Source organism: Thunnus thynnus, chromosome 15 (genome assembly GCF_963924715.1).
Source record: "Thunnus thynnus chromosome 15, fThuThy2.1, whole genome shotgun sequence".
Taxonomy (NCBI): domain Eukaryota; kingdom Metazoa; phylum Chordata; class Actinopteri; order Scombriformes; family Scombridae; genus Thunnus; species Thunnus thynnus.
In genome coordinates, this window is record NC_089531.1 from 27,484,855 (window position 1) to 27,629,033 (window position 144,179).

Consider the following 144,179-nt stretch of genomic DNA (forward strand, 5'->3'; position numbering starts at 1 on the left):
TGTTTTGGGAAAAAAAAACACTGTGCACTACATGCTAAGGACCAAACACCAGACAGACAAAGTTAGCAACTAGCTGGTGAACGATACTAGTTGAGCATTTAGCAGCTAAAGAGCCATAAAGTTTTCTCAGGAGTTGGTGGAAATCAAAACAGAACTAAAAGTAGAGTAAATATTGGACTTACATTAATCAGGTGACCAGAAACCCAACTCCAAATGAATGAAAATGGTGCTCTGTGTTTTCCAGGTGTTTAAATGGGCAACTGTTTGCTAACACATTCACCATATCAACTTCATTAGGGTATATGTCCAACATATGGCCAAAAATGCAGGTTAATGCAGTTTAGAAGAGTAAATAAATACAAAATATGTTTTTCAGCTGTAATGTATGTATTGCTAACATAATGTATGTGAGTAATTTTGCCAGTATAAATGTTTTTTGTGAGTAAAAAAGATGGGTTTGGTTAGACACCCGCTGCTGGTTTAGAAATGTAACTGCTGCTGCAAAGCTGACTCCTGCCCATTTGATGATATCATAACAAAGACTTCAAGGTTGTCTGACCTGAGTGGGCCTGGTTACAGACCTCTGAATCTGCCACATCTCTAATTTGTTCAGCAATTCAAGTAGGTGTAGATTGTGCTCATTGAGGCCTCTTTCAGCCTGTTGGAGAAACAATTGAGAGCTGTAGGTTTAACTACGAATGGGGATGTCATCTTCCTACATAACTAACTGGCTACCTAGTTACATTAATATACAGCTACATCGATTTCATCCATGCTTGTTGTCATTTTTGTGGCCATTTTTCTATTGCTATTTTTCATGGATGTATAGTTAGCTGTAAGAAGATGGAAACAGCTTTCAGACCCATTCAAATTACTGAAAAAAATCAGAGATATGTGTGGTGATTCCGAGGTTTGGAACCAGTCTTCCTGTAGTTTCCTTTACTATTAAGTCACAGACTTGATGGAAGGTGAATGTGGATGTTTTGCATGTAGTTTACGCCGACCACATTGCAGGATTTCTGGTAATTCTGGGTACACCTGCCATTTTCTGCTGTTTGGAGTGGCTCCATTTTTTTTCTTTCCATGATGGTATTTTGCATGATCTCAGTGTACATTATGAGCTGAATTCATGTAGCATATTCCAACATGATGATAAAACATCAGGTTTGTGTTTGTCAACATCTGAAGAAAAGCCAAACATCATTGAAAACTGTTCGGAAGGCTTGTTTGTTGCAGCAGCATCTATACACCTGAGGCTTGTAATATAAATATGAGAGTCTGTCAGAATCACACAACATGGGGCCATCTGAGCAAATAAAGCACTTTTCATCCGCATTCATCCGTGGTTTATTCAACCAAACAGGAACAGATTGAACAGCGTCTTACCTCGCTGGACTTTCATGATTTCCAACCAGCCGAGACGACTGACAAGCCCGAGCCCGGGCACCAAACACTGCCATGTTACCATGGAAACTGTTTATGAAGACCTTGCAGCCTCTTTTTAAAAGGTGGAGTGGGCGTTGAGCATTCGGTGTTTGCAGCTCGACAGCTCTGTCAATGCTTTACTGTTTGCTGCTGAGCTGCAGTAGACCTTTTTCCACTTTGTGACTGAAGCAAACAACCGTACCGTTTATCCTGGATGACAGAGGGCATCCATCACTCAACCCTCAGCTCTTGCAAAAGAAACACAACACACTGCTCTCTGTGAATTCATTTTCAATCCTCCAGTTTTCATGATTTCCTTGTTTGAATTTGGTTCCTCTAAAAACTCTATGAACCGAAATACCTACTGGATTGCATAAGTCTGAAAAAATAGGTCTAACGATAGTCTTTAAAGTTTTAATTATTACTGAAAGGCAGCTGAAAAGGATTTCTGAGTCACCCTGAGTTAGTTGAGTAGATGCCATCCCGTGTCACCTGAATGTGTTGACAGATGGGATGACAATAGAGGACAAGCCTGTGGGGATGGTGAGCATCTGCTTCACTTGTTTCTCCTCCTCCTCCTTCTCGGCTCCATTTTCAAGAAATGCTCAGCATCCTGCCGGCTAAACTTAGGTTCTGTGAGTTTATTTTTACACCATTTGCCAGGCAATGCGGAAATTCAAGTACACTCGGTCTGTATCGATAAGTAGAGTATTGAATGTTGTGTCGATAAACTACACTGAAATTTAGATGTATGTAAGATTCCCCAATGTAAAGTAACAGTTCGATAAGCAGGTTGCTGTACTGTTTTATCTTGTGTTGCACCAGCTTAGCATGAGAACGTATGTTGTGCAAGCAATGAGTTAATGTGGTAGACAGCTCTATAGGGGGTAATGCACAGTAATGTATATCAACAGTTAGTGGTGTTCATGTGCTGCAAAGTGTAGCAATTTGGCAATAAATGAGGAATTAAAATGTAATGCATAAATAAAATAAAAAATGCAAACAGGTTTCAAAACACTTAAGCTTAGGAGTATGTTAAGAAACACTCAGTAATAACAAAATTATGTTTGTTTACAAGGAAAACTCTACAGGGTTCATCTAACAAGGACTCATTCAAGTGCAACTTCACAGCTCAAATTGATGTGTTTCAACATTTACAACAATGTGATTATTGTCACGCAATGTTGAAAATCAAAATTTAAAGTCACGCTCTGCAGTTGTGCTTGAAGGTTCATTATAATTATATTATGAATTATCATCATCATTCATTAATGGTGACATATGATCTCACAGCTGAAAATATATTTGCTTTATTTCTTATTACAATACTTGAATGATAATACAGAGTTTGCCCCTGAAAAAAAATCATTAAGTGTGAGTCAAACATTTCCCCTTTCAATCATAAAGACACACACACACACACACACACACACACGCACACACACACACATCAGTAACTTCTTTGCAGGTGCTGAGTAATGGCAGTACCAGCACAAAAGAAGAGGAAGGAACTCAGTGGATATGATTGACAACATTTCAACTACAAATGCTCTTGAAGAGGACAAATGATTGACAACTTTTTGAGAACAAATGTCATTAATGGTTGAAATGTTGTCAGTCATGTCTGTGTAGAATAAAAGAAGAATCTGGGACAAGATAGCAATGCGTGTTTTTCCTTTTTTTTACTCAGCGACACCATATAACAAGACAGCCCATGCTATGTGAAATTTTGTGTGCAAACGATGATCACTAATCAAAAGCTACAATTACAATTATATAATGTGCATGATTCAAGATCCATCTGCCATCCATCATCATCTGTCAGAGAACTTGGACTTGTCTCAGTCAGCGTGCCTTGTTTCTCACAATGTCAAACTATATAAGTAGATAAACATAATATCTGCCTAACCTTACCCAAGTGCTTTGAGTTGCTAAAATTGACCATAAACAACATTAATAGTGGATATTGTAGGAAAACAATCACGAGGACTGTGTTGTGCACTTGGGAGAACATAGTCAGAAATGACTGTAAGCTTGTGTAGACTTGAACATGTATGTACTGATTAACTGGATATTGGAAGACATAGTGCAGATTTCCTCATTGAGTTCATCATCAAGAACATTTAGCACATTTTTTTTACATTTGCATCAACACATGGACTATTTACTCTTCAGTAGGACTTGAATGGTTCAGTTGATTTGGTCAGTGTAAATGAAACTGACTTGCCATGACCTGTTCAGCCGTGTTATGATTACACATTATTGATCACCTACACAGAACAGCTTCACAGGAAGCCATTGCAAAGCTCCTCATGAAAGGCATAAGATATAACATTTTCATTGTGTCCTTTAACTGTTCATCAGTACACTTGGTTAGATTGATGAACATGATGCTGTCATTCTGCTGAGCAGTTTGGTATTTGAGTATTCATACAAAAATATGCAATCACCGTGGAAACAAGTACCTCCAGAGTCGGAACGACATGACACTTCAATCAACACTCTAATTCACAGACGGCGCAGCCAAATAATTAGCGAGGTCCACTGACTACTAATTAAATGCTGCCTTCACACTAGCTGTCCATCAAAACAAATAATGCATTGGAATAATGAGCAACTGAGTGCTTAGTTTGAAAATTATTGCATAACCTCTTATTTTCCAGGTATTTGTATAATCATGTTGTGCAGTGTCCTTTCTTCAGTGTTCCACTGTTTTTTTGCACAGGTGGCCTTTCACATACAGCCATACAAAGGGCGGACGGACCAGAGCATGCATGACAACATCAAATATATTATTGACAAGTAAGTTGTTTTTCTAGGCGTCCACTTTTCTCTGTGCCAGAGAGAGGAATAGCTGCCTTTCACTCACCAAAGAACTGAGCTCTGCTTTCCATATCAGCGGCACTGACGTTAGAAGCCTAGTGTTCTGGTGAAACACGAAGCCTAATGTGGGAAGGTGAGGAACAAGTAGTTAAATATAGATGTCTCCCCTGTGATCCTGCTATAATAGATCAGCAGGTGGCTTTTGCTCCAACTTTAACTGGTCTGAATATGTCTCAAAAGAAACCTGACTCTTTATCTATCTCACATAGTTTGATGATATTCAGCTTTTCCCGTGACTCAAGGAATGTATAAAATATGTCAGCTTTAAGAGGAGGACATGGAGAAGGGCTGTGAGGCTAATCAGATAGTGTTTCATCTAATAAGATATTCAGTAGTAGTCTGAAAAAAAAGACGACTGTGATCCCACACTGTCTAGTAATGGGAATAAAAGGTCTCAGTGATGCCATGTTTATAATGATAGTAGATTAGAATAAAATAAAAGGCCAAGCTAGCGTGCTTTGAGTTGAGTCCTATTCCTTTACATTGCTGCCAATATTTCCAGAAACCCACTGTGCTGACCATCTGTGTAAAATGAAACAAAAACTGGAGAGACAGAAAACCGAGATGATGGTTTTAGTAAGTCATGAATATTTTCTGAAGTCTACCTGCTGGCACAAACTGTGAAATCTTAGCTGTATTAAAGGTGCTTAATTATCAGTAAGTTGAGTAAGAGATCTATTGAACTCTGCCCCCTCCACTCTGGGAATCTTCCTATTCCCACCTCTGACTGCTGACTTACTGTATGTGCCCTGTATGTAGCACTTGTAGTTGTTACTATGCAATACTTTTTATTGCCCTTCACTGGGGATAAATTAAGTTCTTTAAATTAAATTATTTTATCATCATTAAATTTGAGACTTTAGTGTAGTTAACATCAAACAAACAAGACCAATAGTTTTACATCACTGGCATATAGCTTGTTAGCTTAACTGCCTGTCATTGTTGTTCTTGTTGAAAACGGTAATTTGGCCATAATGGGATACATTACTTAGCCAATGTGGGGCCTTTAACAGCAGTTAATATCTGTTCAGCCATGCTCCCTGAGACCTTAAAGCTGCAGTAACATTTTTATGTGGACATTGATTCAAATGACCATGCAATGGGAAAGGTGTCACTTGAATTGCTGAATTTGTTCCCTTTCTCAGAAGCATTAAAGCATAGTGTAGGATTTTAAAATTTCTACATTCCTGACTGTGGTGAAGTGGTAGTAAAGAGTTGGGTTTTTTATTTTTTGTTTTTTATTTTTTTTAAAAATCCTAGCAGACAGCAAGACAAACTGACAAAGCACAAGAAGCCACCAGTCAGCCTCGTCAGCATAATCTTATTTTTGGAGGAATTATACCAGAGACTCTTAATTTGAGAACAAATTAAAACCCTTTGGATTGGAAAATTTCCAGTCCCAATTTACAGTGGCAGTGTCAAATTAGGACAGTGTTGCAGACAGCAATGTACACTGCCACCATTATAATCCCCCCAAAATCCTCATATAATAGCTTTAAGAATACTTTTTCATGCAACATTCTTAAATCCTTTTTTTTCTCTCTGTCTTATTTTTCTCAGGTATGGAAAACATGGCGCCTTCTACAGATTCCGGTCCAGCACAGGGCGAGTCCTGCCTCTGTTCTATATATATGACTCCTACCTGACTCCACCAGAGTCCTGGGCAGAGCTCCTGACAGCTAAAGGCTCCCACACCATCAGAGGCACACCATATGACGGGGTTTTTGTTGCCCTCATTGTTGAAGAGCGCCACAAACATGACATCCTAGCTAGCGGCTTTGATGGCATGTACACCTACTTTGCTTCCAACGGCTTCTCCTTTGGCTCTTCCCACCAGAACTGGAAAGCCATCAAGGCCTTCTGCGATTCAAACAATCTGTTGTTCATCCCCAGCGTTGGTCCAGGGTACGTGGACACAGCTGTTCGGCCGTGGAACAACCATAACACGAGGAACCGGGTCAATGGGCGTTACTATGAGACGTCCCTGCAGGCAGCTCTATCCGTCAGACCAGAAATTGTCACCATTACTTCCTTTAATCAATGGCACGAAGGCACACAGATAGAGAAGGCGGTACCCAAGAAAACAGTGACCCGTTTGTACCTGGACTATCAACCCAACCAACCAGAACACTACTTGGAGCTTACGCGCCAGTGGGCAGAGAACTTCAACAAGGAAAAGGATAAGTGGCTGATGTGAGCATGGCTTTACTTAGCTTGGTTGATGCCCTGAGCATGACCAGAAATGACATTAAGTCAGCTCCTCTGTTGTAAGACAACAACTTTATAGTCATCCACCTACCCTGTTTCTCTCCAAATGAACACTCCTGATGAGATTTTCCCCAAATGTTCACTCTACCCTTACTGTTTTTAATCACTAACGTTTTTTGTACAGGATTGATAATATCACTAATATGTTGAAGCTACAAGGTCACAATGATGGACAGATAATCATCATTTCCTGATATGATAACAACTTGGTTAAGTATCTGTTTGCGACGTCAAGTGCGGCTATGTACAGTAAATCTCCTCTGTAGGATTTTTTTCTTATTTTCTTATGATAAAAGACTGTTCTTTCCTGTATTTCCTTGAAGACAAATTAAATTGTGTCTGTTTACTGTTGTGGAATGAGTGACATGTTTGAGGAAAAGTGGTAGAGGGATCACTGCACAAGAAAACTATCTTTCAAGGAAAGGTTAGATGTGATCAAAGAGATCTGCACAAAGCCCTGGGTTGTAGTCAGGTATGTATATGGTTATCAAATGTGGTACTTCAGTCAATTCTTCCAGACAGTCTAGTTTCAAGGTTGCATTTGTTTACACATGGTGAAATAATCAATACAGTCGAATTTAAAAGGGGGCTATGCAGACAAAAACATTGGATGCAAACAGAAGCTGCTGAAAGCTGCTGCAGCTGGTCTAAATTATGGGTGCATTGAGGATCTGAATTGGAATGGATTCGTTTTCTTGGTATACTGTCGTATTTCATTCATTTTAGGCCATTATAGACCAATCAGAGCTTGAAAACAAGTCACACAGACTCTCCATTTGTTTATTTATTGAACAGAGATTTGGTCGAAGGCTGAAAAATTCAGCTGTGAGGGAATCTGAACACACAGTTCTGACTTAAAAGATAATGCTGGTTTATTGCAACTTGGGTGTAATTGGCCATCATTTCTATTTGTTATGGTAACATTGTACTCACTGAAGCAGAGATCCGGGAAGGTTGTAAACAAGCTAACAGTTTAGCCAGATGAAGTAAACCACTTTATTTGGAGATAAACTGACAGTGCACCAGAATGTCAATGTCACTGAAAATGAGGACATGCCCTCAATGATACCTCTAGATGTAAATAAAGGTTGAATGAATGAAAAGAAGCAGGCGAGTCGAGGGAGCTATAGTAGCTGTGGAAGGAGGAAGTGAAAAGGGGTGCTGTAAACAAATAATATCGATGGAGGAGAGCCAGGATGATTCATAAAGGATGGATCGAGGGAGGGATGAAGGGTTGAGGGTTGAGGGTCGAAGAGTGAGGGATGAAGAGATGAGGGTCGAGGGGTGAGGGATGAAGGGATGAGGGTCGAGGGATGAAGGTCGAGGGATGAAGGGATGAAGGTCAAGGGGTGAGAGATGAAGGTATGAGGGGCGAGGGATGAAGGGATGAGGGTCGAGGGATAAGGGATGAATGGATAAGGATCAAGGGGTGAGGGATGAAGGGATGAGGGTCGAGAGGTGAGGGAGGAAGGGATGCATGTGAAGTGGTAAGATGTGTGGCTCATAGATGCAGGGATGAAACAAAAACACGAGGCAATTAAGATGTAGGGAGCAGGCACGTGGGGAAATATGACCTGGCCCTAGCTAGGGCTGAAGCAGTCTGTTGCCGCGCCATAGTGGCGGCAGGATGGAATCATCGCTGTGCCAGTGCGGGGGGCGCTGGGTAGGGAACCCGCAAGCGAGTGGTTGGCTGGAGTGGGTGGTGGAACTGGAGGATGTGCAGAACTGGAAAGCCTGGCTTTGTAGGCCATGGAGGGGCGGAGTGGTGGAGGCCAGAGTGAAAGTGCTTGCGGGCACAGTGTTAACGATGCCTGGAGCGAGGGGTTCGGCGACAGGGAGTGTTGAAGACACAGAAAAAACATTTGGGTGTTTGGAAAGGGAGGGTGAAGGGAGGGGAACAGGGAAAGAACAGTAGGAAATTGAGTGGGTCCATCAGAGGGAGCACCATGGCTCGGTGCGACTGTTGCTGTGGTAATGGCTGGACCAGAGGTGGCTGAGGGAAGAAACATAAAAGAAGGAGCTGTTGGAGCGGGTGGAGCCGAAAGCGTAGAGGTAGCTCCAGCTGAAGGAAGGGAAGAGGAGAAGATGAGGGGATGTATGTGCGGGGGTTGATTGTGCAGCCTGCGGACGAAAAGCACGAGACAGATCAGGCAGGGAGGGAGCAGGCACAGGGGAAGGTACGACCTGGCCCTGCGAGAGGGCTGAAGCAGTTGGCTGCGTTGTGACGTCATCGACATGCGGCGTACAGGTGGCGCTGTGCGGGGAACCCGGAAGTGAGCAGCCATCCGGAGCGGTGGTGGAGGTGCAGGCAGAGAGGAGCAGGAAGAACCTGGCTTTGTTGTCAGTTTGGCGAGATGGGATTTGTATCTGGAGTTCAGCCTGGCCTTCAGCCGGGGCTGAAGAAGTCTGGGCTCTGTTGTAGTAGGCAGCGTTGTGACGTCATTGGTGTGCGTCGGCCCGGCGGCGGACAATGAACCCGCAAGAGTGGGAGGATTCGAGCTGCCGGCGAGAGGGTTGGTGAAAGTAGAGTCTGCATAGAGTTGGAAAGTTTGTCTTTATCATCGTTTCGTAGGAGTGGGACGACCATCTCCTTGAGAGCTCGCCAGAGGTGAGCAAACATCCGGTTGAAGATGTTAATTGCTTGGAAAAGAGCCGCGTCCGAGTGGGCCATTGCGTGGATGCGTGTGGAGCGTCTGGATCCCAGCTGATCAGAAGCGCGGCGTCTGGAGGAGAAGGGTTCCATGTGGATGTGGTGGTGAAGGAGATATCTCGTTGATACTGCTGGATCTAGTCGTGGGCGGTATGTTGCCAAGGAACGTGGAACACGGAGCACGGGCAGGAGGTAAGCGTTTGCAAGCGTGACGTAGGTCGCATGAGAACTGAGACGAACGGGAGAGAAAGGGGTTAGACACGCTTACATAGGTATGCAAGGATGATCGAATTAGTGAGGCACAAAAGGACTCTTTTAGACAAAATTTATGAGAATTGAGACAACTGAGAAAGAGGACAGAGATCCCACACAGGAACCACAAGAACTGTGATTGGTTATATCTGGCTGCTTAGTTTTGTGGACTACAAAACAAAATCTATACTGTGGGCATCTTTGGCAGGAGTCCTGTTAACCCCTGTGTCAAGTATAAATCCAGGTTAAGACACAGCTACTATATGTGGGCACAGGAAATCAGGTAAGGCTTTGTTCCTCTAAACTATAATAATGCCATTAAAAAAATTAAAAAAAAGATAAACCTACAGTAATGGGCTTGTCTGTGTTGGTTTGTGTAATATATAAGTGGTGGTTTTGTCCTTGCTTCCTTTTGTTATGCTAAGTTTCCAAGCAAGTGCTGCCAGTTCAACCTTATAAAACCATTGGAGTTAATTCCAGCAGTTGATTTGGATTATGTTCCCAATCCTGCATTAGCAAATCTCTATTTATAGGCATCTCATGCAAGTAGTTCAGTACACTGAACCAAAACACAAGAGACTGTTAGAGAGATGAAAATACACTACCTCAAACATTCTTGCTGTTAGCACTCCCTCACTAACACCTAGACATTTCAGGCAGTTCTAATCCATACTAAATCCATAAACCATTGAAGCAGCTTTCAGTGTGCAGACGTGACTTTAGTCAGTTGATGAGGGGCGACATGCTCATGTGTAATTTACCAGTGAAGCCTGAGGAAATGCCTCCATGCCAGGCAGTTGGAAGTGGAACAGCTCAGGCGTAGTGAACCAACCAGTGTCCAAGTAACCTGGCTTCAGCTCTCATCTGAATGAGAAATCACTGGAGCAAAGATGATCCCTTAGGACACTCTAATGCCATGCTTTAATGGCTCTGCCCTCATAAAGCCTGTGCCCACGAAAATGACAGGTTACCACCAGGCTGCTGGCGGCCCACTTACAAATGTCAGGCCTGGGAGCAGCTAATCATCGCTAATCTACAGTTTGGGGTCTTAAAAGGCAAGTAGAGTGTTTTTTTTTACTTTGGAAACTAAAATGCTGAGGGTAAGGGCCAGGATCATACTACTACTATCACTTCTGCAAAAACTACTGACACTAAATGGATCCAGCTCTACTATATACTGCTGCTGCTATTTCTACTACTACTATTGCCAGTATTGCTCAGTGCTGGGGAATCGATCATTTTTAGCCATGCTAGCACCAAGGCACTAGAGATACCAATGTCAGTTGGTCGCTCCACCTTTTTGGTCCAGAAATATCTCAACCATTGGATGGAATGCTATGAAATTTTGTACAGGAATTCTAATGACTTCTGTGATTTCCTGACTTTTCATCTTACGCCACCATCAAGTCCAAATTTCAATTTGCAAATCAGTACTTGCTAATGTAAGCTGTGTTTGAGTCAGACTGACCTGTCCATGTCAGTAAACATTGCAACCTTGTAAATACCTGCAATGACATTCACATCAGCCTTAGCTTCACTTTTTATTCAGTGCTGATTAGCACATATTAGCATGCTAACATGCTAAACTAAAGTAGCCATTGTACTGTAAACTAACTTGCTAAACATCAGTATTTTAACATTATCTTTGTGGGCATGTTAGCATGTTGAAATCAGCAGACCACCTATAGTGTCACTAGCATGCCTGTAGACTCAGTAACCCAGTAGCCTAATGTCATGCATTGGTTTTCATGACTTGTATGGTTACTAGCCTTGTGAAAGTAGTTACAGATAAAAAGTCCGCAAAATTGTGCAATAGGCATAGGTGTATAGTATGTATGTAGATGTCAATGGTGTGACTCTCAGAAAGTAATGTAGTGAGGTAATTGATTAACTTAAGGAGAGTAATTAATTCATTATTTTTTCAGCACTGAGCCTCACCCTAATACTGTCCTAAAACTTCAACTGATGTCTGTTTGTCTTGCCCTAAGAATTCACCAAGTCTCTTTGTCAGACCACTTGGGTCCAGAGTAAGATATCATGAGACTGCTAAACAGATTGTAATCACATTTCTTTATTATATATATTTATTATATATATTTAGTCAATTTTTTAGTCCATTATTACAAGACTTTCTATTAAATTTGCTGTGAATGTTCCTGGTACCCAGAAGGTGAATGCTAACATTTATGGGGATGCCCTAACTTTTTCTATAGCACCACCTTCAGGCCAAAATGTCAAGATTGCACACAAAAATATATAATGTAATGGGAAGATTGCCATAAAATTGAACACATTTGTGTTCCTCAGAGTATGAATCTGTTCCAATTTTTGTACACAACATATCTCTAAATCTAATTGGCAGATAACCCTGAAATTTGTTATGAGCACAGTCATGGTGGGCCATGTACCAACAGTGGCACCACAAGTACAACAGACTGAGTTGTTTCTTGCATTGACTCAGAGGCAGCTGAGCCAAAAGGGTTTTGTCCAAAGTTGTTTTTCAGGCTTTTTTTATTATGCAATCCCATCCCATATTTTACATGTTTGCTACACCAGTAAACAAACAAGTTATGGTACAATTTCATTAAAATACATCATTAAAGACAGCTAATTGAATTTATAACTATGTGTTTTTTCTTTGAAGTCAGTCTTCCAAAGATGAGATGTTTTTTCTTTCTCCTACCAGTATACTGAATATTACAATAGTCACACTGTAAACATGCTGACAATATTATAATGAAATTGGCAAATGTGCTGGTATGTATGAAGAAAAATGTATGAGACAAGCTTTTCTTAAAAATGGAACCATATGTTTCAAGCAGGAGAATATCAGATAAGGGCTTTCCAACACCACTAAAACATCTGCTACATGACAGGTCATTTATCAAAGAAATCCTCTTTGTGCGTGTGTGTGTGTGTGTGTGTGTGTGTGTGTGTGTGTGTGTGTGCTCTATTTTTTAATCAATTACTTCATTTAAACCATTTTTAAAACTTTTTTCAAAATACCATGATTTAATGTATTTTCTCCATATAATTTTTCGACATGTTTATTTATTGGCCTTTCAATAACGTAATGAATTAATAAACTAATATTTCTATTCTGTTTTTATAAAACCAAGGAAATAATGCTTCAGCACTCTTTTGCAGCACGGAAATGTAATGTCTTACAGAACAACAACTATTTTAGCTATTTTTTACTAATTATTTACAACCAATAGAGACATTGATAGTGTCTCTGGGAAGCTATAAAATAGATCATTACTGTTGATTACGCAATGAATATGCTGAAATGTTATAGAGTGAACTGAGCACATCATTAACAGTGAATGTTAATGAGCCTTATGGCTCCAGCAGTGCAGTTGTATAATGAAGACTATTAGAAGGTTAGCTGCACGGTTATATTGGACTAAACCCAGCAGGCAGATGATACAAGGTCTTGTCTGTCTCTTCTTTTTCTCTGTATTACTTTTTCATAACCTCACTGTACGTGTCACAGTGTACTGTATCTACTAAGACTAAAGACTAAAGAATAAAATCCCATGTGTTTCTACCAGAAAATCATGGTAAAGCAGCACCATCTGCAGGATTTAATGAGCTGTAAAAGGGTGAAGATTTCATTTAATGGTTGAAATTGCAGCTTTTTTTTTTTTTTAAAAAATGGAGGCTTTTAAAAATGACTGCAGGACACCACAGGCCTTGACTAAATAGGTTTTTGAAAGCCAATTCTGTATTACCCCAACATTTGTGTCATGGCAGGGTGGAATCCTCTGATGCAACATGTGACATTAAACCATATACTAAAAGCAAAATATTCTTAAAGGGTCTGCTTTAAATTCAAATCTAGCCATGGCATGTGTTATATAAAGCACTGTGAACATGGTTATATGAAAACATGAAAAACATGAGGCTTCAAAGCTGTGGTTGTAGGACTCCAGCCTCTCCTCAATCAGCACTGTGTATTGGTTTTATGATCACTGGCAAGGAACATGTCCTATAAGAATTGGGTTTAACTCATTTGAAATATTTGTGAGAACTGAGGCGTCACATCTTTCCATCACCACTGGAATCAAAGACTGAAAAAACTGAGTCTGAAGGATTCCTCTCATATCCTATGAAGAGAAATGCTTGCAACACTTCTTAATGCAAAATATGTTGTCCAATTTGGAATGACATAATTACAGAATCAACGATTATCTAATAGACTCACTGTGAGCAAAGGAGCTCAGATCAGTCACCGCAGACATAGAAATAGAAAATTAATTTAGTGATTTCTTATGAGACCCAGCTGAACTGACTGTACATCTATTTTCTGCACAGCTGGTCAGTCTGCTGCTCATTTCTGCAGCCTTGCGATGGCAACAGGCTTATGACAGTAAAGCAGTGTGCTAAAGATGAGCAACTCTACTGTTATCCACAACTGTTTGTAGACTGCAGCACTTCACTTTCTATTGATCACATTCATTGATCAAACATCTAAAGGTGGCAGGAAAAACAGACTTGTGTTTCCTCTGAAGCCACCAGCAGGTCAGAGTTTTTACTTATCCAGTGAAATATCTCTAGTTGACAGCTTGGCACAAAACATTATTGTACAGACGTTTATTGACGTATACTAATGACTTTTTGTCTAGCATCACCATGAGGTTGACATTTATGGTTTCGACTGTAAGTTTTGATTACTTTGAATTTACCCTGGCATTAGATTATATACAGTCAATGACTTCATATATGTTTAACTTAACATTTATGATTCGTTTTCCAAAATAGGAATGTAAACCTGAACGGCCAAACACAGGGATACAAGAGCTCCATCTGGTGGAGTTTACAAGCCACTTGGAGACATTTTACTCGCTACAAATCCTCCAGCCTGCCTGTCATGGATATTTGAATGCAGAGTTTCATCACTCTAACATCCAACACAGGTTCCCACATAGAAACTAAGCACGGAAAAATGTAAAGTTAAGAGTCACATTAATGGTTGTAGTGGTAAATTACATGGAAGGGAGTATATAATCTGATCTTTATGTGATAAACAACCAGAATTTCTCACAATGGCAAAACATCTGCATGTTTGGAAAGTGTACACAGTCTTTGTCCACATTGAAAATAATGTCTTTGCATCACAGTTTGACCAGTGTGTGATATGATGTTATGAATCTAACACATAAAAAACTCTTTCTTACAAAAGGTCTTAGATACACTGGTTCCTTATTACTGATGAAAAATAATTTAAGATGAAATAACAAACAATAATACAATGTGAAGAACTGTCATAACAAAAGTCTTTAATAAAAATGTCTCTCCTGTAGTGGCTCGCACTTTGGTCACAAACATCTCCTTAAAGGCCTGTTGACCCTGAAGCTGGTAACGCCTATCATGTGACATCACTGTAATGATACAGTGTCAGGGTATCAGACCTGAGATGATCTTATTACTTAACACTGTTGACAGAGCTGTCAGAGCAGAAGACTTGCCTGTTAGAACTTAAAACCACACATTTGACTTTATTGTTGACCAAAGTCAAAATCAAAAGTCACAATCAGTTCATGGTTAATCAGAAATTTAAAGGTGAAAATTGAGTAAAACTGAATATTTGCTGGTGTGGATTTGGAGTCTGGCAACTCTCAAACTGTATTTCAGTGGTGGAAAGTAACCAAGTACATTTACTCAACTACTGTACTTAAGTACAGTTTTGAGGTACTTTACTTGAGTATTTCCATGTGATGCTACTTTATACTTCCACTCTACTACATTTCAGAGGGAAATATTGTACTTTCTACTCCACTGCATTGATTTGACAGCTTTAGTTACTTTTCAGATGAAGATTTGACACAATGGATAATATAACAAGCTTTTAAAATACAACACATTGTTAAAGATGAAACCAGTGGTTTCCAACCTTTTTGGCTTTTGACGTCTTACAAAAAGCAGTGTGTAGTCGGGGTCACATTTCAGATGTCTATGAGTTGTTAACAGCTCCACCAAATAGTGATTTTTCCCTCTAAACTTCTCACATGCTTTAATTTCAATAAATGTTCAAATGATCCAATATTTCAGCAAAAATCAAAGATTAATCCATTAATCATCTCACGACCCCTCAGATTTATCTGCTGACCCTTTGGAGGGGCCCGACCCCTAGGTTGGGAACCACTGGACTAAACTAGCTAACTGTATATAAAGTAGTTGAAACTAGCTCCACCTCCAGCAGCTACAACAGTAACATGCTGCTCTAACACTGATGCTTCACTATTAATAATCTAATGATGTCGTATATAATAATATATCAGTCAGAGGGACCAAACCACTACTTTTACTGCAATACTTTAACTACATCAAGCTCATAATATGTACTTTTACTGTAGTAAGATTTTTCATGCAGGACTTTTATTTGTAATGGAGTATTTTTACATTGGTACTTTTACTAAGGTAAAGTATCTGAACACTTCCTCCACCACTGCTGTATTTTTCTGTCAGTACAGCAAGAAAATCTTTCATTTTCGTGGATTTTCTCATATGACAGGTGAGGTTGTCTGTTGTCACGGTGACATGACAGAATGATAATTGGTTTACTTGGGTCATCATCCAGACACATCCTCAGAATCCTCATAGATTGGACTTGCCCACTGGAGTTGAAACATCTCACCTATCAAAATGATGATTTTGTAAAGCCCCCCCCAAATATTTGCCAAGTTCTTTCCATTCTTGTTGTGAGATCTGTAACCCTGCTCAGATCAGCACTACAACTTTGCTGTAGTAGATGTGACTGTAAGCTATTTTAAAATGCAGTTTTTAAGAAAACTCGACATTGCAAAGATGGAATCAGAGACATGGCAGAAAACATATTCCTGAGGTAGGTAATATACACTTGACTCCTGCTGGAAAACATATTTATTGCAGCAGTAAAATAGGCCTCATGCCATCGCCTACTTTTTCATTCCATAGATAAGAAAAATGTCAGTTCATGGTGTAACAAATTCAACATAAAATGTTTATTAGCCTTAAATATATGAAGTGCATACAGTACAGTTTCATAAATATGTACCTCTAGAATGACTCGATTAAAGAATTGTTAGAATGTTCTTTATCCTTCAGAAGAAACTATGACTAAGCACATCTTTATGAATATGCTGCATATACTCCTGTGAATCAATTCACACTTTCCTGTCAATGAGCAGACAGAACTATGTTATCCTGGAAACTGCACAAAATGCTTTCATGTATTTAATCTTCAAACTTTTGTCATTTTCACAAACTCACTCTACATTTTTGATGCTGCAGCTTTGATGTGCACCAAACATTCCCCTGCAGGAGCAATAAACTCTATTTTATTTTCTCTGAAATCAATTATTCAGCACCTTTTCATAATATCCTAACATAAAAAACATGGCGGTGTTAAACTCAATAAAACGACGGGAAGTTGAAATTGATGTTGGTTGTGATTTCACCGAGCTCCTTCTGTCACTGTTTATGGCAGCTTGTCAAATATATGACGCACTTATTCTTTGCCAGTAGCAGTAAAAACTCTACAATGTTCAGTTTTTTGTTGCAGTGTATGCATTGATTATACAGCAGAAAGACTCTATGCCTACAGCAGGTTTGCTTGTTAAAAAAATTACAACTGCCATGGATTTAATCTATTAGTCAAGTATTTAATGCCACCATAAAAACCACAGTAGTAAACTGTCCCACATAAAGACAGTTAAAATATGCTTACGAGTCAGTGGCACCATTAAATTAAAGTCAGTCTGTGCGCTGCCTCTGTAAAATCCAAACAACACTGATAATAAACCCTGATTCACTAGCAAAGCAAACAGTGACAAATATGCAGCAGTGACAAAAGTACAGTTTATTATAATGATCAACGGTTGCCACGTTACAAAGTTATCAAAGGGAGGTACGGAGGGCGGGGCGCGGTCTGTAAAACAACATTACTACTTACAAATAAAAAGAAACATGGGGACATAAGTGATAAAAAATATAGTAAATTTGAAAGGAGTTCCATCTTTTTCTGGATCTACAGCAGGCCTTGTCTCTTCAGATCCTCGTAGGTCTTCTTGTTGACCACGTTTCCGCTTGAATCCTCGTACTCTTCCTGAAACACACACACACACACACAGGTCATGAGATGAGCAGTATTATTCCTTCTATGATGTATGCCAGCTGTCTGAGTGTGTACTTACTTCTGTGTCAGGCTGCCACCGCTCTGATGCCTTCTGAGACTTCAGTTTTGCCCACACTGGATGAACAAACACAAAAACGCTTATTACAACTTCTTCACAACCCACATGTATGTGTATGACAAGATCATAAGACGACACTTACAAGAGACGGCGTCCTCGATCTGCGTAACGTTGGCGAAGTGAGCGGTGTTGGGGATTCCCAGACAGCGCATACCGTGAGCATGCCTCCATTCCTAACCAGAATACAAGATACACAGTTTCAGAGACGCCACAAACACACAAAACTTATGTTGAATGACTTTAATAAGCATCACTGTGTAGCAGTGAATCTTTGATAAAAACAGGAACGTACTGCAAAGTGCCTCTGGAAGGCTTTGGGACCCCTGTAAGTGTAGTTTCCACAGATCTCACAGTTGTAGTTGATGTTCAGCCCGTGGAGTTTATAGAGCCAGTATGGAATCGGCTGCAGGGAATAAGACGGCAGTCAGCAAACACAGCAGCACATATAAAGCAGAGCAGCGTCACACTAACGTTCTGTAAAATCAGTTTGAGTTGAATTTATATGAATCAAACATACATTTTTCAACACAGACAGATGACAAGGTTTTAAAAGCCTGATACTGGATTTAAAAGCTACTCAAGCAATTTAATGCTGCAATAAATTCACTATTTTGATAAATGAATAATCATTTTAGTTGAACATTTGATGGTTCAGCTACTCAAATGTGCAGATTTGAAAGCTTTTATGTGTCATACTGGACTGCTGACTGTAGACCTCAAAGATGCCCACACTGTGTTTTGGTGAGTAATATTCAACATAATCATAACTCTTCTTTGTTTACAAGAAAACTCCACATGATACCTTTAAGCAAAGGATGTGAATATTTCTTCCACCACCGTCCAAACCCAAGCTGAGACATTTTCTCAGACCTGACAAATCTCCTCCTGAGACACATCTTATAACCATTTCCACATCCTGACCTTAATACTGAATGTAAAATTCCTCTTTTAACACTAAAACACAACATGCGACCATATATAGAACCATTTCACAGCACTGCAGTGAAGATGCCCACATGCAGCTCTGCAGCTGTTGTGTTGCTGTGATCATCTGAAACGGACACATTTAATAATTATGCTCATTTGTGTTCCTGTTCTGTCCGCAATTTTAGATTTTAGTCTTCTCTAATTAATGAATCGTTGCATTTTATTGATGTCCTGTCACACAGTCTGATAATGTTGATAACATATCAGCTGCTGAGCTTCATTTTGAAACTAACCGTGTTGGCCTGCAGTCATGTGGATTTCCTGCACACAGATATTTTTCAACAGCTACCGAAACAGAATAACGTTCTGTTGATATATATAATACAAGTATCTTCATAATCATCTCTCAGCCTCTCTTCAGTATTTGGTTTGCACTTAGTTTTGTCTTCAGCTGCTCTCTAAACTAAAAAAATGCAGCTATTTTTGTACGGGAGTGAGACCTCACCTTGCCGTCCCAGCCCAGCGGCAGGTTCTTGGGGTTGTAGATGATCTCGTTGTCTTCGTCCTCGCTCTCGCTCTCACTGAGCTGCTCCTCCTCCTCTTCCTCACGCTCCTCTCCGGTCCTGGCCTGCTTCCTCTGCACATTCTCATGAGTCAGCTGCCTCTGCTCCTGTAACCGCCGGTGACCACATCGAGATCCGTCATCAGAAACAGTCCTACCTGAACCCACAGCGGTTGATTCACGCACGCTCAAAAATGTTGCAGCAGCGTTCACCTCCAGATATATTCACTTACCCCGAGGATCTCCACGTATTCATAGACCTGAGCCTCCAGGAAGGCGATTTCCTTGTTCCGCTCTGTGTCTCTGCAGATGTGATGGATGGAAACGGTTATGAATTATATCAAGAACGTTATCATGAGACACTGTCAGCGCCAGGCTGACATTTTTTACACCCACTTACTTTTTGGGGCCTTTGGCTTTGGGATTCTTGGCAAACAGTGAAGGGTCCAGTGATTCCAGGGATTTGCCCTTTGTGCTGAAGAGTCTCTGAGCTCGCTCCTCCAGAGTCCTGTTCAACATACAGACACAGATTCTCATGTCAGACAGCTGCTCGACTGCCTGATGACATGCTCTCTATATGGCCAAAAGCTGCTGCCAATGATGTGCAGCAAAATGTGTCCTGACAGCTCTACAGTCAAAGAGCCTTTCCCCCACTGCAGGAACATGACCTGTAACACCAGGCTTCTCTCAACCTGAACTGCTCACAAGCTTGGGAGGGTTTGGTACCAGCTTCCTCTTTATGTTTGGTGCATAAAAATGAACACAATGAATACTGAGCATGTAATAAAGCATTCTCATGAACTACAAGATGAACAGAGAGTGAAAAGATTAGATGCTAGTCAGTTATTAAATGAAAGCTGCTGTTGGTACCTAACATAGGGTCAAATGAACAGAACAGTCACAGTCCATCCTGTGGAGAACAAAGAGCTGAGTAAATCATTTTAACTGCATTATGCCAAAGTGCATCATTTTAGTGCTGAAACGATTAATCAATTAATCGCTCAACAGAAAATCAATTAATTAGTAGCAGCCCTGATAATTATTTCAGATGTAGTTGTTGCTGCTTCTTTCTTTGCTTGACTAAACATGTGCATGTAAAGGCTGTTTTTAGATTCATCAGTCAACAGAAATGAATTGCTAGTGATATTGATAATTAATTAAATGTGATTTATCAAGTAAAAATGCCAAACATTTTTCCTGACACATTATAGACTGTAAACATGATAAACTACTCATTGAAAAATAATAAACACATGAACTGATAATGAATATAATAGTTAGTAGCAGCTCTAGTCTTTTTTTTTGGTCTTTTGGCCTGTACCAAATTAAATTCTCATTGTCGTTACTTTGTCATCTGCCTCTTAAAACTTCTTCTTCCTCAACCACTGCTTGTCTCTGCTGGGATGACTTTGAATGTAACACACAGACTGCAGTAGTGATCAGGTAGCTGAGGACAGAATTTGATAAAACTGATGCTTTTCTAGAAGATACTATATAGAAAACAAAAAGGTGCATCATACAACACCAGCTACACTGCCTTGAGAAGTGAACTGCTCACTTTCTTCTCCCTGAAACTGAATACAGAAGGAAGGGACACAATCTTTTCACTGTGTTGTTGTAGCATCTGTACTGGTGAACTGTGGACTCCAAGGTCCTGTATATTCAACAACAGTAGATGACTGCTGTATAGATTACAGATGTGTATACACAGGTATACTGATACATACATGACTGTTTGGTTTGTGTTTTGTTTGAAACCGATAATGCTTTACTTGTTTTCATATCTTTTTATTTATTTACTTATTTATTCCTTCTCTTCTGTATATACAGGTGTACAGGGTATAAGGGGAAGGTGGATTTTGTTATTTTGATATTTTAAAGTCTCTGGACAGATATCTAGATACATCTTATCTGTGCTTTTTGACAAGATCATATGCAAGTATTTAATTTTATCTTCCTTGTATGAGTGCACTTGAACCATCACGAACAGCAGCACTGCTGTCAGCCCCCGAAACCACCTGGAACTAGCATTTACTGTCACCGCCTGAAAAACACCAGCAGCACGTCCTAAAGCCAGCAGAGAACAGTGGCAACAAAAGCACAACGATGGCTACGTGTTACGTTTGAAGAAGTTCCTGCAGTGCAAAAAGGGCAAAAACGTACCGACTCAAAAACCCTAACGAAGATGAAAATGAGGTGCACCTGCAAAGTTAGGAATCACTGGAATAACGGTGTGCAATACTGGGATCATTACTATATTTAATGTTATTCTTTCTTGCAAACACACAACATGCTCACCCTCCACACTTCAGTCCCAACGCCATGAGAGCAGACTTCAATCTGTCCAGACCCAAAGAAGCCAACTCCTGTGTGACACAGTCAGTAGAATCATTAATGAGCAACCTTTGGATTGACATTAAATAATTAATCTTCCAGTATGAGAATTTTGATTTCTTACCTCCCAAGAGGAAAAAGCAGAGAGGTCGAGATGAGCTCCGGCATGTGTCAAAGCGCTGCTCGTCTCTTTCTATGATCCAAACAAACGGCAGGAAAAAAAATGTCAGATGAGCCGAACAACTAAAACCTGAAGCGTCATCACACATGAAGAGGAGAACTTACAGGCCAGCCTGGAAAGGTGCCGTTCTCCCACTTTTTCTCAAAGTCTGACAGCACTTTGCCGTACAGCTCGTTCTGGTCCAGCAGAGGTTTGACCCGGTCTGTGTAGTCCTGCAGGTACTCCAGCATCATCTCCAAATACCTGTATGATCACATCACAGCTCAGCGCACTCACATAGGATCCACAAAGGTTTCACAAAGTTATACACAGGTGTTAGCAGTCAGATCTGATGTGAAAAAAAAGCGTGATGGACCTACTTTTTGTATTCAGCGTTCTTCCTGTCCTTAGGGATGTCAAAAAGCTGGTCGAATGAAGACAGGTAAGTGATGTACTCCAGTTTCTGTAGGAAAGATCGTACGTAGTCGTTAGCAAGAGTGTAAGATCAGTTTGAGGGCGAGGAATGAATTATACAGACAATAAGGGATCATAACCTCAGCTCCCTTCAAGTTGATGTACTTCAGGTAGCAGTCGTGGAGATCCAGGTAGCGGCCGTATCCTTCCTCGTCTGTGAACTCAACGAGATCTGTGGAAAATACACACATTACTCAGTAATGCATTAAAGACCCAAAGAGCCAGAGCAGAGTGTTAGCCAGCTATCATCAGATTTTTACATCTCGCAAGTGTTCTTGTTAATGTTCTCACTGTTGGACAGGAAGATCCTGGTGCTAACAGAGTCTTTGTTAAACTAGGCTACTGTGAGATGAAAGCCGGTAAAATGAAATCAATGCAAATGTCTTCTCGTTATGGTGGATTAAGACGTACTCTGAGCCTCCTCGCTGGGGTTGTCTCTGGCCTTCATCAGCTCCTCAAACTCTACAGACATGGGGATGGAAATCTACGAGAAACGCATAATGACATTATTGTAAAACAGTCCGCTGCTGAGCCGTTACGTGTCTCATTAGAGCGTTTTACAATCAGAGATTAACTACCTCATTTGGGTGCTTTCTGTGAAACTCCTTTATCTGTTTCAGTCTGTTGTAGAACTCTGCAAACTCGTTTGGTCCTGAGATGGCAGCGAGTTCATCCTTCCTCATTCTGTCAATGAGAAAAAGGTTGTCAAGGCAACAGGTTCATTGACTATTCTGCATGATATAATCCACCATCAACATAAAAAATAAAGTTATTATGAGTAGTAAAGTTTCTGCAACCAAGTTGATACAAACATTTTAAAATGAAAGGAAGAAATTAGGGAAGAAATACTTTTAAATGCAAATGAGAGATAAAGCAGGTAAAGCCACTTACTAAACCAGAGCAGGTTAGTTACTTAGTAAAGACTTACCCATCTTTGTCTTCATAGGAGTCTCTGAGATTTGCGCTCACTTCCATATACCTCTATAAAAAGATAGAAAGATGATGATGATGGTGGAAATAAGGAGTCAACTTGTCACAGAAGGTGACATTTTTACTGATTTAAGACATGATTGGCGGATCACTTATATACCGAATGTTCCAACAAACCCTATCAATGCTTATAAAGCTTGGTATAGTGTAAATGCGGGAATATTTAGCAGTTAATAATCAAAGACACGTTTAACTGACAGATTTTAAAGCGGAATTTGGTGCAACATGACCTCCAGTAATGTTTACTTGCAGAGAAATGTAGCAATTAGCTTGCACTGTTTAACTGTTTCCTGTTTAACTTGCATGTTTCTAGTCTTGAATGTGGAAACTGTAGATAACAATCAAAGTTTTACTACAAGTTTCTTTAATAGATGAAAATTTTTGTTAACTGTAACAGTAGCCGACGCAAGGTTTCCTATTATTAACTGTTAGCTTGTAGATCAAAAACTCTCACTTACATCCAGCATTGCTCTTGTTCGGTGGTCAGAGTTTATCTGTTCCCGCAACTGTCAAGAAAAAGAGAAGATTATTATGAAAACATAAGTTAACTTCCAGATGTTTTAGATTAGCAACAGTGCTAATGCTAACGGGCAGCTCACCGTAGATTTCTTGTGCAACATTTCTTTTGTTTTAGCATCCATTAGTCGCTCTTTCTCCTCGTGGTAGCGACGCTGTTGCTCTAAAATAGTCTCCATGGCTTATGAAGGTAAACTATGTTTACTACTGGCGAGGTGAGGTTTGTAACTAGCTGGTTTAAAATGAAAGAAAACGTTACGGCTAAGTTACGTTTGTTTTCAATGGCGCATGTTGAGAGAGCTAATGTCCGCCACTGAGCTCGGCGTAGAGAAACATCGAACACGTCCAATAGTTCCGCAGTGGTGACCGCGCAGACAAATACAGTCGATAATATTTAAGGTCAATTAATTCGTTCACGAAAGAAATATTTTGCAGATAATCAAAAGATGACACGGAAATAGTGGTTTAATTAGTTATGTATATATAATTGCCTGTCAGCTAATATTCAGGCGTCTGCCTGAGCTGTTTTATTGTTAATTTCAACTAGCTAGTTCTAGATTAATTAAATAAATAATAATCATCGAACCCTAAAAATCTCCCAACAGCAACAGGTCACCAAAGTACACATAAAATCAATAACTCCACTGAGGCTCCGTGTATTACATGAGGAAATGGCTGTAAATCTTTAATATATAGGCAATTGCTTCTGAAATCTTAATTCACACTTTTGAGCGTCGCCAACGCGATATTCCTCTTCTTTGCACTTCCTTTGTAGTCCACACTATCATCAAAGCTGCCATAACGCTTCAGAGAGCACACAGTCTGCGCGCATTCGCATGGGAGCGCGCACGGAGGCGGTCTGAGAGTTGTCAAGCTACTGTAAACAAAGAAAAGACCGGAACTAAAGACAGTCTAAGAGTAAGAGACTTTTACTGAAGCAAAAAAAAAAAAGAAAGAAAAAGTCAGCACGAGGGTGTATGATAATGTGTTCTTTTGTGGCAAAAAGATTGGATTAAAATGGCACTGTTTGTATATTCATTGGTACAGATTGAATCTTGAATGTGAGTTGTTTTTAATTTCATGAGAATTAAGGCAAGGTGTGCAACTTTTGAGTCCAAATTTGATGCAGTTGTTCTTGTCTCTTCAGGAGCAAAACCTACAACAAGCAGGAGGTGAACTAGGTTTATTGATAGTTTTCTATTCACACTGTCAAAAGACTGTCACTTAACAGTCATCGCCATATTATGTTCAATAACAGCTAAAATACTGGTAACCACCATTTTAAATTTTGGTTGCAATATTGTAAAGGTTAGGTTATCTGGTGAAATGACTTCCTGTACAATAAACAACATGTTATTTAAGATAAGATGATTGATCCCAAAAGGGGAAATTCACTTGTTACCACAGTACTTAACAGCCTAAAGATGTAGGAAACAGATAAAGAACTATTTAAAAGAATAAATACAAAAATCAGATATAAATAAAATTGTCAATGACATTCAAAAGCTATATTTATAATATATATTCGCCTTAGCATTGCACTGTATATACACAATGCAAAAATTAGGCCATACACATGATTTTTGCATTGAGCGAATTGCTGTGCAACTATATATAAGCAGAAGTAATGAATCTGGAGGTGCAACTCCACAGAAGACGCAGTCTTTGACTTTATGTGCAAGGTGTCACCCTGTCTCGTGTCTCTCTTGTCTCGTGCCTCACTCGAAACACGCGGGAGACGACCGTGCTCCCTTCTGCTTGTATTTTGCCAGCTAACATCGGAAGCAGTGCTCGTAGCTTCTGTGGAGCTTGACGGTCTCGGTTCGGCACATTCTCCAGCAGTCAGTCAAAGCCGCGGACAGCCAGCCAGCGTACGGATTACGGAATATACTGCGGAGGACATTCTCACACATTTCTCCTGCCGCCGCGCGTCCAGCCCGCTTAGGAAGGTGAGTCGTTCGTATTATTGTCTAAAAACATTCAACTCCACAGATAGCAGAGAGGTTTGTTATCGCTGTCTCCTCTGAGAGAGAGCGAGAGAGGGGCGGTGGGTGGAGGGGTGGTTGGGGGGAGAGTGAGAGAGCGAGAGAGAGAGAGAGAGAGAAGAAGAGGGGGGCATCCGCTCCGTCTTTTGTGCTGGAGCTGATTTGGCAGTGGTCAGTGCTTCAGTTTCATCTCGTTCTGCCCTACTGTATGAAGATGTCTCCTAACCGAGGCTGCCTTTCAAACCTACCCCTCACTAAACGTGTGAACACAGCTCACAAGGAGGCCGTAAAATACCATTGAATAGTCGTTAGCAGCCACCGTTTAATTCAGCCACTGCTCAAAACAGCACTCAAGTCCAATAAATGTCAACTTCTATCAACCGAAATACGCGAGCTTAGCTAACAGCGCCAAACAAATAGAAAAGTTGATATTTCATCCCTCACGTAGCTGGTTTGTTTACTAGCAAATAATTAAATTGTGATAAGGTTGTGTCGGAATGTATGTGGCTTCTCTCTCTGGGATGTGATTTTTCTCTGGGCCTCCTCAATAACATACATGTTAGAAAAAGCTTCATGAAGGTATGGCTGAGGTGTTCTGACAGCTTCACACCTGAAGGAGGGGGGGAAAAAAACCCCAATCTCTAATGGCAAGAACCTACAGTGATCTGCTGCTCAGTCTGCAACTTGAACTTCCAATGTGTTTGTGCTCACCTGACAGCTGGAAACACATCATTTTCTACATTGTGTCAACTCTACCCTGAGAGGCCTCCATTCACCAGAGCATGTACATGTTATAACCCGTGAAATGTTGCCCCTCTGCATTATCCTAACCCATATAATCCCCCAATTATCTCCCGCATCAGCTCACCACAAAATGCAGTTAATTGCATCAGATAGCCTGTGTGTGCACTGGCTGTTTGTCTAATGTCAAATGCCAAGTCAGCTTGCCAAACCCGCTGTCATGTTTATTGAACAATCTGCCCTTACTTCTGTCCAATTTGATATTCATTTCAGCTCTACAGCACGCAGAGAAAGAGCCCTCACACTCATTCATCTGTATCATACATTTTTCATACCAGAACTGGGAATGTAAATAGAGGCATTCACCTTGAGGTTCACACACACACACACACACACACACACACACATGCAGGCAGACTGATGGGGGAATTGGATTTAGTGAACATGACCTTGTAGGTGTCTTTTTATTATTGAGACTCGAGGCTTGTGACCAGCAGACGTTCAGCTCGACTGATTCTGAGGATGAGTGTTAAAAGATCTGAGGTCTGTATTTCACTCTTTATCCTCTGCTGCTGCAAATACTCCTCTACAGGGGACCACGGGATAACCTTAGAGGAGGAATAACCTCAGTAAGGATACAACCAAAGATTATTTTCCTTATGGGTTTATTTGCAGACGTTTTTAAATGTCTTATTTTGTCGGATCATGGGATAGCCTGATCCCCAATCTTTCAGGAATCTTACGATTGGATTTGATTCCGATTCTCGGCTGTGTGATTGGATTCAGGATGCAGCTAATTTCACAGTTATCCAATAGTTTTAAAGTAAAGATATAGACTCAAAGATGACCAAAGTCAGTAGGATATATCGCTACCTAGCATGGCTAAAAAAATCCAACAATACACTGTCAACAGAAAAAAAGACAAACAGTAAATTAAGGACAAAAATGATGATGGTTGATGGTAATCATATTAAGCTTTATTATCCTTTCTTGATGTCGGAAATAGCAGTTTGGAAAAACCTTCTCAACAGAAGGTTCACTTACTTGTTGTTTCCGAAGCTTTTAGCCACATCAGACACTAAAGTCAAAGAACTAGTAGGAAATGTTAGGTTAATAAGAACCACTGCTCATCATTTAATGAAGTCTTTTCCATCAATGGAATAAACACACATCATCCAATGAATGTAGAAATGAATGTTAGATGTGGTTGTAATGCCCCAACTGGAGACTACTACACTAAGTATCTGAGTTTGCTCTAAACCCTGAATATCAGACCAGAGTTGACACTAGTACTGAAATGATTAGTCAGAACAAAACGACAGTGATGAATTGTTTTAAGTCATGTATCAAGACAAAGTGCCAAACACTCACTAGTTCAGGCTGCTCAAATTTAAAGCTTTGCTGTTCACTCATCATTGTAAATGGAATATTCTCATCCTCTGACAAAACAAGTCATTTGAAGAGGCTAAATTTTGGCTCTGAAAAAATGTGATGGACATTTTTAACACTAAACAATGAGTTGATGAAGCAATCACAGTTCAGTCTTGACACTGGAAATAGTAGTTTGACAGAACAATTCCAGCTCAAGGTCAAATTATGAGCTTTTTCTGGACCCTGGATGAGCCCACTGGACTTTTTGAAATACTTGTCCTTAGTCTGTGCACAATGTTTTTTGTGTTTTGTTGTCTGTGTAAATAAATAAACTGAACTAAAAAATGTAACTCAAAAGTTATTCATAAAATAGGAACAATAGTCAACAGACTAATAATGGATAATCAAGAAAAATTGTTATTTGCAGCCATATTTGAAATTCATACATCAGGTAGTTGACATCATCCTGCTTTATTACAGTGGATTTGACTGATTACATATTTATTCCATAACCGCAATTCAGAAATAGCAGCATTACAGCATTGGCTGCAGCAAAACCTATTACGTGTGTGTGTCTTTGTGTACTCAGTAAGTATGCGTAACAGTGTCTGTGTGTGTGTGTGTGTGTGTGTGTGTGTGTGTGTGTGCACAACCATCCGGCAGTGTCAGCATGTCCAGTGAGGTGCAGCCGAGGCCGGACGACAGCCCCAACACCAGTGGGGGAAGCTCAGATGCTGAGCAGAGGGAGGCGGCTCCTCCGGAGCAGCCGGGCCCCGAGCAGCGGGACCAGACCCAGCCCAAGAAGAAGGAGGCCAAAATCTCCAGCAAGACCGCTGCCAAGCTCTCCACCAGCGCCAAGAGGTAGATCAGTCTCTTTTACTTTGTGTCCCTGGCTGGGTCTTTGCCCACTCTGCCCCGATGGCTCTCTTTAGCTGCTGAAGTGCTCATCTGTCACTCCTTCTATGGTTTTCTCTTTGCTGCTAAGTACTCACTGATATGTTGTTTCCTGACTTTCCACAGATCATCTGTCAGTGAAAACAGCTGGTGACACTTATGTGATTAATCGGTAAAAGTTGAGATGAAATGAAAAATACCTTTTAACACTTTTAGATCACATCCTTGATCATAATGTGCACCTATTTAACAATATATGCCAATGCCTACGTAGGCTTGAACCAACCAGTTTCAACCAATAATATCATGACATCCACCCATCAATCAATCTTCAACTTTAAGCGGCACAGAGCTGTGATTCATTATGACACGCCCACTTTTAAACAGTCAAATCAGATTTCTAACGTTCCGTCCCGCCTGTCTATCCTGAAATATGTCACCACATGGAAGTTAGATACTCTTGAAATGCTGTTTAACAGAAACAACTCCAATAGCCAGTTAATCATTTGAGTCACTTATTAAACAAAAACACCAAACATTCACAGCTTTCAGCCTCTGAAATCTGAGGATTTGCTGTTCATAAACACACAAGAGACAAAGTTCGCAAAATTAAACAGCCTCTCCAGTTTTTGATCATCTTCGGGGTTTTGTCGAACCATTTCATGGAAAATTAGTTTTGTGAAATCATCATCATTTGCACAGAATGAGAGAAAATGGGACTTTCCACTTCACCCTTGTCATGCAGCTCGCACAACTGCTTTTCCTCTCGTTGGTCGGAAGAAAAGCAATATGAGGAGTGTTGCGATTAGCATTTGTCATTTTAAGAACAAAACAAAAAATGGTTGAGAGATCGATCAATAATGAAAATAATCACTTGTTACCACTTTAATGAGGCTTGATTTTCTGTGAGTGGTGCTGTTCTCCTTATCTGCTAACTTGTACGTCATTGTTCCTCTATTTATTGAAAACACATCACTAGAGCATCACTTCCCTCCACTTCCAGAGAAATTCTCAGCAGATACCTAAACTGCCAACTTATGGTTATTTTAGTCATTTCCTGTTGTCCAATTTTAGTACTAGATGATTCACAACAACTCTTCCTTCTTACTATTGTAACCTGAATGTCTTCGGGTGACATCTGGTGATTTGTGATGGGCATTTGTCACAATTTAATGACACTTTACAGACCAAAACAGAGTTCTGGGTGTCCTCTCTGAGTTACTGACAGGGACTTGTTTAAATATGTGCTCCATGACGTGTTGATAGCTGTTTGGCACTCTGGTTGGGTCACTTCTCTGTTGGGTTTTTATCACCAACATAATGGCTCGAGCCCCTCTGCACACATCCAATCCCATCTTAAAGGCTGCTGGGAAACGATGTGCACAGTTGGGAGTAAACACATCATTCAACAGAAAGGAATGTATTTATGTCAAAGGTCACCACTGTGAAGACCACTTGCAATTGGTCAACTGGACAAATTTGTGTGTCCAAGTTTACTGATCACGGCTATTTCATTGAAATCATTTGAATTGGGTTAGAACTAATAAAAGCCTGACCCTAAGGTTTGTATTGGGGAGAAAAATAAGTTTCTTTATCCCCTTTATTTCAGGAAAAAAAAAATCAAGGTGTGTTTCTGTGGCGCAAAGCTACATCTAAACTATTGGTTGACAAATTGTTTCAAAGATCAAGAACAAACCTTCAATCTCAACATGGAAGCCAACATGGACAAGGAGTCCTTCAACCTGCATTCATTATTTTTGTGATCTGTAAAATGTAAGTTCATGTGGAAAAATGGCTGTTATAATTTTCCACAGCCCAAGGTGACATCCACCAACAAAAAACCTCCAAATATTCAGTTCACTATCATGTATGATAAAGAAAACCAGCAAATTCTTACATTTGAGAAGCTGTAACCAGCAAATGTTTGCCATTTTTGCTATCATCAAGCACGTATTGCAGCTTTAATGGTGAAACACCAGTTTATTTACACATCCAGCAGAGCAACGTTAGCATTCATTTGGAATTGTATTTCTGGCCACTAAATTTACTCTCCATTTAGATCTATTTTGGCCTCCACTAACTCCCAATAGAAATATCTGCATCTTAAGCTGCTGAATGTTCACCACAATGTTCACCAGCTAGTTGACTGACAGACTGAAGCGAACAGTAATGCTTTGGGCCCTGAAACGCTCCTTTGGGCTGAGGGGGACCTGCTGAGTTGGAGATAATTGGCTTCATCACTACAGGAAACCATTTTCACATTACACATAGTCATTTGATCCATTGTTAATATAAAAATATTGATTAGTGCAGCTTTAACATGCTCTGCAAAATTGAATATCTGCAATTCAGAGATAACTGAGCAATCTCCATGCGCTGAGAAAGATTGTGTAATGCGATGAAAAGCTTCCCAATGCATCCCAATCTGGTAACAACTACCATGCCATAACCCCCTGGGATCTATATCTAACTGAAACTGAGAGCCTCCACATGTACTCTCGCAAACAGTCTGGCACCAGGTATTTCCTGGGAAAAACATCCTCTAGCACAAAGGAAGTGAGCACTGTATGCCTGTGACTTCAGCCACCACAGGCAGTTTGAAATAAATCCAGCGATGACTTCTTATCACCAGAGATGGCTACAACATAAAAAATAAGGACCTGGAGGGTTACCACTTTATAGGATGTTTGGCAGGCACCAAGTTTAGTTGCTCTACAGTGATAGTTCTTGTAATAAATCGTCAGTTGCTGCACACAAGCCAAAGCCGGTGTTTTTCATCATAAAAAGTATGCTCAGATGTTATTGACTTATTTGTGTTTGTTGAGGATGCAGAATGTAATAGTTTAGAGCTCGCAGGGTCTCAAGGGATTATCAAATGCAATGAGCTGTGGAACATTAGAGAAAGTGTTTGCTTTAAAGAGGCCGAGCACGAGCGTGAGGAACTGGCAGTATAATCAGTGTTTTTCCCTTCGGATTGCCCCATCCTTGTTCATTGCACCACTCTCTCACAGGTCCCCAGCTTCAGCCGTCAAAATGTGCCACCTCAGGAAATACTGCAGATAAAATTACACAGCATGCACTCAAGCTGAGAATGAATCCATAACCGTGGAGATTGTATTACAGGCTTCTTTGCAAATATATGTCTTTTTTTTTTTCCCTCTTTCCCCCGAGTGAGTCGTGTGCAGTCATTTCCCCTCTGAGGAGAGTTTAAAGGAAAATCCCCCCCTTGGATACTCTACCCGGTTATGTATCATCAACCTGTGATGCATAAGCCATTCCAGGAGTTCTTTTATGATTAAGTGTTGACTTCTTTGTACCTTCTTTGTAGCTGACCTCAGACAAAACCCTGCAGAAGAAAATACCAAGTAAACAACAGTTTGTACTGTTTCTATTTTGTGCTGGAGACGACATATGTTTCAAACACTATATACAGTGTCCCGTCACCTCATTCTCACACCCTGTGGCCTTTAATAGCCTGTGACCTCAATTTGGTTAGTAGTGTTGGCCACAGTAGTTCACCAACTAGAGCAACTCATGCTGGGTGTTTGAGGGCAATGCTGGTGTTGATGTTTAAGAGGTTTGATAATCATATACCATATACTTTTCATATACAATCATATACTTTTTTTTAGAATTGTTACAAAGATATGTACCAAGTGGGACATTTTCCAGTTGAAAGATAAACTACGTAGTGACAACTCTGATTCTAAATGACCTCAAACATATCTTGATACTCTTGTACAAAGACGTCTTCTTTTTCATCCTCAAGTTCTCACATTTTTTTTCATTCATCAACATACACAGTAATACTTTATATCTGCAATAAGCTAATATCTGCCAATATACTGACCTAGCCAATTTATCAGTCTTGCTTTTTAGTCACTACATCACTATAAGCTTCCAGCACCATATATTTCGTTAGCATATCTGACCAGGCCTTGTGAATTCCAGCAGTAGACAGCTCCATCATCTCAACGCCATGCAAAAATCATAACAATTGTCCAAGAAGAAGCTTATGTGGCGAAATCCATCGATGAATAATTCATTTATTCACTGCTGTCAAGCCAGCCAACAAGTTACATTACATTGCATTTGACTCTATGCAAGAATCATCATTAAGTCATAAAATGTTGGCTACAAAGATAGTTTTTCATAATAACTTTTGGCTTTTCAAAATGTGTAGACAGAAGGACCGTCCCAAACCATATGCTTGTAAGTGCTGAGTTCCTTGGGAACACAGATCACAATTTGGATTTGAAAGTCACTACTGTATATTGTGTCTGAAAATGAGGAGCCAAAAGATTCCATGGCCAAATTTGACGTGAATTATTTGGTGATTTGGAGAAAGTCTGCACATTGTCTTACATGCAATTGACAGAAATAAAAGAATAAACTCACAAGTGCAGCATGTCATTATCCATAAACGTTAGACCCTTTTATCCTGCAGAGAAATACAGTAGATGTTATCTCAATTGTACAGTAAAGTAGCATTTTAACATGTTTGACAAAGTACATCTCTCAAGCTGAAAAAGAGTTTTAGTGTAATGTAAGTGAGCCTCACGTTGCATCATTTATAGTGTGATTTTGCACATCCATTTATTGCCATGTCATCGTGAAATGAATATTAATTTCGTTCATGAAAACTATGACTAAATATGTTCATCAACAACCTTTTTTTCCATGACTAAGACGAGACAATGATGGGAAGGCCCCAACGTCATTAAACACTGACTGTTGACAAAAAAAGGCAAAACTAAAATGTAGTTTAAACATAAAAACTTTGCCAAAATAAGAAAAAAAGAGAAGACAAAATATTATAGAATCACAGGAGCTGTAGCCTGAGCAGCACGTTAGCAGAGCAGCACGTTAGCAGAGCAGCACGTTAGCAGAGCAGCACGTTAGCAGAGCAGCACGCTAGCAGAGCAGCACGCTAGCAGAGCAGCACGTTAGCAGAGCAGCACGCTAGCAGAGCAGCAGCAGTGAGTGCTCTGTCTCTGTGTCTACAGTGGAGGCGTTCAGGTACAGTGTTGAGTGTAGGTCACCCACGTGTTGGAAACACTCAGGGCCCAATACACTGACTGTAGTTACACACATAAAACAGAGGAAAATAGACTTCAGGTCACGTTTACGTGTATATAGTGTGAGTGAAACGTGAGCCATTATGCAGCCTGTGTAGACAGCTGTATTGATTAAAGTAGCAGTGTATAACGTTACCTTTCCTTATCATGGTTGTTGTTACTCTAGCAAACCTTACCTTGTTTAACCTTTAATACTGATGCCATGTGAACTAGCTTGCTAGACAGTTATTTTGTTATCCTTATGTCATTATTAAGTCCATGGGGCACATGTTTCTTTTCTCGTTAACACCGACCTCAGATCTATTTAATTTTTTTATTGCAAGCAGATTGCAGTTGGTGTGTGTACAGTATTCTTTTCAGTTGTATTAGGCTAACTACTTTTATTTCTGTTGTTCAGAACAGAAAGGTAAGTTTATACTTTGGGCAACCAAAACATTGGTTTCAAAACATTTCATTGTCTGAACAGCTCTCCTTGTTTTATAATAGTTTTAAAGAAAGTATCGGGCCCCAGTTGCTGAATCATGCTGGTTCAAAATAAATATGCAAAACAGAGCACGTTCCATGACTGGATGTATTCCTTATATTGATACCATCAGACCAGACACTTCCTGCAAAGCAGCATTCTTAATCATTCAACCTGTGTTTTTCATCAGATAACGATAAGATTAAATCTTATGTGAAATAAGTTTGACTTCAGTAAAATGACAAAAAAATTAATGGTTTTGGCTGGACTTTCTTTGATTAAGATAAGACTAGAATGCCCAGACTTTTAGTCAACTAAAACTTGACTATAAAAAATAGGATGAGGTTTGCTAAATATGATAAAAACTAACACAAACATTTGACACAACACACCAAAAGTTCCAGGTACTTTGGACCCAGAGGAACTAATCTCAAGGACTAAACTTGGAACTTTAAGTCCCTGTTGTGCATCCTGTTTGTGTTTCCACTCTATCTGAGGAACCAGGTAGATCATGCAAATTAGACCCATGAGGAATTTAAAAATGATGGCAGCATTTAGAGACGCAGTATTAACACGAGGAAACAACAACACAGATTTGCCCTTTGTATTTACTGCTGCAGGAGTTGGATGTAATGAATGAATGAAAAGGAGAAATGCAGAGGAGGAGAATGAAACTATGCGTGGCTGTCTTCACTGTAAATCATCTGTTGAGTGTTTGATGGTTATTTATTTCTCCTTCAGAACATAACCGCTGTGAAACAATCAGAAAATAACATTTTATTTCTCTCATTTACTGCTTTGTTCTCACTACCGCCGCTCCCTCGCCCCCGCTCAACCACCACCACACTGTCTCTCTCTCCCTCTCACTCACTCCTGCTCTCAGCTCGCTCATGCTATCTCTCTCTTTTTCTCTCATCTTTTTTAAAATGAGTCGGGACGCCGACAACAACGCCTTACTTTACTTTTAATATTAAAAAATGAAGAGAAATGTCCTTCCCTTGTCCTAAAAAGTTCCTAAATCGATACTAAAGTACTTCCTTGTTTTATGTGTATGTTTGACCAATCAGCGATGGTCACCTCTGCAAACCCCGCCCCCAAAGTTTACTTTGGAAAGTAACCCCACCCCCCAAAGCAGAGACTTTTTTTGGGGGTTGAGCAATCTCCCTGGAACTTAATTTAGACCCTGATCCCTGTGGTGGAAATGCAGGAAAAGGTTCCTCAAAAGGTTCTTAGTCACTGTGTAAAGTTCCTGCGGTTGAAACGCAGCTTTTGAGAGCATTATGTAGAGCAAAATTTCACTCAGAATTCAGACACCCAAATAAGATGGCAGGGCATGTCATGCACTATCTAGTAAATATTGAGTGATTTTGGACAAAGCTCAGGTCATTGAATTTCTAGAATATTGCAAAATTTGACAAAACAGACAATAGAAGATGCAGATGTTTCACATATTTAATGCTTTTTGTTGTAGTTGTCAACTAAACTGCATCAGAAAGAGAATATTCAACCCAAAAGAAAGAAAATAAATATTTTATGTCATGGAAGCACATTTACTTACAGTCTGTGGAAAGTCATGGAAAAAGCAAACTGTAGATACATCAACACCTTGGTGAAAAACCTGGTTTGAAACATTTTCGAGTGTCTCGCATTTAACAAAAGCAGAAATGTAAATGAGACAGAGGTGGTCTCCTCTGCACAAGAGGGAATAACTGCAGCATTTACAGCTGAGTGAATGACTGTAAAATATAACACCTGGCTGCTGGATCCTTTTAGGCAAATCACTGGCGTAGTTATGTCATGAATACTTAACCAGGGAGAAATCTGACCCCTCTACGGTCTATTCATCAAACCTTTTTTTTTTAATGTGCCCTATGAGGGAAATGCTCCCACCAGCCTCCTGAAAGCGTGAGGGGTGAGACAGGACCATGATCAGCAGCCAAATTAATTTGCTCACATATATCAGATGATGATTCCCTCATCCGACATGGCCTTGTGACATCAATATCAATTTATGCGCGCGCAGTTAAAAAAAACGGCAAATATTCAGCCATGCATCCCCGTGTTGATCTTGTGTGACAGGACTTATTCCTGTGTTCAGTCACAGCTCTCAGGAGCTCATTAGAAAATCAATGAGGTATTCAGTGTGTACACTTACAGATTGATTTTTACAGGCAGGATTTATATAACTGTCTGTGTTTTGTGCGTGTGTGTGTGTGTGTGTTTTCAGAGTGTGATTGTAACACAGATCTTCATCTCGTTTTTAGGATCCAGAAAGAGCTAGCAGAGATAACCTTGGACCCGCCGCCAAATTGCAGGTAGGAGCCTGTTGATTGTGTGTTTTTAAAAGGGCTATCTGCTCTGACACCTGAGGCACTTTTGTGTGTGTGTGTGTGTGTGTGTGAGCCTGCACTGTGTGAGCTGTGTGAATGGATTGTGCCGGCTCAATGAGTCACATGAATTGGTAGATTATTGTGCCGTGTTTGCGCCACTGTTTGCTCTGGCTGAACCGTCGTGAATGGACCTTGTAAGCAGTCTGAGGCATGAATCAGAGTCGCGGGTAAAGAAATAGAATAAATAAATATCTGTACGATTGACCTGATTGGCAGTGTTTACCATGAGGATCACTGTAGCAACACTGTTGTGTTTGCTCACACTCCCAAAGGGTGGGAAAGGCACTCTGCTGTGGCTCAACTGGATTGCATGGTTTATTTTCCTCCAGAGTCAGAGCGCGGTGAAAGGCAGAGGTACCACGCGTTCCTGCCAATCAAGATCTGCGTAAGAGCTTTCATTGTGTGGGGTTTTGTGAGTCAGCATTCTTCTCAAAACTTTTGGGAGCAGCGTTTAGAGGGCGAAGGGAAGGTGGAGGTGCAAGCCTGTGAGCAACGCAGGCAGCAAGTCACTGAAGTCCAGGCATTTCCTGTAGGGCTGAAAAACCAGAGAAACTCAACGATGCGAGGACACACTCAGGGTTGTGGGCTGAGAAAACGTTGGCCACAGCTGAGTTTAGACACTCCAAATAATCCGACCTAAAAAGTAGGTATGCACCACTCTGACTCAGAGTGTCTACCAACATCTACAGATGTGGTACCAGTGCTGTCTTTCACTCACATTAACAATCTATAAACCTCACAGAGTGTAATTTATTGGAATACTTCTCATGTAAGCGAACATGAGGCCGTGACAGCCAATCCACATAGAAGGCATTTGTAGGAGCGTTCCTGACGTCCGTCACTCGCGTGTCTCACGGAACAGATACGCTCCCATTTTATTAACTGTATCAATCCACACCGAGTCCCAGACAGTCTTATGGAAGACCGCTCGCATTTTTTTACGCTCCCAGTCTATTTCCGTCATGTTTAGTGCAGCACAATCTGAGCAAGCAGCTGTTTAAATCACACAAATATCCCGCTGTATATGTGTTTTGAACTTATTATCCGTATCTATATTGATTGATCAAGGCTCCCGGTCTTGTCTGTGAGCTCACTTGTTTCACTGCGGGCAGATTCCCTCTCGCCTGCTACGGTGGTAGGAAATAAAATCACTGAATCAATAAAATACAAACACTGTAGATTTCTTCCCGCGGAGCTGACATGAAAACTGTTTTGGTTCAGTAAATTTGTGCCGTCAGTCAGCCCGGTGAAGGCAGTTTGTCCCGCAGCTGTCCTCTCTCGGCTCCACACGAGCTGCAGCTGAGAGATGAACGCGGGTCAGAGTCGCTGTCGGTGTGGATTGAAGAGGATGGTCTCGTTTCACGTCTCGCTTCCTATTTAGATTCCCAGTTAGACATTCATACACCATCATTCTTCTCAGGCTTGTGCATAACTTGATTATATTGTTCTAGACAGTTAAAATAATATGAATAAACTTTATTTATACAGCACTTTTCTTAACACTGTTACAAAGTGCTTCACAAAAAAATAAAATAAATAAAAGCCTGATCAGCCTTAGTCACCAAGCGGACAGTATACAACAGAGCAGCTGATCCAGTGCTGTCAGAAGAAGAGAACAGCCACATCCATTGTTTGCATGGAACATAGACTCTGAAGTCATGTTAGTGATTTTATTCTCTGTTGCTGCTCTTGTAACTTTTTAACAAACGCTCAGCACTTTCTGTCTCACTATGTTAACTCATCAAAAAAAAAACATTTTGAAAGGTGTTAAAAAAGCCACCTCTCCGTTCAAACCTTTGTGTCTGAACAATTCATCCACCACCTTGCTTGCGGTGTAAAATGCACACTCACAGTGCCGTTTAGCAGGTGAGGAATGATAGAAAATAAGCTCTCTTCATGAAGAGACTATCCGTCAGAGTCGGAGAGATCTCCCCCGCACGTCGCGGTTTGTTTGTCGGCTCTCCGATCTCAAAGACAAGGCTAATCTGGTTGAAGTAAGCCATTATGTTTCCTGACAAAGGGCCAAACAGCAGAGGGGGGAAAAAGAAATTTCATGGGCAGCCATTTGTATAGAAAATTACATTTTTTTTTTCTAAGGGAGGCTTCCTTGAAGAACGTCCTCACTGAAAAGGAGCTCTTGTGACAAATGGATTCAGCCCGGCTGCGGTCGGAGTCCTCAGTCATAAGTGAAAAATTAGGCTCAGGCTGCTGGAGCGTAGTTCAGCGGCAGGTAGAGAGATAGGAGCCAGCGGAGGCGCGGCGCTACTTGAAATGTAGATTTCTGTATTCATATGCCCCTTGGGGTATTTGCCTCACTCTTAACAGCTCCCAATTCCCCCACAAGGCTGTCACATCCCACGCCGTTTGATTTAGCCTACACCTTTCACCACAACAATCCCCATTCAGGCTGTTCTTTTGTGCGATAAGCGAAGCACAATCGCACATTGTGAACATTAAAACCTTTTTTTTTTTTGCCGGGATAAAATTCTCTTAAAGCGTACTGTACCTCCGCTCACACCGTGTCTTTTTTTGTGGAACAAAAGGCTCCACATCTCCACAGCCTTTCTTCACCTGCTAATTGATGTGACAGTGTTAAATAGGCTGCGTTCACTGAAAGACATCAGATGTGAGGGGTTATGAACGGACGCTGTGATGCAGCTCATTACCCTACAGGCTTCAGCTCCTTTTTTTTTTTTTTTTTTTTTTTTTTTCCTCCCTGCCAGAATAAAAGCGCAGCTCATGATCACAGCCACTCCTACAAACATCCTCTCTGGCTCATTTTCTGCATTCCCTTCTGCAATAGCAGGAACGGTACTGTAATCCCTCTGGGGGGAACGAACAGAAAAACACCTTTAAGTTTTCTAAAGACAGCATGCCTTGTTTTAGATATCATTTGGCTTCATTTAAAAGGACTTAGCTGATATTTTTTTTTTTTTTTTTTTTTTTGGGGGGGGAGGGATATGAGGAAATATTTTTTCATCATTCTTTTTAATCATCTTTGTCACACTGCCAGAGAGTAATTAATTGAATGTGACAAGCGCTCTGGAAGGGTATGTAAATAGCCCCCACACCAGACACATTATATTAGCCCAGTGCTTGCTCGGCCTTTCTGCCTCTCTCTCTCCCTGTGTGTGTGTGTGTGTGTGTGTGTGTGTGTGTGTGTGTGTGTGTTTTCCATAATTACCATATCCTTTCATGATCGTCCTGGCAGCGTTTTGATAAGAATCCCCCATCGGCTGAGGGAAAACAATGTGTGGATTCCAAGGGGGAATTGGCCATGCTCTCTCTCTCTCTCTCTCTTTCTTAATCCCAGTAAGACTGTGCGTTCCAGAGGAATAACAGCGGATATCAGCGAAAGATCTTAAGAAATGAAAGCAATAAGGCAGAAGAAAGTATCAGTGCAGAATGGGTTTGAATGAGAGAAATGTGAATTCATCCATGACTATCAGGCTGGAGATATGATTGACTCAAACATAATTCAGCTTTCACCAAGAGCTGGTTCACTTTCTCAAAGGAAGATAATAGACACTGAGCTCAGCTTTGCTCTGACAAAATACTGTCTTTCCATTCAGCTGTCAAAAAAAAAAACCCTCCACCATGTGAATGATGTTTATGTCATTTAGGTTATGCAAATGATTTGCTTTGTTCACTTTCATAATGATAACGCTGCACTTCTCCTTCAACAAGTGATGAATGTTGAGTATTGCTGTTTTTCAGTGACATATTCCAACTTATTATCCAAAGTTGAAAACAAAGAAATGCATAACTGATCTCATCCTAATAATATCATTCACCCTTAGATCAGTCTGTCTACAAGCTAGGTTTCAGCTTTTCCTCCTTGATGAGAGTTCTGGGTCATCATCACAGTCACATTTCCCAAAATAGTGAAAAATGTCAGTCAGCATTATTTGCAGTCCATGGTGATGTCTTCAGATGTCTTCCAAAAGATATTCACTTCACTATCATTTAAGAGCAGAGAAAGCAGCAAATAATCTTTTTTTTTTTCAAAATTGAACCTTGAACAGCATCAGATTGACCCTGATTACCCTTCATCAGTCACCCTGATGTGGTGAATAAAGCGTGGTGTTCTAGAGAAAAGGTGAAGCTCACACTGGTCTGAACCTCACTGTTGAAAGTTGCAAATTGCAGCATCAAAGTTGCAACATTTCAATCTGGGCAATCCATGCAAGCACCAGCTTGTGGTGCTGCGTCAGCATCGATTCTTCCTCTCTGGTGACCTGTGCAGACTTTCCCACAGTGTTTTATGGTGGAGTTTGTCCACCTCCCCTAAAACACAGGCCATCATAAATAATAAATACACATCTATGAACTGAAACATGAACCTTTGGGGAAAGTGTGCAGATGTGTTTAAGGCATCATCTACTTATTAAATTGATAATGAGATGAAATGTGTCAGAATCCGGGGGACTTACCACCTCTGCTAATCATGCACAGGCGCAAATTACCGACCAGGCAAAAGAGGCAACAAGTACTATATTTCTGCAACGGAGAGCACGATGCAGAGAGAGAGAGGAAGGTCTGATGTGATGTTTTCAACAGAGACCCAACAGCAGACTTCTGCCCTGAGGACTCCATGTCTTCATGAAAACAACTGCTGCATTATTTACTGTGACCATCCAGTGATGTCAATACAAACATGCAGCAGCAACAAGAGAATCACATGTCGGTTGAACATTAGCATGAAGTAATGTAAGAGAGTTCAGCGTTACATGCACGTTAATCACACTCCAGTGAGCTATGAAGATGAGGAAATACATTTCCACAATTTAACCAACTTGCATGGTGGTGTTTTTTTGCGTTGTGTGCAGTTTTATTGTGTTAAGAATGGAGGCGGTCAATAACACATGATGCTTCCTGTGGTGAGGGCAGAATCAAAGGAGAAAAATCAATATTTGTCAACTAAATCCCCTGACAGCTGGTATATTTACATTGAACCCTTTTCATATGAAAACAAAAACCAATGTAAATATTAAATCATTTCCAAAAAGGCACATCTGGGTTAGTGCAGCATGTGGTTTTCCTGGTCCTGGTCTGGCCAGCTGGACAGTAGGAAAGTAGTTTGAGTCAAGGATTCCATATCTTTTTTTTTTTTTTTTTTTTTTTTTCAGGATCAAGCCCATAACAGACTTTTGAGTCAGTAAAAGGAAGAAAAGATGTTTTACTGGCAAGTGTTTCTAGCAATGACTCTTCTCATACATCTGTCTCATAACTCTATGTTTTACGAGGTATCGGCAGCTGTTACAGTTACAGTATGAGGACCGTAATACACGCATATCAAAGTCAGAAATAACTTCTATATCTTCAGGGCTTTCTAGTCCCCTCAAGTGTCTGATGCAAGCACAAGACAGAGTTTAAAGATGTCAGTAAAATGTACATACGACCGAAATCCCCCCACAGCAGTTTCACAATGATTGACAGACAGGAAATTAGTGTTATGTTGCTATTCAGCTCTTTACCAGCCGTAGTAAACCAACATAAATGGAGCTTTTACCACAGAGATGATAAATCTACAAACCAACAAAGTGAACATGTCAGAACCAAAGGAGAAACATTTACACACACACTCTGAGACGTCTTCTAACAAACAGCATTTGAAATGATTTTTAAATGGGAACCTAATGGATTATACAACGCCGTAAGCCCAGTCTTTTCAAAAAAAAAGTACCTTCACGTTCAACTTGTCTTGGCTGCTGTAAGGATTACCGGTGTCGCGAGCAGATAGAGACCTTACAGACGACGCCGAGCAGCTGCGATCGGAGCCGACGCCGCGCTCGCCGTCCTCGCTGTGTCCACGGGACAGCTGAGGTAAAACGTAGCGTTCAGCTTTATTACACACTTCATCTCCGTTTTTCTTCACCACTAAAACCAAACACCATCTGCCACAACATAGTCTGTCAACAGTAAGGTGTAAATCAGCCCTTGTTTTCTGAGCCATTCTCTATATATCAGGCTTTGTTAAACATGTAGTAGAACTTATTTTCTCCATGCTATTAATCAATCAGATCAACGGAAAATGAATCTGCGTTGTTTGTGCTATTTTTAGGCTAATCAAGGAAAAATGCAGAACATGTGCTGGTTCCAGGATTTGCTGCTTGTCTTTGTCTAATATAGTAAAGTGAATGTCTTTGGGTTTTGTAATGTTCATCAGACAAAACAAGACATTTAAGGAAGTTGCCTTTGGTGCTGGGAAATTGTTGTGTATACTATTACATCACTATGTCTGTCGTTTTAAGTAGTAAAATGACTAATTGAGAATAAAATCATCACATTACTTGATAATGAAAAGAATGAAACAATGTGCTATATTCAAAAACATCTTTCAGACAAAAAGAGCACGAAATATTCGAAACAAATTTTTTTGAAAAAACCATATGGAGTTAACTTTTATCCAAACACGGATGCCACTATCACCACTTCTGGTTTTACACAAACGTTATGATGATGTACATGAAGGAAGTGATTTGTAGAATCAGCACATTCTTTACACATCAACATTAACTCAAAGCAGCACATGAACGGAGCCGAACAGAAGACTGTATTTAATGTAGATTGGTCACTTATCTGGTTAAAAGGGTCAGTCTCTGCTGACCCGACAGATCAGATCAGTGGATCCCTATTTCATGTACATTAATGTTGTATTACTGAGGGGAACACGGAATTCAGCAGCCCACCTCTGTTTAATTGGACAACCTCCACAGTCACCATTAAAAATGAGTACATGATATAAAACCTTATTTTAGAGAGGACCTCAGGGCCAATGTTCTCTCCATCTGTCTCACGAAACATCCTGTGTTTGTCTGGGCTCCCCAGCTTGTCATGCAGGGATTATTTTTTTTACTTTTTTACTAGATCCTTTAATATCAGACTCTGAAGAACATACAGGATGAGGATAAATTGAAAAATGCTTGAGAGACCCTTTAGTTTTTTTCTTCATATGGCCCAATAATTGAATGAGAAAATAGTGCACCCTGAGTCTTTATTTAGAAGGTACATTTGTCAGAGAGCGGTCTAGCCAAGTTCAATATATGAAAGGTGTTTAGATACTAGCGATGAGTCGATTATTCGATTAGTCAATTGACAAAATGAATCAGCATCTATCTTGAGAAGCGATTAATCATTTCAGTCATATTTCAAGAAAAAATACAAACATTCGATAGTTCCAGACTCTAAAATGTGAGACTTTCCTTCATCTTCTATGATAATAAACTGAATACAAGGTTGTTTTAGACTGTTGGTTTAATAAAACAAGACATCTAGAGATGCCACCTTATAACTGATAATGAAAATAATGCTATAGAAGTGGATTGGGCGTCAGATACTCTCCAGAACTGCAGCTTCTTTCCTGTGGTAGAGTCCCTTTTCCTCTGGCATGTTCAGGGGGAGGTTGAAACATATGTGTGAAGCGGTCTGGTCTGTAGTTGAGGTCTGCATTTCAGCCCTGCAGCATCTCAGCCAGCTACTGTAGCTGTAGATGTGGTCTTGTCAGATAAATGGGAGGAGGTCCGGTTTGTTATTAGGAAACATCCCGCAGTGAAACAGCCGGCTTGTGGGCACACCAGCTGTTCAGCCAGCAACTCGCTGCTCAGACAAAAAGCTGCATTTGTTCATACAAGAACAGAGACGGAGGGAGGGCGGGACGATACAGTCTAAATGTGATTACAACAACAACTAAAATGATTATTACTATGAACTAACAGCTGTATAAAAAAACAGTATGTATGAAGCAGAATGCTGTGGTGTTGGTGATGACTGTGTAGTTTTGTGTTTTGGTTGATAGGGAACAGTGCTGAGCTTGTGGTTTGCTGTTGAGAAATGAGTGTGTATTTACCATGCCAGTTCACTGGTTATGGGGGAGGATAATGATAATAATAATAGGCTGTTTCATCATTACAGTCTGAAATGATGAAAGAAGATTGCTATATTACTCTACCTCATAGCCATGAATCTTTGTCAATGTATACTGCAATCTTCTTCATTTCAAATACTTAAAATAGCTGAAATAATTCCACAACACCACTGCCCTATCAGAGATGTCTTCCTCATTCGAGCTCAAGGACTCTCAAGCCCTCGCCTTTGTAATGTTAGAAAGCAGTAGCATGTCACGCTGTGGTTAGTAGTTACAGTTTACTTTGAAACCACACAGTTGACTGTGTGTCACTTGATAGGCTGGTGTCAAAGCAAAAAAAAAAAAGGACTGTTGATAAGGATTATTATATTTTTTTAAAGAAAAAATCAATATAGCTTGCAATATGTGGACAAAAGTACCTGTCCATATAGATTTTTTTTAATCTTTTAGTGGTTTTTGATGAAGGAGAATCTTCAGGCTACAGCGTACTATGAGATTTTAGACATAGTCTGATTCCAATTTAACATCAAAACTTTGTGTTTGTCCCTTCCCTGTTTCAACATGACACTACCTCCCATGCTTAAAGCCAGCTCCATAAAAAAAAATGCTTCTCTCAGTTTGCTGTGGAACAACTTGACTGGTTTCCACAGAGCCCTGACATCAACCCCACCCAGCACCTTTGAGATGAACTGGACTTAATCACCCAACATCAGTGTCAGACCTCACTAATGGATTGGAGCAAATCCCTGCAGCCAGGTTCCAACATCTGGTGGAAAGACTGAAAGCAGAAGACCGGAGGCTGTTATAGCAGCAGATTAATGTCCATGCTTTCAGATATACATTTGGCCCCAGACTTACTTAGACCTTTTTGTGTATGAACTAAATTGGCTCCCTGAAGGCTAAGGCCATCTGAGACCGCCTGCTCTGTTCTGAAGGACTAATTAAAAGTTGCCAATATGGTGTTATAATTAAACCACCAGTTCATAACTTGTAACCGTCTCATTTACACCTGTTAATGAGGTAATAGTTCATTGTTCACTTGTACACCTGATGTGAACACATAGCACTGTACATAACACAGTCAATGATTTATTTAATTGAATGCTGAAATAATGGTACATACCTGCAATACCCATCTCTATGTCTTATGATCTCTGTAGGGTTTCATAACATTTTACTGAATCCAAATCCACTTTCAAATCTGTGTATCCAAATCCTTTCAAATCCCTTATCAAATCTAATTAGGGGTTTTTTCCCTTCAACACCAGCATGTAACTGAAGTTATGAATAACTAAAAGAGATTCAATTTAGATCTGTGATCATTTTTCTTGGCAGGGAAGGAAGAACCATATGTTCACAACCTGTAACTACAGCCTGAGAACAAGATAAGCAGCAGAAGATATATGCAGTGCTGATTAAATGACACCATGAAATAACAGGTGTAGCGCACTTACATCGCACACCTCATTTTACACAAGCTATTCACTCCAAATACCGAAGGCCCCAATAACAATTAACTTAATGAATATTGACATATGAATGAATGAATTCTCCAAAAAATGGCATGAGGCGATCAGCTGGATCATTTTTGAAAAGTTACCAATCTTTTGGTCTTTTAGATTGATTGTAGAGTGATGATACAATCCAAGTCTGCATCCAAAATTTGCACTTACTTGACATGAAAATCAGCGAAAGTAAATGCGAATTAATGTGCATTTAGAAGTTTGGTCATTAAGATAAACAGTTGGTGGCACTAAATCTGCAGCCGGTGACAAACTATAGCAGAAGACAAGATGACGTCATGAAAAGAAAAGCAGCCAAAGCTCAAACAATGGAAAACATGATGTGAATATGACATCTCTGTTTCTTGTATTAATTTGAGGAACGTTGAAGTGACGTTGAGGTGACACGCTTCATGATTTATTTGCTAAGTCTGTGTCCACTGCACATTTTCTTCCTATCGATACACCCCCTCAGCCAAGTGTAAAAAACATAAAAATGCGCATAGAAACAGGTGGATGGAAACACCTGCAGTTATTTTCTTTCCGCTCACTAACAATCTTTGGCTGTGCACAGACACCAGCTTGCAGAGAGCACGATATCATCACGCAACAGCCAAAGGGTTATGGAAATAAAGCTAATTAACTACAGCTGATATCATCTGCTGCGTGTGATGTTTGTCATTTAGCAAAAGGGATGGTCAGTCCTGGCTGAAAATGAGATGCTGATACCTGAATCTTTCCTATATTTGTCTTAACTAATAAAAAAAAGATTTGTTGCTGTCAGAGTTTCACAAATCAGGTATTTTGTCAGCTGGGAAACTGATTGTGAAATGTTTGGATCTCAAGCTTAAATCTCTGTAACAAGTGCGAGTTCATGGGAAAGCATGCAGTGTTGTCTTTCACTGATGTTGTGTGCATCTCATTTACTCAATTTAGTTGCGTATCCTAAAGTTTCTGGCTCCAATTTGGGGGGTCTAGAAAACCTGAGGTTGAGCAAATCAATGCCATTTGTTGTAACAACAACTAAAAGTGAAATAAAGTGAGTTGGACTTAAGAAATATCCTCAATTCACGTGACCACTGTGATCTCTAGATCTCTTAAACTGAGACTATCTCAATTTTAGTTCCAGTGCAGAATCAGAGTGATACAGACAGCAGACATGCACACAAGCACACACAACTGCTCTATTTATTCCAGTGAGTTTTTCAGAGATTATGTGCTTGTATGTCTAATGGAACATTTGCTACAGTTAAGGAGCTGCTTAAGACCACTTTGTTCTCCTGTAAAAAGATTTCAAGCAAGCTGGAGAAATCCTGATCTGTCAGATCACTCCAGATCTGTGCAGCGATGCCTGCAAAATGGGTAGAATCCCTGAGAATTCACAAAAAATGTAAAGTTCACTGTTTTAAGGAGGAAAAACAGAGGATAAAGTAGGAAGTTGAGCTGAGAATGACAGAAAGAAATGCACCCATCTGCTCGACAGAGGAGGGAGGGAGGAGGAAGATTTGTGCAGCCCCTGCAGAGAGATGGAACTATGGAAATACTGATTTTTCACTTTCTCTTTACCCAGTCCTGCTCTCCCTCCAGCTTCCTGTGAAAGCCTTTTTGACTTTCACACTTTGTACACGTCTTCATCAGCTCTCAGCTGCTTCACACCGCAAAAAAAGCTACTTCTGCTTAACACCAGTCTTTACCCTGTATTTTATCTTCTCATTTAAATAGTATTGATTTTGTTTTTCTGTTTCAGTTTCAGAGGTCAAAGTGACATGCAGCAGAGTGTGAGAAGGTCATTTATCTTTACATATTTACAATGATATCTAAGAATCCTGTGTACATTATGACTTTTTTATGAGTGACATATTGTTTGTTCCTGGATACTGTGTAGTTAAAAGATAAAGTGCTGTGTGTCAGAGGCAACAAGGCAAGCGATTTCAACCTCAAAGAAAAGCTTTAATATTAAACTTTTCAGATATAATTAAATAGTAAGTGTATCTACAGACAGGAAACATGGAGGGAGAGAGAGAGAGAGAGAGAGAGAGAGAGAGAGAGGGTTATGACATGTAACAAATGTCTCTGGCAAGTAGGAGTGGAAATCTTTGGGAATCTCACAATTTGATTTGTTTCCAATTCTTGGTGCATGATTGAATTCAGATTTGATTCTTGATTCCATAAACAGAAAGGGGGGCTGTTGTGCAGCACTGTATCCCAAACTGTTCACTCCTGTCCTTTGTCCACTGAACTGCAACTAACTGGAACTAACTGTTCTTGATGAAGGTCCCCGTCTGACTGGAGGCATTAATTCACCAAACCTGAAGGCAGAACACTGAGCAACAGAAAAAAAGCAGAGAAAAGAGTGTGAGAGTGTAACTGAACCGTATTCATTAGGAAGCATCTTTCAGTCATCTGCCTGTATGAGAATAATGAAACAAAAGTGTGGTTTACTGACCAACATCATTGACTCAATGGTTTTTGTAAACATTTTCTGTCCATTGAGAGAAAATTAATCTTTTGATAATCAATTAATTGTTACTGGTTCCAGCTTCTTAAATGTGACTATTTTCTGTTTTTTTTAGTTCTCTGACATTTAACTGAATATCTTTGAGTTGTGGACTGTTGGTCAGGACACAACAAGACATTTGTGGTTGCACCTTGGTCTGTGGTGAAAAAGTGGTTGACATTTTTTTTTTACCATTTTCTGACATTTTCTATCTTTGTACTTGTGTGTTGAGTAGGATGAGGAGAGTTCTACCAAAGTGCACCGCAGCAGCAAACACGCTCAGTTTGTGAACCGTTTGGTAAAATCCTCCATTATTCTTATGATCTCAGGTTTCAGGTAGTAATAATCATGAGAAACACAAAGTATTCATTGACTGTTCAGAAAGGAACCTCTCACCTCTTTTCCCTCAACTGCTTCTGCTTCTCCATCCTCATTCATTTCCTCCTTTCTCTTGACTGCAGTTTGCTACAGCTGACTAAGCCTGTCTCTGCAGTGTGTGTGTGTGTGTGTGTGTGTGTGTGTGTGTGTGTGGTGTGTGTGTGTGTGTGTGTGTTTGTGTGTGTGTGTGAATGAGGTCATCATCAGTGTGCGTGTATCAGCTATGCACATCATGTCTCTGTGTTGGATGAATGATTAGCCTCTCATTAGATATGCTGTCCTGTTCTGTAGAGGAAGGACTGCAGTATCCTCTTAGTCTCTTACAGAAATGCACACAGGCAGTTCTCTCTATCCACACACACACACACACACACACACACACACACACACACACACACACACACACACACACACACACACTCACAGTCAGATGCACTATTCAAACAGAAACACAATTGCGCTCACACATAATTGTACCACTTCCTCTCCTGCGCTTAAAGAGGAAACTTCATTCATATCGGATACACAGACACACACTCTCACTTCCTGAGCATTACCCATTAGAACTAGACTGATACATCCAGCCATCAGTGGGCTTTTATTAGAGTATCATCCAGACATGTCCACCATCTCTGATGTGATGGTTCCTCACTGACTGCAGCTATGTACCCACAGTCTGAAAGAACTTAAGAGTCATTCATTTCATTGTTCAGTAATGTTTCTTTAAAATTAAGTCTCATTTGAAGGCTGAAAAGGCTTTTCTAGTCATCAGTCTAGGTTTAAGTGAAGAGCTGAAGTGTCTCTGGATGGTGTAAAAGCTGTTTGAGAGGTTTTTACAGCTTGCAATAATAAATCTACTGTCGGTGAAACTGAAAAGACTTGTATGTGTGAAAATGTTGATATTAAATATGATAATTTGTGACACAGAAATGATTCAGATATAGAAAAACCACACTGGTTGAACCCTGTGCTCTTAGAAATAAAGGTGCTGACTAGAACCATATAGGGTTCTTCGGCTTGTCCCCATAGGAGAAGCCTTTTTGGTTCCTTTTATAAAGGTTCCACCTGGAACCCTTTCAGAGGGTTCTACCAAAACCCAGCATAAAGGGTTCTACCCAGAACTGTCTGTGAAAGGAGACTCTCTGAGGAAAAGGCAACAGAACAGGAGAGGCTGTGTATGTCCCTGAGGTAACAGGTCAAAAGTGAGCATAGGACCAGTGGAATCACTAACACGACAGATAGGACACAAGCCAGGCACATTAGGCTGTTCTCAGCAGGTAAATTCACATAATCTCCAGCAATGGTGACATAGCAGAGAGGGAAAAGCAGCAATCCAAGGCACACTTACTGTGCCAGATGAAGCTGTAAGCCATCTACAAACAAAATAACGCATGGTCCAATGAGAGCAATCAGAGTATGGGCACATAATAAGCTCCCAGGCCCCACACACCAAACCCCAGCCTTCCCCTGGGAGACTAGGGTTCAATTCCCGGCTCCAACACCCCTCCACACTGTAGCCTTCCATTCCCCCAGCCCTCCCTCCAACTATAATGAAGGAAAAATAAATGAAGAGGGTCAACTGCCCACTCTCCAAAAAGAAAATAAATTTAGGGTAATTTTTTGGCTCCAGAGCTCCTCCCTCCAGAGGTTGTAGTTACAGTGGTCAAAACAAAACTAACATGGTGACTCAGTAGGTGAGAGCACAGCAGTGTTATTTTGAAGATTGAGGGTTCAAAACATGATCTTCCCAGCAGACAGCACATCATGTAGCTACATTATATATATGCACTGTACTCACTCTTAAAAGCACCAGTTAAGTATTGTACATCATGAATTAGAAGTGATAAAAAAAAATATATCAGAAAAGATGTTCAACAGACAAATGCCCCTCAACTCAACTGTTGTCTCTATGGTCTCTCCACAGCCTACAACACCTATGTTGTAAAATACAAGTAAATACAAGTAAAATGAATTAATTAAAGGGATTCCAGATACATCTACATTTAAAAATGCTATTTGAGACATGGGTAAATATTTGAATATATGAGGGTGAGGATCTTCTAACACCCGTGCTTTCAACAATCCTGTCAAGAATTGAAGAACTCTTTCTTCCAAAAGGGGTTCTTTGGATCGAAAGGGTTCTTATTGGAACCCTTAGTCTTACAAAGAACCCTTGGAGAACCCTTTGTTCAAAAAAAGTTAGAGTTAGTTAAGTTAGTTAGAACCTCAGCCCTTCAAGAAGAACCCTTTTGGAACCGTTACTTCTAAGAGTGAGGTAGCATCATGGTCAAACCACAATACTACTACAAATAACATTCTTACTATACGTAAGCTACTTATAGTGTGTGAACAGTTTTATGTGGTGCTTTTTGTAGCTCATTGTTGCACTCTTAAATTTCTTCTTTGTTTCTTTCTTCGTTTGACACTAACTTCTTCAAAGTTATTGTAGCCACTTTCCTGGCTTTCTGCAGTAACTAGAGTTCTTAAACATTGTAAACAAGAAACTGGGTTTCCATAATCAGGCTTGGGGAATAGAGAAAGCTGATTTCTACAGCGAGAATTCTCCTGGAGAAAGCCATTTTTTGGTTCAAATTGAGTTTTATACATGTGCATGACAAAGAAAAATTATCTCTGTGGTGAAAGAAACAGACAGAAATTGACACTAAATGGCCTCTGTTCACCTCTGTCATTTCCATTAGAGGTGAAGTGATTACTCAATTGACGAAAAAATTATTTGCAAACTACTTTGATAAGTTTGATTCATTTTTTAAGTAAAAAGGCCAAGCTTTTCAAATGTGAGGATTTACTGCTTTTCTCTGTTAAAATGGCTAAATCGAGTATCTTTGTTTTCTTATCTGTTTTGTTCAGTTATTTGAAGACATTGTTGTGTTGTATTATTATTATTATCTGACATTTTGTAGACTAAACGACGAATCGCTTTATCAAAAAAATAATCAGTTGGGTAAACAATAAGGAAAGTAATTAGCGGCAGCCTTAGTTTCTACTGCTGTAGATCTAAATAAACTGAGCTCTTACCACAGAGCCTGCAGAGCCTGTCCTCATACTAAAGAAAAAAATAATCAGGAAGCAGCGTGTCATAGCTTGTATCACTAATATAACGCACTATGAGAATGCTTCACGCTGTTTATACTCAGATGTTGAACTATGTTATTCACTCTGTAAAGGGTTAGGGTTAGGGTTCAAGCTCCCAGTCCCCCTCCCCCTTCCTCTCTGTTGATGTTCGGCTAACGTTGACTGAGCCCACATTGATACACTCTTGCTAGGTTCATTGTTACTGTTACTAATGTTAGCTGGCAGGTGAAACAGTCACCATCCCGTCACATATTTCCAAAGGTGGAAAAAAGCGTTTTGACAAACTAAATATTTAAGGTGGTTGTAAAACAGCATGATTCTTCTATTAACCTATGTAACTTGAGTCCACCTTAAACCGCTGCAAGTATCCATCAACAGTGTATGAAAAGCAGAGTCTCTCTCGCTGCTAGTTTACTTTAACATTAGAACTCAACTCTTCTTTCATATCAGAGAGCAGATGAGGTGTAGGTGCTTATGGAAGATGGAGAAGCAGGTAGGTTTTATGTAACCGTTGTTCCTAAATGTACATGGAGGAAATGGGATTTAAATTGTTTTTTTTTCCTGGAGGGAGGACCCCCAGACTCACCATTTTTATTATGTTGCCCCCACCTCTCACACCAAAGTTACACTCTTGCTGAGGAGCCTGTGTAGCTCACCATCCCCACCTTAGCCAGCCTTCTGCAAACATAATTAAGAAAGCAAGTAAATGTCAGTAAATGAACATCAGCTTCTCTGATCTGCGGAGGAACGGCTGAGTCATATGTGTGTATGTGTGTGTGTGTGTGTGTGTGTGGCTGGTTAGTAGCCAGGGTCCCCTGTCATCACAGAGATAAAGCGGACAGCTGACAGAAACAGTCCTGGGCGTCTCTTTATCTGCCTGTGTTGTTACAGCTTAACTTGACCAACCAGTTGTGAGAGAGGGAAGATAAGGTGAAGCAGCTCTGCACTGACACCAGTCATCGTGCATACCTGAGGCCCATACTGCTGCAGAAATGTGTGGCCTCAGGAAAGCCTGGCAGATAAGCTGCACAGTCCGTAGCCTGTTTCGTCTCTGGTCAGGTCAATTATTGATGTATTAAAGACAGAGAAAAGAAGAAATGACAAAGAAATGCATAGATGGACATTCAGGTTCCCTTGGCATCTTGTCCACAACGAAGATGATTTGTGTAATTTCTTTCTGTTTGATAGTGATAGTTTCAAGTAACGGACATTTTTACACTGTGTCCATTTATTATTTTCAACCCATTTTCAGCTTAATCTGTCGGGGCTGATGATGTGTCTTCTGATTTATACCTGCATTAACGTGCATTGCACGTTCTGCAAATACAAATAGCATGTTAATACCAGCTGTAAATGGGGTGCAGTATAAGTCCAGCTCCGAAACTCGATGCCAGATAAATGCTCATGTATCAAACTCCCACCACTAGCTTATAACACAGGCTTTCTATTAAAAACTAACCCGGGACTACTCACGTGAAGTCAGTATTTTTTTCTCAGACTTGACAAAGCTTCTCCAGTGCCATAGAAGACATTATACAACTGTTTTCACAGGCTCAATAGAGCTCCACATGACTAGCAAATTGGCTCTGACATTTAAAATCAATGGAGTTCCCTTTTCACAATCCAAAACAAACTAAAAGACAGAATCGTTTCAGGCTTTTTGTCCATTTTCTGACAGATATAAGTGCCCTGTCAGGTGTTCTGTTTGGTTTTTAAAGTGAGAGTGTATGAGTCTGTGTGTGGTAACAAAATTGTTTTTAAACTGCAGTACAAAGTGTAACAGTTAATTAAAGGACTTGAACATTTGAAAATGAGAGCTTAGAAAGTGTTTTTTTTTTCTAAATTAGACTGAATGTTTCTGTAAATAGCTTTTGGACTGCAACCATGAATCTGTATTCTTTAACTGGCTCTTCAATTTCTGTTGCTCTGCTCCCATCGAGCTCCCACAGCTCCCACTCGGTTCTCTCTGTTTATTTTCCATTTCTCATATCCAGCCAATGCTTCTCTAAACTGCAGTGCTGCTGAATCAATAGTGCAGCGAAAGCCAGGCTGCACCCACAGACTCCATTGTAGACTACACCTTAAAATCAGCCTATCATATGTTTCAGTCAGCAGACAACAGCATTTTCTCCTCTTTGGCGACTTTGATCCCTCTCCGTTGCCTATCTGAAAAGTATCTGTACCCCTTATCATCAACCACGAAGGAGTATTTTCATTCACTGAGTCGCCTCAGCTGTCCTCACGGCACACACGTCTGCCTTTGATAAGATTAATTAACCGCTCAGTGCAAAGATAGTTGAGTTTCAAGGTAGTTGTGCTGCGGTGGGCCGACTGTAGGTCACCTGCGCGCCAGATGCAGCACTATGGAGCCTGTGGGAGCCATTCACACTACTATCCTTCCCCATCCTGATACCAGTCACTGCACTGGCAATGCCCAGAGCTACCATTAATCAAAGAGTGTATTACATAGGAGAATGTACAGGAGGAAGCATCAGATTCCACATACCTCGCAGGATCATCCTCCACACAGTAAATCTCTGGTTAATTGTCTGAATGCATGCCTCAGTTGGTTTTCCAGTTGATGTGGCTGCGCTAGCTGTTGAATTCTTAATGTGCCCTTTTGTGGTTGGCTTTCAACAGCTATCACCTTCAAGCCTCAGCCCTTAATGGGGGGTGTCTCCCCTTTTAGTTTTCATGGCAGTTCAGGAGGAAAAAAAGGCATTAATGCTGTTTTAAGAGGAGCTAATGGATGAGCGTAAATCATCGCTGGGTGGATCTGTCCTTGCTGAAAGAGCTTCCACTGCACTGTGAGGAGAAGCAACTCTCCTGCAGGGGTGAGAGGTTAGCTCCTACCCGAGGGCTTGTGTGGGTAAATAGTGAAATCCTGGCACCAGGACAAATAACTCCAATGCAGAGCGAGGCCACGGTGAGATTCCATTACTGTTTTGGCAGGGAGCTCAACAGAGACAGCCAGGACGAGCCCCCGGCCTCAGCAGCTACCACCACACACACACACCGAGGATCAGCTTCCCACCAGGGCTTTTCATTTCATTCAGGTGATGAATCCCCAGCAGCTGGCAGTGTGGGGGGGATCTGCAGGACACCACAGTCATGGACACCAACCATGTTGAAGATGGTCTGAAAAAACAAAGTGGGATGTTGATGCCATGATTCAATGATTCAACATCCCCTCAACTGCTGTTGTTTTGACAGTGAACTCAGTATACTATGAATGTAGTTTCTTCAGTTTGGTGCATCATAACCATCATTTTCATTTTATTCTAGGCCTAATTTAAAACTGTTTGTAAGCAACCTAATTAACATATGTCCACAATGTAATGAAATGTTTATGTACATTGACATTGATTGTCTTTGTTGGAATTAGCTTAACTGAGTTATTTAGTTTGATTACCCAAATATTCTTTTAAATGAAGATGTAATTCAGTGAAGCTGCATTTAAATATAATTGCGAAAGATTTGTTTATACAATTTGCAGTCAAGTGAAAACATAAAACATGATTTATTAAGGTGTTTCCAGCTGACAACGCTGTAATGCACAACATCAATAAGAAAGCATTGACAAAGATGTTGAGTGCTAATGGACTCTATCGTCCTCAGTATATAACCTTTATTTGGTATACATTAGACTGTATTTAATTTTTACTACATAGTACTTTGACTAAATAGTTTTGCCTGTTTTGTTTTGGAGGAAACATAATGTCTGCATGTAACACACAAGTGGTATGGAGGTGCTTTGGGAGACTGGGGTTCATGTCTTGCGTCCAGCGTGTGGTTAGATTGAGGCCACAAAAATACTTTGGTCAAGGTTAGTGTAAGGTCATGGTTTTTATTTAGTGCGAGAAATGTCAACACGTCCCATCTGTTGTCACTATTGACTTATTCAATATATAACCAAGACTATGATCTGTTCCCAACCTTAACCAAGGTGTCAAGAGTTTTGAGTTGATGGTGGTTTTAATGTGGTTTTTAACGTATTTGCAATTATAAATCAGTAGCGTATAATTGTAATTGTCAGGAGACTAGAGATGTGCCGGTATACCGTTTCTACTATATATAGAGTACAGTCTAGACCTGCTCAGTGTGAAAAGTGCCCTGATATAACTTGTCTTGTTTTCAGAGTAAACCATGAACACAGAGCAGTGCTCCTGCCTTCATCAAAAGTTTTACTTTGTTTCGCCACAAGTGGCCTGTAAGAGCCCAGTATAACTTTTACACTTACTGCTCTATGTGCGTTTAAACATTTCTCTGCCTTTTAAAGATGTATTTAACTGTTAACATGTTCATGTTTTTCACATGCTACAAGACATATCAGGAGTGAAATAAGCAGTCAACACCATGGCTGAGCTTTTCCGCTTTGAAACCGCAGTGTACCAAGGACAGTCTCTAAAACACAGATTCAGTCAGTCAGGATTTCCTACGTAACATATCTAAGGAGCCAATCATTTGTGATTATAGATAATTATATGCAGAGTCTTCCTTCTCGGGTTTTCCCCGACAGCTGATTCCAATCTGCGCAGAAGAGTAGAACCGGTTGAGTTGAAATGCCGAGTCTGGCATATTGCAGTTACTCATCTCCTGGTGAACGCTCAGTCTCAGCCGGATGAGATCCATTTTGTTATCCATTGAGCGAACGTTGACGAGCGAACTCTTGCCTCTGAGCCGTCGTAGTCTGCTACACCAGTCTACTGCCGCAGGGCATGGTGTCCTCAGGAGCTGCAGTCTGCTGAGCATTACTCTAAGCCTCAGTGGAAGTGAGGTGGGCGAGTTACTGATAATGTTCAGAAGTTCGGTTGGGCTGTATCTTCTTGACCTAGTTGCACTGGTCGTGTTATCTGCACACTTACTCACGTTAAGAGAAGAGTCCCTAACACTCTTCACACCATAACTGGGAGCAAGAGAAGCCACTGATGAATATATTTGCATATTCATAGATTCTGGAATTTATAATGGAGGAGAAGGAGTAGATGTCTTTTTAAGGATTTTAAAGTGGTAGTTAATACTTTTTTGTAGAAAAACCATATCAGACACATATTACTGTTCCAAGCAGAGTATCGTTATACATCTTAATACATGTCTGGAGAGGATATTCAACACCCAGCAGATAACATTTACTGAAAAGTTCTTGCACTTGATAAATAGATCGACTAATTTCATGAAATTCATGAATTTCCAAAATATGAATGGGTGCATAGAATCTAACACAGACACTGTATTTAAATGTTTTTGATGTTATTTCTTATGCTGAGTCTAACAAAACTGCAATATACTGTACAGACCACTGTTCAGTTAATAAAATCCAAGGTGATCATGGTGTGAAGTCATTTAACTATAGTTTAGCACTAATAGTAAGATTTCAGGAAATGTGATTATCGTGATAATACCGTTTACCGTGATATTTGATACTGACACACCCCTACAGGGTTGCTGACAAATGATGAAAATGATTTTGGGATCCACTTGTGAGAAACTGGGGCGAGCTTTCCTTACTTCACAATGTCATTAATTAAGAACTCATCTGCACAATAAGTTTAAAAATCCATCCCTGATGCAGCCTGTGAGAGAACTGAGAACACCTCTTGCATACCAGATGTCAAATATTGCACAAGCTATGTGGTTCTTTCTTTAACAGTCCTGCCATATTTGAACTGAGGCATTAGGGAACATTTATGTAAGCCCCAAAAGCCTTTACTTTCACAGATAGATGAAGCCAGCATTGTTAAAACTTGCATCTCTAAGAAGGGCTTTACACTCTATATCATACCTTGTGTATCTATGTAAATAACCAACCAGAAGAAAAGTCTCCCAAAAACATGCTCCCTTTATATTCAGCACAGAATAGTGTATTTGTATACGTGCTGGCTGGTGACAGATCAGGGGATGAAGGACAGAGTGAATTATAGATAGACTGAATGCTTCTGGTTGTGAGTGATTGCAGTCTATGAGAGCGCATCTCAATAGAAGAGTGACGTGAAATCAATGTTCTGAGTGCAACCTAATCAATGTTGCCATGATGACTATGGGGAGGGCACTGAGAGATTGTTTTATTTGTTTAGCCTAGGGAGGTCACCCTGCGTTTCTTTGATACACCCACACCCTCTCTTTTCACAATAAGCTTGGCAAGGTTTTGTACTTGCTAATGAAATGGTCCTGCAATTTTGACAGCATTGTGTTTGCGCACCCAGACTCCTCATGTTTCTTTTTTTTTTTTTTTTACAGTAACTTGGCAATTTTCCTCAGTCACTTAATTTTGTCCCCACAGAGAATGTGTTCATTTCTGTGAGAGTGAGCCGCCATCAGCTCTGCATACGATAATGAGAGAGCAGCTAACGGGTAGCTCAGGACATTCACTCACAATAGGGAGCTGAGTCAGCAGGTCTCTGTGACCTTCGTGTGTGTGTGTGTGTGTGTGTGTGTGTGTGTATGCCTCTTGAGGGCTATGTAATGGCACAGCCAGGTCCTGTAGAGAGGCCAGAGGGAGCGACTATTGAAACAGTATTTTACTTCATCCTAGACTTCATCCTGTAAAGATAATAATTGCTACACTTTACTTAAAGTGGTGCTTACAAGGCATCAGAAGCATATTACACTGTGAGCAAGAAGGAAGTGTGTGGTTATTAATAAAATCAGCATAGTATAAAGCACAGAATCTGCCAAAAGTGAGGTATGGCGGGGGAGTCAGAGTACTTTATGAAGTCTCTTGGGTCACTTTCACACCTATAGTTTAATAGTTTGCAGACTTTCATAGTTCAGCTCTTCAACATCTCTCAACATCTAACTTACTCCCACAGTGCCCATACTTCATAGGCCATTTATGCATCAAAACATTGACACACACTTCCTTTTCTTACACACAACCACATTTTTAACAATAGGACTTTTCAGTGCCTCTGTTTCATCTGAAATTTCAACTACTTTCACCACTCACCTACACACAGTAGGTGTTAGCTGGCATTTCAGATGCATTCAAATCTTTAAAAAAAAATAAGAGTTGAATGTTACACTTCAACCGAAATTTCAAGCGCTTTAATCGGTTACATAATGACACTTCAACTATTTTCACCATGAACATCTTGGCTGGCATTTAAACTCAATTGTCTCCTACTCTTCAACCGACAGTTCAACTGCTTTCAGAGCTTCCACTTCATCTGAAATTTCAAGTCCTTTAAACACTTAGAATGACTCACACTTCAACTGCTTTTGCAACCACACGTCAGCTACACAGATTATTATTCTTCACCTGACAGTTCAACTACTTCCATATCTTAAAACTTACATTCACACTGACATTTAAAACTTGACATTCTAATTTCCATTAGTGCACACACACATTTCAACTGCTTACACTGCACACACTTGAAATCTCTTCAACGCTTTCACATTTCAGCTACTTTCACCACTCACATGTCAGCTGGCATGTTTCAACTGCAGTCGTCTCTTTCTCTTCAACGGTGACCTGATTGACATTTCAGCTCCTTTCAGAGTTCACACTTCAACTGACATTTCAAGCGCTTTCATCACATACACTTCAACTGACATTTGAACTGCTTTCACCTGTTACATGTCAGCTGACATTTCAACTGTTTTCATCTTTCAGTCTTCAACTGCCATTTCAACTACTTTCAGTCGTCACATTTCAACTGACATTTCACCGACAGTTTCACACCTATCATTAGGTTTGGCAAAGACACAAGCACATCACACCTCTGTTTTCACTTCCTGATGGATGAGGGAAAATCCCAGCACTCATCTGCTAAAGCTCATTACAGGTTACCAAAGTAACAACATGATCTTGCATGATTATATTAACCCTTTTTATAGATTGCCTAGGAGATTCCTGTACAGGTCCTACCATTAGCGCATGAATCCAGTAAATGTAATAGTACTTTGAATTCATGCTAAAATTATATACCCATTATCACACAATCTTGTGGTTGGTCCAGCTTGTGTTCACACCACAGACGAACCAGTATTGGTGCGATACCTTCCTTTTCACACTTGCTTGCTTTCAGTTTTGCATCATCCTAAGTGAATCAAACCAAACTGGCAAACGCACCAAATTTCATTTGAACTGCACCAGGTTAGAGATGTGGTTCAGACAGAACAGATGTGAAAGTACTCTTAAGGCCAGACCCTTAAGCCAATACAACTTGAGGTTGGGATGTTTTATCGCTGTCTTGTGTCGGTTCTATATTCTGCTGTGACACTGTCAGCATTTTGATTGGCTGGCTGTCTATCCTGGATGCACTAGTTGTCAATCACTTTGACATGTTGTCACAGGTAGATTATGTCACCACCTGTCAGATGTTTCAGCAGCATTTTCAACAACAACCTTGTAAAACCAACATTAAGTTTCAAGTTCATGTTAACTTCTTCAACCCTGGTGGACTCACTGCTCGGACCATTATTACAAATAGTAAAAGACAGAAAAAAATAAGACAATAAGCTATTCTTACCATAGATATTATAGTTTTGACTCCATAAAGAAGTGCTGGAGCAGGCAGATACAGAATAAATACACAACATTGTCATACATTATGGATACATTTAATGATGCATTAGGGGAAATTCCAAGTTCTAGAGGTTAATATATTATTAGACTTTATGAAATTACAAAGCCCACCCTGTTCTTAATAGGTCACACTGTTTGTTGGTTTTCACTCTAATGTCTGAATTGTGAACAGGGACTTAAAGATACACCCCACCAATTTTTCAAGTCATGATCTGTTTACTTGTCATTGGGAGTACTACTCAGCTTGTGAAAACAGTTGTGAAACGTCTTCTGTGGTCTGACACAATAACCCTGCAGATGCCACAGTTATGTCATCGGTAGGGGTGGGAATCTCTTTGGTAATGTCTGACTTGAACCAATTTCCAATTCAGACTGATTCTCAGTTCAATAAATAGAAAAAGGGGCACTATTTTCAGCATGTGGTTTGAAAGACCATGTGTCTACCAGGCAGGGAGGGTCTAAGGAAAGACGCTATGGAGCTGCATTGTAGGAGGATTTTTAGAAGTTAAAACCATTCATTTTTAATCTGTCTTTCGCAAGGCCTCCAACTTTATGGAAGTGCAATGTTAGATCTTTGAGTACTTCCTCTAACACAACCGACAATGGAAGAGGTTCTGCTTTATGGGGCAAAGATATGGTTAATGGCATTGTATTGAATAATTGAAGTGTCAGAAGAGAATATATGTTTTCATCTGTCCTATTTGTATGATCAACCTCACCAAAACGTTTTTCTCCTCTCATATCTATGGCTGGAATTGGATTATACAGTGTACAAAGAGACCTTAGCAATGACTTAATGAATCAGGTCATCCTCCCGCACAAAATATACTTTGAGTGTCAGATACTATTTTGGCTGAACAGAAGGAGAAAGCTTCATTTGTGTTCAGAAGGATTTCTTGTCACTCCTCGACTTCTCCAGAATTATTTAAAGTGTGAGCGCTCTCACCTCGAGCTCTGTCACAACATTGTCAGTGAAAGCATTCATTGCTTGCAGCATGAAGCTTGAAAGGTGGTGGCAGCGCTGAATTAATTCTGAACAGAAGCTACACCTCTGTTGTGATGCCACTGCTGGATTTACTTACCTTTTCAACAAGAGTAGACACTGCAGACTGCACACGCACACCACCGGCAAATCTCCATCCTCTGCCAGTGTGGAATTTTATGCCCTCAGTTTTTTTCTTTTTTTTTTTTTTTTTTGAAGAGGATGAAAGAACTTTGACTTAAGACATTTTACAAAAGATGAAAGAGGCCTTTTAGATAAAAGAGCTGCTTTTCTGGGAAAGGCACATCACACTGGCACTGGTCTGATTTTCTAAAGACCACAACTGAGGCCATAAGAAGTGACCTAAAATTCTCTCAGGGGTGATTTCATTTCATAGCTTGTTACTTTTGAAGATTTCATTAGAACCAGATTCAGCAAAAGTTTGGGTGCTAAAGTATATCATCAGAATTCAAAAGTCAGAATACCACGTTTTTTGCAAATCTAGCCTAATGAGTGGAACAAGGGTCAGCCCATGAAAAATTACACTCTCTGAATTGTTATAGTATCAGTCGCTTTGAAAAATCACATTAAAAGTTTGTGTACGTACTGTACTTCAGCTGCTCAGAGTCCTGTGAGACACAGACATCCTACAGCTCACATCAAACCAAAGATGCTGTGCAGTGGAAGGGCTCTGACCTTGATTCATCTCACAGCTGAAGCAACCTACATCAGCTGACGCCTGTAGCACACACCGAATGCATCATTCTGACAGAGGAAGTACTATTCAACATACTATTCATACTAAGTATGACGTCAAATTGAGTATGTAGTGCGTTCCAACTGCATAATATGTGGATTTTAGGTATGTGAGAATGCCAGATTGACCCATTGTCACCGATACCCGATCCAGCTATTTGAGTCAGTATTGGACCAATGTTGATATCCGTATCAGTGCATCTCTGGCACCTATCTGTGCTCCCTGCTGCATTGATGAAAGCTGGGATACCAGACAGCTGCTGGAACCCAGCCCCGATTTCCTCCAGCTCATCCCTGTTGGGGAAGCGGATGTTCCTCCTGAAAACACCTTGGATGCCCTTGCTGATCCGGTGAACTACACCGTGACACGTGGTGTAGGGAATGTCAAAGGCCTCTGACACAACCTTGAAGGATGTGCCATTAGCCAACCAGTACACAGAGACAAGAACCTCAAACGCCTTCCCCCATCCATGGTTGGTGTCCCCCTATAGACGTATTAGGTTCTCCATTGTTGGCCTTGACAGACAGACGTCCTTCCTGAGGTCACCTTCCCTGAAATAGAGGCGCAACAGGGGGACATTTAGAGGATTTACCCTGCAGTATGGCCCTGTTGTACCAACCTGTAAAAGATATTAATGAAATCATTTAGATTGACTATTCTTAAAATTTATTTGTCCGTTAAATTATTTACAATTACTATTTATTTTATTTATTGGATACTTACTTGTTTATTTATACATACTGTCTATTGATTATCAAACATATATATCAATTTCTATGATCGTGCAATGAGGCCTTTTTCACTTTTTGAAATGTGTTTGATGCATGAAGATTAAATGATCACTTTAAAGATGAATTTATTCATGAGTCTGTCAGTGTTCTGATGCTATAAGAGATTGCAATTTAAGAGATTAAGATTCTCACTTTCTCTCTCATCTCAACTGTTCACATCACATTCATAAACTGACAGCTAGTGAGCTGACTGAAACTAGATAATGTGCTAATACTTATTTCTAAGTGAAATCCAAAATTCATGTACATCTGAATCATGTAACACAGATGACAAGCTGATTGCCTCTGTCGTCTCCGCGCTGCAAGTACTCTCACATGGTGGCTGGTGAGAAACATGGTTGGATTAAATAATTAAGAATGATGGTGAGTGGATGTGATCGGTCAAATGTGATCGGTTATCGGTTGACAGTAGTGATGACGGGAATGTGGTAAGAGAGAGAGATTGGGAACAACATGCAACAAGGTCTCCAATCAGACTTGAACCAGAGACATTTTGGTTCATGCGGGGGTGTAATGTACGGGGGGGCAACAGGGGACATGTCCTAACCCTAAACCTAACCCTAACCCTAACCCTAACCCTATGCACACTAGGACCATGTGGAAACAGTACCCGCTCAAGGTCTCAGTCCCCCCTCCAACTCTTTACTTGGGGGTCTAAGGATAAAGCCCCCCTGAGACAAATTTTGTGATCTGTGATTTTGGCTTATATACAATAAACAGAAACTGACTGGACTAGACTGTCTCCCAAACACAAGCAAAAGCCTCACCACCTAGTTTGTCGGACTGAAAGCAACCTAAGTCGTTTATTTTAAGCAAGGAAATGGACAATTATTGGAAAAGAGCGTGACATCATTGTTTTTATGGCACTTGTAGCTGCGAAGCAAGAATTCCGGTGATTTATTGCAACTGATGGTTGCAGCTGGAAGTATCAGACAACTGAAACATTTGAAATGTAGAAAATAGCACCACATTTTGTGTGTTTTGGCTGTATATGTATAGGAAAAAATAAAGTAACCCATACCACAATATGACGCCAAAATGAATAATCTCATAATGATAATAATAAATGAATAATTTATCACCATCATCATTGTCACTTTCCAGTTCTTCGTCAGTGGGAGGCAGTGGGATTTGGCATCTTTTATATATTACGCAGTATTGTCCCCCCTAAGGACATAGAATCATCTCTCCTACTGTGCACTTCCCCTTTCAGCTGCACCCCTTGTTAACTCATGTGCCTACACAGATGGGGCAAAAGTCCTGTGAAATACCTCATAACCTAAAACCCAAAATATTACACCCCTGCCATCTGTACTTTGAAATGATAAAGCGGTTTGCATGATTGCGGCTTGTTTTTCCATGACTTGACGATCTGCACATTATCTGAAGTCCTGTTTGATTTATGATTCCTGAAATTGGTGGTGACAAACCCAAACCATCACTGTTGTAAAGCTGCATTTGTTGCCAAGAAGTATAAATCTGTGAGGATCTTGGTGTGTGTGTTCTGCGGGTTACAAAATGATTCAGTTTTTGTGAATACTGTATCTTTTAATAAGCTCACTGTGTCGTTCCTGAAACATCTCAGTTACCTAATCACCATCTCCTGGCAGCTCCTATCAGGTTAGAACACTTCTGAAGCTCTCCAAATATTGGCAATTGAAAAAGTTGAAATAATCTTAATCCTAAAAGAGTCAAATATGATTTCCTATCCCAAGATGCTTGATAAATATCCTGGGAAGTGATAAGTGTCCTGGTGTCTGCAGTGTAAGATTTTCCTTTCATTCCACCGCAGCGTGAAAGCCCCTTTTTCCATCTGCACCATTTATCTGCTGCTCCTTCATGAAGTCCAAGGCCAAACACATAAGAACCTCTGAAGACTATTCAGATTTCCAGCCTCTTTTCATCTCTCACTGCTGAAATGATTGGTGTACACTATCGGAGAGACAAACAGCACGGCAGGAAAAAAAAAAAAAAAAGATTCAGTCTAGTCTAGTCTTTGTTTCGGCGTTCAGTCAGCTGCAGTCATTACAAACATAGCTGGTGTATAAAACAAGATTTACTCTCAAGCGTAGTTTGCAAAGGTTATTAGTCAGGATGAAAATAGAATGTAATCCAATTAAATCTTAACATTTGCTCTATGAGATGAAAAGGTTTCTGGCTTTTAGGTCATACATTATGAAAATGTAATTTTATCTTGCATCATTTTATTAAAGGAAAGTGTTCAATATATGATGGTGTGTGACTTAGCGCAGGAGTTCATTAAGTGCTGTCATTTACTTTTATGGTGTGCTCACTTTACCAACCTAATACATCATTTGATTTAGTCTTTTGTGTGATTTTTTTTTTTTCCCCTTGAGCTTTCTGGCTTCACAAAGCAAAGCTTTACCAAACCTAACTCTATTCTTGATGTTTTTCCCTCCTCTCCCCTCCTCTCCTCTCTTTTCTTCTCTTCTCTTTTCTTCTCTTCTCTTCTCTTCTCTTCTCTTCTCTTCTCTTCTCTTCTCTTCTCTTCTCTTCTCTTCTCTTCTCTTCTCTTCTCTTCTCCTCTCTTCTCCTCTCCTCTCCTCTCCTCTCCTCTCTTCTCTTCTCTTCTCTTCTCTTCTCTTCTCTTCTCTTCTCCTCTCTTCTCCTCTCCTCTCCTCTCCTCTCCTCTCTTCTCTTCTCTTCTCTTCTCTTCTCTTCTCTTCTCTTCTCTTCTCCTCTCCTCTCCTCTCCTCTCCTCTCCTCTCCTCTTCTCTTCTCTTCTCTTCTCCTCTCCTCTGTTTTCTCATCTTTGCCATCTACGGCGTTTTATTGGCTGTACTTTCTCGCAGCTACTGGAGGAGAGTTACCATTACCATTTCTGCTCTGTAATGGCAGCCATTAATGGCTACAGCAACAGTAAAGGTCATCATAAACACATTTGCCTCCCTTTAGGGCCTGAATGTGTAAGAAGATGAGGCAGAAATGACTCATATCCAACCTTATCATTTGCTTAAGTTATCACTGTGGATGCAGCGTAATAGACTGCATGGGGGACGTATGCCAAGTAGTTATTGAGAAAACATCAGGAAATCATTGACAAAGTTAACACTGTGATGTCATTTCTCTGAAGTAAAACTGTGAAATATACAAAGGATTGTTGAGGTTTTATACATAACCCAAGTTTATGTTTTCTATGAGAAGGTTTATTTGATAGATATAGAGCTGCTTATTTATTTTGTAGCAATTAAAATATGACTGCAGCAGTTTTTATGGCTGCTTTTATTTAGACAACATTGAACATTTGAGAACTTTGGCTTCTTTTGTTACATTTTTAAAAGTGTTTTGTAGGAAATATATGTATTTCTCATAGAAAGGTATCTGTTTGATAAATCTCAACTCAAAGTCCACTTACTAGTTTTTTCCAGAGCTTTCAAGCATATCTCATGGTCTATATCATTGAGCAACTAAGCAAACTCCATGCACTGATGAAGACTATGAGATGCAGTTGCAATCTCAAGAAAACACTTGAGTGGACCTTCATTTTTTTTTTAAAAAACTGTTAGAGGTGTTTATCCTTGTCTCTCTCTTGTAGTGACACAATACACTGATTCAGCTGCAGTCAGGATTTGTACAATTGTGACAAAACTTAAGTCTCAATTTGTATTTCAAATACTTTACAGCATTTTTCCTCTAAAATGCTGTTGACCGGGAATGGTTTGCCTCACTTCTTGAGTCACTATCAGACTCCCTTCCCTTGGTATTTCTGTCTATTCTTTCCTCATAAGCATCCAGTCATGTGTTGCACACTAACTGAACTGCATCCTTTGTGAAAGGATACTCAGGCTGTCACTGTGCCTCATATAGACGTGAGAGGTAAGTGAGTTGGGGATGATGAGCTTCTCCCATGACTGCACTGTCAGTGCTTGCTATCAAAGCTGATCCTGCACCAAGCCTGAATGGCTTCATTCATTTCCAACTGCTCTATACTGATGCAAATCTCAGTTTTTATTTGAGGCATCATTAGAACAAGCATGCGGGGAGTGTATTAGATTTGATGCCTGCCCATGAACTGTCACTAACATTTAGGAAGTAATATGCATCTTTATTCCTTTCATATGATCTTGTTGGCTAATTAAATAGCTTAATGTGTGTTGATTTGTCCCTGAAGGACCTATCTGGATATTATGAGTCATAAACAAAGATGAATGTTCATTCATCATTCATTCTTTTATTGGCCTTTGTGTTTTATCCACTGGCCAAACAGTTTTTAGGTGAGCCAAGCAGCACTGTTGTGTCTGCTGGTGCTGCTGCTACAACACACATTTTTGTTTCCATGGTAATTCCTCTTGCAGCACAAAATGCACACGCACATACACACATGCTCAGTCGCTGCAGGGATGTAATGTTGCTAGGCAACATGTTCAAGACAATGGAGAAGTGCAATTGGTTTAGTGCTGATTCAAAGGTTAGAGGGTGTTGGAGTTACACCAGGGTCGACCTCCCTCCAATCAGCCCTTGACACCTCTGCTCCCAGCGAACTCCTGCTTTGTGAATATATAGCTGAACCAAGTAAAGAAGGACAAAGGCCTTACACTTAGTCCTTTTGGCTAAAGCAACAAAGGAATCAAAAGAGCTTTTATCTCAAGGGGATTTAAGCATCTCACCTCTTTCTGGAGCTTTTTCACAGCGGATTATTCCTCAAGACCTTGAACCTGCCCTTAATTAAGAAAACTGACATGAAATCCTGCTACCCAGCAAGGAACGGCTTCCTGAGATTTATGGCTGTAACTAGCTGATGACTGTCAGTCAACCACTACACATGATCAGTGATATGAGCAGTGCTCACTTCAGTATGGAGCGCAGAGTACAGCGCAGAAGCAAAGTGAAGCAAATAAGCCCCAGAAAAAATGAAAAACAAGGCTAGAAAAGAGCTTTTTTTTGGTCTCTTTCAGGGTGCACCTTGGACAGCTCATTGTTTGTACTCCGAAAAGGTCAACAACAAATGAGGTCAAAGTTGAAACAGATTGAGCTTTGAGCGCAGCAGTGAGATATAAAATGTAAGTAGCGGTAGCGTTGCTGCAAAACACCGTGTCAGTAGCTCATGTCTGAGCAGCTGGATTAAAAATGGCATTTTTAGAGATGTTGAGAATGTTGAGAAGCCAACATTTGTCCTTAAAGTCCTCTAAAAAAGCATATATTTGAATATCTACTGTTCCATGACAACTTCATCTGCTGAGGAAGTGCGTGTGATATGCTTGAAAGCTCCGGAACAGCAAATAACGGGTGGTTGTGAGATTGTTTTTGTCAAATCCACAGATGTGTTTCTGAAGGCATTGAAGGCCTTTGTAATGTAGCGTGTATTAGGAATGTATTTGAGGCAGTGCAGTGTTGTATCATCGGTCGTCAGGTTTTAATCCAGTTAGTTTGTAATCTGGAATGGGGAGGGAGGATTAGCCATCCGGCCTGAATGTAAGTAGATGGTAATGCTGGCGGGTTGGGTTTCATCCTCTCCTCCTGTCCTCTCCTCTTTGGTCCTGTCTTTTTTTACTGCAGTGAACAGGAGCCGAGGCTGACAATGTCCTGCTGGCTTGTCGTTTCGAATCTCTGCGTTCATGGATATCTATTTGTCTTTTATGAATCACCTGTGCCCTGCTTGTCAAAGCGTGCAATGCGATCTCAATTTAATCAGTTTACCGTTGGAGGGTGAAACGGTTTGCCTGGTAGGGGATGCTCAATCGAGGGGCAAACATCCCATTTAATCTCACAGGGATTATTGAGTAAAATTTCCTGTCTGGCTGAGATGGTTGACTGAGCAGCAAAGGATGATTTTTTGTTTTTTTCACTACTTTTTATAGTTGAAACCATTTTCGATTTGGCTTATTTGAATTGACACCTCCCAATTAGAGGAAATCCTGACATGCAAATACTAACAAAACACTTTCAGTAAGATGTGTTGGGTGGCGCTTTCACACATAGTCAAACACACCCAATACAGTTGAAACAAACAAAACCACTCCCATATGAAGGATGTCTTAAATCCCCTCCTTCCTATCTGACTAGCTGTCTGTCTGTGAGCCATATTTCTTTATTTACCTGTTTGTAATGATTTGTGTGTTGTAGCCTCTCTGTACCTTCCCTGGTGAGTCACTGACATTTGTGCAGTGCCCTTGAGCGAAGAAACAAAGCAAAGGTGCTTCTACAATAATAACAGTGTGCTGGTGGGCTAGATGTCGAGGTGTCAAAGGCGTCAAAGACACTGTGAGCAAACATACCGAGAGCCCTGTTAGATTTGTTTCACACCCAGAAAAACAAAGGTTCTGGAGGTTGCGGGGTTCACGGTTAGATAAATTCCAATGGAGAAGAAACAGAGTCCTGAAAAGTACACAAAGTCAAGTAAAAGCTAGTGAGGTGGTTACAAGGATATTTTAGATTTGAGGTTTTGTTTTCATGACCCCAAACGCCCAAGGTTTTCTTAATTAGTGGTGTTTACTTAATTACAAATTTGTTTGGTTATATACACCACTAAAACACAATTAACAAGTTAAAAGGTAAGGGCCCTAAGGTGGCGGCTTCATTTTTTACCCGACCTTGTATCAAAATCTATTTTCAATACCTTAAAATGTTGTGCTTATACAGTGTGGTGCATATCCCTGAACCTGCATTATGTGATTGATTCAATTGGGACACACGGTTTATTTTTGTCCTCCAGCCTGCTAGCCGGTGAATTCAGCCATGGAAATTTCAATATCAAGTCTAGTCAGTAGGCATAGCGGAGGTCCAGATTCAACACCTTTTTTCTCTTTTTGCGGTCATGATAGTTCTGGTCACACAATAGGAAAAAAAAAGCAATAAAAAGCAACAGGCTACGAACAAAGCAAACTCATCTGTCACCAACTTGAAAATGGATGAGAAAAGGGAAAAAGGTTTTTCAGACGTATATTTGTGCAACCATCTCTAAACCCCCCCTCCCCCAGGATTAAAACCCGTAGTGTATATGACTTGATAGAGATGGACAGTCAGGGCTCCTCTCTGTCACTCAACCTCATTAGTTGAATTGATTAGCTAACGCAATCATTGATACGCCCACAGGGGAAAATGATAAATGATGCCACTTTGAGCGCAGAGGTCACACAGCCGCCGCTTATTGGAGAGAACGCTGCTCTAAGCTGAAATCAAGTGGAGCTGTTGGCTTTGTAGAGCTGAGATTTCAGCTGCTTTCAGGCTAAAAATGACAAGAAGTCAGTGTTCAGATTGTATCGCTAGTTTGTGCAACTAAATGTCAGCATCACTTTTCATAATCCTTTTGCACTTTGGGTTTGACTCTTATCAGCTTTAGGAGGAAAGCTGCTAATAGCTGATGTTTTGTGGTAGCAGTTCTTTCAATATGACTGATCTGTAACCCCAAATTGATCCTGTAATGTAACCACTGCTTTTATATTTGAGACAACCTTTTTAGCATTGTGGATCAGCTCTAATTATCTTCTATTTCAAGGCAGATCAGTGGAAGGGGTCTCCTTTTTGAAAATGCACAGGTTTGGGAAGACTTTCTACTTTGGACCCCTGAAGACCTCCAGTCCAGCAGACAGCACTGAGTCAGCAACACTGACCCCATTATCAATACAACAATCCTTGTATTTTTGTTAAGGGTGCCTTTAACAAAATCTGGTTTGTCTTTATTCCACAATCTCTGGTTTCATCACCATTATGGAAAACCAACCAGTCACTTTGATGTTCAGAGTAATAACAAACCATCATTATCTGCGGTGTAGAATGTAGACCAGAGATGAAGATAATGAGAGAACCCAGTGTGTCCTTATAGAGTTCTTTGAAGATGTTGGCGATCGATGCGTGCACACTTCAGTCCCGGATCCGGGCCTGTTGTCTGTTTGTCAGTCAGGAGCGAAGAGAGGAAGATGAAGAGGAATGACGAAGCTCAGTACACTTGCTCATCACGTTTTTTATTTCTGCCGCCACAATGTAAGCATCACTGTGGTGTGTGTGTGGCAGTGGAATGCTGCTCCGCTGGTCTCGGCATGGCACAGAGATTTTTACAAGAGTGTTTATTATTATTATTATTATGCCTTCACAGAGCTGGAATCAGTCCCAGAGGTCTGCCCCCCAAAAACAGGACAGAGCTGGCAAGGCTGCTTTCACTCAATCTCCTTCATTTCCTTAAATTCTCTTTTAGTGAAGTGTAGTGTTTGCATTCAGCTGTCAGTATAAGTTTGAAATGCTGCAAAAGACAATTGAAGTGCATTTCCATCTGAGGTAGAAAAAAAAAGAGAAACATGCTTCTGAATGTCAGTGAAAAAAAAAGAAAGGTCTGCATGAACTGTGTCAACGGGTTAACTGTTATTGTCTTTCGCTGTCGGCTAATATTCTTCATGCTGTGTTGAAACGTTTTTAATCATCAACTGTTGATTTAGCACAGCGGTCTTACAGATCAAGGAAGACAGATGAAATTTCACAACGTCAGTGACATTTTTCAAATATCGGTGACTAATGGTGTTTTCATTCAAGTGTTAATCAGTGATGAAATTGTGATATGAGAGGCAGTTTGTAATAATGATATAATAATGAATGAATACTGTCATTTGATTGAGCTCACAGGGCAGGATATCATATTTTCCTACAGCATAGTCAATATAATACCATAGTTTTGCTACCAATCAACCAATTGTTTCGATACCTTACTTGAGGAATATACTGTAAATTCAAGCTCATTCTAGAGACAGACCTTTATTCTTCATTTCTCTTCTTCCACTTCAATGCAACTCAACAATTCCTCCATGTTTACCTGTTGTTTTAATAAATCCACTATCATGTGTGTTTTCACAGCACTAATTCTACCGGCACATTAACAGAGTGATGTCATATTCTGAGTTTATCTTCTCTGACAGAAATACTGTTGTCATTTACTTTGAAGTTTTTTCAGTCTCTGTTAAGCTACCGTCAATAAAACCCAACAGACAGACAGTTATTTCACATTAAAAGTTCCAGTGGCTCAATGAGTACAATCCCTCTCTTATCTGGTAAGCTTTTATTGTGAAAAATCTGCAAGAAGTGTTGATTTTCATTAATGGTACCTTAGTATCAATCAAAAAAACATAAAAATAATGAAACTCAGAGCAGCAGCGTGGTGACCACTAGGCTGTATATGAACCTTTATTAGCAAGCTTTTATATGTTAGCTGGAGACTGACATTATCTGAATACCAACACACTGACTGGCTACTTTATTGAGCAGGAAAAGGGAGGATTTGCACCAGACTTTGTGCTCAGTGCTGGAGGGGAACAGTAAACCTCAGGAATGAACCAGAGTCCAGAGGACTCACCTGACAGTCCTTTTGTTTCAGCATAAATACATGATTTTTGCTCAACAAAAATCATGTCAAATTCAGAAAACCAAGTTTTTTTTTCTATTTGTTGGAGTCCTGCAGAACTACAGCTGAACGCTTCAGTGCCTCAAGATGTTGCCTTTCCCTTTTTTTGACCTCTCCAGGCTCTTTTGGTGGAATCCCTTTGATTACATAAATTACTCACACAATTTGTAATGAACAGTATGCTTAGGATGTAATTTTAGCAAATTAACATATTGTGTATCATCTATCAACACTGCTTCAGAAGCATCTGCATGTGCGAGTGTATTTTCACATTATAAAAAAAAGAATGATTTTAGTTTAGCTCTTTTTAAATAAAAGTTAAAGTCTGAATACTAATGACTGAAGTTGCGAGTCTGTCTTTATCAACAGTTTTTAGGAATGAACTCATCATTTCTTATACATGCATACTGTATAAGCTTTTACATTATCATTAATTCAGTCATCTGGAATCGGCAGTAGCCTTGAGGTAAGAGAAGCGGAAGATCAATATTTCAAATCCTCAAACATTTCAACAAATCCCCAAACTGGCTGGAAAATGTGTGTGATGAAAAGTGAATGAGTTACGCTCTCTGCTCCCTAATCAACCACTATGGAGGTGCCCTTGAGTGGGACATTGAGCCCCCAGCTGTTGCTGTTGCTGCTGCTGCTGTTGCTGCTGCTGCTACTGCAGTACAAGGCTGTGCTTGTACTGCACTGCTGCTGGTGTGAATGTGTCTGTCTGATTGTGCGGCAGGGAGTTGCTGGAAAAAGAGCACAGAGCTCACTCAGACTTTTTTGTCGATACATAAAGGTTTTTAAAAGTAATCTGACATATTCACAACCCTAGGTGACTTAGTATTCTGCTGTTTGACTGTGATGTCCTAACAAGCTGTCACAGGAGATTATGGCTACTATCTCAGCCACAACTGACAAACACCCACTCAGTTCAAACATTAGTCACATTCAGCGTTTCGGCACTGAGGCAAGACTGCAGAGAGTTTTTCTGTTAGCTGAGCTCTTCCCTGTGGTTCTGGGCAATGAAACACAGCAGTCTCAAACCTCTCTAGCCACCGGTGGAAGTTCCTGTATTTATGTTGCCATGAGAGAGAGAGTGTGTGTATGTGTGTGTGTGTGTACCCTGCCTGTGAAAAAAAACTGTTTTCAGAAAGAGCTACAAAAAAAGGTGGGAAGGAGGAACGGGTGGGAGACACTCGGAGATGGTGCTGTTGGGTGATGCAAGCAGTGTTAGAAAGGTCTTGGATGGCGGTGCAGTCAATAGTGAGAGTAAGGGAAATAATGGATTTCAAAAGTAGCACAGTACAACATATATATATATATATATATATATATAGATATAGATAGATATGAAACCCATGCTTGAGTTCCTGGAAGAGATTTCAGATTAAAAAAAAAAAGTGCAGCCATAAGCAGATAATGTACAGACTGCTGTAGCATTAAGTGATATAAATCCTGTAGGAGGTCCATAACATCCATGCAGTCTGAATACTAATATATTTACGGTCCATTAGCTCTGAATATGCTTGTTAGTTGTTTCTGTGCAATGATAACATCTTAGTTTAAGGTTTTAATACTTGAAAACCTGATTGATTAATGAATCTTGAGCCAATCCTGATTACATTTATGAAATCTTCTGTCAGACTGACATTTTGTTGCTTCACAGCAAAGAGGAAAATACCAGTAAAATAAGTCACCAGATGTTTCTATCAGCAAGATTTTGATGTTTTGTTTTTTCCATAGGGTTTTCAGTTTATGCAGAAAACAAGGTCTGTGGTTGACATAACCCTGGAACAGTTCACACTTTTTCCTGTGAAATAAACCAGTTAATATCTCAGCTGTGATGTCTCAGGCTGTACAAGGTTCCTCTGTAAAAGGCTGTGAAACATGGCAAAAAAGTGTTTTCATTTGTAAATCATTTAATAAACAAATGGTGTGCGTACCATATGTCTGTAATAGCTGCAGAGATTATTTTCTTCACTCAGTCAGTTCCCAGTCTATTGAAAATATGTAGATAGTTTAGTTGAGCTGATGTCCGTCTGTTTAGTCTGCATAAACACATAACTATCACCCTGTTTAATGTCTGATTGTGTAATTCATCTTGAGCATGTGAAGTATATGTTAAATACAAGCAAGTGTAAATGCAACCAAGATGCATCTATAATAGATTGAAATCTGATGGCCTAAACCACTTTAGGATGTGGTCTGGACAGTTTGTTATTGGTCAACAGAGCACATTTGCGTGTCAAAGTTCAGTGCAGAAGGGACAGTCCACCTTGTGTTGTTTATGTGGTCAGATTATATTTTTCCAGTGGTCAGTTCCAGGCTATATAAAGGATCACTGTTGCAAGGGAGCTAAAGGATACCGAAAGAGCCTCGTCTTAATTATAGCGCTTCTCTGGCAGGGCTCTCGTAATGCTCCAGGCTCATTATTAATGGCTTACAGTGTGGAAATTAACACCGTGGGAAATAGCCGAGGCCGTCGTTGTCATTCAGCCATCATTATGAAAAGCACTCTTTTTTTCCCTCCTGCAAGAGTTTTGGTATGTTATGAAGCAGCTCTCGGTCCAAAGATTTCAAAGAAAAATCTGCAGCAGTTGAATGGAAATAAAGACAGTCAACTTGCCTTGGATAAATAAGAGAGCATGCACTGAGGTAAATCTTGGAGGTCTGTGTCCTCCATCATTCTGACAGGCCTAGGCAGGTGGTAAAAATATAGATCTTTCTGTACTGGATCCCAAATCTGTCCTCCTGTCAGAGCTGGTTGTACCAGGCTGCAGATACAGAAAAAAGGAGGCAGTACTGGCAGAGCTATAAACATTTCCAGATGCTGCAGACTTAACTGTGGGAACTCAGCTGGGAGAAATATCAGTGGTTAGCCAACCTTAAGAGGCCTAGAGGACGATTTGAAACGTCTACCTTGCAATAGGATTTGACTAATAATTGGTGTTTCAAGGCCGACACTGGTAGTTTGTGGATTGAGCGTACCAACAGTTGTTCTTTTGTGCTGACATTTATTAAAATTAACCAGAGTCAAAGGGTGAAACAAAGTTGACTCTGTGGGTTGTTCACAGAGGGTGCATTAAGCATAATAGAGGAAATTATAAAAATAATCATAATTTAAAAGAAAAACTGTGTGTTCATCCAGAATTCTTAACTGTGCAGAAAAGCCTGTAAAACAGCAGTTAGACCAATATAAAACACATAAACTGTCCACTGAAACCATTTATTATAATACTACCGATACTACTACTGTTACCACTTCTACTATTACTATTACCACTACTAATAACATGATATGGTAATGCGTTCCAAAATTTAGGGACTGCAACTGCAAAGGCTGTTTAGATTTGAGTTAAATTTGGGGGAAAGTGTTTGTCGGATGGTCGAACAGTGTCTGAAAACCCCCTCTCCTACACCTTTCCAGTCCAACAATTTCTCTAACTTTCTGAAACTGACAATCCGGAATTCACACTCACTTCAGACAGTGATTTGTCAGGGGTGTAGAGGTGAAAAAGCAGGCAAGATTTGAACTTCTCTCTTTAACTCTTTTTTTTTTCATTCTTCACACAACTATTTCAGTCAGTTTATCAATGCATAAACAAGTGCAACACTATGAATGCCTTCCAGGAGAGACTGTCTGAAAATGTGTGTCATTGTACCTGTACTTGAAGAATTATCACATCTCACCCCCTGCTATGATAGTAGGCTGTTTGGTGTTTCTTAGGAGTTTTGCGGCAGAGTTCTGAACTAGTTGCAGTTGATTAAAGAAATAGATATACCAGAGAAGAATGAGTAACAGTAACCAGGAAGTTCTGAAGGCGTGGATGATTTTCTTGATATCATGAGGTGAGAGGAATATTCTTGCAAATTTCTGTGCTGAAGAAAGCATGACTAAACCGGTTGTGTGATGTGAATGTGAAAACAGACATGAGTCAAAATGACACCCAAATTCTTTCATACTGGCATTACATGGCTAGATAAGCAACCCAAGTAATGTTGAAATGTTCTGACTGTAGGAAGTGGAGCAATACCCCAGTTTTGCCAACATTCCGAAGTTAGATATATTTCTTGATGTCTTGAAGATTCGATAGTCTAAGACTGTAAAGATTAAACTGGAAATCATCTGCATAGAAATGGTCGAGAATATTGTACCAGCTGATAATGTTAATGTGGTAACATATAAATAGAAAACAGTATAGGACCAAGGATGGTGCCTTGGGGAACCTCACAAGACACTAGGAGAACATCAGAGGAATCATTTCCAATCAAGACAGAAAACTGTCAGTGTTTCTGCACCTCTCTAACACACAGAGCCACTGATTCAGTCTGTCATAAGTATGTTATTGTCTCTGGTGTCAAATGCAATAATAACACTGAGCACCTGCCTGAATCTGCTTCAATCAGAATGTCATTAGTGACACAGAGATGTCTGTGATGATGGCAGAGGCCAGATTGATTGTTTTTCAAATGCATTGCTTGATTGTAAGACCTTTTTCTGAGATTTTGGACACAAAAGGCAGTTAAACCGGGTCTATAATCATAATTCGGGTCTGTAATTGCTTTAAAGTTGTGGGTTGAGGTTTGGTTTCTTTAAAGGCATGAGTGAAATGTTCAGGTGCAGTGCCAAAGTGAAGAGTAGTTGATAATAGTAATACAGTAATATAAAAAGACCAAGATCGGCACCATATAGTGGTTTAATCTGACAGTGCTGCTCTACAACCTTTTGCATCAAAAAGCTATTTGACACATAAACATACAGTAGATTCCTCGTCGCCCACAGTGTCACATCAGGCTACCGCCTCACGCTGAGCAGAGCGATTTATTGGCCATGTTGTCCCCCGTTGGCCCTGGCACACTATCGCTCTCCGGACTATTTTTATCCATCCAGGGGAACATGTCGGCATCCGTTCCCCTGCCCGCTCCCATAATTCCTCTCTGTGTCCAAACACACGCTGACAAGAAATAGGTCTGCAGCAGCCCGGTGCTTTACAACAGACTGCTGTTTCACATGAACAACCCCACTCACGCTCTCATCTTACATTTATGTGCCTCACACATACTCTCACTCTCTCTGGATCTCTCTCACTCTGGCTTTCTGTGTGTGTGTGTGTGTGTGTGTGTGTGTGTGTGTGTGTGTGTGTGTGTGTGTGTGTGTGTAAATGATGAAAGTAAAAGTAATACAAGAAACCGACAGGGGCATCTGGCCTAATTCCAATAGAAAATGGAATTGGATTAGTGCCTCTCTTCTCGCAGCTGCGTGTGTGTGTGTGTGTGTTCTTGTGTGTGAGTGTGAATATGTATGCGTGCATGCATGCGTGTGTGTCTGTGTGTGCGTATCTGTGTGTGGCGAAAATGAAGGTAACAATGGAGCTCGGCAGCAGCCAGCTGCCCAACAGTGAAGTGCTGATGAACAGTGAGGAAACAGAGCCGCTGCTGCTGCTCAACACCTTCCTGTGTGTACGTGTGTGTGTGTGTGTGTGTGTGTGTGTGTGTGTGTGTGTGTGTGAGAGAGAGAGTCTGTGTGTGTGTGTGTGTGTGTGTGTCTCATGCTTGCGTGCACATCCCTCACAGATCAGTCAACCACATGACATTGATCATACTCGTCATTTCTTCTGGCTTATAGATGCAGCCTTTGTTATATACACTGTAGTAATGTTGCCTAATCTTCTAATGGATAAGAACTTTAAATGGCAACTCTGTGCGGCTGATTTAACTGCTGATAATCACACACTTTATTTATTCACTCCCATGCTGCTACAGAGAGAGAATTGAGTTAGATGATTAGAGCGTCTCTTCCTCTCCAAACGACTGCGGGTAGATTAAATCTCTCCCCTTTTCTTCCCTCCTCTCTTTATTTTTCGTAAACGCAGCGCCGGTCCTAAAGGAGACAACATCTATGAGTGGAGGTCGACCATCCTGGGCCCTCCAGGCTCCGTGTACGAGGGAGGAGTGTTTTTCCTGGACATCGCCTTCACACCAGACTACCCCTTCAAACCACCCAAGGTGAGTCATGGCCTCCAGCTACACAGCACAACATCCAACCCCCCCCCACTACCCCCCCTTCTCCTTCACCCAGAGCTTTACACAATGCCACCATTGTCACAGCTGGCTGTCAGCTTTCACCCTGTTGTTCAACAACAATGACTTGTTTAAGGCTTGTTCACCTACAGCAAATAATGGATGACAGCAGCACAGAGAGCTGAAGCTAGTCTGGAGATAAATGATGGTCCTATTCTTTTTTTTTTTCTGCATATTTTTCTATCAATAATTTCTATAATTTTTTATTGCCCATGAAAAGACCAAAACCAATAATGTGTCTGGAAGAATCAATAAATGAATCATGGTAACTGCATATCAATAATGGACACATCTGTAGCCTCAGAATGTCTAAAAGACTTCAAGATAAACAGTGCATGACAGAAGGCTTTGAAGAATTTTTCAGACAAAAAAAAACATCAAAATCAGGTGTAAAAATGAACACTACTATGGCAAAACAGGCACAAATGTAAAGATTCATATTTTAAAAACCCTCAGTAATGAACTAAAACAGCTGGTGACTTTACTTTTTAACTCAAACAGGAGGAAGCAGTGCATTTGTTGGGGACTATTTTCAGCTGTGGATTATTCCACATTTGCTGTTTTAGTGAGTATTTCTAGCAACAGGACGGTGTGTGTGTAGGATTGACTCAAAATAAACCACACTGTGTGTGTGTGTGTGTTCATGGTAATGAAGGAACATGTCATCCAGTGCAACAGTGTGGCTCACTGATGTGTTTTTAATAGTTTTTGGAACAATGGAGCTCTATGGCACAGAGGAATAAGATATACCAAGCTTTGGAAAACACACACAGAACTTGATTGAAGGATCAATTCAGTTTGGTTTTGGTCTTTTCATTCCATTTGTTAACAATAAGAAAAATCTAGAAAATCACCAGACTTACGCTTGAGGTGTTTCTTGTTATTTGTTCCCCTCCTGATATGCATGCAGCTAGCATTCAGCAGCATTTGGCTTCCCTCCAGTGACGCTGTGGGTTTGTGGGTATGTGTGTGTGTGTGTGTGTGTGTGTGTGTGTGTGTTCTGCTGATGCAAGTGTGTGTCAGTATTTACACAGTAGACTGGCTGTCAGCGGTTGCCACCTCCCTCAGTTTTTAGTCGTGCTTCTGATTTTACCCTGAGTTTTGGTTTCAAGTCTAGAAATACTCGCTGGTTAACCTCTATCAGCTATTGAGAGAGGCGTGTTTTTAAAAATAAACAGGAGAAGTAAACAGGAGAATATTTTAGGATGCGTGCCATGTTTGGATTCCTTCGGATCATGGTTGAAAAATGAGAGAGAGAGAGAGAGAGTCGGTGAAGAGACAGTCGACAACAGCATCGGGACAGAATTTGCCTGTTAGATTATGAGGTACCTCATATGCAAAGTTCATATTTTGTCCCGAGGGCGACGCTAGAACAAAGGTCAGGTGGTCACCGTAAACATTAGGATTCAACCTCAAATTCATATTTGAATGGAAATCTAGCCATCAATTTATAAGATACCTGTCACACCTTTGAAAGTTGTGGTCAAAATGGAAATGTGATGTGACTGTGGTGTTCATAGAAAAGGTCAGAGGGACGCAAAAACCATTACCAGTCATCCTGTAGGGAGCAGGAATATCCACGGGGGATTCAGTCCAGTCTGTTCTCTTCTGTAGCTGTTTCACTGCCGATCAAAGTGTTGAAGTTTTATATATTTTTGTCACATTGTTCAGGCAAGTTGATTAAAACTGCAAGTACAGAAAACTGATACTACATGGTCTGTTGCTACCTCCTACCTCCCCACATTCACCACCTCTTGTAACAGTGAGCACTCATTTTGGGTTATTCATTTTATTCCTGCTGTACTTGGCAGGAATGATTATTGAGCCTCAGCACTGAATTTAGGTAGATTCTTTGTCATTTACTCCTTTTATTCAGGCAAAGTTTTTATGTCTTTCCTTTTATCCCTTTAAAGTCATTTGTGAATGACTTCCTGATGCTCTCTCAATAACTACTTGTCTCCCATGCAGCCGATTACGCTGCATCCACAGTGATAATTTAAACAAATGATAAGTTTGGATGTGAGTCATTTCTCCATCATCTTCTCACACATTCAGGCACTAAAGGGAGGCAAATGTGTTTTATAAAAACACTGATGAATTTGTGAAGTTCTTTCATTAAATAGAAAAGGAAGTTAATATTCCTTTAAAAAAAACAACTTTATCCATCTGTAAAATTAAAGCTGCAGCCACAAATGAAAGTTATTGGCTAATATTTTGTTACAGCCTCAGGTATTTGATCTGCAGTCTGGTGCGAAACACGATTCCAAAGTAGAAACAATGTTCAGGTCGAGCTATGAGCCGACCAGCTGAAACCGCCTCCGTCCTGGCAGTCCACACTGAGGGGGAAACAGAGCTCGTCTAAACTCTTGGCCTCCTGCTGCCTTGTTTTTCCAGTCTGGCTGTGAGTGCTGCCATCCAGCAGCTCACCAGCTCACAGCCACCAATCTGACAGCTGCAGCTGCTCACTACACTGGCTCACTCACTAATGTTAGGATGATAAGGCCAGTTTAGGCTCACACTGATACTCTTAGATAGAGGTTGAGGATAGCAAGGACGTTGCTTGGGCGTTTTGTTTTGATATGAGGTTTTATATATGTCTAATTCCTTGACCTGTTCAGCAGAGCCACCCAAGGACAGGAGAGATTAGACCGCTCTAACTAACATTATCCCCCTCCATCAACTCTAATTTCCTCATGGCTTTGAACTAAATTCCAACCACACACTTCATCTTCCTCTGCATGGGATCGTTCTCATTTTGGAACTTGTGAAATTGGCTGTTTAACGTGCCATGAAGCGCCATAAAGTCAAGCTTAAGCTTATGGATGATCAGCCATTCAATACATTTTCTCCTTTAAACCCAACCTTTCCATTCTGTCTCATTTGTTAAATATGTCATGATGACTGCCTTGCTATAAAACTATGAATCAGCTCAATTGATTTTCATTCCATTGGCCCCAAAATGACTTAAATGTGAACAGATTTGAGCTCATGATAGAGGAACATGCTCAATCATTGTTAAGCCAAGTGAGGCCCTTTTTATAAATGTTGGAACCTTTGCAACCCGCAAAACCATTAAAAGTCAAACATCTAAAAATGCACTACATCATAATATTTATAGATATTGTGATCTATAATTACATAAACCATGATAGAGGATTTTATCCATGTCTTCCATCCTTAAATCACCATTAACCCATAATTCAACAGTCTCTCTCTGCCAATGAATGTCTTCAAATACTCATGTTCATGATCCATGCAGATGATCCAGGTTTATGTCGACAGTTTTTTCTTTGTTTGTTTTTGTTTGGTGGTTTTTGGTAAAGGTTTCAAATGGTTTTCCTAAATGCAGTTATTTTTGCTCTGATAGCAGTGGGACTATATCACTTTTGAAAGAAGAACTAACACATTGTTCCCCTTCGAAATGAAAAGTTGAATTCATAAGCAATAAAAAAAACAGCCCTGCTCAATTCAACACACTCAGAGGTTTTGCTGCTACACTCTTACTTGGTCTGGTATGACTAGTAGCTAATGTTAGCAGCTGTTCCATAGATATTCACTGTATAACTGACATTCTGAGTCCATTTCATGACTTCATGACTCTACTTTCATTACTTTATGCTACAATTTAGCATTTGCCTTACATTATTACCTACACATGTCTTTACATTATTCTGTAATTGAACAGTGGCCCTGCATAAACTGATTTGACTTCTTGGGGACACAACCTTATATAGTTATTATATCATATTGACTATATATATTATATAGTCAATATGACAAATGTCTCAACAAACAGTTGCTTAATTACACATTCAAGAGTATTCATGGAATACATGGAGACATTAAAATTCATTTGGAGTTGTGTTTCTGGCCACCTGATGAATGTAAGTCCAACATTCACTCTCCTTTCAGCACAGGTTTGGTCTCCACCAACTGAGAAAAATATGTCTCTTTAGCTGCTAAATGCCCCGACATGTTCACTAGCTAGTCTCTGAAGCTTATGAACCCAAACATTAGGGTGCAAAACCAAATAATGAGCTAAAAGAGGCTAAAACGGGACGTAGGGCTGAGGGGAACTGCAGCAGAGTTGCGTTTGTCACTACAAGCGACACTTTTCTCAAAATCATTTGATTCATTGTTAATATGAAAATATAATAGTGCAGCTTTTATGGATTGAAGTATTGGTCTAACATTTAGATTCAGAATAAGATACTTGTGACTACTGGCCAAACTGGCATGGAATTTAGTTGTGGATATTCGTGGCTCCTGAGAAGATGATTCCCAGTGACATTAGTGGCCCCATCATCAGGTCATTAACTGTACTGAACATTATCATGCTCCCCAGAAGATGAAACCTTTTCATTTTAGATCTTTCTTGAGTTTTCCTGTGTTGCCTCCCTCAGGCCAGATTGGAATAAAATATACTGAAAACTAACGGCTGGTTTGCAGTGACATTTGCTGCAGACACTGGTATTGAGGCATTAAAGCTGCATTTACTCTATAAACACATGGAGATTAATCAGAGCGAGAGATGGGATATAAAATGAGGATGCAGAGGCTGTGTTTGGAGGCTGTGGGATGAAACCATGATACAGAGGGGATGTAGGATTAAACCCGTAGCTTTTGTTACGTGGAGGCAGCATCATAATCTATTAGCATCAGCCATGATGGGATTACAGCCTGTTAATGAGACCACACAGGCTAGCCAGGGATCTGTTTCATGGCTGCTAGGCTGCCAGCATTAGCATGCCACCGCTAACCCGTCTCAGCGGAGGTGTAAGAACAGAAGAGGAGCGACTCAGACACGAGACCAGCCCTTCACCAGTCACCATCAATCACCTCATCTCCTGCCTGCCTTTCTCCTCACATCTCCGGAAATCCTTTCATGTAATGGAAAGCGTCCTGTTTATCGCTGTGTCTGTCTATCACGAGTCAGCCAGCATCCCCTCAGCGAGACCCAGCGTGGAATGTGAGGAAGGGGGCGGGGGGGGGCTCGAGGGTTGTTTGTTTCTCATAAGATGGAGATGTGAAGGGAGGAATGGAGAGTTAATGAGAGGATAAAAGAGGGCAGGCTGTAGTCACAACGTGAACAGAACAGGGAGACAGGACTCCTAGCATTCCTGGACTGCCAGTCCTGGTCAGCAGCAACTGTTTTAAAGAAGCAGAGAGGTCAAAGGTCACTCCTTAATGATGTTATGCTCCTTGTGCTGATGTTAGGCTCTGCTGAGTTCCAGATGACTGTCTTCACTTCACTGTTGACTAAAGCAGGATCCCTTCATACTGTACAGAGAGTATCTAGATTGATCTCAACCAGAAAGGTTCTTTCACTGCACTGAACCATACATTAAACTGTGCTATAGCTTTGAGGTTCTCACACTGGGTTAGAATAAACACAGATGTTTATTAACGCATCAGTATATTGGTAGACATCCATTATAAGCCAGCTTGCACTTTGGAAATCATTGAGACTGTGTATGATTTGATGTTAACAGTTTTGTGTCCAGGCAACCTGGGAGGGCTGTCAGTCAGACCTGTGTAAGGTTTCTAATGACCAAAAATCAATTTACTAGTCGATCAACAGGCAGTTGATTGTCAACAGTTTATATAATTGATTAATAGTTGTAATTGTCATTTATGAAAGAAAGATGCCAGACATTTGCTGTTTCCAGCTTCTCAAATATGAGGATTTTCAGTCTTTCTCATTTTTATATGTAAATGTAAATGTATATGTATGTATATGTTAAGTGAATATCTACAGGTTAAGATGCATGCTATATAACTGCAACATCCACGGTTAGAATCCAGCAGTGGACCTTTGTTACATGTTGCCCCCTAAACACTCTCTCCTTTCATTTCCTGTCATCTCTCCTCTGTCACTGTATGGATATAAAAGCATAAGATGCCCCAAAAATACTGAACTGTTGGTTGGACAAAACAAGACATTTGTCACCTTTAGCTCTGGAATATTGTGATTTTTTTTATTGTGACTACTTAAAACAATAACAACAAATTTTAATTAATCAATAATGAAATAACCACAGTTAACAACATGACATAACATGACATGCAATAATAAAAAGGGTTTCAGATAACACTAAAAAGAAAAACAATCTAGTGTGGTTGACTGATGTGGCTGAAAGTGGAAAGCACTCACAGTTCTTACCTCAGTCAAACCAGTATGATCATGTGACTGTATTATTTCAACAATAGAGGCATTTTTGATGTTTAGAAATTTTAATCTAGATTCAGATCTGCTTCAAAATAAATACAGTATTAGACAATCATGGGATACATATGCCAGATTTAGTTTTATTTATTGAACCACAGTAGTGTGTCATAATGTTAAACATTCATTGCCTCATTTTATTAGCAAATTTAAAGGGGAACTCCACCACAATTTTTACACACTTCAATTTGGACCAATCTTTTTCTCTTTTCTTTATACAAGTGCACATTTACTGGAGTGTTCCTTTAATTGAACCCTGTTAACATGTTTACAGTATATCCTGTTAACTAACAAGCAGACTAAATGATCTCCAACATAGTGGGTGAAGGTACAATGTTACACACAAGCACACCATGTGCTTTCATCATATTGTTCCATCCATGCAGCCACTGTAAACCTTATTTGTAAGGAAGCTTTACTACATGCAAAGTATTATTGTTTAGTTCCGGTACATTTTACATAAATTGGAATATCTGTATTTAACTAATCTGACAGAGTGTATGACATCACATCATCTACAGCACAGTATATTGTGCTCATACACCTCTGACATGAGGCAGCAGTTTGAGTTCATGTTTACTGTAGATATGATTAACAATATGTTACCCAGAATTCATTTCAGTGTGACATTTCCTTCAGGTTGCACACAAGCATTCATAAGCATGTCATGTTTAATGCTATTCTGGATTTTAGTGGAGAGTTGTCTGCAAGGTTTTTCATCCAATCAGAAACCCTGATTGCTGTCAGTATAGTCCTGCTCTAAGAGACTGTCTATCAGGATCAAATATTGGCTATATGCAACTTGTAATCAACTTGTGGAACACTGATCTAACTCTCTCACTGGCTGCTTCCAGGTGACGTTCCGTACGAGGATCTACCACTGTAACATCAACAGTCAGGGGGTGATCTGTCTGGACATCCTGAAGGACAACTGGAGTCCTGCCCTCACCATCTCCAAGGTCCTACTGTCCATCTGCTCCCTGCTCACTGACTGCAACCCTGGTGAGAGCTGCAGCACTCACACACACACACACACACACACACACACACACATATGCACACACTCTTGTCCTTGACATACCTCTCTCCAGTTCTAGCTGTGACAGGTTGACTTGACATATCCGTTCTGTATAGATAATGTACATAGAACTGTGTCACTTTTGAAACACTTCACATATTATAGTTGTAGATTGATTATTTGTCATAATTGACAAATCAACTAATTGTTGCAGCTCTATGGTTTGACTCTTAAAGTTTCTTTTTCACATTTTTGCCTTTATTCTAAGTTGTGAGTACAGAGAAAGACAGAAAATGAGAGATATGACGCAACAAAGGCCATCTGCTGGAACTGAACTGGGAACATTCGATTCATGTTATTTGCCATTCTGGTAACCATGCAGCTACCAGGACAGCCCATCCTCTCAAATATCAATATCAGTATTGGCCTGAAAAATCCATTTGAGCATTAAACTCAGACTTTGCCTTGTTGGAATTGTTACAGAACGTTACCTGTGAAACTAATGTTATAATTTGTCATAACTTTTACAAAAAAAAATATGTCTCAGGTGTCCAATCATACATTAGACTGTAGTAAAAGTGATATCACATATGTGTAATGAAGTGCATGACTGATTCATGGAGTTCCATACAGATCCACCGCAGTGCCTTGCTCAAGAGCGACTGAGTCAAGGCTTCAGTATGTTTGAAACGAACAACACGTTCTCATCGTGACCAATCCTACAAATAGTGCACGCGCTACGGGCAAGTCTCTTCTTGAAGGCGTTCACGGTGTTCCACCTCCACACGCCCGGCCAATCGCTGTGAAGTGGATATGATTGTTTCACAAGGGTACAATCATCGTCAGCCTCTGCAGGTTCAGCTAAAGGAAATGAGATTTCATACGCTCTGAGATGATCTGACAAACCCTTCATTTGTAGCAAAACTGAGGCCTTTAGGCAGCGATGGGTAACACTCCTCAACGCAGTAACCACACATTACTACCGTTGGTGTCGGTGAGTGGCGACTGTGGGCGCGAGAGACAGAAAAAAAAGGTGAAGCATTTCCATACTATTTGCATTCATCCTCTTACAATGTTGTGTCATAAATTGTGCTTCTGGGTTTTTCCTTCTCTCTCGGTCGCAGCTCAATCAATATTTAACCAGGACCGGCTGACTAAACACAGTCCTGTAAACAGCTGACACCGTTCGCACACAAGACATCAACGTTTTTTAAAGCTATTTAGATCCATTATGGTTTAGTTTACCAGCAGCAGGGAGTTCAATCTGTCTTTTATGAACCAGTTAAACCAGTCGTTTCCTAGTTCCACCGCTCCTCTGCTACCAATACGGTTAATGTCTCCTAGTATAAAGTATTAAATTGAGCTAGCAGAGGTGGTAAAAACCTATCTGACATCACAGCGATGAGATCCAGAGTGAAAGAAGCGGGAGAAAACGTGTCAGAGCAAGAAAGGGAGTTAAAAGAGCAGGAGAATGACAGGTGATTTCAGATGTGAATCATGGGGAATGAGATGGCAAGAGAAAAGAAAGAGTGAAGGAGGAGGAGGGGGGAGGGGGGGGGGGGGGTGGGGGGGATGGAAGAGATAGTGCTGATTGTGAAGACCTCTGATGATAGCTTGTGTCCTCTCAGCGGGGGATTGCTCTTTGATAAACGTAGCGGCGGAGATTCTCCCACCGTGGGTGAAAATGAGAATAGCTGTTCCTCTCCTCCTCTTCCTCCTCCGTCCGCCCTTGCAGCCCGAGTGGCGTTTTTTTTACATGAGACGAGCCAATTCCTTTCAAGCGCCATACAAAAGGGACTTGAATGACACCCTGCACCCGTCCAAAAAAAAAAAAAAAAAAAAAAACCCCACCCTCCTCTCCCTGTTACCCACGCACCGTCTATCCCTCTTTCTGCCTCTTGCCTCATCAAAATCGGCCGGCTCGCTACGCTTCTCACCGCTCGCTTAAGTGTCTTTTAAAGCCAGCCTCGAGTGCAGAACGAGGGCCCTGGATTTGAAATACCCTAAAAATATCTCCCCACCTCCTTCCTTCTGAAGATTTTCCTCCCACGTGCAGGCGGAGATCATCGGCATGTAGCTCATTAAAGCGAGCAAAGAGGACGGAATGACAGTTAAACAACCCCTCCGAGGGCCGCCGTTCCTCGTCGTCATGCCACGACCAACCCCTGCATCACGGTCCCCCACAAGCACATATCTACCTGGGGCGTCCCGGTGGCTCATTTGGGCTCAGCCACATGCCATGTCAGAGCATATCTAGGGCTCAAATCCAGCCCAGGGCCTCTGTCGCATGTCATCCCCCCTTTTTTTTCTTCTCCTGCCTCAGCCTCTGTGGAACATCAGCCAGAGGGATTCGTCCTCAGTGATTTCTGCTACCACTGTCTGGGTTAGATGGTTTATCAGGCTGATGTACGCAGATATACGGACAGTCTTTTATAATAAAGGCGTCTTCTCTTTTCCTCCCCGCGGTAGCTTCAGGGGTGTCAGTTTGTCAAACTTGTAATAACACCTGCCGCGCCCTGCCTTTAAGGAGTGCTTTACTATCTGGATGAGTTCCAGGAAATGTGCAATGAAAACAGTTTAGGATTGTGTGTCCTCGGCTTGTGCAGCTCCTGTCTGCCTTCTGTTCAACAATAAAAAAAAAAAAATGGCTGAAAGGTGTTCCAAAAAAAAGGCTGAAATTACCATAAAATTACAGTGAACAGCTCACTCAGTGTAATCTGTGTTTATATGATTGCACTGTTGATCCAAGAGGTCCGCCGCTCGCCTCATGATCTCCTGGATTTTCCCCAAAATCAGTTTAACTTCGTGATTCGTTGTCACCTCTTCAATGGCTCGTTCAAGTATATTGATACTGCGGTAACTGATGGTGAACAAGACAAAGATTTACACTCACCGTGCAGACGCTTCACAACACAACACGAGCTTCTCACCATCATTAAATGCTTCTTTTTCTACCTCTTTACATCTCAAGAGGCTATTTGTACAGCACATTTCATACACAAGTGCTTTACATAACGCATTAAAGATATTAATATGCAAATTGAAAGGATAGAAAGCTCTTGAAAGGAAATTAAAAAGTTAAGAATAGAGACATAAATACAGGATAAGTAATAGATCAGAAATTTATTTACAGTGCAGAGTTGCTTCTAACACAACAAAGGAAATGAAGAGTTTTTCATTTGGGTTTAATAGTGCTGTAAGTTGAGGCACATGATTAAGAAGTTGGTTCCATCTGTGTGCAGCGTTGTAGCTGAAAATCAGCTTCACCCTGTTTGGTTCTGTACCAGCTGACTACTTCCTAAAGATCTAACGGCCCCACTGGGTTTATATTCTTCAAGGAGATTAGACATTTTGGCCCAATGCTGTTAAGTGATTTATTCACCAGCAGCAGCACTTCCAAATCCATTCTATAAGTAACTAGAAGCCAGGGTAATGTGCTCAGTGCTCCTTGTTAGAACTCTGGCGGCAGCAGCGCTCTCAATGTGCTGAAGTTGTCGGATGGTCTTTTTTTGGGGGGAAGACCAGAGAAGAGGCAATAAAATGAAGGAATAAATGAATTGAGATTCTCTAAAGGCTGTCTGGACATGAGACCAGCTCTGTAAAGTTCTGTTATAGAGAATTTGGAAGCTGCAGACTGTGATTGATCAGTAATTTAAAGCAGCTAAGTGGAACAGAAAGCATTTCTACTCTGTTTTATGTGAGAATCCAAAGCAGCATGATTGGTTGTCACTCCCACATGCCAGCTTTTGTGGTTCATTTTGCAGTGAAAGGTATCTTGTTGCATCTCTAGTATTGTATGGCTGCTACTACTAACTACTTTATATAAAGTATCTGACAATGTCTGAAGGTGTTAATACCTGTTCTGAATGAACAGAAGAAAACAGGATGAAAGTGAGAAGTGTATAAATGTGGACGACAGCGCACACTTTCAGACAGTCTCCCTTCTCAGGCGTCCATAGTCATTAACTTGTTTCTACACACAAAAAGTGATGAAAGCAATTTTGTAAAGAACTTTCAAACAAATTCTGGATACTGTCTTAACTCAAATCACCGGACACAGCTCCACAACTCTGATGTTGGAAAGGTGTGGAGACGTTTGAAACATACGGTGCAAAGTGTTCTTTACAGACAACACTTTGGAGCTTGAATCTAAAAAGTCCAGTCTTAGATTTAGTCTTCAAAAGCCCCGATTGGTCAAACAAGTAAAGCAGAGCATAATACAGTCATAAATAAGCACTGATGTGGTGATTCAGGAAGCCAAAATGCTGCACAAGCTTCCACAAAGAAATAATTCTAACAGGACTTAAGTCTTTGGCTCAAGTTGTCACTTGTGAATTTTGGACTGAAATCTAGAAAAACAACCCGACGTCTTGACTCGGAGCTACAAAGACATGATGTGTAAGGATCCATTCATCCAGAAATATGGGTATAAGCCTGTAAAAACCCCCATCATTGAAACCCTAGCAGGGATTAGTGCGGAGGGGTGTTTGTGCTGCTTGCTCAGCCAAGCTCATCACACTGCTCCGTCAGCAGGCCGAGCCCCGCAGGAGACAGTCTGAAGCTAAGCAGAGTGTGTGTGTGTGTGTGTGTGTGTGTGTGTGTGAAGCTCGCAGGAGTTTGTTTCTCTCTCTCTCTCTCTCTCTCTCTGTCACCTCACTGAGAAATTGACCAGCGGCTGAGCGGCAGCGTAGTCGATAGAGGAGCCGGTGGGGAATTCATAATGGTGGCTGTTGACTGACCGGACGTGCGCGGTGTATCAACAGACGGGACGGCACGTCTTCTCAGAGCCTGCCGTCTGCCAGTGCTGCCGGAGCCCACCATGATCACCGCTGATTTACAGCAGCACGCTCGTTTTACCGCGCCGCCGATAAAACTGTCCTCCGCGCTGTACGTCAAGCAATACAAGCTCCACTTCAGAGCACAGGAGTGATAGAGCTCCGTTTGTTTGACTTACGGCTTTTCTGTGATTTTTTTCTCTCCGGTTGTAATAAAATTCCCATGCATGCTGATGAGCCGAGGTGGTCTGCTGGAAGTTCCTACACCAATTTTTAGACTTTGATACATCGGCTCAAGTAATTGGATGTCAAACAGCAGCGCGCAGATGTTGTGATGTGTGTAAACATGCCGCATGTCCCTAATAAATAAAATATCACTCACACAGATGTGGATTTTTGAAGGCTGCTGCTGATATCACATTTTCCCTCTGAGAAAATCTGTTAGTGAAGGTTTCTATTACAGTGTGACCCTGACAAGCTGCAGTATCTCTACAACTATCCACTGGAAGGCCGCTCGATTTGTTCTGGATATTCTTGGTCCTCCATGGATGAATCCTGTCTTTTCTGACTGACTTTTCCTCCAATGCCCCCGTCAGGCCAAACTTTCCTCTCGTCTATTAGAGTATTAGAATTTCTTGATTGATTTTTTTAAATTTTCCCTTTTGTCTCTACTGTACTACCTCCCAGCCTGTCATGCATATTGCAGTATCTTATTTTGAAGTGTTGGTTGGATGCCACCTTGGGTTTTAGGAAGTCCTGATGGGTATTTTGTGCTATTTCCTGACATTTTATACCCTAAATAATGAATCAATTAGTTAAAAAAATAACCAGAAGATCAGTCGGTAATGAAAATAATTGCTAGCTGCCACCGAACTGTAAACACTTTGGACAAGGTATTGTTATGATAAACATGCTTTTACAACAGTCAAGGCAAAGATATTTGAAATGACGGGCCACCATCATATCCATGTAAAGATACATCTTGTTATAATATTCAAGGTCAAAATAGAGACCGATACTGGATTTTTAGGGCAGATGCGGATACTGAAAAGGATCAAATATAGATAAAATGCTGCCTATATAATGTCAGCGCATATCTGACAACATATACCAATATATACCCATATATCTGGGACGGGCCAATATCAGCCGATAATAACAGCTGATTGATATATCGGTCAGGCTCTAGATCAAAGTATGACTACCCTCATAGCAAAAAAAAAGTTCCAATAATGTGGTTGTGCTTGAGCTTTTATTCTTGATGAAGTGGAAGATTCTGAAACAACCTTTTGACTCTCATTGTATCATTGAAACAGTAATAACAATATGTCTTTATGTTGTGGATAGTGTCCAGTCAAAATGAATTCATCAAGTTAAGATTATTGTTGAACTTATTGATTAAAAGAACGATCAGTGTGGTGTCTGTCAGACAAAATAAGCAGTTTGAAGACCCTCACATCAGACTCTGGTGACATGACAGGGATTCATCATTAGGTGTTGACATTTTAAAGTTGCACCAATCAATATTTTTAATGAATCAAATGATTATGTGTGATGTGAAAGGTGTTGCTCATAGTGACAAACCCACAGAGAATAATCACCTAACTACAGTTCCCCTCAGCTCTACTGAGCTTTTTAGCTTTTTTAGCTCATTGTTTTGGTTTTACAGCCCGCAACTTTCCTGTTTTCACTTTCACTTCTCTCATAAAACTCAATAAATACTTTGTCTGTTGTGTGGAGTCTCACTGAGTTCGCTCCTCTTGTGTTTACAGCCGACCCTCTGGTTGGAAGCATCGCCACACAGTACCTGACCAACAGAGCTGAGCACGACAGGATAGCCAAACAGTGGACCAAACGCTACGCCACATAGACCAGCATGACTCATCCAGGACCTGCCCCAACCCACCCATCATATACACACACACACACACACACACACACACACACACACACACACCTCCCCTCCTCTGAAATCTATGGAAGCACACCCGCCCCTGTCATCCACCCCGCCCCCCCCCTCTCCCCCACCCAACCCCCCCCACACCCACCCCTGAGAAACGAACTGTTATTTGTTCCATGCTGACTTGAAAAGCTTCTTTTTTATACAAAGAGTCTATTGGGATTGTATTTTCCAATACACTGAATGTTGATATGGTCATGAAAAGCTTTAATACTGTTATTGTTCTTGTCGATGTTGTTGTTCTTATTGTTATTGCATTGTTTATAACATTGTCGCCACCCTCGTCATCTTTATCTAAAAGTGTGCGTGTATTATTCCTGTTTCATGTGATGGTTTTATGTTAAAAAAAAAAAAAAAAAAAAGGATCATACTGAGCGAGTGCATTTAGTTTGTTTTCTTTCAGTGGTTTTTACGGCTCATGGTCAATATTAGTGCATGGCATCAGGATGTGTGTTCATGCAGTGGACATGTAGTCATGGTATTATTTCTGTCCCGGCAGAGTTTTGGCATGGAGCGAGCCCATCACCATGTATGACGATAGTGGTAGTTTGCTGTACATTTAATGCCTTGTGAGAATACATACTCATTGAATACTCAATTAAACACTGGCTGTAATGTGACAGACCCCGTCTCAATCTGTTGCTTCAGGATGAGTGTGTGTGTGTGTCTGTGTGATATTCAGTGTGTGTGTCTGTGTGATATTCAGTGTGTGTGTGTGTGTGTGTGTGTGTATACATGCAGGCTCCTCTCTCTCTGACCACTTCCTGTGAGAAATGAGTCGTCACAGGCTCACCGCAAAAAGCGAAATGATTCAAAGTTCAATTCAAAGTGAAAGTTAATTCTCATCTACTCAGCAAAAAAAAAATCAAAAAGTCACGTTATTGTCACATTTAGTTGAATTCTTTTTATTCCATTTACTGGTAACTTGAAGTGGAGCTGGTTAGACATACAAATATGGTTATAATATATATATATATAACGAAACATGAATTTACCAGTTTATTCACACACTTATCTAATAGTGTTTTTCTAGGAAGTCAGGAAGTCCAGTTTGAGTAACAGATAAGTGTGAAGGTTTATCAGACACCAAAACACTGAATAGCGTTTTATAATACGAGACAGAATTTTACAAGTCTGTAAAGTTACCACAGTGACAATCATCATCCTCCGTCAGAACAGCTGCCAAATAACAGTAGATTTATGCTGTTCACGTTTTTCTGTTTTGGTGCTGGACCTCTCTGCATCAGCACCCCCGCTGAGCCGACACAGCGGCCTTGAAATGAATGAGGGAGCCGCAGCCTGCAGTGTCTGAACATGTGTTTTAACAACAGCATGAATTCATCTCGTAAAGGATCCTACAAGACAATAAAGCATCCTGTTCAGATGTTCTTCAATAGGTATCAGGCTATAAAATAAAAAACCCCATCACACTGCTACTACCAGCCTATAGACACCAAACAAGACACCCTTTACTTCTGTTGCTTTATGTCTTTAAAGCGTCATGCTAAAGGAATGTGGCTTTGTCTGTCCAGACGTCCTGTTTTGATGCTCCTGTGTTCGATTAAAATGCTCTTAAACCGCAACAGCAGCCAAGAATTTTCATGGTCTTCAGAGGATGAATTCCAGTGATTCTGATCCCCTGACTGACTGACTGACTCTCTATCTAGCGCCACCAGCAGGTTGAAATATCTCCAATCTGCTAAATGCATTGGCACAAGATTTTATAACGTAAGTGACTTTTTCATGTAGTGTCTCCATCATCCAGTGTCTCCAATACTAATAATAATACTAATAATGCTTTATGATCAAATAGTTTAAAACTGATGACATTCCTCAACTCGATCTGGTGTCTTTGGTGCTTAAAAACAAACTGTACCTCAACTTTTATCCATCTTACAATTTTTTTATTTTCATTTTTTTTACAATCAGCATCACATCCTCACAGAGCCGCCAGCTTAACTGTGTTGATTCTTTGCTGACATGGTCTTCCACTGATGAAGTGCTTTCACAACTGACTGTTTTCTATGATAAATTTGAATGATGTGATTTTTCTTTTTTCTTTTTTTTTTCTTTTCCTTCAGGCCTGTTTGTTTGATCTTATTCATTTTCCTTTGACCTCTCTTATCCACAGGATCACCAGTAAGGTCTTTTTTTTTGCTTTTTGCACCGTACTCAATTAACCCTTGCGAACATTTGTGTATGAAAAGCCAAAGACAACAGCTGTTTGGGAGATGCATGAACCACTACAGTACACATACCTACAGACACTAACAGAACAATGTAAATGTGTTGTGATGTGTCTTATAGAAATGTTGGATCAGAAGAGATAAACCAGGCTTTAATTCATTAGATCAGCACCAGAGCTCTACTCTGAACCTAATATATGTGTTTAAAATTCCCTCAGTCTGCACTCATGCACTATAACACTGAAAGGCATCACTTAATTGCCCCCCTGCAAAGCAATAGACATAGTGTCAAACACTCCTGTGGACAAACAGTCCAACTTTAATGTGAAAGCATGAAAGCAGTGTGGATGTTAAAGCAGCACTTGGACTGTTAACTGAGGACATAAAAGCCTGAGTGAGACACACACACACACACACACACACACACACACACACACACACACACAGAGTGAAGAGGAGAGAACTGTGCTCATGCTATCAGCAGAATAATCTGATAGTTTCATGTTATTGATGGACAGTGTGATGCGTCATCAACATGATGGAGGTTCGCCACACATTCAGAGCTGTCAATCTATTCACTGATTCTCTGATGTATCTTATTTTCTACAGAATCCCAGAAATCCTGAAAGATATTTTTTTATCTTGTTTGCCCAAGATAATAACTTGTGTGCACAAGAGGACAATATCATCTCATATCTTGTTCAGATAAGATATGGATCACAAGTGATTATCATGTGCTGAAGATATTAAATCATATCTCACTCATGCAAGATACTTGTGCTCACAAGATTGTCTAATATCTGGTGTATTAACTTATATCTTCTCCGCTCACAAGATATTAGATAATATCTTCTGAGCACAAATTCACACACATTTGCACAAGTAATTACCTCGCGTGAATAATATATTAGATCTTGTGAACGCAAGTTATTATTTGAAGATATAATTTGTGCAAGCTTGTGTGCATAAGATATCATCTTCAACATTTTGTTTACAAGACATAATCCCTTTTGCACACTTACAGATATTGATCTTGCTTATGCAAGTTCTTACTTTGTGTAAACAACATTCATATCCATAAGTTAATACACCACTTATTAAATAATATCTTGTGAGCACAAATTTGCAAAAGTTGTCAATAATAATAATTTATGCACAAAAGATATGATCTGGTTCCCACAAAATCACTTTATATGCACGAAAGTTATTATTTTTGTGGACAAGTGTTACAAGATACTTATGAGCACAAATTTGCACATAAGTACATCATCCTGTGCTCATAAAGATATTAGATAGGTTGTGAATAGAAGTTCTTTTGTGAACAAGATATTAAATAATATCCTGTACACACCAGATAATAACTTGTGCATTCAAGTTATTATCTTCTTCCCACAAAATCATTTGTGTGCACAGGTTATTATCTTGTTTGATCAAGATTTAAGATAGCCTGTGAGCACAAGTTCACACGACTTATCTCACACTCATAAAGATAATAGATACTAACTTGTGAGCAGATGTTATTGCGTGAACAAGATATCAGATAACCTGTACACGCGAGATAATCACTGGTACCTTCAAGTTATTATCTTGTTCCCACAAAATCATTTGTGACACATGTTATTATCTTGTTTGAACAAAATATTAGAGCACAAGTGAAGATAACTTAAATCCTGCTTCATTAATCCCTACTTCAATTAGTGATTCCTACATTTCCCAGAATACCTTTTGACAACCCAAAGAGAAAGAGAATAAACATGCTGAGAGGAATCGAACTAGCTGGCTAACTAGTAGCTGAATAGTGGGGTGAATCAGTGATTTCACTCTTATAGTGTATTGAAAACAGAGTGAAACACACAAACACTTGTTGACGGGCCTCTTCACAGCCGCTGTGTCCGCCATGTTCTGAGCAGGAGGAGATGCTTTGCTGGGGTTTTAGTCCCTGACTGTGTTACAAAACCAGCAAAGTGGAGCAACAGTGGCAGAGTTAATTACGGTTGACACATCAGGAGCGGGGAGGGGCAGAGCTCGTCCTCCCTCCCTCCCTCCCTCCACCCTCCTCTCCCTTCCTCCTTCACACGCTGCGGGAGGAAGAGTCTTGACAGAAAAGGAGAAGTCACTGATGCATGGATAATAATGTAACATTTGCAGTGAGAGGTAAGTGATCAATAGGAGTGAAAAGGCCAGAGCTGGTCTTGTGAATAAACAAGGGCCTGCTCTGCATTATAATGTATATGATGCAGGTGTAACGTCCCCACCAGACCAGAAGGCTTGGAGTGGAGTTTGTTTGCAGTTAGTATAGACAGCTTCTTATTCCTGCTGCCAAAATGCCAAACAGGTTATTATGTCAAACATACGACCTCTTTCACTCTTCATATGGACACCTGACTGTAAACCCGTCCTTTAAACACGTTACCTCTGTTTGGAGGTGACATATGAGGTTGTAAAGATTCCCGTATTGTCTCACGTGAAGCAATGAAAGTAAAATAAAACTTGAGGCCTCAATCTCTGGTCAGTTCTCTAGAAAATTCTCTCTAGAGCTGCTGCGTGTGACTCCGGGAGAGTTTGAAAATTCAATAAAAGTGCTGCTTCATAATTCTAATCCCTTCACTGCAGCCACTTAGTTTAATCTTTATTTAACCTGCAACACATTTCACATGTCAGGCCACTTAATCAAGAGCTATAATGGCCTTTTAAAAGTGTCACTCAACTCTTGGTCATTCTGTTTTAGTGTTAGGTAGTAACTCTAGCTAATGGCTTAACAGTAGCCTCCTTTTATTACATCCCAGCGATGAGTAGCTTAGTAATAAGCAACATGAGTGATGCTTTTTTTTGTTACCACATCCCACACCTTACAGAAATGATTCAGCACCCCTACTGCGTTTTATGTATGTGTGTGTGTGTTACATACACATTTGCTGAAGTGGTTGACAGCTGATAAATGATGTGTAAATGTTCTTATTTACTTTGAGCAAAACGGTGAAAAGTGTTTTAAACATTGCTTGTGTTTAGGAGTCGTATCCTGACACGAGGATGGAGAAGCTAACCATCAGTTTTCAACAGTTAACATGAAGCAGTGATGTATGTAACAGCTGCTGCTAGAGAGTGAAGTAACAGGTAGTTAAGAGGAAGTAAATGAAGTATTAGACATGCTTGAGAAAGGTCACTAAGTTAATTTCCTTTTTTTTCTCTTTTTTTTGAGTAGTGGTCTCCAGCAGCTTGTGTTTCCATTGGACATCATTTAGCTCTTTTGTTTGATGTTGTAACTCGGTTTAAACCACACAGCTGTCACTCTTCGACGTCACTCTTTGACACCGAGGCTGTTATTTATGAAACTGATGAATGTAAATGTCAGGACGTCTGTCTGCTGCTGGACCAACACTTCCGGCGAGAAGAGGCACGCGTCCAGCGGCAGTGTCAAGCTCACTAGTTGTTCACGAGAATACCGGAAAGTAGGCTGCGCACCCTGCAAAATAAAGGCGTCGTCAAACCTCAACCTGACGCTTGACGATGGACCATGCGGTCAGGGCTGAAGTTGTATTATTCCATCATAGGAGTACGCTTGTTTTTATGATCAATAGCTCTGACAGTTATTTTCTTTATGACTGATTGACGATCGTTATTCCCTGAAGCCCTAGTTATTATGTTAACATTTAACATATTTTGTTCTGTCTGATAAAAACCCAAATATATTGAGTTTCTTATTATGGAAAACTGGAAAATTACCAAATATTCACATTTGAGAAGCTGGTACCAGTATATATTTGGCATGTGTTCAGAAAAAAATGATTTAAACAATGAATCATTTATCAAAATTAGTGCGAAGTAATTTTCTGTCAATCAACTAATCAATGAATCAACAAATCATTTTAGCCTTAGAGTACTACCACGTATCAACAGGGGTCCTGAAGGAAGTTAATCTGGCCATGGATTTGAGCTGTGGTTCCCCGTCATGCTGACATTCAAGCCTGCAGTGATTACTGGTTATAGGTTTTCAAGGCCAACGCTGTTTTTAGACCAAAGGTGTGCTGAGTTCACAAAACTTTACCGCTAAACCGTTTCCAAAAATGTATAATTTTGTAGAATCTTTGCCGGTACAGAAACATGTTAAGCAACATTAAGATTAAACGTAACACTTAATCACAATCATACTGCTGCTAATAATAATAATGACAATAATAACATTGAACACAGCATCTGATTAAAACGTGAACTAAAAAATAATATCAATTGGAACAGCGGCTCATTTTATTTCAGTTCAATCAATTACAGCACAAATATGTCATTAAATAGCCTGACATACACTGAATACACGAACTTCAATTAAAACACAGGAAATAAATATTTTTAATGTTTTTTTAAATGTTATAAATGAGATCGCTTATCCTCTGTGCTTTTATTTTTAAAACGTTGACCGGACGTGTGCTTCCTCTTCATTGTAGGTGTTTTGACTGTGCGTCCAGGCGGCTGAGGCACACACACATAGGCTGTGCACACACACAAAGAAAGGTATAAATACTCAATATTTGTGTTCCAGCGCGTACTGTTGTATCAGTGTGTGTAGTGTGTGTGTAGTGTGTGTGTTGTGGAGGATGCTGGGACTGTGAGTGTGTCTCTGTGACCGTCAGAGGAGAGCTGAGGAGTCGGTCCATCCTGTGACTGAGATCAGCTGCATGTCGACGGATATAGCTTTAAAAAATGCGAGGAGAACCTTCAAGTGGATGGCGTGTTGTGTTTGTCCTGAATGGCGGAATGAGGAGCAGTGTGGCAGCGCTGCAGCACGCGCTCACTTGTTCAGGGGAAAGTTTGATTTCGCCTGCAGATTGTTGAGGGTTAGTGTCGGGGCTCCCTGCCCGACTGCAGCGACAGCGCCCCGCCGATGTATGCCTGCTTTCCATTTCGACCTGAGGTCTGGTGTTTGTGTGTGTGTGTGCGCGTGTGCGTATGTGTGTGTATGTGTGTGTGTGTGTGTGTCAGGCAGAGAGGCCTTCACACGAACTATTTCACCAAATGATTTCCTTTGTCGCAGCCCGTCCGTCAAGGCTCCAGAATAACGCCGGGCTGCAAACATGAGCAGAGGTCAGAACTGAGCGTTATGAAAGAGGAAAATGCTGCTCAACAACATCCACACAGCCGTCATTCTCCTGCTGCTCCTGGATCCAGTTAGTTCGGGCCTGGTAGTTTTAAAACGACCGAAGCGTTTATGGAGTCTGGCAGCACCGTGGTATTCATAGATGCGGGCTATACAGCGTCTATATGCACCGTGCACGGAGGTGTAAACCACACGCAAGATTCCGTTTAAAAATAAGACATTTTAAAGTTCACACGCGTATCGCACGGTGCTGCTACTCGATACAACATGATGTGCGACCTCAACGGAATTTGGAAGATCTTCTGATCAATTCGGCATACATGTGGACCACCAGAGAGTTGTCCATGTGAACAAAATCATGGCTTAAATTGGTTCACACAACTCACTGCCACCCACGGGCATGTTGGGTGGAAAAAGACAGTTGGGAGTATATTACAGTGTATTGGATGCATGCCGAATATAAGAGTGCAACCTGAAGATTTATCTAGTGTCAACTCTTGCAGCTGCTGTACTCATTTGCCCTCCAGCAAGACTCTACAGTTAAATGTCAGATTTCTTTTTGAATGATTTAGATGTGCAGTAAAGATTATTAGAGCTTATGTGCCTTTTTTAAAAAGCTAAAATAAAATCTTGTTACCTTTTTTTTTGGTTCCCCAGGCTCGGTATGTCGGATGAAGATTCCCGTGCCAGCACCAGCTCTTCCTCTTCTTCATCCTCAACTCACCATCATCAGCAGCAGCAGCAACAGGAGCCGAACTCCCAGAAGAAACGAGAAAGCAAAGCCAGCATGAGCAAGACCTCCAAACTCCTCTCTACTAGTGCGAAAAGGTGAGTTTAGGTTGTGATGCAAGAGAAAGATAAGTGATGATCAGGACTCCAGGATGTAGTTTTTCATTTTTATTTTTTACGCTGTCGTTTAAAGGCTCAGCTGAGCCGTACTGCCATTTATTCCCAGGCCTGATGTTCAGTCTCTTTAGGGAGAATTTATCACCTTCCCCAACAGCTGAAAACAAGCCAAGAGTTGATCCGATCTATCGGTGACGAGTTCAGCTGAAGATGGAGGATTAATTGAAGCAAACGGACACAAGATCATTGATCCGAACCCGGACTAGTCTTGGTTGTCTAGTTTCTTAAAGTGACTTTTTTTTTTTTTTTTTTTTATGTCAACAAAAGCTTTCTTCTGACTCTCTGAGGTTTTAGTTGAACTGAAGAATTTGCAAAGCAGCTTTTTCTCATTTCCATCAGGCATCCTGCTTTCTATCCAGGCTTTGAGTTTGGATTTGCAGTATTTGATCAGAGCTTAGCTTTTGATGCGTAGCTTCTGTTTGCTCCCGCAGAATTCAGAAAGAATTGGCTGACATTACGTTGGATCCGCCACCAAACTGCAGGTAAGTCAATGACTGTGCAGCATCTTTTAATGGACCACTTTCAATGTGTCGTTGATGTGTGTGTGTGTGTGTCTGCAGTTGAGCTGGGTTTTTTTTTTTTTTTAGTCTGTGGTGAGAATTTGATGTAAGTAGTCCTTTTAGTGGTGCTCATGTAGGCGTCTTGAATATGAAAGTTGAAAAGCCTCTCTTTGTCTGTCTGCCAGAATGGAAGAAGATGCTTTTGCTTCACTTGCCTTGAATGTCGAGTCAATCAAAAGACTCAAAAATATCCAAGTAATGAGAGACTGATGCTCTTCTTTTTCTCCTCTTTAGACTCTGACAGATGAGATACAAGTTTTTTAGCTGATTATTTATAGAAACCTGACTTAAGGTTAGCTCTTTGTTTCGTGTTGCTCTCCTCACATCGCAGTGGATTATTATTATTATTATTATTATTATTATTATTATTATTATAAAGGTTGAGTACTGGAACGTATCCTTGACATCAAGTATTGACAGCTGGCATCAAACATCTGGACGGATCTGTAGACTTGTTAACGTTCAGCAGAACAAGGTCCTGACTTCCATTCAAATGATTGCCTTTTTTTTTTTTTTTTGCTGAATGAAAACAAGGAATTTGTATAAAACATCTGTTTTCCTCGAAGCAAGGTATCGCAAAAAAAAAACATTTTTGATATTTCTACCAAGGACACAGGAAGTATGGAATGATTTGTGTGCGAGAGCTGCAGTTTGAAGCGGTGACCTCGGTGTCTGAAGGGTTTAGTCGGCGAGCGTTGATCTCACTGGTTCTGATGAAAATGTAGCCGAGCAGATTTACTCAGCTGTAGCTAATCAACGCTGGTTCTGTGTGAGTTGGAAAAACAACCAAAAAAAATGCAGCACTGGTAGAAAAAAAATCCCAGTTGTTGTTGAGTCCTGGTTGTTAGCTGCCAGTGCTAACAACAGTGGAGGTCAACACCTTCGCCTGACCCCTAAAGGACCTGATGGTGTTGACATCCAGGCTCAGGGTTTAACACACTTCCTGTCTGTGATGTTTTCTCTGCATGTTTTTTTCTGCATTGTTTGCCAAATTTTGCCCGTTTAACCTGTCTCTGGAACAGGCCAGGCAGGTTTAGACACGCGTCATGAAATTGAATTATCACCATGAGCTGCAGCTACTAGAAGCCTCCTGCTATCACTGAACACTAGGAAGATGTTTTACACAACAGATCTGACACACAGACTTGATTCTGGTGATTATTCCTAAATATGTTTGTTTGTTTTTTATTGTTATAAGAAGAGAAGAAAGAACTTTATTAATCTTGAAGGAAATTCTTGTTCCATCAACATGCTGAATGCAGCAGAAACAGAGTAGAGAAAGTCTAAATACTATGTACAATAAATACAATGAAGAGGAATAGAGTGATGAACATAGATCTGACAGTTCAAAATAGAACAACAGAGTAGTCAGAGACGTGTTGAAAGTGACAATGTATATTAATATTGACTGATAGAATGATGACCACAGCGCTGTCAGCAGAAGCAAAAGCGATGGTGTGAAGATACTGCTTCCTCTACAGATATCACACTCAGCGTAAATAGTAAATGACTTATTCTGCATATTTGGCTTCAGCCTGTAGAATGTGATGATATGTTACACGGCCTTGTCCTCACTGAAAGAGTTTTTAAGGTCGTCCTCCTGCGACGGGAGGAGTTATAGAGTCTGACACATCCGACAGAATCTCTAGTTGGACTCCCAGAACAGAAGCAGCCTTCTTAACGGCGCTCCAGTGCTGCTCGCTGAGGTGTCCGAGGAGCAGCTGGACATACTGTGGTCGACCCATGAGGTAGTTGGTTATCCAGACCAGGAGCTTGTACCAGTAATGATGGTCTGATGGTGTTAAAAGCATTGAGGAGGTCAAAAAACGTGACCCTGACAGTGTTTCTGACTGTATCCAGGTGAGAGTAGACCTGTTGCACACCAATGCAGGGCTAATACCTGTGTATCATTACATCATCATGCATGCCTGGGTTACATGAATTGCATTGTGCTGCTGAGATGAAGCCGTTGCTGTGAGCTTGTATCGACACTCCGTCTCTCCAGTGTGGATACAGAGCTGCAGAGAGGAAAGTTTCAGGACGACGTGATGTGTTTTGAAGCAACAGTTCAGGTTTGTCGTGAAGTGACGACAGGTCTCTTGTTGACTGTCGGCAGTAAATCCTGTGAGCTGTGCGTGTGTTTCTGATGAAGGCAGGTGGGAGCAGCAGGTCGTGATGTCTAGACCTTAAAGCTGAGCTGATTGCATGGCAGCGAGCTCACACAGCCCAGAACCCAAAACAAGCATTTAGACGGTGACCACAGAGGAGCTTTAGGCTTCATCAGGAGCTGTTTCAACACTCCTCAGTCTGTGTGTCTCACTGTCATAAATCCCAACTTTGAGGAAAACGTACACAATAGCTTTACCTCCAAACCTCCTGCAGTGTTAAAGATTACCTCCTCACAACGGAGGCTGGCTACAACCTGTGATGGCTTAGTGAGGAAGAGATTTGATGAATGCAGGATTGTTGAGTTTTGTCCAACCGATAGTTCAAATATATTCAGTTTATGATCACATAAATGAAATAAAAGCAGTAATTACTCACAATTGTTGCATGAAAAATGGCTTTGAATGAGTATTAGATCATGAAAAGAATTGCCAATTAATTTTCTGTTGATCGACTAATCAGTTAATCAACTATTTGTCGTAGCTTCACACAGTGCAGCATGCAGTGAACCTGCTCAGTGGGTGTCTGCAGCTCTCATCTGAAGAGGTCCAATAAATGAGATTAGAGATGTTTGCAACTGATGTTTCTATTTATATCATTTGAGAAACACATGAAGAGAAAAATTGAATTTCAGAAACGGCTGGCAGACCTCAACATCTGTCCTTTGTGTTTTCATATTGTTAGATATTGTTTTGATTTCCCTTTTTATCAGACAAAGGACATTATAGAGTCGACATGAAGCATGAGGGCAGAGAGGTGACAAAGCTCCCTGGCTCCGGTCAAACCGGGAATGTTGCACTTCCAGTCAGACCACCACAAACGCCGCTACTGGAGACGCATCCATAGACGTCTGTCTGCAGACACCGGAGACGTGTGTCCTCACCTCGCTACACGGAGGAAAGGAGGAAATGCTTGAGATTGGAGATAAAAACAAACACACGCGTGGTGCGACCACACCCTGACTCATTTATCTTTGTATGTCACCACCGGCGTGAAGAAAAGGCCTCGTCTCATATTGTTTACTTCCACTCAGTAGAAAACCTTCTATTCAGCCCCACGTGCAGAGAGGGGATTTTTTTTTTTTTTTTTAAACTGGATTTCGGTCCTTTCTGCTTCATTTAGCGCAGAATCTGCTCATTAGGGTATGAATGGAGCCGGCCAGCTCGGCCTTGCAGATGCTGTTTAATGGATTATACATCGATGAGTCAGTTGGTTGTCGTCACATTTCTCTGAAGGTTGTTTCGGTCCTGACTAGTTTCCATTATCATCGGCGCCTCTCTCTCTCTCTCTCTCTCGTAGCAAACTTTGTTTTATGAGCGCTATACGGCAGTCTTTCATCTGTCATTTATCAAAATCTAATTATACTCCACACAGGGAATGCCATGCAGGGCCTCTTTTATTTTTTTATAGCCTCGTTGCCACTGAAGTGCGAACTGCAGACATCACAGGCCTGCTGCACCCCCTCCCTCCCCTCCCTCCCTCCCTCCCACTCGTCCTGTGTTGCTTTCATTCAACATGTTTTATTCCTTTTTTCCTCTTCGACCAGCTATTTTATTTATTGCTGGCTTCCTGACGCTCGCGCTTTATTCTCTCTGTCTTTCTCCTTTTGCCTTGTGTCCTCTCGCGCTGTTGTCCACCATATCTCCTCTTTAAGATGTCGCCCTCGGGTGTCAGATTCCTGACATTCTAGGGTCGGGGCTCATGACTGCTAAAGTAAGACATGTACAGTAGGGTAATTGGTGTCAAGTAGGGCTGGATAGATGTGCTGTTAATGCTATTTTTAGCTTGGACAATTTGGAAATCATATAATTTTTGGATAGTATATCCTGATCATATAACAAAAGCCACTGTTTGTTTGTTTGTTTGTGTGTGTGAACAAGAGACAGTGAGTCCTGGTGTGAGCCATCTGAGCTGCATGTGATTCCTCCGCTCAGCGGCTCTCCACACACCTCTGCAGTGTGTTACCGGCTTGCGTGTTTGCGACTACTGAGGTTTTCTCAACAGCTTCTTCACATCTATAAAAAGCCTCCTCCCTGGAGAGGAAGTGGCTGGCCTGTACAGCGCTGTAACTTCGGAAAGCCCTGAAAGCAGCGCAGAGCTCTGAGCTGCTGCACAGATGGAAGTTTTAAGAAGTTTCCCTTCTGCATGCCAGGCTTTAGTTCGGGCAGCAAAGGGAAGTAGATGATTCATTTTTATCTCCCGTCGGTGTCAGGTAGGGTGTAGAGAGTTTGAATGTCAATACTTGTTTTGGTGCCGAGTGAAATGTTTCTGGGCCACCTCGAAGTCTCGAAAGCTGGCATGAAATGTCAGGTCAGAGTCATAATCTTGTTGACTTATTCTTTGATCAGATAGTTCCTGATTTGAATCTACATTTTGCAGGTGTTGGATTATTTTAGGTTGGTACAGTTTTGCACAGCTGCATGTGAAAAGACAACATTTAATAGAACTTAAGCTTCTTTTGTTAAAGGGGAAAAAGGGGTAACGGCTCATTTTATGGTTCTGTAAATGCCTCCTTTCCAACAGTTTCCTGGGGAGATGAATGCAGTTTGACACAAATTACAGGTAAAACTGACAGTGTTCAAGTGCTGCACTTCAAATTAATTAATTACAATTAATTGCTAAGTAATGTAACTTTGATTATTTAGTCAGTGCACAGCAGGTCAGCTAGACATGCCAAAAATGAACAATAATGTCTTCAACACATAATAAAGTTTTCAACAATAAGTGAATAATGAATTCATTTGAATGGATGGCTGGGTTTGAATGGAGCAGTTCTTTATAGACTTCCTCTGGATATTAACAAGTGCTTTTAAACTCACCACAACTAAACTTACTAAAATAACAGTGCTGTTAAAAAGAACAGAAAAGAATCTAGAAATGACAAACCTGTAATGTCAAACTTTTATGGGTTTTGCATAAAAGACATAAGCTATAAAAAAAGTGTCATTTGGGTATAAACATCAGTCTGTTGTATCTGTACAAGCAGCGACAGGCGTCTGACAATGGCAATGTTTGTCTGGCCTTTTTTTTTTTTTTTTTTTTTTTTTTTCCCTCTGCATAACTCCCTGATCTTTCCACCAGCTCCACCATCAGGCCACAGTTTCCAACTGTACACTATCATGGTATAAATGGGGAAATGATTGTGACATATGGCTACAAAGGGTTAAACCATGTGATCTTAATGACCTAATGACATTTACTCTAGCGCCACCTCCAGGACAAACTTTACAACATTAATAGAAAAGCTTTAAAACAGAAAACTCATCAGTATGACGTTGGTTCAGCCTGCACTGTGTTGAGGCTGGTGCATACTTAGTCACATCTGCTTCTACATTATCTCAATATTCAAACCATATTGTGTCTGTTCACAACAACTATAAACACATTTGATTTTTAATGAGGTCGACATGTTGTACAAATAACTTGGAGCACAACCCGGTGTAAAGAACATCCTCTGTTCTTTACAATACAATCAATTGTAAAATTATCATTTTATGCTGATGATGTGAGTATGTCCGTTTAATATATCACTGCTATAATTAATCAACTGTCAGTAGAATCATGCAGTAATTATATGATCATACTGTGTTGTCTTTTATGAAATGGAAACAGCGGAACACATTTGATTGTGATGAACATCAATTTAATAGTTTTATATGAGATTTTACTGTCATGGAATACATTTCTTATTAGCATCATATTGATTTCAGCCATTGTTCCCAGCTGTAATAACAACAACCTACTTTTATATGCCTACTACTCATCAGTCTGACACTTTGGTTTCAGAGGAGGAATATGAATGCTGCCATGTGATATTCATCCAGCACTGAAAAACATTTACAGGCTGATTGCCATTGTATTAAATTGGCGGGGTGGGAAGAGGCGGGTGTGTGTGTGTGTGTGTGTGTGTGGCGCTGCTGCGTGGAGTCTCCTCACCATTCAAGTGAAGTAGAGTCATTATATTGTCTCAGTCAGGCAGCTTATTACAGTGTTTCTGCTTGTCATCACAATACCATTGCAGGCAAGATAGTGGTGATTGAAAATGAGCCCAGTGTGTGTTGATGGAAGTGTGGATATTAAGGTCTACAGAGATGAGACTCGCACAGCGGCGGTTTGAGTTAAAAAAAAAAAAAAAACGTCATGAAACAAAACAGTGTTGAGATGGAGAAAAATATGAGGAGTGATAACAAGAGTGTGCTTAGTACAGAGAGGAGAATATTAAGAGAACAGATTTTCATCTCATCATCATTTGAGGCTTTTACACTCAAACAGAAATTCAAATGAGTTTTTGCTCAGAAATCAATATGTATCTCCTTGATGTTACTTGTGTACTTATTCAATCAGAATCTTGATTACTAAAAAGAAGAAGTTTTATTTTTCACTTCTTCTAAGAGGTCAATTTCGGAAACATTTAAACATGTAACCCATGAGGCATAATACTACACTGTAGGATCAACATCCTGGTGCTTCATGTCAGTCACAAGCTTCTTTACTGAAAGGCAGTTTTATTGTTGCACCTTCACCTTTTTATCCAAAACTTTTCCATCTGTGTATGCTGTTGAATCCCAAATGCTTTGGTTTGCTGTCAGGATTATTAATTCAGCACGGCTCTCTGGTTTACTTCATTTTGCGTTAGCAAGAAGAAGGATAGCTTCATTCACTGAGGTCATCAGGGCATGTAGCGGCTGTAATTTAAGCTCATGCTGGAGTAAAAAACCACAGCTCACTGCATTGATATGCTGAGAGGTTGAACTTGGAGCAGATGATTGCAGAGCTGACTTTTTGTTTGTTACCTGTTGCTTAGTCTCATCTGTAATAGCAGCACTTTCTACCTTACTGTGGGGTCATGATTTGAGTCATAGAGTTAATGTATGGAGCGCAAGGTTACAGGACTTTTTTTCTTTTTTTGGCAATGACTCAGCAGGTGTTAAGATAACATGATATGCATGAAAGGATTTTTTTTGGGGGGGGGGGCTCAGCTTTACAAATCTGGAATAGTGGAAGCAGAATAATGTGGTTCTCTCACATTTTAAATGTTCTAAAGGGACAAACAGCTTTACATTTTTAACAGTCAGTTGCTAATGTTATGTGGACTTAAAGAAGTTGAATTTGCATCTCTTAGAACTCAGTTGTCATTTAACCCCTGCCATGGAAAACAGTACAGACACTCTGTCAATATATATACAATATGTCAAATAGTTTTATCCTCTTTTTGATAAGTGATTTCTTTCTGATAACTGAACATATTCATCTACTGTTCTCCTCTGCTGTGTGTCACTTCTGGGTAAACCGCCTTGTGTCTGTTTGAAAGGTTAAAGGCTTAAAAAAAAAAAAAAGAAAGAAACGCTGAAATGTCAGCACTCCTCCTCCAGTGCATGTGTACACAGAGGTCGCAGAAGAGGCTCCCCTGATATTGAAGTGAATGACAACAGTGATAGCATGGCATATTACTGCCTCACACAAAGCACTGGGTGGCCTTTGTGTGTGTCGTCGGGGGCAGGCGGGGAGGAAGCCCCCGCGCTCTTTCTGTGGCTGGCCTCTTGAATGTGAGACGCCTCTGTTGTCAAGCGAAAGAAACCTCAGTCTGGTTGATTCAGTGGGAAAAGATACAATATCTATTCTTGGCAGAGCAGCGGGTCCTGACTTGAGGTCTTGTGGTGTGACCAGTTACATGTATATTAACATCCTCATCCTCGGTCAGGCCTCGCTGCAGGAATGTTGCTAACACACACACTGTACATGAGCTGCATTCCTCTTGGGGACGTGTGGTATTTTTTTATACCAGAGGGGTGCTCTCTGCTGTTATTTTCACATCTGGATAGCACACTGTGGCTGTTAGATTAAATCTGAATAGTACGATGTCGTTTCGTCTCCGTGTTTTTCAGCATTATTTAAAGAAATGTGCCGCAATTGGTCAACATCCACATGTTCCTGGTAGACTTCATGCTGACACTTGAGCACACACACAACACATGTTTTTGGAAAAAACAGGTACATCACAGTATAGTCACATACTCACAATGGTCAGAATGATTTTCTCCAGCAATTAGCATTTTTGTCTGTTTGTCTTTTTTGGAGCTCCTCGTCTGTGACGGTGGTGATCAGCAGTTTGACAGATTCAGCCAGTTTCTGTAGTAAAGACGTTAAAAGGCTTTGACTCGTTTTGACTCGTCATGAATTTATTTCCTCTGTGGCAGACAAACTGAGCTACGCAAACACTCTAACATACTCACTATAAACAGACTGGAAGGAACTCACTAGCATAACAACATTAAAGCTACAAACAACCCAGAATGCAACACTCTCTGTAGACTGTCTGCTTTTAAAAAGAATATCTGATGTGGTGAACAGGTAACTGTCTATTCCTCAAATATAAAATGACTCCCATGTAATTGTCAGAATAAAATATCATCTTATATTTGGGCCAACATGGTATCATCTTTATATATTTCACAAGTTCCCAAACTGGAAGTCATGACCCCTAAAAGAGGTTTCAAGATAAAGCTGGAAAAAACCATTTCTTTTTCTTTTTTAATTGTCCCAAATCTTAGTTTGTTTCTTGTAAAACTTTAAATTCAAAACTACTAAAAATATTAAACAATCATGTGACAGGGCTAACAAATAGACTTTTCTTGCCTGTAAGGAGTCACCAGGACTCTCACCAGGACTCAGTAGTGTATTTAGTGTATTAGATGCTGCCAGGTTTATTTTTGGAACTGTTTCAGATCTGTAGCTGCACCTACAAGCTTCACTTCCTATGACAACAAACAACGTCTCTGTTTGTACAAAACTGACACCAGGTTTCAGATTTGCCCCCAAGTTCTAAATTTCCATCAGTTATGATTATGAGAAGTTAATTATTTTCCTTTTTATGCCTCCGTGCCAGCGACAGCCGTGAACACAATGTTACAGGAACACCTTGAGGGAATTTCTTCAAATTTGGCACAAACATCCACTGGGACTCAAGGATGAACTGATTAGAATTTGGTGGTCAAAGGTCACCTTCACTGTAACATCATAATGTTCTGCAAAAACTCTTTATTAATAACATTATTCAACGTCATAACTCAGGAACAGAAGGGGAGATTGTGAATTGGTGACAGTAATCTTGGTTCCCACCTTGAAACTGTGGTGATTGTTTAGATCTTCTGTGCTGCAGGGTTGAAGATGTATGTGAAGCCTCCATGTTTTAGAATTTGTAGCTTCTTTGCAGCAACATCATATCTGAAGCATCGTCTGCTGTCATGGCTACAACTTTGTTGTCTATCAGAATCAGCTTCACTGGCCAAGACACAGATGTAAAGTGAAACCCGACTGGTTAGCGGAGGCAGTATTTCTAGTTCTGATTATGCTCCCCCGAAGTTTCACTCACTCACTCTCTGCTTATGTGTTTGCATGGAGCAGAGCAGCTAGCAGTGCAGAATATACAGCTGCATTATATACTGAAAATATGCAGCGTGTTTGAGTCTGGTACAGCACAGACTGTATAGAGTGTCATGAAATGATTTCTTGCATAACTTAACAACTGATGAATCACATAATGTCCTACATATTGATTTAATGAACATTTAGTTTAAACAAACAGCACTTTAAACAAATCTACTTCTAGACCAACTTTAATCAAGCAGTAATCACTTACGTAAAGCCTGTACCTGCAGGCATCTGCCCCCGGGGCCCCCAGACTGTCAGTCGGGCCCCGAATGCTCCTCCTCTTCACTGTGGTGCAATTTGTTTAATTGGAATTTGGTCTAGTAAAGCACAGTGTAAACTAAAATGATAGAGGCCTTGAGGTGATGCCTAAATTATCACCTTACTTCAAGGCCACATGTTGTAGAGAGGTCTATATTAAAATCTAGTCTAAAAGCTTTTATTTTGTTAGTTTATATTGTGCATAAATGATGCATACTCCTAAGTTACCACACACTAACTTCTAACTAATGCATCCACTGTGCACGGTGATGTGGAGGAACAGGGGCCCACCATTTTTGCCTGAGGGCCCACCAAGGTGTTGTAGTCTGCTTTGATCCCTCCACTCATTTACTGCTGAAATTCACATGACAGTAACAATAAAAACATTTAGCAGCTTGGTGATTTTTGTCTGTTGCCTGGACTAGTATGAAGGTCAGGATCCTGCCTGGTGTTTTCTATGTGTCGGCCTCCTTGTGCGTGTTGATGAAGAGCAGGCGGAGTGGAGCGTCTGCTTCAGAAAGTGAGATTATTGTCTGACATTTAGCTCTCTTGTCATTACTCAGAACAGGCAGCATACAGGAACTACTTATTACACAAGCACCGCACAGAGAACGGGAGAATTATTCTTGTACTGAATAATGGATTATTTTATGTTTGTCATTTTTAGCAGCCTGTTTATTAAAAGAATTATCTGTCTCCGCTCTAGTTCCCACTGAAAACAAGTCTTTTATTTTTTTTACTCCACAAACACGCTTTAAAGAGCCCTACTTATCATTTTAAAAACTGCAAAGTGTATTCTGGAGCGCTTCATCAAGCAGTCAATTATGTGAAAACATCTCTCGACATTAAAACAGTAACAGAAGCTGCTGTTGACTTACTGCTGTTGCTGCTGTTGAATCAAGGCTCTGGTGAAGCAGCAGCAGTCAGCTCTGCTCCTCTTCAGCTTTATCTCACAGGCAAATTAAGTCGTGTTGATCTTTCTCTTTTTTATCACTTCCCACTCCGCTGGCACCAGCAGACTCACATGGGCGATTGTGCTTGATTTTGTTTTTTAATGAATTTCCAATAAGATGACATGAAGTAGATGTTTGGAAGGCTTTCTGACAGCGCGACATCAGAAAAGCTGCTAATTACAGAGATGTTCTAGTGGTTTAGCAGATGTGGAAGTGAGCCGGAGCAAAAGATAAAGAGTCAAAGAAATGCAGATGTTGAAGTTGAGGCAGGGATTACAGACTAGGATTAAAATCTGGATCCAGAAATGGACAAAGAGTTGACAATAAATTAGGGCTGCAAATAACAATTATTATCAATTAATCTGCTGATTATTTTCTTGATTATCTATAAGTTGTTGTCCATAAAATGTCAGAAAAGAGTGAAAATGTTGATCACTGTTTCTCAAAGCTATTATATCTCAAATATATTCAGTTTACTGTCATAGAAGACTAAAGAAACCCGAAAATCTTCACATTTGACAAGCTGGAATTAGAGAATTTGGACTTTTTTTTCTTAAAAAATGACTGAAAAGTCACTAAAGTTGGTGATTAATTTAATAGTTGGCAAAGAGACAAGTAGTAAAAAGCTAAAGATACGTATATGAATCACTGTAGGAAATAAAATATCACTTCATCTTTTGTTAATAAGAGAAATGAATCACTCTTGACTACTGAATATGCTGAAAATGACAACTGTATATAAAAGGTCCACTTACTTCCAGCCTTGCTTGTAGTATTTGGAAGTGATTCCTACTGTTTAAACAGCTTCTTATTCTATTCTAGATGTGTAGATATATTGTTTATATTTAATCTGGCTCAATATCACTTTCTGCTGTTTTGATGTTCCTGTGGGTTTCACAGTCTCATCTCATGTAATATTAAATACTCTCCTCATGGTTTTGCATGTGTTTAGCTTGTAATTAAGAACTTTTAATCATTAAAGAACTCTTAGCTGGATTTTAGAAGGTTAGGAGGTGTAAAGTGCACCAGGCTGTAGAACTCACTTTCTGATACAGACCCCACCTTACATATACATGCAAAAACTCTGTCTGATTTTGCAGCATCCAAATATGAATCCTAACAAAACTGTTTCCTGTGTACCAACAGCGCCGGTCCTAAAGGAGACAACATCTATGAGTGGAGGTCGACCATCCTGGGCCCTCCAGGCTCCGTGTACGAGGGAGGAGTGTTTTTCCTGGACATCGCCTTCACACCAGACTACCCCTTCAAACCACCCAAGGTGAAATCCTTGTCTTGAACGCTCGTTCTCAAGGCAGCAAAGCCTGCTCTGAACAATATTGCAGTGACAGCTTCAGTTTAGAGAAGGTGTCATTTTCATATCTTCCACTAGACGGCAGCCCTGCACTTTGGAACGCAGCTGAATGAAATCAGCTCCTACTTCTCATCCTCCATTCCCAGGCCTCTGATATATGGGATCACTCTGTCCTAATTCTCTCCTTTTAAGGAGGAGCTGTCTCACACGGACTGCTTTTGAAATATGACGTGAGAAATGTTCTGAATCATTAGGCTGTCAGATCATCATACGCGCAATCTATCATCTAGCACGTTTAAAGCTGGTGATGTTTGCCAAATTGAAGTGTTGATGCTGCCAATTCAGATAAAGACTGAAAAGATAGCATGTAGATGTTTTGATGAGAGTCATTATAAAAGTGTTGATTTTATTTTTTATTTTTAATGGACTTTGGCCTACAGAAACAAAATGTGTTAAAGCTGTGGATTAGACTCTTATGTGTGTGTGTGTGTGTGTGTGTGTCCAGGTGACGTTCCGTACGAGGATCTACCACTGTAACATCAACAGTCAGGGGGTGATCTGTCTGGACATCCTGAAGGACAACTGGAGTCCTGCCCTCACCATCTCCAAGGTCCTACTGTCCATCTGCTCCCTGCTCACTGACTGCAACCCTGGTGAGAGCTGCAGCACTCACACACACACATGTACACACACACACACACACATAAGCAAGGATGAAGGCCTGGTTAAACCAACTCAATCTGCTGACACACTTTAATATTTAAAAATATTTTTTTCCCCTCAGACAAGTCAAAAAGTCTATTTTAGATGCAGTTACTTCTCATCCTTTTCTTTTTCTGGCGTTTGAGAAGTAGTCATGGTAACTCGGTATTCTTGTATAAAACACAAAGGTCTTATCCACAGTTGTTTTGATATTGGATGTTTAGAGGCAAGATCATAAAACTCTTTATTTAGTGACTCTTACTTGCTTTACAGGACTTTACATAAAGGATTTTAAGGTTTAAATTCACTACCCTTCAATCTGTTTTCTGACTCCAGCTCGTATTACACAGCCTTAAAGCCCGTTTTCTGACATCTCTATTGAGTTAAAGTAGTTTTTTATTGTTTTTTTTTAAAGATTTACTGCAGACTTATGACTCTCTACATGTAAGCAGTATACTGTAGTTTCTGATGTTTACGAGCAAGCTTTACTTCAACTCTAAAATTAACAGCGCATGTCATCCTTTTATTTTAGTTGATGGTACCTTTCATGTCATATCACTTCTTACCTTTAACACAGACGCTGTGTTCTTGTATAGTTATGAATGTCGACATTTGATAGATGAAACCATTATGACCTCTGTGAGCTGGGGTTGGGCTGTAATTACATACACCGTGAATCAAGAGATCTAACCATACTGTTTATATCATGTAGCTCTCCCTTTAATATCGCTGGCTGGATGAGGCCATTGTGGGCAATGTTGCAAATAAATAAGGACTGTTTGATGGCAGTATTGGATTTGCAGGATTTTTTAAATCCATTTGACGAAGCACCGTTATTTATCATGTGTGTAATATACAGGTTTAACCAAACACAGACATTCTCTTGTGGTTTTTCAAGTAGGAAAATGGGTCTCAGTTGAATTCCCAGAAAATGTACTGTAGTATAATACAATTAACATATTGTTATTGTGATATAAAAAGATATACAGGATTTTATCCATATTGCCTGCAGCAGATGATAATGACAAAATTCATTATATAACATCCACAACACAACACATTAGAACTGATTTGAACAGTAAAAGTAATTAGGATTAATACTGTGTGTGTGTTTGTGTGTATGTGTGAGACACACTTTGAAAAATGCACAAAAGGAAATGTTTTCAGTAGAATATCTGCATTTGTGTTCTGGTGTTCATATGAGCTGTCTCACCTTGAAACTTGTGTTTAATCAGATATTTGCAGATTGGTAACTCATGTACACAATGTGTACACTTGTGTGTGTGAACATTATTAGCTGCTCATATTAGCAAAAGTACAATATGATATAAAACCACATGTAAAGAAACAGTATGTCAGTGCAGTTAGTATTACTGTAAACTAAAACAAAATCTGTGTTGTAGAACCCTCATTTTCACAAACTTTTTCTGCTTTGACCCCATTTGGAGGCTAAAATCTGTCCATCTTGAACTTGACATGTCATTTGGTCTTCTGAATACATCTTGCTCACTGAGTCTTGGTAGCATTGCTTTAATGTCCCTGCGCCAAAAATCAAATTTAGTAACTTTTTTTCACAGCAGACACTTTGACTTGTCATAGCAAGAAAAGCACAAGTGAAACTAATAACATCGACTACATTCTAGAAACAACTGCACTCCAGCACCAGTTAGTAGTAAGTTGATACTTACACCTGTATTTCATAAGTCAAAATGTCTGTACTGTGAAAAATATTTATTCAACTTGAGCTTTACCACACATGTTCCTCATCCCTGTGTGGCCTCCTGCAACACATGATATCTTATTTATTCAATCTGTCTACTAAAGGAAAGAATCTCAGTCTGTGTGTCTGTGTGTTTGTATGTCCTTTGCGTATCTCTTGAACCATTCATCGGATTGACTGCACACTTGTCGGGTGCATTGCTGGGGAACAAAGGGAGTGTCGTGTCAAATTAGGTGCAATTTGGACATGCGATACATTTAATATTAATAAACTTTGAATAAACCAGCAACCAGTGAGCCTCTCCCTTCTGTGCAGGGGCAGAGCAAGTACATGGATGAGTGCGGGTCACCCACACACATACCTACTCAAATCTGAACTGAAGGCACAGAAAATAAGAACGATCTAAGAGCCCAATATGACCCAAAACAGTCTATCCACTTTATTTTAGGATGCACATTATTTTCATTTTAAATGAATCGCTTATTTTTAGACTACTTAAAGTGAGAAAAAACATTTATGTACTATTAGAGTATTTATTATTTATAACTTATTAATAACTATATGTTAGTTTCTCTCATATTGTTGGTGTATATACTCATTCACACCTCACATCAACTGTATTAATTTTTCTATGTGTTGAAGTGGCAGCTGGAGGCCAAGCAATCAGCAGTTTCCAAACAGGCACATTTTGAACAGGCACTGCACTAGTTGGTACCAAAACAAGAGGTCACTGCTCCTGGCCAAGAAATAGTCCCCAAACATAACCTGCCCTAAAAGCACATTTTATTATCCTATGATTTTTATACACATTTAAGTCCATGTAATGCAACGATAAATGTGTTTTGAGTTTGTCAGACCACAGAAATGTGTGTAATTAACCAGCCAGCCAACCTTGAATGATTAAAAAAATCGCCAAATACATAAAATTAGGTTTTAAAATCACGGAAAAATAAGCAGTATTTTCTGCTCTGAAATGCTGGAGATGTGTCTGCTGAAGACGCTGAAAGCACAGCCCAACTGAACTGCCTCTGAGTTAATAACACACATATCAAACTCCCGTATAAAAATACACAATTCAAAATAGGCCTTGTTTGTAGGTGTTAGGTAAGCAACATGGATGATATTTTAACAATAATGTCAGGAGCTACTGTTTAATTGGGCACATATTTTGTAGGTAAATGTTTCAGTAAAACTGTAACTGAATGACCAGTTAAAAGCGATCCATCACCAAACATCATTATAAATTGACATTTTTTTTTCAGTGTAGTCCGCTGTTAACATTACTCACTTCTCTGCTTTAAAGTCCTTGGCAGCTTCATTGTGGCCGTCACCCTTGGAGCTATTGCCTGTCACACCGTGCTTTTTGATGAAGTGCTGGCTGACAAATGCCCTCCCTCTGGCCGGGAACCTCCCAGCCGCACAGCCGGTGCTGAAGCCGAAGCTGCTGGCGGCTCCACCCGTCAACAGACGCCTCAGCTGGGTTTAAAATAACTCCTTGAGAGCTAACGTTGTCCGAAAATGGCTCCAGTCACTAGTAACAGCGGATTATCAGAAGTGAATCCCAGTTGTCTCCCATGAAAGTTTGTAGAACTACCTGGTGTAAAAATACTAAATATGAGTATGTGTGCTCTAGTGTTTATATAGTAAAAACCGTAAATGGTGAAAAACCGTTGAACCCTCTAACTCCACAATTCACTACCACATAGTTCAGTCTTTTAACATGTTTTCAGCAATTATTTTCTAATATGTATAATGTGTTTAAAAAGAAATATGATTTTCCTTTACACAGACTTTAAACAAACAAGATACAGAAAATTAATTAGTGAGCTTTAGAAGTGCTAATAGGGATATTTTTTGTTACCTTTGAACAGAGTCAGACTAGCTGTTTCCCTGTTACTAGCCTTTATGCTAAGCTAAGCTAAGCTAACTGACTGCTGGCTCTAGCTTCAAGTTTCAAATTGTTCAGACTGACATGAGTGATATGGATTTTCTCATCATATTTTTGGCATGAAAGCAAATAACCGTATGTCCATCACGTTAAACTATTTCTTTACATACAATAACAGACAAGGTTTTCCAAACTGATGGATATAAACTGATGGATATTGTCAAAAGTTGCCCAAACTTTTAACTGGTGCTGAATATATTTGAATTGAAATGTTTTCATCATCTTTTCATATAACTTTTTCAAACTTCTGTAAAAAATTGTTAAGACTTTATTCAAATCTCCAACTAACAAAACCCCCAGAACATATTGTTAGTGGAACAAACAAGCATATAGAAATATTCATGTCATGTTGTGTTTGTGTGTTTACAGCTGACCCGCTGGTTGGAAGCATCGCCACACAGTACACAACAAACAGACCAGAACACGACAGGATAGCCAAACAGTGGACCAAACGCTACGCCACATAATCACCAGAGGAGCTGCTGGTTGGACGACTTGGGGATGTGGGGCGTCGACTCGGGTGGGGCGTGGCTCCCAGCGGAGGAGGGAGGCGGGGCAGGTAGAGGGGCGGGTGGATTTTTATCTCGGAATTGAAATCTTAACTCCTGACATTTTGTTGTTTATTGTATTTTTTTTTTTAAGTTATCTCCGGCCCAACTATAATCAAATCTGGCAATAATGCATTCTCTGTTTTCTCTTTTGAATTTTTAGTTCATGCTTGAAGATGGAAATTAATACTAAACTGCTAGATGAAACGTGTCACAGCATGAATCCCAGTCAATTATGTCAGTGTAAATTTTCACATATTAAAAACTCCAGTTGGTGTTTGCTCCCCCCCCTCCCCCTCCAAACTCCTGGTCTTTGAAAAGGTGTTTTACACATGTAGACATGTTTAGATATGGATGGATATTGGTTGTGATTTGTGTTCTGTATTGATGAAAAGCTGTTTTGTTTCTCCCTTAAAGAATTAAACATGACCAACTGAAGCATTCTGGTTTTGTTGGATCATTTTGTAATGCACATTTTCAAGCTCTTCAGGAATGTTCTTTTAATATGAGGAAGCTACAATTTATTCAGTGGATCTTAAGACAGAGTTACAGAGCAGAGAATAATTTAGAGTTAGCATGATTACTCTGTTCTATTAGCAGCACATTAAACGTTTATTACTCTTGAAACATTAAGGACAGAAACCGGCGTAGATCATCCTTCACATTGTTTAACCATTTTCAAAAGTCAAGGAATGTGGCTCATTAAAGTGACGAAAATAAATTAGTTTAAAAAATAAATATTTCCTCTCAACACTGACATTTCTACTGTTAAAAAGGCATACACACAGCTTTAACTAGTAGCCCTATTAGATTACACAGGCTGGACGACACACACAGGAGTGCAACTAACGTCAGACAGACATTATGAAATCATACATCACAAGTAAAGGCAGTACCATGAACGTTATTGCTGCCAGGCCATACTTGATATATGAGATGGACTGGACAAAGGCTAGCTGAGTCCTGCCAGAGGACAAAGATAAATGCTGCATTCACATCAGCTGGGAAATAAGGGTTTTTAAAAGCCATTTGAAAATACGATTAGACTGTAGCTTTTGTGAGCTGCTTGAGAAGTCAAGGGTTGTAGAAATGAAGTGAAAAGAGTCAAACGTAACATTTTACATGCACTATTCAGAAGTGTAAATGTAGATCTGTGTTTGGGTTGTCTCAAATCTTTGGTACTAAAGCTCTGGCCCGTGCTACACACTGAACAGCATATGAAAACATTTTCATTGACTGGCTGGAGACAGATGTTTTGCTGTGTGATAAAATAGCGTCATGTATTTTGTTAAATGGGAAAATGTCAGGTTTGTATTTTTGGTTTGTGGTTGATGCTTTAATGTTTAGTTTGCTGTAAAAGATGAGCTAATAGAAGCGTAGTCATTGGAATAGTTGAGCATTTTGAGAATTTTTCTTATTAACTATCTAAGAGCAAGATGAGAATCATCAACATGTCTGTGTTAAGGACAGAGCTGGAGTCAGGACTAGCTAACCTAGCTTAGCATAAAGACATGAAGCTGGGGGAAACAGCTAGCCTGGCTCTGTACAAAATTAAGGTATATGAATAACAACACCTCTAAAGCTTATAATTAACACATTGTATCTAATTTGTTTAACTTACACAAACAGAAATGTAAAAAAGGATCATTTGTAGTTTTGGAGGGAGTTTCATGTTGGAACTATTTCATGACAAACAACACTTTATCTATCCGCCCACCATTTCTGTGTGGCTATATCACAGGTTGTCGGATATGGTTTATGTAAAGGCAAGTTGGTACCAAACTTGGCAATATCACTGTGACGACAAGACTTTGACAGGCTGTGTGCAGTCACTGAGCACAGATGTTTTTCCTCTATGTAAAGTAACAACTTGAAACTCCCTCAAGTGCGACAAATTTTCATTTCCAACTGAACTACAGCTGAGAGCAACTTCCTGAAGTCTTATCATCAGCTGGAGACTGCACAGTAGTGCTGGGAAGATGGATAAACTGTCAAGAAACAATCCAGCATGCAACTCCCGCTATAACCACACATTTTTAAATTCCTGTTAATGTGTAGGTTAAACACGGGAGATACTATGTGTTAATTAGCCAGCTTTAGAGGTGTTAGTAGGTGTATTTTTGCACTTTGGACAAGCTGTTGCCCCCTGCTTCCAGTCTTTATGCTAAGCTAAGATAACCACATCCTGATTCCAGCTGTGTATTTAACACACAGACATGAGGTTGGTATCAATCTCATCTCTGAAAGAAAGCAAATAAGGGAGTGATTTGAATGTGTGTAAAATAGTAATAATCTACACAGAAGCAACCAAACTGTGGATTATGGACGGTTAAGCCTGTATAAATTCTCCTGCTGGTTATTCCCACATGAGGTGAATGCAGACTATCATTAACGGGAGCAGGAAGGAGTGAGTGTATCATCAGAGTTTCACATGTCGTTGGACGGGGTGCCTTTACTCTTGCGTCCCGGCAGAGGGAAGGAAGATTTGCTCTGAGGCTGCGTGAGGCGGCTGGTCAGCTGGGTGAAGGGTTCGATGAGGGAGTTGCGTTCGGCGACGCTCACCTCCCACAGCTTCACCTTCTCGCCTCGCGCCCACTGCTGCGCCACCTCCTGGTCCACCTGACGCCGCTCCCGCAGGTCTGTCTTGTTCCCAAGCACTATGACGGTCACCTGTTAACACAACAGACACACCTGAGCTCATCTATACCCAGTCAAGACTTGAGGGATTGTTATTTAAATGAATGCTCTGTGTTTAAGTAATCAGTTTTCTATATGGAGAGAAATGATACAAAAACAAAATATACAATCAAAATTGTGATGTAATGTTGCCTTGATTTTCAACCAGCATGTCATTACTGTATCTCAGAACTTGCTCCTCTAGGATTAAACACATTTATGGATTTAAACATCTAGTAGATTAACAGAATATTTTGATGAATAGTTTAATTATTATAATCACTTTTTAAGCAAAAAATGGAATTAATTCACTCCCTGTCACTTCTTAAATGTTAACATTTGCTGGTTTTCTTAGTCCTCTATGACAGAAAACAAAAGTATTTTGGGGTTTTGGACTGTTAGTCAGACAAAACAATGTGTATGAGTATGTCAACTTAGGCTTGAAGACATTGTGATGCACATTTTCACTATTTTCTGACATTTTAAAGAGGATATAGGAGCAGTTTAACGATCAGACAGGAAATCGTTTACCCGAGGTGGAAAGCCAAACACGTCTTGACGAATCTCATCCCATGATCAGTTTAGTTAGTAGGTGACAGCCTAACACAACAGCCATAGTCATTAAATATACAGTATGGCATTTGCTTTGTGAAATAGCTTTCTGCTCTCTTCCCCAAAATGTTCATAAAAGTGTATTAACTTTAATGATGTTAGCGGAGATAGTCTTTGTTTCAAGTGAGGTGACCCCACAGAACACTATCAACACTTGGCTATAAACACTGTGGGGAACACTGGATTCATCAATAATGAAAATAGTTGGAGCCCGAGCAGTGTTTCCTTCTTTTTGGCCTCATAATCACTTTTTAGCCTCTGATAAAACACATACATTCATTTAATTTTATCATATTAAAAAACTGGTTCACCCAAATTACTAACATAAAAAATGAAGAAAAAAACAAACAAAACATATGTTTCTAGTGGTATCTAGCCATCTACATTTTGGTTTTATTTGTTTTCAGATGTCTGTTTCTGAGATCTCTGCCTCCATCCTAACACAATAGAGGTGAATGGATTTCAACCCAATTTTTTAACTGATTGATTAAAACCGTGTCTTTCCAGAATGTTCCTGTTACTCTGGAAATTTCACTGAACACACTGTCAACATTTATCAGAGGGACTATTTCTTTGGTAGAAAGTAGTTCCAATTTAAACAGTTGACAGCCAGCTCTTTATTATCAACAGTTTCTGGAGGACACACTGATGTCATTGTTACAGTTGAAGAAATTAGAAGTTAGTAATGTGATATATCTTTTTTTTTCCCCTAGGCAAATAAAAGCAATACTATCTGTGTGGCCTTTAGAGGTAAGAGAGAAGATGAATGGACCCTTTAAAATGTTTGGGTTCTCTTCCATTCAGTGAAACTGATGAAGCCTGATATGTCAAACAAAACATCTCTTTTGTTTGAACACTTTATGAGCAAAAAGTCAAACTTTACTAAAAAAAAAAAAAAAAAATTAACTGAGTCTGTACCTCTTGAACTAGTTTCCCATATAATTAGTGTGCATGCACATAAATGCAAAGGAGCCTACATGCCCACATGAATCAAAGTAAATCCCAACTTCTCAGACATTCCCTTCAACTCTTAGGATGTATTCAGGTGGAGAAGTACTGTACAGACTTACAACTGGAAATGGGGACCAGCTGAAATGGAATTACTACCATGAGAATGAATTATGCTGCACATTTCAAATGCTTTCAATAATGTTCTACATGCTATAAATGTCTGCTAATGTGAAAGGCAGCATCACATTTTCTGAACGCAGCTTAGTAACACATTCACAAATTATGAACGGTCATTAAAGTGTACTTTGAACCAGCCGCACCTCTTTTTTATCTCTGGACTTATCTATTTCCTTCTTCAGGACGTCTACCCTCTTGAAAGACTCCAAGCTGTCTACGCTGTAGACGAGCACAAAGCCGTCTGCCACTGAGTAGTAGTGCTTGGGGAGGTCTTGTCCGTCATGGAGGCCTTTGGTATCATAGAGTCTCAGCTGTTCCTTCACGCCACGGTCAGTTTCCACCGAGGCCACGTACACATCTTCCTGGGTCTCACTAGACTCAGAGCCTGGAAAACACAGGAACAACAAATTCAGCAAATACACTCTCAGCCAATCAGTGACGTTACATTTAAATTCGTGCAAGGGGATAATGCACCAGTATGGAAATGCTATTATAAATCAAAGGGTAATCTAATTTAGAGACTGACAACATTGATTCTATATGAATCCAAATATAACCTGTGTGTAAATACAACAGTGCTATTTAATTATGATTCATATAATTTCAAGTGTAATACTTACCTACAGTGTGATTGCCGTACAGCAACTGTTCCAGTATTGCAGTTTTTCCTACAGCTGCCTGGCCACACACCACAACTTTACAGCCTTTTCCCATTTCGAGCCTACAATGCATGAACAAAAAGACGTTACATATTTCATAATTTGATCTGGCACAGGTGAGACATTTTATAATAACCATAGACTGTTAACACGGTTGAAAAAGCTAATCTGAAACTGTTTAACGTAGCTAACGTTAACATTAGCTAATAGGTTTTCTGTAGCACCTTGTTCTGCGTCATGTAACGTAAACATAACAATAACAGTCTGGCTGCGAACATACTTTATGTTAATAACTGGTACGTTTAAGGAAAACACCTGTCCGATACATACCGATAACTTGCTGTCTATCAAGTCTTTAGGTGTAACATGACAACCAGAGCATCCATTCTGCTTTGCGATACAGGACTTATTCTCTCAGCGCGCATGCGCGACTGACGGAGTCACCACCATCAAAACGTAATAATAAACATTCAACCCTTTTAAAAATATATATTTATTTTTCCTCTTCCTATGTATTATTTTGTTTTTATTGCACAGTCCTTTTACCGATTTTTTTTTATCATGTCATAACTCAATTCCCTGGCACTTTGTTCTTTATAATCTAAAAAATGTTCTTGTTTTTTCCTACACTACATTTTTTTAATGTTATTTAAAACCTAATGATTTTTTGATTTGTCCATTTTATTTCTGTTGCCTTTTTGAAGCCCTTTGTAACGTGGATTTTGAAAAGTGCTCTATAAATAAATATTATTATTATTATTATTAGTAGCAGTAGTAGTAGTAACATTTTTTTATTTAACGGTTTTCAATAAAGTTGAAAATAATAACAATAAAAAATATATTATAATAATAATACTTATAATGATATGGATATGTGTTAATATATTAAATTACTGTTTTATTTATATTATATATGATACACAATGTGTGTAGTCGCATCGGACAGATAAATAAATCAAAAAATCAGTACACCGTCAATACACTAATAGTATGCCTAACAATAAAATCTAGTATATCTAACATACCTAACATCTATTACGCCGCGAGAGTTGCAAGAGTCTTGGCAACGTAATAGATGTCATAGTCTTGGCACAAGACTATATGGCAGCGCTAGCTCGAGTTTCTGTTATTTGTCTACATTTTTCAACATTAAAAAAAAAAGAAAGAAATCGTCACTTACGACACTTGTGATAATAACACAATAACAGAGAACAATTAGGCTTAATAATGAAATAAAGATAACATAGAGGACATGACTTCACTTTCAGTTTGTTGATATAGTAAACATGGTAACACGACAAATGGTCAAAGTAATAATAATAAATAAATAGAAAATAAAAAATAACTTAACAGAAAAGGTAGGCAATAAAATCAGATTTCTTAAAAAATAAATAAATCTTGAAATAGACTAACTGCAGTAATTTGACTACGTTTCCCATGAGCACAACAAAGGAAATACGTCACTGTCGTTTTCATAAGGCACGCTGGGATACGTACGCTCTCTCTTTCCGGCTGGTACGCCATCATGTAAGCGAGTATTTCTATGCTTTTGTACAACACGCAATCCATTAAAATCGTCTATTATAGGCTTTCATCCGTTTGTTTGGCACAGGACGATGTGTAGTTACTTAATAATTATGTATACGCCGTGAAGATTTTTTGACTAACAGTGTTATAAATACTGATTAAAGGCCATTTTATCCGGCGCTGAGATGCTGTCGATCCGGGAGCCGCTATACCAAAAAAACAACGTGTTACTAAGCAGAGTCGACACTTCTGTTAAATTAGTATCCTATTGGCAGCTTTAAATATGTGAAACCCGGCTCAGGGAATATGTTTGTCTTTTTAATAATTTTGAATGCCGAGCAAGCTACTATGCTAATGCTAGCATGCTAGCTGTAGTTCAAGTTGTATATCTGCGGTGTAACTATTAGATTTTGACGTTATCTTCATGATACCTGTGTCGCTGTACTATGTGACAATCATATATGAATGATCTGTTGTGAATGAATGCATGTGAAGTCCAAGTTGTTTGTATAGAGACAGAATGGCCTCTCTTCTGAATGCACTGTATCGTAGCAGCTTCGAGCCATGTGTTGCTGTTAGCCTGCAGTTGCAGATTTCAGCGAATTTTGAAGCAAATGGTTTTACATTAACTTTCATTTGCGCTATGCTGGAATGAATTATGGCTGTGTTGTTTTGGTTTTTAAGAACCTCCTGCTGGCTCTAAGATGCCAACGACTGAAATTGGGCTTACAGTTCTTAGACACCATGCCTGATTTCAAGCATAGAGCACTTTTAAGTTAATATTATTAATTCAACACAATGTACACCTTTTCTCCTGGACGACTTTTCAGACTGCCAAATATTTTCTTGTTTCAATTCCTGCTCACTGTTTTGAAACTTGTTAAAATGTAGCTCAGCTGAACAGACATGAGTTTGTTTCAGATAGAAATATAGATGCTGGCTGTATGTTGTCCAATATCAAACTAGCAATGATGGGTCACCCCACATGTTTGCATCATGTTGGATAAAGAGCTTTGAAATGTTATGATGCGCTCACTTACATGACACATGTTTCTCTTCCTCAGATAAGTCAACATGGGAGCATATAGGTATATGCAGGAGCTATGGCGCAAGAAGCAGTCCGATGTGATGCGCTTCCTGCTCCGTGTCCGCTGCTGGCAGTACCGTCAGCTGTCCAACCTCCACCGTGCTCCTAGACCCACCAGACCTGACAAGGCCCGTAGGCTGGGCTACAAGGCCAAGCAGGGTGAGTGCAGAGCCAGGATTGAGTCTCCTCCTGATAACACCTGCATATATGTGATCTTTCACCATCTGTCTACCATGCACATCACTTTTATTTAAGTGAAACTGGTCAAAACAGAACAGCTGTAATGTTAATGTCATGTTTTAGTCTTATAATGGGATAACTTACCTTGGATGACACAGTTCTAACTGGCTAATATGAGAGATTCATGTAATTTTGCGTTTGTATTCAATATCTAACAGTATGTTTTTAATTCAAACAGGTTACGTAATCTACCGCATCCGTGTGCGCCGTGGTGGCCGTAAACGCCCTGTGCCCAAGGGTGCTACCTATGGCAAGCCAGTGCATCATGGCGTCAACCAGATCAAGTTTGCCCGCAGCTTGCAGTCCACCGCTGAGGTATGTTCATCTTCACTACTGAGACTGTGGCTTTAAGGCCAGAACCAACAATGTTCTGTTTCGTCTTACCATCGTTTCCCTTGGTGGCGTTTGGTGAAAAGAGCTGTTGGTGGCCTTCATTAAAAAGATTTCAGCATAACACTTAATCTGATTGTAAATCATAACAGAACGATCAGGGTATTAGCAATGTTAAAGTTAGCATTGATTAAAAGCTACAGTTGGTGGCTTGTGAATAAGTCACACAGATTTGCATATATTTTTCAGAATAATGATCCCAAATGAGATGCAGGATTTGCTTCAATTTAAAGTGATACACCTCCTGTAAAGATGGTTCTCACGTTTGTTATTTAGTCCGTCATGGGGGATGATGCTGTAATCCTTTTAGATTAATGATTTCAGTAGATATGCAAGGATGACTGTTCAGCATATCCCCTTTATTCATTCAATTATGAGCACCACTGCTAAAATTTTACATGATGATTAATATCAATGGGCTATTAATGTGCTGCTGTGGCTTGTTTTCCTCACAGGAAACCAGAAGTTTTGTGGCGTAAAGAGTTTCAAATTTAAATACAGCGGCTCAAATACCCTGCCATATTATGGCATATTTAGCCATATTAGTTGTCAGAAAACAACTATTTGCGATGTCAAAGAAGGGCTGGTGCGTGTTAGTTCATGTGAATCCCTCTGTGTCCTCCGCGTCTGTTTCCAAGATGGCGGCAATGTCACAAACTTTCTCAAATTACAGCTAAACAGTACATTAAAATATGTTTATGAAAGCATTTGAGATTACAAATAGGCAATGCACTAAAAGAATCTTCATCTATATTTGATCAGCTCTGCCTAGTTTGACAGTTTGATCTGATGTAGGGGCGACTTTACTCCATCTCCATGTGGAGCTGATGTTGAAATGTCCATCACAGGTCACTCAGAAGTCTCTTTCTAAATGCAAACATTACAGTTTGTCAAACACAGGTGTGACTAACGACATCAGGGCTGAAAAATGTATCAATTTTACTGAAATCACAATATGACCTACTGCCATTTTCAAATCATAGGAGGCACAATATTTGTTAAAGGCAAAATGAGTCAAAATATCATTTTAAATTAAATATTGTCATGCTGCAGACATGTCCTGGCCTACATGTCATATTCTATAGACTTAAGAAAATTAATTAAAATAATCATGTAAAATTATCATTCCCTATCATATCGCAAGTGCATTATCAGTCAAAATAATGACAGTAATCACAGATATTTTTCCACAATCATTCCTCTCTAAATGAAGTGAATGCGTTGTTTAGTTGGTATTGTTTGCTGGCTCACTGACAGGAGTTAATGGACACTTGATTGGAAAAGAGCAGTTGTTAAGGTTATGAGACGTGTTTCTTGCTGTGACGAGTCAAAATATCTACTGTGAACAATGTCTCACTCGTATCCACGTCAGTAATGAAAGCTATAATTGGCATCATTTCTCTTCACGCCTGTATTTGTGAGTGTTGTGTTTGCGTTCATGTAGCTGTAGCAGTCCACTTGAGCCATGAAAATTGTACTTCAGACAATCCAAAAAGACATTGTAACTACATAACTATGTATGATTAAGATACTCTGGTATAAGAAAGTTGCATGTAATGACTTTCCCCCCGCAGTCTTTCAGTTCAATTAGTTGTAGATGCTATGTGACCAAGATCTGCAACAGTATTTGTAGTTAGTAGACTGGCATTGACTTGTAATACTGTATATACTGTATCTCGCCAGCTGCATTCACACAAGCAGTGTCTCAAGTGTCAAGTCACCACAGATTGGGAAGTTGTTGTTTCATATTCGCCCAAATAATTGAGTTAATTTTTTCACTGTAGCTACTGGTGTTGGATGTGAAGCGTCCATGTTTTTGGTTACTGTCACTGAAACTTCTGAGGTGGAGTTGAAGGTATCGCCTACTTGGTAGTGAACATGTGTTGCTTTCAAAGAACACTGGATTTGTCATTGTTAAATTGAGCTTCTTTTATGTGATATGATCACAGAGCAGCAGCGTTGGTAAATACAAGCATGCGTACAGTTAATTGGTGTCAGCTTGTAGGATTACAGTGTTACAGTTCAAACATCTTGCTGCCACTTGGAGCTGCCAAAGCAGAGTTGCCTGTTTATGTATTGATTTAATTATCATACAGGATTTGTTTTTAATACTGACATGTCAAGTCTGAATCATTCACTCACTCTTTATTCCTTGTAGGAGCGCGCTGGACGTCACTGCGGAGCCCTGCGAGTTCTGAACTCCTACTGGGTGGGCGAGGACTCCACCTACAAGTTCTTCGAGGTGATTCTGGTCGACACCTTCCACAAGGCCATCAGACGCAACCCAGACACCCAATGGATCACAAAGGCTGTGCACAAGCACAGAGAGATGCGTGGCCTGACATCTGCAGGAAAGAAGAGCCGCGGCCTGGGCAAGGGCCACAAGTTCCACCTGACCATCGGAGGCTCTCGCCGTGCAGCCTGGAAGAGGCGCAACACCCTGCAGCTGCACCGCTACCGTTAAGGCACGCCACACATGTCTGTACATTCAAAAAAATAAATGCCCTTTTTATGGTGACAATCCTGTCTGCTGTTTGTTTCATTCAGTTGATGTGAAAATATGAACAATTGTTCTTTTTGGGATTTGACCAACAGAGGGTTTGAAACCTCGTATTATTAATGTAAACATGGTTTTAAAAAATCAAGTTCAGTTGAATGAATATTGCTTCTGTTTTCACTTATGCCTAATAAGACTTGTTATGAGGACTGGTAGTGTTTAAACCATGTTTGATCACTCTCCTGTGTCCGTGTATTAAGTCTCAATCAGCTTGAAGTGAAATTGGTGTTGGATGAATATGGCATATTATAACAAACTAAACAATCCAGTCTCTTTCTGAATGGCTTATTAAGATTTTTGTACTAATTAAGTCATAATGCCTAAATGAAGATTGTTTACACATCATTAAATTTCAAGTATTTAAATTGACCCAGTGTGATTAAAAACATGATGATTGAGTGATGAGGGCTAGTGAGAAATATTCTAGACAAAATGGTCCTGAAGTTAGAGCCAGTAAGTGACTAAATCCTTCACCTGCATAGTCTCAGTGTTACTACTGTCCAACCAAAATAAAAGTGCAGCTTCTTGTCATGGTACTAAACCATATAATGGGACTAAAACAGTAAAAGACAACTGCATTTAACACCACTCTTCCAGGTTATACTCTGCCTTTGTTTGGTCAGTATTGGGGATCAATGAATATTTGTGCAGGTTTCAGGTTGTTGCTCTGCTACTGCAGACATGATCGTAGATATGCTAGAAGTCTCGTAGCATTTTGAGCTCCTTAGTGTTTATTTGCAGTAATGAAACTCGTCATGGTGTTCTGGTAGAACTACACCTAAAATTGAGTAACAGTAAATTTTTCAAGAATTCCAAAATTTGTTGCTACTACTCCCACTGAACATTAACAAAGTTAAATAAATAGTCTAGGTAATAATTTTGATAGTACATGACATTTGGCTCAAATAAATGGCTCATGAGTACATCCAGTCTATTAAAAGACAATTCTGAACAGCTAAATATAAGTGGAAGTGCCATCAATTTACATTCTCAACCATACAATTTACAGCCTCACCCTAAAAGTTTCCTAAATGTTAAAGGGAAATGATTTAAACCAGGACATCAAAGCCCTTATCTAAGCTGCTGCCTATAACCTGCTGCACTGAGCTGCTTCCAACTAATTACAGATTTTGAGAGCAAATATTCCTCATGTGAAATCCTCATGCTGTACACTTGGATTTATCCCCCCCACTCATCTCCTGGTTCTCCTCCAGGCTTAATCATGCAACCACTTAAAGAAACCCAATCTGGACCCCTTTTGTTCTCTTTCAATACTGACCTATTTCCAAACTGTGTCCATATCTAACCTGTTTAAAAAAAGTAGTCTGAAATGTAGTCATGTATAAGAAGAACATTAAAAAAGTGCACAGCAAGGACACTCCATACTGCACACAAGAATGACTCCTCTGTATTAATTATAATGATATTAGCACAGACCTTTAACTCCATATGGGCTCAAATACTTCCTCAGAGCTTATGACAGAGCACTATATTGAAAACAAAGCTGACCTTCTCTGTGCTGTGGAACATATAATTTGCTATCAGAGTCCTATTTTAAAGTCACTGGCTTGTGAAAGTGTATTATTAAGCATTTGTGTCTGCCATTGACCGAACTATGAAGAACCACTGCCAACCCACAATGTCTGTTCATGGTGTGTGAGTGTTATAGTGTAGGTGACTGTGGCTGTTGGGGAGGTGGGGGTGTGAGTTCATGTGAAGTCTGGGAAAGGTGTAATTCAAGAAGTATTTGGGTGTGAAGTGTTTCAGACTTGCATTTGTGTCGCTTGGGATACTATCAGTTCTGTATACATAAAAGAAAAGGCAGGTGTTATTCTATATTTTATTTATTGTCTGCAGACACCCCAAAAAGATCAACACCAACAATGTGTTAGTCTCTCAAAGTGTTTAAACTTTCCCAACTGTGAATCCAAAGCCCTTTTGTGCCAACTAAAAAATGTACATCTTTAAAAGCAGGTCACAAATATATTGTTTCATTTTGAAAAATAGTCTCAGTAATTTCCAGAAACAGCTGGTCACTGTAGTTTTTAGCAAATGTTATTCAAACAGGAGGAAATAATGCATTTGTTGGGGACTATTTTCAGCAGTGGATTAATACACATTCGGTTCTGAGTAAGTATTTCAGGCAGCAGGGTAATGTAAACTATGATGTGTTCATGGTAATGGGGGAACATGTCACCCAGTAGTTAGCAGTTTAGTGTAGCTTTTAGCAAACATTACTCAAACAGGAGTAAATAACACATTTGTTGAAAACTTTTGACATATGACATGTCAGGTAATTAGCTTTCTTGCTGAGAGTTAGATGAGAAGATTGATACCACTGAAATGTTTGTTCGCTAAATACAAAGCTATTGCTAGCAGTCGCTTAGCTTAGCATAAAGACTACGGTGAAACAGCTAGCCTCACTCTGTCTAAAGTTTTTTTAAAAATCTGTGTACCACTATCTCTAAAGCTTACAGAGCCTGGTAGGGCCCATGGAGCAAAAACATCACTAATTGGTGCTCTTGGTTTAATAATTCATCTTCTTGACTTAATTTGTGTTCTCGATTCAGTAATTTGTGCTCAGATTTAATCATTTGTGCTCTTGATTCAGTAAATGGTGCTCTCAATTTAATCATTCATGCTCTCTATTTAATCATTTTTGCGCTCGTTAACAGATTTAACAGAATGACTCTCATGCCATTCTCTCATCTGGCATACACCCTTTCAATATGGATCAATTGGATTTAATGAGATTTTACATTGATCTTGGACAAAGATATGTGGATCTATTTAAAGCACAACACTGTGTTATCTCTGAGTTTAAAGCCATAAACACTTTAATACTCCTGCGGATGTCATCCAGTTCATAAAAACTCAGCTTCAGAGTTGCTTCAAGGATGCAGAATAAGTGCAAAGAACATGTCTTTTTTGTGAGAAAGCAGGATGTACGGCTAATCCTGACTGACTTGGATCCAGCTTGGATCAGTACTTTATCCACAGCTTTGCCTGGAATCTAAAGAGCAGCACTCTGCTCTGAAGGTTTAAAATGTCCTTCCACATGCTAATATAACCCAGATCAATTTCTTTTCACATTCATAAATGCTCCCTTTCATGTTTTATATATCGGTAACATTTATTCTTTTGAAGGCACGTCTCTGCAGGGACAGGAAGTAAAGATCAATCTGTATTGATGTATAATGTACGCAGGTAGGGGATAGAACAGGTTGTTCTGAGACTCAGATAACAGATACTCATATGACATATAATAAAATGAGTAATGCAGCCATTCATTTCTAACCAAACTTGATTTCCACTTTAATTTGCTGATTAAAATACATCATCCCCTGTAATTGTTAAGGTCTGTTTATTAGTTGCTGTTCCCCACAGAATGTAAACACAGACCTCTAAACCCTTCAGTATAAAGCTTTGATCAACATTTTATTGTACATAAACTATATTCTAGCAGCTTGTAATTCCATGAATAGAAACTAATCAGTAACATGCTAAGAGGAGCATGTGAGTGCTGCTATCCAACCCAACAGGGTGGCAGGCTAATGTACACTTTACAAATGGCTTGCATTCTCAACTTGTATGACAACATGGACTGAAGTCCTAAAAATTCCATAACGTCTGGGCAAACTCCATCTGCTGATGAAGATGGTATGTTATCACTAAAATATCCAGAACAGCTATTAAATGGACCTTGTGGTGACACGGTTTAAGAAATGAGCTTTTTGATATATTGACCTCCAGTATAAACTAGCTCTGTTTTACGGTCACCACATGCATACATCTGATACTAAAAAGATATTATCTGAATTAGCTTTTTGTGTTTGTGTTTATTTATGAGTTCAGTCTTTTTTTTTTTTAAAGCTTTTAGTAAATGAAAGTTAATGGTGGAGCTCAGAGAAAGTAAGTCAACTCATAAACATGTCACTCTAAAATAAATAGTTCCTACAAAGTTCATAGTTCCTGATAAACAGTCTAATTTACCACTAAAACTTCCACACTCTCTTATGTATATTGGCTACATTTGTGTGGAAAATGTGGTCCTGTGACTGACGGCTATTAAAAGTTGGTTATTGCTGGTCAGTTTAGAGCTAATGTAACAGTCCTGAATGTTCCCTGATGTGATTTTTTAATTACATCGTGGTGCCATATTAAAACTCAAATGATTACACTCTTATTTGAATGGACTATGAAGCCTTTATGTAGATGTCAAACCACTAAGTACCAACTGTGCCATTTTATTCTTGTTCTTCAGGTTTGGCCAGCATTAGTGAACACTGAAGCCATCATGTTCACTGTGATTATGACAATTAACTGCTAACTGCTTGTTCGGCATTTTTCACTCTGCAGGAGAGCTCCATTATCCTATAAAAGCAAACAAAAGAAGCACTTTTCCAAGTCTTGAATGTGAAAGTTTCACCGAGAGCAGAAACACAGTCACACATTTCACTTCTGGTATTTGGAGGTTTTGTTTTCTTAACAGAATAAATGTGTGCTTGCTGGCAACTTTTATCAGCCAGAATAATTCAGCTGCCAACAGCCTGCAATATGAACATTAGTTAATTCTTGTAACGACCATAAAGAAACACAAAACTTTTGGGTCAATCTGTAAAGGAAAGTCTTCAATAAAGCTGCTCAATAATGCTTTCTCTCTTCCTTTGTACCGTGACCGTTGGTTAATGTTTTGAATTTCTTTGTGTTGAGATGAGAATGAGTTTGAGGTGGACAGGTCCAGCAAACTGGCAGCTGATTCATGTTCGGCATGCTGACCAGCAGGTAGTGGACATAATTAAAACATCAATTATTGGAGACTGAGTAAAAGCTGGAAAGACTGGTCTGATCATATGTAATTCAATCAGGAACTGATCTAATGCACTGAGAGTGTTCTTGTGACTTCCTGACTGAGAAGGCTGCTGGAAACTGTCTGTCTTGACTGCGGCTTCTTGTCACTTCTTCCCTGTGCAGCCGTATGATCTGATCCACCGTCCAGGCGAGAGACAGTTCTCTCAAAACATGGCTTCATGTTTGTGGACCACCAGCACCGCCTAGCTTACTTGCATAGTGAGGTCCAATCACAATACAGGCAGCATTAAGGCTTATTAAGACCTGTGGATTGGATGTCATTATCCAGATAATGTATTCTGATACAGATCACATGTTAAACGTAAATGGGGCCTTAGTGCCAACAGGCCAGATTTGGCAGGAAATCAGCAGGTTTTGGAACTAAATAGGAAGAAGGAGCTGTTTTCAAAAAAAACAACCAAAAAAAAGTGGCTAAAGCTTTTGGAATTTGGGTCAAAGGAGACGAAGGACGGAGTAAATGGTTGATGGAAAAATAACTTGTGAGATGTTTATCCTCTTCAGTTCAGTCAACACCAACAGGGAGGGAGAGGAGGGGAGATGATTGACAATAATTACACCACGCTAATATATAGATGTTTTGAATATTTACTTTCTCAAACCGTGTGCTGTTAGTGTCATGATGTATTTTCCTACAAGAGGATGGAACTCACAATGTTCCCACAGGGATCATGAAGTCATCAAGTGTTTTAAGTTTCTTGGGTTATGTTAACTAAGAATTAATGAATCCTGCAGGTCATGATGACAACATATTCCAGTGTCTAGCTAAAATAATTCCCTGACCTACAGAGTGAAAGGGTCAACTGAGAACATGGAAGGGCAGAGTGAGAACAAAGATCATTTCTCACATTACTCCCACTCTATTGTGCATCTTTGCATTAGTCTGTGGGGCAGCAGTAACCCCTGACCTGATCTGTAGAATTTCCAAAAAAAGAAAGTAGGGAACAGGATGGTAAAGGCGTGGGACTGCTTACTCCTAAAAAGGTTTCATTGTAGTAAGTGAGGAAACATTAGCTGGAATTGAGAGTGCCTTGGGGAATGCCTGGCGCTGCATATTTGTGGGGAACTTCGGCCAGCTCCTGCCTGCTATTTGGAGATGAGGAGGAGGGAAGCATTTCTATGTCACGTTAACCCAGGAAGAATTAAACGTGGGGGAGAACAGCTCTGAAGCCACGTGACATCAGGTCATAGAACTGGATCCACTACCCTGCTGTGTGTCCTATTTAAACAGTATCCAGTGCCAAATACTCATGCGCTGGCGAAGTTGTCTAACATGATACAAATCATAAAAATGATCGAAACATTTAGTGCTGCTCAGTGGTTTTAATGCTGGAAGTTATAAGAAGTACTTGTTGTCTATTAGGGGTTAAAGGAATGTAATGTTATGTATCTTATGGTGCTGTACATCATGTTTCAGATGCTTTTTAACATTTCCAAGTATAAAATTCAGATATCAAACATTTTAAAGTTGCATTAATGCATATTCCCCATACTATGGATGGATAAAATAATTATGTATAACGTGACAGATGTTGCTCATAGTGACAAATCAAAGAGAGAGTACCAACCCTGCAGTTTCCCTCTGCTCTACAGACCTTTTTAGCCTCTTTTAGCTCATTGTTTTGCTTGTTAGCCCACAAACTTGAAAAAGCTCTGATAAACCTTCTGTGCACTACCTGCGCAACACCTAGCAATAGACAGACAGTGATAGTTACTAGCTGGTGAACATACTACGCACATTGACAACAGTGAAATCAAATTTGATAAGGAAGTTGAACAGCACCAATGCGGAGCTTTGATGCACAGGCCATCAACAGCTGGCTGATGCACCCAGCTGTGTTATATAATACATCCAAATTATCACAATTTTCTTAATATTGGACTGAATATAGATGAGTTTTTATTGTTCACATAGGGTTGCCTTGTTCTCAGTTGGTTGCTACATATAGTAATAATAATGATGAGGGGGTGATGACACAGGTTAAAAGAGGGTTAATAAAATCAAACAATAAAACATTGACATTGGGATAAGCTAAGAACAGCCCTTTACATACTGGCAAGATAGATTTTAGAGATAAACTCCTTGATTTTGTTTTAGTGCCCCAAAACACCTCATATTCCTACATTTCATCAACAGACTTCACAGCCAGGCTTCAAAACTTCTGGGATATCAAGGCACTTTAACAAATCTGTTAAAGGAAGGAATCTGAAAAAGCTAGATGCAGCTAGAGATGAGCAGTAAGGGCTGGTTTGAAATACTTGTGACTTTGTTACAGACATGCCAGAGGCTCTGTGAGCCTTAAAGGTCCAGTGTGTAGAATTTAGTGGCATCTAGTGGAACGGACTTGGCAGAAATGGAATATAATATTCATACGTATGTTTTAATTAGTGTACAATCACCTGAAACTAAGAGTTGTTGTGTTTTCGTTACCTCAGAATGAACCCTTTATGTCCTATAGGGAGCATTTCCTCTTCTATGGAACGCGCCATGTTGCACCGCCATGTTTCTACAGAAACCTAGAACAAACAAACCAAACAATGACTCTAGGGAGGGACTTTGCGTTTTTTCACGAGTTTTGCGGCCCACGTAAGGGAGGGGGAGGTGTATTCAGTTGGATGCAATCTGTAACCTCACTGCTAGAAGCCACTAAATCCTACACACTAGTCCTTTAAGTACATGTTGCGCTCCTGTAGGTAAAAACGTAAGCACACCTTGTGAAGCTGTCCTTAGGTAGAGGCTCATAGATTGCCATATTAACTGGAAAAGAGAAAAATTTGACCTGCTGTCATTTGGGAACAATGGATATATGTATCAAATTTCATATCAATCCATCCAATAGTTATTCCAATATTTCAGTCTGAACCATGCTGTGAAGCCTAAAAGCAGTATAGATGACATTCCTCGTGTGTTCAATATTCTATTGTGCAATGTATTACAGCCTTTATTTTTGGCATCTTGTGAATTACACTCATATTTCCTATGAGCACACAACTAATTGGAAATGCTGTCTATACAGTCAACATTATGTCTGAATTTACTTCTGCATTCATGACTTACATTCAGGTTTTTCTCCCAAACTCTATGTGACAACATCTTCATAACAATTGTATTAATGTTGTGGAAAACACGACTGTGCTTTGTGTGTCTTTTCAAATTTAACTTGTAATCAAAAACGACTCAAAGCAACATTCAGCAAAGGTCCTCCATATTTTATACTAATCATTTTCAGTAGTAGGACATGAAGAAAAATTAAGTGTCTTCATTATTGTCATTTGCAGTTCAACGTGACACTGACAGGTAGCTATACAGCACAAAAGAAAAAACTTGCTCAAGTGAGGGAAATGAAAGCAAATGGTTTATTATTAATCTGTTTTATTCAGATTACAACAGAGGCTCTATCATCTTCATTAATATTTTATTCAGTAGAGACAACTTTTTAGGCTTTTTTTTTAATTAATCTTGTTTCCAGTGTGCTTTAATGTGTTCTGCTTCAAATCTGCTTCAAATTTAGGTCAAAGAAAAAAAAAACAGCCTGCAGGCTTCATGCGTTTTCCAGGGAACAAACAAGTCATGTTTCGACAAACTGGTTACACCTTAAAATGTACCAAGAGAGCTGTTTACATTGTTTCATTACCACACCAGAATGCTGGCAAGGTTACAAGGAACACAATTGACTCAACTTTGAAAGATAAAACTGAGTGACTAAGTATCTTTTAAAAAAATAATGCTGGCATGTTTTGCAAAAGGAAATGAAATTAATGCATGATCAATCATCATCCTCCTTACCCTTAGTCACAAAAGAACAACTGCAAACTGCACCCAGATTCTTCAGGGTTAATTAGTGCTTATATTCAGAGTGTGAAACCTGTCATTAAAATGATCTGTTCAAAGAGAGTTAATGAGAACGAGAAGAGTAAACAGGATACCACAAAGGAAAAAGGGTGCTAAGAGGTCATGTCAGCTGTGTTTTGAGGGAATATAGTGGTTGTGCTTCACTTAATATATTACTAATAATATTATTAATATATTCCTCAGACGTTGCCCTTGACTTCCCCCCCAATATCTCAAAATAACATAACTGCATGGAGCTGGTACAACTCCTTTAACCACATAGCTGAAAGAGGAAAAGCATAAAGGACTTAGCTCAAGGACTTAAGATAAGCTCAAATTTTAACATTTCATATCTTAAGAGAACTTTAATTTTCATAATATGCATCACCAAACATTTCAGACGACCCATTTCAAAGTCAACTGTAAACGAACAGATATTACAGACGGTAAGTGTGTGTTCCAAATGTCCTAAAGAAAACACGTGTGCACTACAATGATGGCTATAACATCTGGCAACATGTGATGCCTAATTTGACATGTTACATTTAACTGTACTGCACTTCTGCTTTGTGTTTCAATGAGTAAGAAAGGAGCAACTGTAGAGGCTGGTGAAAAATAAAGAGAACATACAGTCAGTTAGTAAGCTCTACATGTATTGTGTCTCTCAAAATGAACAGTAGCCATTTGTTGTGAAGAGGAAAATAAAGCGCTACAGAGAGGACTGTTGTCCTGAATATGGAAAAAAAACACATCTTTATGACAGCCAGCTGTTTAGTGTTTTTTACTATAATAAATCACAGAAGTGAAGCCTGAAATAAAATATGAGAAAAAACAAATGTAAGAAGAAATTTAAAAAAAGACGTTCCCCTGCTCTCCCAAAAAAGTACAATCTCGGAACCTATCGGCCAGTGTAGCCAGCAGATATCCGGATAACAGATATCCGGATCAAGACTTCCTCTTCTGTGCTCCGGTCATTGTCTACAGTCCGATTAGCGAATTGAGATGTCAAGACAGCATTTTGGCTAGTCTCCATAAACAAATATATACATATGAATGCAGGTAATTAAGAAAAAAAGCTAATAAAATGTTTAAATCATCATCAGACGATAACCAATGGGTTCCAAGATTGCATTTCGGCCAATGCATTCCACCTCTTATGCTCTCCACATGGACCTTTTACCTGCATGCAACCAAACCCGCTCAAACGTGATTGGTCAATACTAATCAGGCTACAAACAGAAACCAGAATGCTTCCAATACCGAAATCTTGTCCCGTTGCCAGATTCTGCATTCATATGCAGATATCTGTTTTCTAGAGATTAAAAAGTCAGACTACCCTCTGTTCACCTATAATGAAAATTACGATAGCAGCCCCATTTTACAACGAACCCCCCGCCCCCACCCTAATAATTTTCATACAGTCCCTTATTCCTGGCAGTGTAGAGGATGCTCCAAACAGAATTTAAGCCCTCACGTTGGGAAATAAAACGTATAGAGAGTATGTGAACAGTTGATTAAATGCATTAAATTGAAAAAAAGTCAGATTTTAAAAAAGTAAGAGACCTTTTTCATGATTTTCAGTCAAAACTGTTGGGAGGACCTGACAGGAATATTTCTAAAATCCTGGATACAGCCCCGACTAAACGAAAGGAGCAGAGACTGAGAGAATTAAACTTTTCACACTGGAACTATAACTTACAATATAAAAAATATACTGCCTCTAAGGTATTTAAAGCAAATTTGAAGAAACGTAAGTGTTAAATTATGCCTGCCAAAGATTTCGTCAGACATGTCTGAGTTTACCTTTGCCCTCCATCAAAAAAAGTACGGTAACAAATTTGGATTCAGCCCAAACTATGACAAGTATCATTAATAAATTATTTTTTTGATACAGGGTGTACTTTGCTACCTGTCTTTGTTCACTTTGACTGGTGAAAGTGTGTCAGTGGGTTACATTGACACCAGTGCAGGGCTGTGGGGAAGGAGGAGCCGATGAACTGGGTCACATGGTCGCACACTGATCGCTACTCGAAACAGTCACTGCAAAAACCAGTTCTTCACAACGCCACCTTTCCCCGTGCTATCTCTGATAGGAAAGCGCTATACTTCTAGATGTGGCTCAATTACACTGAAGGCAGACGAGCAACAGCTTTTTCTTTTTTGACACAAAGAAGCGACCAACACCTCTGAGGACGGAAAAACTGCCCGTTCAGCGTCGTTGAAGCCAGTCTCTGAAAACTTAACCGCGTCGGTTTGATATGTTAGATAGCCTCCTGTGAAATTATATCTTCTCTCGTCTCGTCTGTCACTGTCAACCGACCGTAACGTCTGTGGTCCTTTTATCAGGTTAAGCGTCGTGAATTTTAAATGTTGTAGCTTTATAGCCACTTTCTCAACCGGGAGCAATCAGCGACTTTTCAGTTGCTGACCACTAAAACAGAAAAACGGCTTCAGCACTGAGGTAGCAGAGGAGGAGGAAAGCCCCCCGAAACACCTTAGAAATGGAGTCGACCAAAGCTGGTAAGTGTGCTTTAACCTTTATTTAAATGGCGAATAGCTGCAGCTTGTTAAATGGACTAAATATTGTAGTCACATCCTATCATTAGCTTCAGTGAAATGACGCTTTATGAAAGTGACACGACCTGTTACAGCAAAATGAGGGCTGTTTTATATTTTAAGCAGTCCTCACACTCTGACGAAACACCTGAAATTTTAAAGGCTGTCGCGTTTACTGGTATGTTAATATTAAACTGGGTTAGGAGTGCCAGTGGGCTGTTGTTATTACTCAAGTACTTGGCTTCAGCAGCACTGCAGTCGTCTCTCCTCACATGGACCCGTCAGCCTAGCCATGTGCACCTGTGTTTACGTTCTCCGTGCGTCGCCGCTCATTGGTCGAGCGGCACCGTGACGTGGCCATTGCATAATTTGTCCCAGCAAGCTGGCGTGGGGTCTCGCCCGGATACACGTGAGGTTTCTCGCAGCGGCGCGCGGTGACCCAGTTTTCCCGGGGAAAGAACATGCTGGCTCCACGTGGGGGCGTGTTGAAAAAAAAATCATGTTATGATGCATTCAGGGCCCGTCGGTCACCCAATGCTCCATGTATTTTATCCTGTTCTAGTCAGGGCATTTAACTTATTAAAGTAGCTAGAAATAGCATCCAATTCAGTTTTCACATGGTTGATGTGAAAATGTGTATTAAATCTCACTGGTTTTAGTATCGACATTATTCAGCAATATTGGAACAAAAATAAATGTATAAAGGTGCAGAATGGCACATCCTGCTTGACATCCTGAAATTGATTCTTTTAATTAACTGATTGACCATAGCTTCTGTAATGAAATGACAGGATCTGATCATCTTTATTTCTCCAAAGTATTTAGTTTAACTAGACCAACAGGTTTCCCACTGGCTTGAAAGGGTTAAAGTCACCATTTCCCATGGGCCATGAATGCAGCACCTTTTTCTGTGTTCTGTTTTCCAGCTTTAACTTGGATAAAATTAGCCAAAACAAAAAACAGCCTCAAGTCTAGCTGTTTTTATCCTCAAAATGAAACCTTACAATTTGTCACTTTAAATTTCACACTTCAGTACTCGCCAGTAAAACACTAAGCAAGAATGATAAATAAGACAAATGGTTAAATATGTGGAGTGAAAACAGCTTTGATAATATCATAATATTGCAAAAATGATTCATAGTATTTTGACATATTCTGTGACATATGTTTGTCTATTTCTATTCTGTCTGACTCGACACAGGAATGTTTTTGAAACGTACAGTATTATCTAACACACAGAAATTCAATGACAAGGAGTCCAAAATGACTCCCTATTCTTGAAAAAATGTTTAGTTTTTTAGTATAAATCACATTTGCTGTGAAAAATAATTGGAACAAAAGTTTCTAGTCCATCATTACGCTGGTATTGTTTAGTATGAATGCCTATTGTTAGTCGAAAAATCGTACAACTACAATGTATGGAATGCATTGTCTGCTGACTCGATGGAATCCGCCTGTTATATCAGTATGTGCTATTAGGTTGAAAAAAATCATCCCATTAAGAATATCATTTGACACTAGAACATTTTATGATGGAGGCTGTATATGTGAATGGTTGCAGGGATGGGCCAGACTACCTACTACACACACCCTTGTGAAGCTGACATTATGTAATGGCTGTTACCTAATCATTGAGAATGGCAGGGGAAGAAATCAGGTCAGCCTATGTTGAGGGGAAAAAACGGCTCAGCAGCAGCAGCCTGTCTGCTCGGCTCCTACTGGCTGAGGACGCTGTTGCCCTCTTTATGTTAAGCCAGTTCCACAGAAAAAGCGTCTGGATGTGGTGATGACTAGAGTTTCATTTCATCGAAGGGGAAGGAAACAGCAAGGAGTTAGCGTAAGCGCTGATGGCCACCATGACTGAGCAGACAAAGAAAAGAGCTCCTCCTACAGAAATTTGAATGTCCTCGACGTAGAATCAAAGAATTTAGGCCTAGTCGTCACAGTGCTGGACACAGTAGTTTGATGGGTGATTATTGGGAAATTTGGTGCTAAAACACCACAGCACTAAGAATGTATAAAGGGAGGACTTTGATGATTACTCAACTAATGCTGGGCGTACGTGCAGCACTGTGCCTTTTTAAAAATAATATGCAAATTATTGTTATGCAAATTCGATTTTTTTATGACTAAGTAGAAAATACAGATTAGTGAGATGAAAGAATGGACTGTTTGTCTCTGGATTCTTAACTTTTGGTGCACTCAACCCGTAGCCCACTGCTTCCTACAGAGGACATAAATCTTAAAAAAAAAAAAAAAAACAGGTCATAAAAAGTTTGCTTCATTTTTAAAAAAGGTTCAGTAATTCCCTAAAACAGCTAGTCACTGTAGTTAGTGCCAAATGATACTCAGACAGGAGAAAATAGTGCGTTTGTTGAGGACTATTTTCAGCTGTGGATTAATCCACACTTGGTGCTCTAGTCAGTATTTACAGCAGCAGGAGGGTGTGTGTGTGTGTGTGTGTGTGTGTGTGTGTGTGTGTGTTGCGCGGGGGTGGGGGAAGGGGAGGGGGCACTGTAATAAACTACAGTTTGTGTGTTCATGGTAATGAAGGAACAGGTCACCCAGTGCAACATGTGACTCATTTGTATATGTTTAATTGTTTTTGAGCCATATGGCACAGAGGAATATGATATATCAGTCTTAGATACACACACAAAATACTTGTTCATAGGATCAATTCATTCTTGGTTTAAGTATTTTCATGGGATTTATTAACAAAAATAAAATACAGAATATCACCAGAGGTATCCTCTGAGAAAAAATTAAAGTGCTATCAAAAAAATTGTCAAATAAATCTCACCGCACCTACTAGCACAAAGCTCTGCACAGTGTTGAGTTGCTGCTGCAGTCCCTGTCATCATGGCCTATTTTCTCTCTTGTCTTTGTGCACCAGGAGGCGTAATAGCCTACATCAGCTCGTCCAGCTCTACCTCCAGCCCGGAGTCCTGCCACAGCGACTCCTCCAACGGCAGCTACCAGTCATCCTCCCCGCCCCACGGCTCCTCGCCCAGCCGCCGCCAGCTGGGTCAGCCGGCTGACCCCACACTGCCCGCCGGGGGCCAAAGCCTCCCTGGGACTCAGAAAAATGGACGATCCTCCTCCACTGCAAAATGTGGCATCACAAGTAAGTGGGCGAACTGTATGAACCTTACCAAAGTTGTGGAGAGAAATGTTTCTAAGAGAACTTGTTTGACATCGGGGGAAGATGTGCACACAGTCTGAAAGTAGGGCAGCAGCTATAGTTTTAGTTGGAGTTATACTTTGGTGATGAGTCCTGGTGCCTCCCCATTGCTAGGAACACAAATCTGGAGAGAAACACTAATTCTGCACATATGAAATAGATGTTCTCACATGTGATGTCTCATATATTTCACATGAGAAATTGCAGTTTGGAGAATGGTTGACAATATTGTCAAATCTAAACAGTCAGCAGATATAATATACTAAAACATTCCAAATCTCTACCTCCCAATGAAACTATAAGAACGTGTTTTTGTATCAACCACAGAAATCAACGGCCTGGTGCTGCTGTGTAAGGTGTGCGGCGACGTGGCCTCTGGTTTCCACTACGGCGTCCATGCCTGTGAGGGCTGTAAGGTGAAGTCTGCTCTCTGAATCACACACACACACACACACACACACACACACACACACACACACACACACACACACACACACCTGGCAAACATCAACTGTGACACAGCGTTGGGCAGAGCAGCACTGACGAGGGCTGAAGTTGAAGTGGGTCACCTCCAGCGTTGCCATCTGTACAGCTACAACTGGAGACTTAGGGAACTAGTTCACTCTCCCCATATTTATATCAGCTGCCCCTTATACTTCACGTTGCTGTGTGGCCTAGTTCACTGT

General features: G+C 40.1%; 7 protein-coding genes across 13 annotated transcripts in view; 5 read left to right on the forward strand and 2 right to left on the reverse strand.

Annotated features, from left to right (window-relative positions):
• maneal (mannosidase endo-alpha like) overlaps positions 1 to 6,922 on the forward strand; it is a 12,425-nt gene extending 5,503 nt beyond the window's left edge. The window contains exons 3-4 of the mRNA XM_067611602.1: positions 4,151 to 4,227; positions 5,869 to 6,922. Of these exons, the coding sequence (XP_067467703.1) occupies positions 4,151 to 4,227; positions 5,869 to 6,505 (714 nt within the window). The 3' untranslated portion in view covers positions 6,506 to 6,922. The remainder of the gene's footprint in view (positions 1 to 4,150; positions 4,228 to 5,868) is intronic.
• A 10,378-nt stretch (positions 6,923 to 17,300) lies between these two features.
• On the reverse strand, positions 17,301 to 24,009 carry sf3a3 (splicing factor 3a, subunit 3). Its single transcript, XM_067611603.1, has 17 exons — positions 23,762 to 24,009; positions 23,621 to 23,668; positions 23,101 to 23,153; positions 22,751 to 22,856; positions 22,584 to 22,656; positions 22,253 to 22,344; positions 22,079 to 22,161; positions 21,824 to 21,962; positions 21,663 to 21,731; positions 21,503 to 21,570; positions 19,605 to 19,712; positions 19,438 to 19,507; positions 19,148 to 19,312; positions 18,008 to 18,118; positions 17,798 to 17,888; positions 17,656 to 17,711; positions 17,301 to 17,567 (listed from the first exon to the last, which is right to left on the reverse strand). Exons 1-17 carry the CDS (start codon positions 23,855 to 23,857, stop codon positions 17,490 to 17,492), a joined length of 1,506 nt encoding a protein of 501 aa, XP_067467704.1. The 5' UTR covers positions 23,858 to 24,009; the 3' UTR covers positions 17,301 to 17,489.
• A 1,400-nt stretch (positions 24,010 to 25,409) lies between these two features.
• Positions 25,410 to 93,017, forward strand: LOC137198023 (ubiquitin-conjugating enzyme E2 E2-like). Its single transcript, XM_067611611.1, has 6 exons — positions 25,410 to 25,627; positions 28,439 to 28,636; positions 36,475 to 36,525; positions 78,211 to 78,343; positions 85,499 to 85,646; positions 92,210 to 93,017. Exons 2-6 carry the CDS (start codon positions 28,446 to 28,448, stop codon positions 92,305 to 92,307), a joined length of 621 nt encoding a protein of 206 aa, XP_067467712.1. The 5' UTR covers positions 25,410 to 25,627; positions 28,439 to 28,445; the 3' UTR covers positions 92,308 to 93,017.
• A 5,960-nt stretch (positions 93,018 to 98,977) lies between these two features.
• On the forward strand, positions 98,978 to 118,614 carry ube2e1 (ubiquitin-conjugating enzyme E2E 1). 6 transcript variants are annotated; one of them, XM_067611605.1, is made up of 7 exons: positions 99,151 to 99,412; positions 99,610 to 99,659; positions 100,330 to 100,500; positions 101,010 to 101,060; positions 113,093 to 113,225; positions 113,764 to 113,911; positions 117,998 to 118,614. In XM_067611605.1, exons 1-7 carry the CDS (start codon positions 99,254 to 99,256, stop codon positions 118,093 to 118,095), a joined length of 810 nt encoding a protein of 269 aa, XP_067467706.1. In that variant the 5' UTR covers positions 99,151 to 99,253; the 3' UTR covers positions 118,096 to 118,614. The 6 variants fall into 6 exon arrangements, with proteins under 6 accessions (XP_067467710.1, XP_067467705.1, XP_067467706.1 ...); XM_067611607.1 differs by lacking the exon at positions 99,151 to 99,412 and adding an exon at positions 99,445 to 99,489; XM_067611609.1 differs by lacking the exons at positions 99,151 to 99,412; positions 99,610 to 99,659 and adding an exon at positions 98,978 to 99,089.
• Positions 118,615 to 118,661: 47 nt separating this feature from the next.
• On the reverse strand, positions 118,662 to 125,999 carry nkiras1 (NFKB inhibitor interacting Ras-like 1). Of its 2 annotated transcripts, none has more exons than XM_067611613.1 (4): positions 125,819 to 125,999; positions 123,213 to 123,313; positions 122,736 to 122,977; positions 118,662 to 120,846 (listed from the first exon to the last, which is right to left on the reverse strand). In XM_067611613.1, coding segments are annotated over exons 1-4 (588 nt in total). In that variant the 5' UTR covers positions 125,821 to 125,999; the 3' UTR covers positions 118,662 to 120,603. The 2 variants fall into 2 exon arrangements, with proteins under 2 accessions (XP_067467714.1, XP_067467715.1); XM_067611614.1 differs by lacking the exon at positions 125,819 to 125,999 and adding an exon at positions 123,582 to 123,698.
• Positions 124,673 to 129,016, forward strand: rpl15 (ribosomal protein L15). The gene is made up of 4 exons (XM_067611612.1): positions 124,673 to 124,778; positions 125,843 to 126,024; positions 126,284 to 126,420; positions 128,654 to 129,016. Exons 2-4 carry the CDS (start codon positions 125,853 to 125,855, stop codon positions 128,957 to 128,959), a joined length of 615 nt encoding a protein of 204 aa, XP_067467713.1. The 5' UTR covers positions 124,673 to 124,778; positions 125,843 to 125,852; the 3' UTR covers positions 128,960 to 129,016.
• A 10,729-nt stretch (positions 129,017 to 139,745) lies between these two features.
• The window catches only part of nr1d2b (nuclear receptor subfamily 1, group D, member 2b), a 9,655-nt gene continuing 5,221 nt past the window's right edge, over positions 139,746 to 144,179 (forward strand). The window contains exons 1-3 of the mRNA XM_067611622.1: positions 139,746 to 140,273; positions 143,206 to 143,436; positions 143,821 to 143,909. Coding sequence (XP_067467723.1) covers positions 140,255 to 140,273; positions 143,206 to 143,436; positions 143,821 to 143,909 — 339 coding nt within the window. The 5' untranslated portion in view covers positions 139,746 to 140,254. The remainder of the gene's footprint in view (positions 140,274 to 143,205; positions 143,437 to 143,820; positions 143,910 to 144,179) is intronic.

What these genes read in the sequence shown, in the direction of transcription:
- sf3a3 (XM_067611603.1), bottom strand. Translation starts at nt 23,857, where the DNA reads ATGGAGACTATTTTAGAGCAACAGCGTCGCTACCACGAGGAGAAAGAG. An exon ending in GAACAAGAGCAATGCTGGAT is followed by an intron (nt 23,154 to 23,620) that starts GTAAGTGAGAGT and finishes ATCTTTTTATAG; the next exon opens with AGGTATATGGAAGTGAGCGC. An exon ending in AATACGTGGAGATCCTCGGG is followed by an intron (nt 19,313 to 19,437) that starts GTAAGTGAATAT and finishes CGGCGGTTACAG; the next exon opens with GAGCAGAGGCAGCTGACTCA.
- LOC137198023 (XM_067611611.1), top strand. Translation starts at nt 28,446, where the DNA reads ATGTCCAGTGAGGTGCAGCCGAGGCCGGACGACAGCCCCAACACCAGT. An exon ending in CTCTCCACCAGCGCCAAGAG is followed by an intron (nt 28,637 to 36,474) that starts GTAGATCAGTCT and finishes TCTCGTTTTTAG; the next exon opens with GATCCAGAAAGAGCTAGCAG. An exon ending in GCTCACTGACTGCAACCCTG is followed by an intron (nt 85,647 to 92,209) that starts GTGAGAGCTGCA and finishes TTGTGTTTACAG; the next exon opens with CCGACCCTCTGGTTGGAAGC.
- ube2e1 (XM_067611604.1), top strand. Translation starts at nt 99,254, where the DNA reads ATGTCGACGGATATAGCTTTAAAAAATGCGAGGAGAACCTTCAAGTGG. An exon ending in GATCCGCCACCAAACTGCAG is followed by an intron (nt 101,061 to 113,092) that starts GTAAGTCAATGA and finishes GTGTACCAACAG; the next exon opens with CGCCGGTCCTAAAGGAGACA. An exon ending in GCTCACTGACTGCAACCCTG is followed by an intron (nt 113,912 to 117,997) that starts GTGAGAGCTGCA and finishes GTGTGTTTACAG; the next exon opens with CTGACCCGCTGGTTGGAAGC.
- nkiras1 (XM_067611613.1), bottom strand. An exon ending in GTACGGCAATCACACTGTAG is followed by an intron (nt 122,978 to 123,212) that starts GTAAGTATTACA and finishes TGTGTTTTCCAG; the next exon opens with GCTCTGAGTCTAGTGAGACC. An exon ending in AGTCCAGAGATAAAAAAGAG is followed by an intron (nt 120,847 to 122,735) that starts GTGCGGCTGGTT and finishes TTGTGTTAACAG; the next exon opens with GTGACCGTCATAGTGCTTGG.
- rpl15 (XM_067611612.1), top strand. Translation starts at nt 125,853, where the DNA reads ATGGGAGCATATAGGTATATGCAGGAGCTATGGCGCAAGAAGCAGTCC. An exon ending in GGGCTACAAGGCCAAGCAGG is followed by an intron (nt 126,025 to 126,283) that starts GTGAGTGCAGAG and finishes TAATTCAAACAG; the next exon opens with GTTACGTAATCTACCGCATC. An exon ending in GCTTGCAGTCCACCGCTGAG is followed by an intron (nt 126,421 to 128,653) that starts GTATGTTCATCT and finishes TATTCCTTGTAG; the next exon opens with GAGCGCGCTGGACGTCACTG.